The sequence below is a fragment of the Moschus berezovskii genome, chromosome 2 (assembly GCF_049115385.1).
Source record: "Moschus berezovskii isolate FMDL1 chromosome 2, NW_MosBer_1.0, whole genome shotgun sequence".
NCBI classification, from domain to species: domain Eukaryota; kingdom Metazoa; phylum Chordata; class Mammalia; order Artiodactyla; family Moschidae; genus Moschus; species Moschus berezovskii.
Genome location: NC_142461.1, coordinates 46196777 through 46318672, shown reverse-complemented (window position 1 = coordinate 46318672; position 121896 = coordinate 46196777). Strand labels below are relative to the sequence as shown.

Sequence of the window (121896 nt, the reverse complement as noted above, 5' to 3'; positions counted from 1 at the left end):
CTCAAAATTCTCCAAGCTAGGCTTCAGCAATATGTGAATCGTGAACTTCCAGATGTTCAAGCAGGTTTTAGAAAAGGCAGAGGCACCAGAGATCAAATTGCCAACATCCGCTGGATCATGGAAAAAGAGTTCCAGAAAAACATCTATTTCTGCTTCATTGACTATGCCAAAGGCTTTGACTGTGTGGATCACAATATACTGTGGAAAATTCTGAAAGAGATGGGAATACCAGACCACCTGACCTGCCTCTTGAGAAACCTGTATGCAGGTCAGGAAGCAACAGTTAGAACTGGACATGGAACAACAGACTGGTTCCAAATAGGAAAAGGAGTACGTCAAGGTTGTATATTGTCACCCTGCTTATTTAACTTATATGCAGAGTACATCATGAGGAACGCCGGGCTGGAAGAAGCACAAGCTGGAATCAAGACTGCCGGGAGAAATATCAATAACCTCAGATATGCAGATGACACCACCCTTATGGCAGAAAGTGAAGAGGAACTCAAAGGCCTCTTGATGAAAGTGAAAGAGGAGAGTGAAAAGGTTGGCTTGAAGCTCAACATTCAGAAAACTAAGATCATGGCATCTGGTCCCATCACTTCATGGGAAATAGATGGAGAAACAATGGAAACAGTGTCAGACTATTTTGGGGGGCTCCAAAATCACTGTGGATGCTGATTGCAGCCATGAAATTAAAAGACGCTTACTCCTTGGAAGGAAAGTTATGACCAGCCTAGATAGTATATTAAAAAGCAGAGACATTACTTTGCCAACCAAGGTCCGTCTAGTCAAGGCTATGGTTTTCCCGTGGTCATGTATGGATGTGAGAGTTAGACTGTGAAGAAAGCTGATCGCCGAAGAATTGATGCTTTTGAACTGTGGTGCTGGAGAAGACTCTTGAGAGTCCCTTGGACTGCAAGGAGATCCAACCAGTCCATTCTAAAGGAGATCAATCCTGGATGTTCATTGGAAGGACTGATGCTAAAGCTGAAACTCCAATACTTTGGCCACCTCATAAGACGAGTTGACTCACTGGAATAGAGTCTGATGCTGGGAAGGATTGGGGGCGGGAGAAGGGGACGACAGAGAATGAGATGGCTGGATGGCATCACCGACTCGATGGACATGAGTTTGAGTGAACTCCGGGAGTTGGTGATAGACAGGGAGGCCTGGCGTGCTGTGATTCATGGGGTCGCAAAGAGTCGGACACGACTGAGCGACTGAACTGAACTGAACTGAATCCTTTGTAGCCATTATTCTTTTTTGGTTTTCAAATCATCCCCTCTTAAACCAAATGAGACTCTTTCAGGTTGGCTCCTATGTCCTTTTTGATGTGACTTCATTGATATAAGATGAGCCTTTGACGAATTTCATGGTAACTTTCTAGATTTCATGCTCCAGACATTCAGCCACCACTCCTCCATGGATCCTTGGTTCTTTTTAATGGAAAATGGTATTTAGAGATCACAAATTGAGCACCAGGACTGCTCATTGCTATTGAGTTGTCATTGTATCTATATCTTTTTGGTTGACAGAGGCTATTTTTTAAGAGAAAAAAATCATAATCAAAATCAAAACATTTATACCAATATTTCCAAGTCAAATTGAAGATTACATAATTTTTATTTGATGTCTTCAATCTGATGTTTATGTTTATTTTCTCTTAAGCTGATAAGTTTGGTTTCTAATGACATTAAATAATCACATGTTTAATCCTAAAATATACCAGTAACAGTTTTAAAATAGTAATAGTAATATTGCAAAATAAAGTAATATAGTAAAACTTACTAATTTCCCCACAAGTCTTTGCCACAAAAGGTAACACACAAGAGCATTTTCCACTTAACAATTTATTTTGATGATCACCTCATTTCATCATATAGGGACTTTTTAAATTATAGCTGCATTCCATTGGACCTATGTGGATTATTTTAAATTTTTCTGACACAGACTTCATATTATTTCTCTTGTTAATATCTGTTGAATGTTTATGATAATCTACATATTCCAGAAAGGTAATAATTAGACCAAAATTCCTAATAATCTGGCTAAATGAAATAAAGACATAATGCAATATTATTAGAAAAAGTACAAACGCTCAACTAAACATAGCTCTTTAAATACACACCAATTGAGAGAGAAAAAAGGACTCCAAAATTGTAGATGGGAGAATCTAGTCTGGAACCTATCATTTTACTGCTAATTTTAAAAATGGCTCCCATTTGTCAACATGGATTCTCTGGAAACAGAACCTCAAGCAAAAGCTTATATAAAGACACTTAATTTTGTTGGGGAGGGGTCACATGCAATCCCAGGGAAGTGGAAATGAGAGGGAAAAGGAAGGAAAGGAGAGTATAAATGGAACATGTTTCTGCGCTGGCTTCAGCTCTACAAGGAACCCTGCTGGTTTCATAGTGGAAGTCCTTGCATGGGACTTCCTGTGTTCCTCGATTATGTCACCTGGCCCTTGCAGGGTTGCTAGAGAAGCTAGAGCTTCTATTGGTCCATTCAGACTGGTGACCAGACACAGGGTTTCTCACTGTCAACTTCTTGTTGGGGAGCTCTTTGGTCTATGAGGTGGCAGAGTGGCCATGCTTCAAGACAGCAGTATGGGTTTCTCCCACTAAGAAGCCAGCCAGACCCTGTGGTAGGTCCGACCAACCTGGAGTGGCACATGAACTGGGTCTGATTCACAATTCTAAATGCAGTCATCCAAGTTTTCTATGTCTTTGGTACAAAAATAATTTATGACACAGAGCTAGAAAGCATCTTAACGCGTCTAATATTTTTTCCTTGACTTTAAACAAGACCATAAATTATTTTATTTTTTAAAAATTCTAAAGGGTATTTCACAATTTACCTCAGTAGCCCTTTCCAGTTTCTAAACATACCATTTTAAACCTTAAAAAAAATTTGACTATTCTAATTCAGCAACTTGAGACTTTGGTGGATTAATCCCTAGGTTAATAAAAATACTATTCTTTTAAAAATTCTAAAGCTTATGATAATTAGAGGGTGACAAAGGATAACTTTCTCAAATTTTGTCTGGGATATAACTTTTGTATAACAAAATTCACGATTTTTTAGGAATAAATCAGAATCTCTGATAAAATTATTAAGTATTATAAGCAAGTTATGTTAAATTCTAAACATTTTGAGAAACTAGCTTCTCTCACTGTCTGTTGATATCACTCAAAAGTTTAATCACTTAACCAAATGTTCTCTTCTCTGTATTACTGCAACCAGTCTGTTTTTGCTGTTGTTTTGTTGCTTCTGCTAAATATCTCTAATTTGAGTGAAACTTTGACTTGACCTGTTCTAGGTCTCTTGTGGCAATTTGGAAATAAAGCTTCACACATGCTCATAATTAAATTATCTGACTAATTACAATAATTATAATTATTCTTATAAGATTCAGTTATCAAATCTAAATGTAACAATATAGGTAAATGTATAAATGTAAACAATATATGAAATATTGTTGTGATAAAAGAGATGACTCTTATTTTTTCCTTAATGATCATGTGTGTATGTGTCTTATTTTCCATCTCACTCTAATTAGCACATTATAGGGGCAATGACCTTTAGGATTCTATGAGAGAAAAAAGTTCTGTTCAAAACTGCAAACTAGCTTGAGGTCATGCCCTGACATGTCACTGTATTAATATATTGGTAGTAAATGTTAGTTACACTTATGTGGACAGAAGGAGGCCAGGAGAGGGAAGGAGAGAGGGAGAGAAAATAATTCTTGCAAACTCCTGTCTCTCCACTATTGGATAACATTGTTAAGAACAACACAGGTGCTCACTAGATAGTTTTTGAACCAGTGAATGAATGGGTACCCCTCTGGGACTATTAGTTACACTGTTACTTGAAGGCAAAGAGATGGAGTAGATATCTTCAGTTCTCTTTCCGTCCTAGGGTTTTGTGGTTTCTTTGACTACTAAAAGTTGGTTCAGTTCAGTTCAGTTCAGTCGCTCAGTCGTGTCCGACTCTCCGCGACCCCATGAATCACAGCACGCCAGGCCTCCCTGTCCATCACCAACTCCCGGAGTTCACTCAAACTCATGTTCATCGAGTCGGTGATGCCATCCAGCCATCTCATTCTCTGTCATCCCCTTCTCCTCCTGCCCCCAATCCCTCCCAGCATCAGAGTCTTTTCCAGTTGGTTAGGTTGCAAATTTATTCTGAAGTCTTAAAAACAAATACCTTCACATAAAAGACAGGGAGAAAATACTCCTCAGCAAGTCCAGGAAAATCTAATAAATACCTTCAGTAATATGGATAAGTAATGCAAATTCACTAAAAAGGTGTATACCAGCGGCACTAACTTGTGGCTGGAAGAACTTGAGTTGTGTCAAAGGTTATTCTATCCAACATTAGCTGTCTCGGTGTCCATTGTGCACATATGAATGCAGGCGGATGCCTTTCTGAGGTATACTCTCTTGCACTGATCAAGAAAAACTGCTGAAGTCATGAGGCTGCTCCAGACAGAGCCCTCATGTGAGTCGTATGAAAGCTCCCGCACTGCTGACCTCTGGCAAAAAGGGAGTGAACAAGGAGAGGAGAGGCAGAGGGAGAGAGGTTCAAGTGCCGGTGTTCTCCTTGAACCTAGAAGATTATGGGTCAAGAGCTGTGTGCAAAGGCTCTGCAGCCTGGATGCAGCTGCCATCGCTGTTGGGAGGGAGGCAACGCACACAGCTGTCAGAGGAGTGCGCCTGTGATGACGGAGGCTGCGATTGAGGTATTCACATCCCAGGAGCATCTCCCTCTGTTGATAAACAGAGTTCAGAGGCTCCCTTTCTGTAGCAGGGTCTGCTTTTCCTGCAGTAGGACTAAGGCAATAAAAAGAAAATTCTATTAAAGTCACAAAGAATGTGTGGCTGTTGTTATCAAATTTGGGGATTTTCTTTTAAGCCAAAAGGGAAAAGTAACCCTATGCTTTGAGCTGCATGAAATTCACTTGCCTTGCAGTCAAGAAAGTTATTCTCTTGAAATCTCTGAAGTACTAAATTAGCGAGCTGAACCTCAGAAAACAAGCTGCAGTATTTGGTATCCTATGGATTAAAAATTTCAGTAATTAGCTCATGGCTATCAGCAATGCTGTACAGGAAAGTTATTCCCCTAAAGAGGTAAATTAAAGGGACAAGAAAAAGAAAAGTCTAGGTTTAACAGAAAAATTGGAACCCATCCATCAGAGAAATTTAGGTTAACCTAAGTGTCTAAAGACAGATTTTTAGGTAAAGAAAGAATGTTGTGTTTTAGCAGTTGATATCATTATGGGTTTTTTTGTTTTTTTAAAGGAACTGATGTTCAAGAAAGGTACATTTTGGAAGTGTAGGAAGCTTAGAAAACATTTGAAGAGTTAACATCAGGCAAATAAAGAAAAAGTGGTTTATGCTAGCCGTTGTCTTGACTTTGCATAAATTTTATTCCTGCACTTTCCTTTTTCTCTAGCTAACAGACCTAAAAGAAGCATCATGTTCCATGACTTCATTTCACCCCAGGGGACTTCAGGCTGTGCATGCCCGGAAGTTCAAGAGTAAAAGGCCACGGAGTAATAGCGATTCTTTTCAGGAAGAGGATCTGAGGCAAGGTTTTCAGTGGGTGAGTGAGCAGCTGATGTTGATCAAGAGGAATTTAATGTGTACTTGTCTAGGAAGGCTGGCCCTTTTTTCCAAGACAATTATTGAGCAGACCTTCCCAAGCACATTCTGCAAAGCTGTCTAATTTCTCTGGGAGAAAAAGTCAGCACTAAAAAAATGCTCTTTTCTTTCCCCTCTCCGCACTCTTCATTCCCCTTATGCAGAGGAAGAGTCTCCCCTTTGGGGCAGCTTCATCTTACTTGAACTTGGAGAAGCTGGGTGAAGGTTCTTATGCTACAGTTTACAAAGGGATTAGTAGGTAAGTGACTCATTAGCTGGGAAAGACTTTTGAGATGAGGATCTCACCCCCAGGATTTGACATTATGAAGCCAGCTGACACATGGCAGAAATTCAGGACCTGTGCAAGACCCCACTGTCAATAGGGAACGACATAATGACTGAAGTAGCCTTGAAAGAAGACAGACTTCTCTTGCCCCAATTAAAATCAGCCCACTAAGATGTTTATCAGCTTTTCCTCCTTTTGCTTCAATTCAAATTAAACTTTCTCAACCACTAACCATCACTTGGTGGGGAGTACAGTGGATAAGGTGTCATATCCTTCCTGAAACACGACAAGGGTTTCAGTAGCACCCTTGAGTTTGCTCCTTCTTCCACTTTGCCTTCTTAGCAGACATTGAAGTTGGTTTCTACAAAGTAAGACCTAGTATGCAAAGATTGATTTATCCTGGGTTTTCTACACTTGCAAATTACACAAAAATGGCTGGAGATTAAAAAAGACTGTTAATCCAGAAAGCGAATACCCATTTTGGTTAATAAAAACTATGTTAAACATTTTTGAGAGAGTCAAGAACTTCACTGCTTTTTCAAGATGGGATAGTCAAAAAGGTCTGATTTCCTTAATTTACGTTACTCCAGTAGAGAAAAATAATGGCTCAAAGTGGTTAAATGTTAATTTTTAAAAATTTAATATAAATACTACAAAACTTGTGGTATTGTTTTTACTTGTTAAAGGTGAGTTTGGAGGAGATACCATTTTAAATATATTATGTAGAAACAAGGTTTAACTCACTTCCATAGACTATCTTAAGAACCAAGAATATAAAAAAATTTCCTTCAAAAGATTCATCCTAGTAATAGAATGAAAAATACACTAGAAATATATACTCTGTCCAAATTCACAGAGATGTATGTAACAGTATATTAATTGCAGTAAGACTTATAATAGAAAGGGTGAAAGCCTGGTTACCAATATCCATTAATGGAGGACTGGCTAAATTATTACTGTAGAGTGAAGTAGTATGTAAACATCTAGAGTATAAGATAGACATATATGAAAAAAAGCAAGTTACAGAACAATATATGAGCTCATTTAGGAAAAAAAGCACTGTTCATGTATAAATTTGTATGTGCTTAGAGGAATCTGGAAAAATCTAAAGGGACTATTGAAAGTAGCTACTTTTAGTGGTTGAAACTGGAATGGAGAAAGATCACTCAAACTTTTCACTGTATTTCTTATATAAAAGTGTTACATTCATAATTTAAAAACAAGTTAAAACATACCATAAAGATAGATGTCAAGAAAGCATTTTATAAATTCAACATCAATGACTAGTTTTTAAACTCTGAACAAAATAGGAATAGAATGATAATTACTCATTATGATGTAGAGTAATTTCAGATCAACTTATACACTTTTTCTTTGCTGAATACTAGTAACTTCACCATTAAGCTGGAGATAGGGCAAGACTGCCCATTATTTTCTATTGTTAAAGATTATCAGAAGCATTGTAGCCAATGCAACAAGGAAAACAGACTGAATATAATTTTTATGGATTTTAGAATTATCTACTTAAAAAACCCCAAGAGAATCATCTAAGAAACTTCTGTCTAGTGAGATAGGACAACTAGGTCATCAGTTATAAAATCAAAATATACTTATTAACAATTGCCTTATGTATTAGTAATAAGCATTTAATGGAAAATATTGTAGGGGAAATTATTCTTAAAATAGCAACAATAAAAAGTCATTAGCATTAAAAAATGGGCAGGATTTATATATAAGATTTACTAAAGGATATGAAAGACTTGAAAAAGCCAGAAAGGCGTTCATTCTACTCGTATTTATTAAGCACTTACTGTGTTGTTGCTGTTGGTTAGTCACAACTTACCAACTTAACCAACTTACAACTAAGTTAGTAAGTCATGTCCATTTCTTTTGCAACCTCGTAGACTGTAGCCTGTCAGGCTCCTCTGTCCATGGGATTACCCAGGCAAGAATACTGGAGTGGGTTGCCATTTCCTTCTCCAGAGAATCTTCCTAACCCAGGGATCAAACCAGCATCTCATGCATTGGCAGGGTGGATTCTTTACCACTGAGCTACCAGGGAAGCCCTGCTTACTATGTGCCAGGCACTATTTTAGCCAATAAGGATTCATTGAAGAAAAAAAGTGGTAAGTACGGAGTGTATGTTCTAGTGATGATAAGAGATGCAATAAACAAACAAACTCTTTGACCAAGTTTGTCAAAGAGTGAAAATGTTGGAAAAGAATAAAACAGGGAAGAGGAATAGGGAGTGCCGGCATGGGGTGGTGAATTATTAGACAGAGTGATGAGAGGCGGGCTCACTGAGAAGGGAACACTTGAACAGAGATCCTGACAAAGATGAGGCATGAACTGAGGGGGTGTGTAGTGGAAGAAGACCTCAGGCAGAGGGAACAGCAAGCAGCAAACCCCTGAGGCAGGAGCATGCCTGGCATTGGAGGCAGTGGGTAGAAGGACTTGAAGGTAGGAGGAGTTGCAGATACAGTAGGGCCATTGTGTAGGGTCTTGTAAATCATTCCAGGGACTCTGTAAGGATATTTGATTAAAAAATCTAGTAATACAAAGATGGTAATGATTCTGTAATTTAGAATTTTAATGTATTCTAAATATGTTCAAACGCTACAATAATTAAAACACTTTCACTTTCACACATTGGAGAAGGAAATGGCAACCCACTCCAGTGTTCTTGCCTGGAGAATCCCAGGGATGGGGGAGCCTGGTGGGCTGCCGTCTATGGGGTCACACAGAGTCGGACACGACTGAAGTGACTTAGCAGTATCAGCAGCACAAGTATAAAAAAAGACAGATTAAAGAAATATGATTTGTAAAACCCAAAGAGTCACAAATCCAAGTATTAGTAAGATCTAATATACAATCACTGTTCATGGGGTTCTCATGATTGCTGGGAGAAATATCAATAACCTCAGATACACAGATGACACCACCCTTATGGCAGAAAGCAAAGAGGAACTAAAGAATCACTTGATTAAAGTGAAAGAGGAGAGTGAAAAAGTTGGCTTAAAACTCAACGTGTAGAAAATTAAGATCACGGCATCTGGTCCCATCACTTCATGGCAAGTAGATGGGGAAACAGTGGAAACAGTGACCGACTTTATATTTTTGGACTCCAAAATCATTGCAGATGGTGACTGCAGCCATGAAATTTAAAAAACACTTGCTCCTTGAAAGAAAAGCTATGACCAACATAGACAGCAAATTAAAAGCAGAGACATTACTTTGCCAACAAAGATCTGTCTAGTCAAAGCTATGGTTTTTCCAGTAGTCATGTATGGATGTGACAGTTGGACTATGAAGAAAGTTGAGCGCCAAAGAACTGATACTTTTAAACTGTGGTTTTGGAGAAGACCCTTGAGAGTCCCTTGGACTGCAAGGAGATCCAACCAGTCAATCCTAAAGGAAATCAGTCCTGAATATTCATTGGAAGGACTGATGCTAAAGCTGAAACTCCAATGCTTTGACCACCTGATGCGAAGAACTGATCCACTGAAAAAGACCCTGGAGCTGGGAAAGATTGAAGCAGGAGGAGAAGGGGATGACAGAGAATGAGATGGTTGGATGGCATCACCAACTCCATGGACATTAGTTTGAGCAAGCTCTGGGAGATGATGAAGGACAGGGAAGCCTGGCATGCTGCAGTCCATGGGGTCACAAAGAGTTGGACACGACTGAGTGACTGAACTGTATACAATCACGGTGGCATGTCAAATCAGCAGGGGAAAAGACAGTTCAGTAAATGGAGTTGGAAAAGGTAAATATACAATATATCAAAAATATACAATAGGAATTCCCAGTGGGTAAAGGAATTGAAAAAGAAAACATACAAGAACTAGAAGAATAAACAAGGGAAGTCTATATAACTTTTGGACTGGAAAGGTCTGTCTGTACATAACACGTAAGTCAGAACCTGTTAGGGAATATTGGACATGTTCATGGTGGCCCATATATCCAAGTACATTCTAGGGACCCCTCAATTCTGAGATATTTTAACAGAGATTCACTGAAACAGTTACCATGGTCAAACTGACACAGGTAACCCTAGATCAAAATATAATGTGATCCTTCATCATAGGTGCTCTCAGCATTTTTAAAATGTTGATGTATAGCATGATTATCTAAAAAAGATTAAGAAAAATTTTAAAGTATAAAGCATTTTCTGAACATATTTGACTTCCCTGGTGGCTCAGATGGTAAAGAATCTGCCTGCAATGCAGGAGACCTGAGTTCAATCCCTGGGTCAGGAAGATCCCCTGGAAGAGGAAATGGAAACCCACTCCAACATTCTTGCCTGGAGAATCCCATGGGTGGAGGAGCCTGGAGGGCTACAGTTCATGGGGTCACAAAGAGTTGGACATAACTGAGTGACTTCACTTTCATTTTCATATTTGACCAGAAAATTTTTAGCATAGGTGTTGGGGAAAATTTCACAGACCTATTCTCTGAGTAAAGCATTTTGGAAAATACTGAATGTCATAAGAAATTGAAAGTTTAAAATTTCAAAGAAATGATAAGGCAAACAAAAGAAATTGGTAAGAGGTATATGCAAAATACTTCCCCCCAAAATGGACAAATAAGTAAACTACAAAAAAACATAAAAGACCAATAAACTTATAAAAATTCAGTTCCACAAGTAGTTAAAGGAATATAAATTAAAATGGAATCATCCTTTTCACCTTTTCAGTTCAGTTCAGTTCAGTCTCTCAGTCGTGACCGACTCTTTGCCTTTTAAAAAGACCAAAACTGAAGATAAAAGTATGCACCTGATAAACAAGCCCCACATTTGTGGAAATATGTCAAAGGGACCCAGAAGCCAACTGAAAAAGCTCCCAAAGAACAAATGTGGAAAATTTTGAGCAACAAAATAAAATAGTATTGGGTTGTAACCCAAAGTATAAAGTGAATACCTATGAGTCCAAAGTGCTATTAATAAGTAGTTTGGTTAATTAATAAATGGGAGAGGAGGCAATTTCCAGATAATTTATGTAGCTATTCTACCTTCAAGCTGGCAGAGCATAACTTTCTACTATTTAAGTGTGGGCTACTGAGAGTGACATTCTTCTAAAATACAGTATGGAAAGGGATTAGGGGGAGAATAAATTTACAGTGAAGAAACCTGATAGATATTACCTGAGCCAAGTGATTAAGGCCACATCAAAAGTCGTGTATTATGATGACAGCATGTACCCTAACACAATGTGACAAAACCAAAACCCATGACCATGGTCTAATCATAAAAAAAAAAAAAAAATCAGAAAAATTCCAGTGAAGAGGTACCCTACAAAATACTTGACCAGTACTCCTCTAAATTGTCAGTGTCATCAAAAACAAGGAAAGTCTGGGAAATTGAGCATGACAACTAAATGCAATGTTTGTCCCAGATGAGATCATAGAATAGAAAAAGGACATCAGATAAAAACTAAAGAAATCCTGGTAATCACATTTCAGTATATAAATGTATCAAGTCAACCTGTTGCATACCTTAAATTTACAGGGTTATATGTATATACATTATATATGAAAATACAATGCTATATATCTCAATTTTTGAAAAAACTAAGAGAGGTAAATTGATTTTCATAAATTTATACATATCTAGAAAGAATAATTTCTGTGAGAAAGCATTTTGAAATGAAATTGAAAAGTTGTAATAAACTTGTAAATGATATTTTAAAAGGCAATATACAACAGCAAAAGAATTTTTAAAACTTAAAAATCATCTACTGTATAATCATTCCATCTCTGTAGCATAGCAATGTACACATGTGCATTTTGTCTTCCACATGCACATAGATTATTTAGTTACAAATGCGGTGTGCTTGCTGTTATGGCTTTTTAAATTTTAATTAATTTATTTTTGACCATACTGAGTCTTTGTTGCTGCATGGGCTTTTCTCAAGGTGCGGTGAGCAAGGGCTATTCTCTAGTCGCAGTGGCCTCTCTTGTTGCAGAGCACGAGCTCTAGGGGATGCGGGCTTCAGTAGTTGCAAGGTGTGGGCTCAGCATTTGTGGTTCCTAGGTGCTAGAGCACAGGCTCAATGGTTGTGGTGCATGGGCTTAGTTGCTCTGTGGCATGTGGGATCTTCCCAGACCCAGGGATCAAACCTGTATCTCCCCCTATATTGGCAAGCAGATTCTTTCCACTGAGCCACCAGGGAAGCCTCATGTTTCTTTCTATATGCCTATGGACTTAACTTTTGTTATGAATGCAAAATACTCTACTATACTGATGTACCACAAATTTTTTAACTGTTTCTCTAATGCTGAACATTTCAGTTATTTCTATTTTTTTTTTCTATTGTAACTAACACAACAAATAATGTCTTTCATTACTTGGAATTATTAAAATCTTGTTAATTAACATTATTGGGAAAAATCTTGAGTATGATAATCTCGTGGCTTTTTGTATGATCATGTTATGGTGGTGATTTAGTTGTTAAGTTGTGTTCAACTCTTGTGGGCCCATGGACTGTAGCCTGCCAGGCTTCTCTGTCCATAGGATTCTCCAGGCAAGAATACTGGAGTGGGTTGCTATTTCCTTCTCCAGGAGATCTTTTTCACCCAGGAGTCAAATCTGGATCTCCTGTATTGCGGGCATACGCTGCAATACTGAGCTATAAAGGAATCCCATGATCATGTTGAAAAGTGAAAGTGAAAGTCGTTCAGTTGTGTCTGACTCTTTGTGACCCCATGGACTATACAGTCCATGGAATTCTCCAGGCCAGAATACTGGAGTGGGTAGCCTTTCCCTTCTCCAGGGGATCTTCCCAACCAACCCAGGGATCAAACTCGGGTGTCCCTCATTGCAGGCAGATTCTTTACCAGCTGAGTTAGTTATACTCTCCCAAATTTTACCAATTTACAGTAACCCACAAGAAGCAATACAATTTTACTACAAAAAACCCTAAAGAATTCCTAATAAACTATGGACTTTAGTTAATAATTATGTATCAACATTGCCTCATTAATTCAACAAATGTATGATACTAATATAAGTACAACAACAATAGAAGAAAATGGATGTGAGGTATATGGGAACCTTTTGTACTATCTTCCCAACTTTTCTGTAAATCTAAAACTGTTCTAAAAAATGAAATATTGAAGCAAGAACAAGGAAAAGCAAGGAATCTGTCTGGTGTCAGTGAATGGGTGCTAGAATGGCCAGCCTCATGACCAGTTAGTGGTGCAACCACTCTGTGACACGATTTGGGAACATGTGTGCAAAACAATAAAAACTTGTGTGCTGCATAGTCTGATTTAGCAATTCTATCTCAACCCTGAAAAAATAACAGAGGCTGTGTGAAAAGACTTATGTGCAAATACAAACAAATATGATTGTCAGGGTATTTTTATAATAGTCAAAAGTCAGAGACACTATTAAAATATTTGGAACTGGCAAAACACATTGTAGCATATTTATCTGATAAAATGTTATTATTAAGTATCACATAATACAAGAATGACTAGAAGTTAAATGGAGAAAAAACTAATAATATGATATAAAACCCACTGTATTAAAAAAAACAGTATAGTTATACTTGCATTAAAATCTTCTCTGTTTTCTGGCATTTAGCTTACATCAGCAAACAGAACAATGAGTAACTGGAGAGTAGGAGGCGATGAAGAGAGAGAGAATGGTGGGACTGGGCAGGTTAGGTAGCACCTAGGATCTGATTGTAAGAATTTGACTTTCATTCAGGATGAGATGTGGAGACAATGTTGGGTTTTGAGCACAAAAGTGACTTGTTTTGACTTTCACTTTAAACAGATTCCCTGGCCTACCGTTGGGAGTAGATAGTAGGGGTACAAACACACAAGCAGAAATGCTGTTAGGAGTTCATAACAACAGTTCAGATGAAAAATAAGGATGGCGCAAATCAGGTCACAATGGTAAATAAAAGGAACAATATGCATCGAAATATGAGGATGGCTTTGTTGGCTTTGTCTTCTGTGCTTTCCCATATTCTCCATATTTTCTGTAATGAATATATATCACTTTGGTAAAGAGAAAGCAATGATTTGATATATACATATGACTTTTAAAACTTACTTTGAGAAAACTGTACATTTTATATGCTGGAATAAAATTTGAAGGAAAGTTACTTTTGTTAAGCCATTTTTAGTATAAATTGCTACTATGAGCCATGTCGACAAATATGTGCCCCTTCCCCTGACTGTTCCAGGATAAATGGACAACTAGTGGCTTTAAAAGTCATCAGTATGAATGCAGAGGAAGGAGTCCCATTTACAGCCATCCGGGAAGGTAAGAACAGTAGAGTGGGCCCAAGAGATGTTTTAAGTTTTTGATTTGATAAAAACACATTGAACCTATCCATTCAGTATCTAGCTTTTGATATTTATAGAAGTAATGTAATAATTGCAATTTTATTCTTCACACCAATTTTCCAAATCATTTTATTACTTACTGTTGAAGAAATTAGAATTTAAAACTATTATATTAATTGACCCAGGCTATGAACTCAGTATTTACTAAACATTGTCTGTGAGTTTGGTCCCATGCTACGTGCTAAGGCTGTATCTACATAACCCTAGAAATATCCATACAAAGGAGAAAATTAATATACTTACAAATCCTCAGAAAAACTCTCTGAAAAAACATGTATTTTTAGTGTTGTGCCTGTTTTATGTTTTGGTTTTTTTGGCCCCCAAGGTATCCTAGCTCCCTGAACAGGGATCGAACCCTCACCCCCTGCATTAGAAGGCAAAGTGTTAGCCACTAGACCACCAGGGAAGTCCTTAGTGTTGTGCCTATATTTTCTCTGAACCTCAGGTGGTAGAGCAAGTAGATGAGAAGTCTGGTGTCGGTAGGACTTGGGCTTGAATCTTAAAGGTCTACAGATTACTAGTGCTGTGACAATGGGTAGATTACTTTTCCTATTTAAGACGTCTATTGCAGAAAGAGAATTTGTTCTTCAGTCTCTCAGTCGTGTCTGACTCTTTGTGATCCCGGGGACTGCAGCACGCAAGGCTTCCCTGTCCTTCACCATCTCCTAGAGTTTGTTCAAACTCCTCTCCATTGACTCAGTGATGGCATCCAACCATCACATCCTCTGTCATCCCCTTCTCCTCCTGCCTTCAATCTTTCCCAGCATCAGGGTCTTTTCCAATGAGTTGACTCTTCCCATCAGGTGGCCAAAGTATTGGAGCTTCAGCTTCAGCATCAGTCCTTCCAATGAATATTCAGGGTTGATTTCTTTTAGGATTGACTGGTTTGATCTCCAGTACCTATTTCTTTGAGTTATTATGAGGGTTAAGTGACAATATGCATATAAAACACTAATCACAGGGTTCATCTTCCGAGTTCAATATGTTGGCAAATATCATTATCTTTTTGCTCCTTTCTTTTAGTGATGTCTCATTCACTATCAAGATAACTAAAAATTTATAATTTAAAAATCAAGAAGCCAGTACAGTGAAAATAAATCATTAAAATGCAACTTATTAGCCTTCTTACATGAGCCATTTGAAATAAAATAATAGAATTACTATCCTTTTCATCAAAACCCCAGAGAAATGGCTCCTCTCTGGTCTTTCTTGCCCCCTTTTTAACAACTTCATCTTCCCTTTTTTATGGAGCACATACTGTACACAAAGCATACTGCAGAGTGTTGTGAAAGATGAGAAGAAAAATCTGATCTTTGCTATATATCTTTCCAGTTGTAATAGAGCAGATGGTTCAGGTTGGAAGCAGTGCTATGATGAAGGTAAAAAAGACCTTGTAAACTGAGATGAAAACCAATCAGTCTCAGTATGGCTAATTGATTTTTGAACTGAGCTTGGAGGATGGGTCATGCAAACAGGCTTGGGAAAAGCAATTCAGAAAATGACTTTATAACTGAATTTGATGCCATTTTCAAAAGCCTTCCAGAGCCCCTGGGAAATATGTCATTCTGAATTTCAGTAGAAGGACCAAATGGCTGTCTAGTTAGCTGGGGCTTCAACCTGGTAGGATCAGGTGCATTCTGGAGAAGAGTGTGTTTTTAAGTGTTTAATATAATGGACGCTGTATTTACTGATGGACATATTAGTGGTCCCCATGAAAGGATGATCAGATTTAGAAAGAGATGTATGGACAGGCTAGGGAGCATTTCTGAGCATAATAGACATCCCCAGGTGACCAGCATAAGGCGTGGGTCTCTAGGCCCAGGTTTACCCTCTTCTCACAGTGTTTCCTTTGTGAGGTGTGCTTGCCTGTTGCTACAGGCCTGCCTTGCTCAGATTTTCTCCACAGCCAAGTTTTTTTCAGGTTGACATTTGACTTTTAACAGCGAAAACTTTGCCGGTTTTGCTAACAGATGGTTCTCAGCGTGGTTCAGAAATGCTGGATCTGCATTGTTCTGTATGCTAAATGTTTCTTTTATTTCTTATTTACTGAGAAATTGCCTCTCCATCACAGGTGTTTGCAATTACATTTAGTATTCAACTGTGGACTTTCTTGGTTTGTTTTATGGACTTACCTTACTGAATGCTTTGCTTGTTTAATATGAAAAACCACAAAAGGATTTTTTTGACACACTGGAGGTTGTTAGGCATCCAGTTTCCAACAACGCATGTTTCTTTTTCCACCAATGTAAATGCTGGGAGCCCTTGATAGAGGAGCCCTCTCTCTTCAAGAAGACATAAGGCCTCTTTGAAAACTTTGGCACTGTCCCATTTTTCCTGTAAGAACTTTAAGGATGTGAGGCCAGGGAGACAGGAGGTTAAATGAGAAGGGCTGGAAGGCAAAAGAAGAACAGCTGGAGTTCATTAGTTAAAATCCAGGGTCACTAGCTAAAAAGGCAACCGAAAGCCACGTGCAGAAAAACTAAATGAGCAATGCAGACTTCTCTAAAAAGCCTTGAAGTAGGAATTACTTTTCCTGAACAGTTTGGCTGCTCTAATGGTGTATCAGCCAAAGATTCATTGAGTAGGATTTTACTACATGTGCAGTCTCTATATGTATAGGTAGAAAGCATGTGGCAATTTATTAATCTGGTCGTTTGGAATATTACTTGATTGTAACATGTAATATAATGAAATTAGCAAAAGTATGCACAGCACTAAGGGCAATATACCTTAATACATGTGCCAGATATCGTTCATGTGTTAACCTCTTTCAGTCCTTTGGAGGTAGATATTATTACAATTCCAGTAGAGAGCTGTGAGCCAAGCAAAATCAGAGTCAAAATCCATACACTGTCCTTGCATTCATTCCACGAGTATTCATTGAGCACCTGCTATGGCCAGGTATTTTGCCGCTGCTATATACACAACAGTGGACACAATAGGCATGTTGCCCATCCTTATTCCTCTGCTAGTTAAAAAGATTAGCCTTCATTGAAACTTACAGAATCTTTCCCAGTGGGCTCTATATTTTAAATGTTTGTTTTTGCAACTAGGAGATAACACTTTCATTGGAATAGGCTAATGTGATGTTTTTATATAAGAACATGTTCCCTAGTTTTATTAACCTATGTATCAATATCTTAATAATGTACATTATTTTAAATATCTTTCTATAAAAATAGAAACTGTTTAAAAAGCACTTCCAGGACTTTCAGCCCGTTAGCGGCATTCATTAGGAAGCATTCATAGAACTAATCTTTTTTGAGGACTAGCATTCATAGAACTAATCTTTTTTGAGGACTAGGCACATAATATAATCTTCCCCCCACCTCAATCTTTGTTTTGAAACTTTGCATCAACTCTAGTTGGTAAAGTGTGATTTTTGTTGTAGTGATGAAGGAGTTTGAACTTCAGAGAAGTTAGATAACTGGTCAGAGGTCACAGAGCTAGTAATCAGAGGCATTACATATTCAAATCCATTCTATTCTATTCTAAAGCCTTTCTACTTTATTACGGTAAAGCATAATAAATAAATAAAGCATTTTTTCCTTTTGCAAAAGTAAAAATAGAAATCTATTTTTATGAAGCATGTTGTATAAATATTAAGAAACATTTTAAAGAAAATATACAATATTGTATATTTATCAATTCTGATTCTTTCATATACTCTATAGCACTATAATTCCAAATCTTTAAGTTAGAAAATGGTTTCAGCTGAGAATCTTTTAAGATCATTCTCTAGTAGAAAACATTACAGAGTAATTATTTTCAGTCCATATATAAGAAAAAGCCAAAAATAGACAAAGTCACCTCTACAAGGTGATACAGTGAAGTGTTGTTTTTGTTCACTCAGTCGTGTCCAACTGTTTGTGATCCCACGGACTGCAGCATGCAAGGCTTCCCTGTCCTTCACCATCTCCCGAAGCTTGCTCAAACTCATGTCCATTGAGTCAGTGATGCTTAGTTGCTTAGTCATGACTGACTCTTTGCAACCCCATGGACTATAGCCTGCCAGGCTCCTCTGTCCATGGGGATTCTCCAGGCAAGAATACTGGAGTGGGTTGCCATGCCCTCCTCCATGGGATCTTTCCAACCCAGGGATCAAACCCAAGTCTCCCTAATTGCAGGCAGATTTTTTACCATCTGAGCCACCAAGGAAGCCCAAGAATACTGGAGTGGGTAGCTTATCCTTTCTCTAGGAGATCTTCCCGACCCAGGAATCAAACCAGGATCTCTGGCATTGCAGGCAGATTCTTTATCAGCTAAGTTATCAGAGAAGCCCAGAGGCACCTTTAGTGACCTAATGATAACCTGTTATTGAAGATACAAGAGCCAGTCCTCAGCCCTTCCCACTCATCTGGGCTCCCCAAGTTTGGCTCTCTCCTCTTTTTTAACTTTGAATCTTTCCACAGGTTTTCAATTCTCCCATCGTGAAATGGAAATCCCCTCCACTCTTTGTATTATGCTTCAGCAATCCTTCATCCCATGCTCTTATCCCTGCCCTCCGTCAGTCACATCCACAGGCCCTGCTGACCTCCTGTGGGCCCTTGAATTTTAGAGTATGGTCACATCTTGCAAAGCCTTGCTCTAGAAGGCAGAACACCCTTTCCCTGCTCCTCCAATGGCCTTTATCTCTCCAGGCTTCCTCTCCTGTAGCTCTGAAGCAGAGTTGATAAGCTTTCCAGAGAAAGGCATGTTCAAAGTGCTCTGAGTACTTTGGTGAAATTGGCTGGGTAAATGGAATCTTTTTTTTTTTTGCAACTTCTCTGGCCTGTAAGAAAAATAAGTTACGTAAATGCAATGACTGACCATTTACTAAATAATGAAGTTTTAAAAATAGTTTTAAATATTATTTCACAACAAGTTTTTTCCAGGCTTGAAAAATCAGAATACTTGATTTGAAATGTTTAAAAAACAAATAGTGCTTGATATTTTTAAAGCAGAACTTTCATGATCAATGATTTAATTAAATTTTTGTTTAATTTTTCTAGCTTCACTCCTGAAGGGTTTGAAACATGCCAACATTGTGCTGCTGCATGACATAATACACACCAAAGAGACACTGACATTCGTATTTGAATATGTGGTGAGTTGTCCCAGCATTTTCCGAAGTGTAAGGGAAAAGCCTGGTGCTTATATGATGAATCTATTAATATTTTATGGCATGACAAAACTTTCATAACCATGTGAAAAGTGTCATGGAAATTTTTATTATTGGAAATTTCACTATTGTTCTTATGCTCTTTTACCCACTATTTTTGTTGCCTTTTCCCCCCTCACCAACAAGAATAAACATTTCAAATTTGCCTCCTGAATAAAACTTTGCACTTATTTTTTAATCTAGTTGGGATGGGGAGGGAGGTAGGAGGGCGGTTCAAAATGGAGAACATATGTACACCCAGGGCAGATTCATGTCAATATATGGCAAAACCAGTACAGTAATGTAAAGTAATTAGCCTCCAATTAAAAATTTTAAAAAAATCACTATGTGAGGAGAGACCACAAATTTTTCCTTGACAATAATGACATAAACCACAGGGTTCTAAAAACCTCCATACAAGTTTACTAAAGAATAAATCATTTTGTATTTTGAAAGATAAAAGCCATTCCAATATTAGCAGAAAGAAAGCATAAGGTATGTGTACCCGACTTGCTTTTCCGGACACTTGGAGAGTACAAATATCCCCACATCATTGTGTTCAGTGGCAGTCATTTAAAATGAACCTCTCTTGTAAATGGCAACCCACTCCAGTGTTCTTGCCTGGAGAATCCCAGGGACAGGGGAGCCTGGTGGGCTTCCGTCTAAGGGGTCACACAGAGTCGGACACGACTGAAGTGACTCAGCAGCAGCAGCAGCAGCAGCAGACCATGAAATTTTTACACCTTGTTTCACGTTCCTGGATATGTTCCATGTCTCCAGTTTACAGTCTATGGAGATTTGAATAGAATTTGTATCCTACTGGTGTGTAAAAACTGTATAAATCTTAATTATGTTGAATTGGTTGACAGTGCTTATCATGTCTACTATACCCTACTACTTCTCAGCATATTCTATTAATTTTTGAGTATGATATGATATTGAAACTCCAACTAAAAATCTTAATTTATCTACTTTAAAAAAGTATAATATATAGTGGAACTATATGTAACCTTGTTCTGTATTTTCCAAGGCTCCTGTAAATGTGTTATCATACTTGCATAATTTAAAAAAAGTAATAAAAAATAAATAAAATGAACCTCTCTTGTGTCAAGAAACAGGGTTCCTTCTAAGAGCAGCTAATTAGAAAGACACACTATGTTTGACTTTAACAGTGGTGTCTCAGAAAACCTGGTTGTGTACCTTTTGCAGGTTATTCTCAAAAATTCTGAACTTTGTAACACCTCTGAGAGTCAAGTCTGTGGTCTGCTTTGTGACACTGACCAAGCAATACTAACATCACCCTCTCCACCATTTTGTGTAGCACACAGACCTGGCTCAGTACATGTCTCAGCACCCAGGAGGGCTTCATCCTCATAATGTCAGGGTAAGTACTTTGAGGGCTGGGACTCCCCTCTCCTCCCACAGCAGGAGAATTCTGAAACAGACTGCCATCACAAACTGAAAGTCCATGATACTAGGTAAGAAGATGGACACCATTGATATTCCAGAGAAAAGTTAAAAAAAAAAAATCTGCCCTCAAGATATGGAGCAAAGTCTGGCTGCTTTCTGGGCAACCTAACCCTGTCAGTCATCACCATCAAGCAAATGTGTCTTTAGAAGTATAACCCAGTTAAAAATAATTTCCTTAAAAGGAAAGAAGTGAAGTTAAGCTATCATAAAATAAATACATTCTTCATAGCAGACTACTGTGCTCTGTGTTAAAGTTCATGTTGCACTTAAAGTTCCCAACTAGAACTAGCAAACTACCTTGATTGGTTCTTTATCAGTTATCTTTTTGCCTGTTCTATAAGATCCTATTACATGTGGGACCAACTTCCATTTTTCCAGTTATTGGAATAGAAGTAATATTAAACTCTTCAGTTCAGTTCAGTTCAGTTCAGTCGCTCAGTCATGTCCGACTCTCTGCAACCCCATGAATCACAGCACGCCAGGCCTCCCTGTCCATCACCAACTCCCGGAGTTCACTCAAATTCATGTCCATCGAGTCGGTGATGCCATCCAGCCATCTCATTCTCTGTCATCCCCATTTAATTCCATATCTGTTATAAATTTTAGAAACCATTTGTATGTTATATTTTTCATTCTCTAAGGTTTGATTGGCATTAATTGATTGGCCCTTAACATAACCATATGAGTTTTGTATATGATGTACCCATTCATTTAACTAATATTTGTGTGTTCATTTATTCATTCATTCAAGATATATTTGAGTACTCAGTACCATATTAAATCCTAAGTTTTCAATAATGAAAAAGTTGTGTTTCTTATTTTCAATGAGCCGAAGGCCAGTAAGATATGTGGACTTAGATAGGTAGTGAGAAGCAAGGTGATGAGGGCTATGGCCATGTTAATTAGGAATACTATGAGGACTCATCAGAGAAGTCAATGGCAAGCCACTCCAGTACTCTTGCCTAGAAAATCCCATGGATGGAGGAGCCTGGTAGGCTGCAGTCCGTGGGGTCGCTAAGAGTCGGACATGACTGAGCAACTTCACTTTCACTTTTCACTTCACACATTGGAGAAGGAAATGGCAACCCACTCCAGTGTTCTTGCCTGGAGAATCCCAGGGATGGGGGAGCCTGGTGGGCTTCTGTCTATGGGGTCACACAGAGTCGGACACGACTGAAGTGACTTAGCAGCAGCAGCAGCATGAGGACTCATAGTAAGGGGACTCCAGTCATGGAGGCAAGGGGAAAGGAAGGTTTGAAGACAGGGTTTTGAAAAGAATAAAAACATTTAAAAATACTTAGAGGAAACTGAAATAGAAAACTAACTAGGGGGACCAAGAAGGAATGCCTAGTAGTGTGTTAAGGACTCTGATGAGAATGGAATCCATTAAATTATCTGCATGATCATGGGATTTCTTTTTTATTTTTTTAATGGCAGCACTTAGTTCAAATAGAGGAGCAGAGAAAGTAGAAAGTTGGACTGATTGAGAATTGGGGCTGTGCCAGATGTGTGCGAGAAAAAGACAGTTGGGCCACATATTTGGAGACTATCAAGAGAGAGGCTAAAGGGATGGTCAGGGACTTCTAAACTGAGTCCAATCTGAGGGAAGGAAGTGAAGACAGGCAGGTTACTGATAGCTAGGGAGAGAGCAGAAGAGTCAAGGAACCAGAGGTTTGATTATACTGAACAGTTGGAGAAAGAGTAACTATGAGAAAGATAGAACATTTTCAGACTTGAGGGACTCTTGCAGCAAGCACTATGCTAAGTGTTTAGCAGGACAGAAAGATGCAGAAGACATGATTCCTATCCTCAAAGGATGTAGAGCCAAAAACAGGAGGTAAGACATACACACCACCACTATTCCAGGACATTTGTGAATAATATCAAGTAAGAAATAAGACCTAATGTTGTAGATGTGCAAGGAAGTAAAAGATATCTTCTCATTTTAAGAGGTTTTGATAAGCCAGATCTTACAAGCTACAATGCTTTTCAGAGGCTGGAATAGGGAAAGATGCTAGAGGAGGAAGGAATGTTTTCAGCGAAGGTTCAGAGCAGGGAAGTAGAGGGTGTGTTCAAGGAAGAAGATCCCAGAGCCACACGGACTGTTGGGGTCAAAGGGACTATAGAGTTTTTCACTCTCCAGGTGCTAGTCCATTAGTGGGTTATGAAATCAATTGGTAATCAGCAACCAGCATTTTTTTAAAAAAATGAAATGGAATGGGTGAGAAGGAAATGTGTATCTGGGTGCTAAATCGATTCAGTCACGTCCAACTCTTTGTGACCCTATGGACTGTAGCCACCAGGCTCCTCTGCCGATGGGATTCTCCAGGCAAGAATACTGGCACGGGTTGTCATGCCCTCCTCAAGGGGATCTTCCTGACCCACAGATCAAACCTGCATCTCTTACGTCTCCCTCGTTGGCAGGCAGGCTCTTTACCACTAATGCCACCTGGGAAACCCTCTTGAGAAAGGAATAGAAAATATTATAGTATGCAACACTTGGTAAGAACAAGTTTTATTTTGTGCAGCTTCTTTTCCATTAGAAACTGTGCTTATATCTATGTATGAATGTGGAAACTGGAAGCATATCTATTTCTTATTGTGCAATGCAATAAGGAAAAAAAAAAAACCCTTAAAACACTGGGTTGGTCTAACTTCCTTATTTTGCAGAATTAGAATTCAAGTTTGAAAAGAAATGTTTTTCCTGAAGTTATAGAACCAGCTTTTGCCATTGCTCAAAGAGATTCTCAGTTAAGGTTCTTTTCCACTAGTGCCATCCTGAATCTCTGGTCCTGTTGGCCTGAAACAGATACTGTCTTAGTGACATGGGATACATGAGTCTGGGGGAATAGATTGGGTAGGTGGCTGAGAGCCTTACTTTCTAAGATATGGACTTTATTTCTTAGACAGTAGAGCCTTTAAAAGGGCTTGATTGAAAAATAATGGCATGATCAGGAGGAAATTTATGTAATTGTGGTCTGTGGGATAGATTAAAGAGAGGTGACTGGAGTCAAGGATTTCAGTTAGGAGTTTATCAATGTGGGCTAACCCAGTGCTTCTCAAGTTTCAGTGAGCACACAAATGACCTGGGGATCGGCTTCAGTAAGTCTGATTCAAAGCTCGAGGTCTGCATTCGTAACATACTCCAAGGTGATACAGATGCTGCTGGTTGAGAACTAAACTTTGAGTGGCAAGGTTCTAGGAAGAAAGTGATAAAGGCCTAAATTAGGATAGTGAAGGTACGGAAAGGACTGTGGAAAACAATAACAAAGAAGGGTTCAGCCAGGACATGAGGACAACTGTGGTGTAGACGTGAATTAGTGGTGGAAGAAAGTGGATGTATGGGCAATTAATTACTTCCGCAGAATTGTTGGGAGATGGAAGAATCAGCAGTGCTTTTTCTAGCTTTAATTAATTATGTGGATGATGGTGCCATTCACTGAAATAGAGAAACAGGAAAATAGATTCGAGAGGGACACAGAGAGTTAAGATCTGGCATACTGGGTTGGAGGTGTTGTGGGATGTCCAGGTGAACTTGAGACTATCTGGGTCCAGCAGTTCAGGAAAGAGATCTGAGGTGAAGCTAAAGACTTTCAAATGATCAGAATACAGCTGTTAATTGAAGCAATGTTAGTGGATAAGATGGGTAAGGGGAGCATGTAAGGTGATAAGAGAAGGTCAATGATGGAGCCCTAAGGAATATCACCATATTAGGTGTCAGTAGAGAAGGTGGAGCCTATGGAAAGTACAGTCAGAGAAGTATGAGAAAAATTAAGAGATTTTGGTACCAAGTGGGGGAAAGAGCATCAGCAAGGAAGACAGAAGCAACAAAGCCAGATCCTGTAAAGATTCTGTAAAGACAGAAGCAACAAAGCCAGATCCTGGATTTTTGTAGCAAAGGACATTGGTGGGACTTCCCTAGTGGTCCAGTGGCTAAGATTCCAAGCTCTTAATGCTGGGGGACCAGGTTTGATCCATTTCAGGGAACTAGATTGCACATGCTGCAACTAAATTTCAAACATCACAGCAATGACTGAAGATCCTGCATGCCACAACTATGAGCTGGCACAGTCAAAAACATGAAAATTTTAAAAAGACATTGGTGAGCACCGTGAAAACATTATGAATAAAGTGATCGTAGCAGAAACCATTTTGTAGGGGGAGGAATTTCACATTTCAGAGGACAAACAGTTCTATATGATGGTGGGACCCACGGTCCCATGGGAGCGAGGGGCTAAAGTGGGTTGGAGAAGCAGATCGCTGGAGTGTGGAGGTTGGCTGGACATATTCACGTGAGCACTGATGTCAAGGGAACGACAGCTGTGATCCAGGTGTCCAAGTCTTGAGTGAATGATGGAGAGTGGTAGGAGTTGTGTGGACGACTGAGAAGAGGGGTAGAGAAAGATGGCATGAAAATCCAAGGATAAGGGTTTTTACTTGAGGGCAGATACACTGGAATCAAGTTGATGAGCACCAGGGTCTGGTCTGAGATAAGCAGGATCCTGGGGAGTTTGCCTCCCACGGCACAGTTGTGGCTGTGTGGGCTCCATACCGGTCCCATATCAAGGTCTCCAAGCCATTTAAGAATGTTAAAATTTTCCTGAGGCTCCTACTTCACGTTTGCTGGTTCTATGAGTCTTTCTCATCCCAGTTCTTTCTCTTTCTGGTACTTCAAACACACACTGTTATTCATTTTTACCATTGACTTTTTATTCATTTTTACCATCACTCAACTGTCAAGGCACAAAAGTCCTATACAGACACGTAAACACATTCTTAAATGGTTTGGGGACCTTGATAAGGGGCCTGCATGGAGCTTACACGGCCACAGCTGTGCTGTGGGAGACAAACTCTCCAGGATCCTGCTTTGCTCAGACCATGGCGCGTATCAACTTGATTCCAATGTGTCCAAGTCTTTGTTAGGTCATTACAGGTTCTATAAAACCATCTCTGAAGTTCCTAGTTTCCAAGATGTAATGGAAAAAGTGAATTTATCTGCACAACTTTGTGTCTTCTATTAGGTCCATGTCCCAGAAATGCTGGGGCTGGCTCTTTCTTTTCAAAACTGCCAGAACATGTTCTCAGTTGGCATAAGTCTTTGTAAACACTAACATTGGTGTTTGCAGTCTCAGTTGCCAGTTGCACTGGAAAATAGCAAAAGACACTTGGAATACCAAGCATTCTTTTCTTTTCCCCCTTAGGCTTCTATATTGGTGGGAACCTACTAATATCTTTGGTTTCTGTGCCTTGTAACCACCAGCAATGTTTTAAAATTTGGATCCAGGATGTATTTTTCCTTTTGCTTCCCCCCGCTTTTTTTTCTTCTCTCTACTATTTATTCCTTATTCTCTTTTGATTTTTTTTCTCGGTCTAATTTATTTTGGTGTCTTTTCCCTCTGAATCTATACTGTATATTTCCCTTGTTTTCACTTTGAATTTAAGAGTTTAAAAATATGTTTAAAAAGATAATGGTTCCTTTATTTCCTAACACCATCTAAGGATATACTTCCCAGTCTGGTCTCCCTGTGTTCTGTTTTTAAAAGGGTTTTATATCAGAGAGCCTGGAAAACTTAAGCAGTTGTAAACCTTAGAATATCATTTCCAGGTCAACTTTGATCTTGTATGCCAAGTTCATTGGTGGGAAAAAATTAAATCTTTCACATCTAAATCAATAACTAGTGTTCCAAAGGAAACTTCAAAGTTTTACTTTAGATTTTTAAGGAAGGGTAATTCCTTCAGTATCAAAGAAACGAGATGTCAGGAAAAACCAGAATCCTTTTGTTTAGGACATGATCTACTTATTTGACTTTCCTTGTCCTTTTTTTGAATGTAAAATCTTCTTTTTTTTTTTTTTTTGGTCTCTTAAGAGACACTTTTACTATATTCTTTCAGATGACTGGTTTTGATTTAGAGGAGAAATCAACACATAGTGGCTCAAATCTGCTTAGATAAGGTGTTCATTCCTTCCAGCTTTTCATGTTTCAACTTTTGCGGGGCCTGGCATACATCCACCACCAACACGTTCTTCACAGGGACCTGAAACCTCAGAACTTACTCATCAGTCACCTGGGAGAGCTCAAACTGGCTGATTTTGGTAAGTCACCCCTGAGTCTCTTTCTGGGCTATGAATAATGATGCTTTTGTGTGCACATGTTTAAAGCATCAAATAGGCCTGGCCTTTGAAAAGTGGGGACCAGGGAACATGACATTTTTTGATGATATCAAACAACCATACAGTAAAAGTAAGGCAAGAAACTGGGAGAGATTGATTGCTTCTCATGGTTCCATCAAGCCTCAATCTAATCAGATCCTAAAATGTGGGCACCCCTATTACCTCACTGCTGTTCTTGATGCAGAGACTTTTGTAGAGTGAATGGTACTTCTTAGGTTTCCCTAAATCTGGGTGGATGTATAAATTCCATCAGACTAGATTAAAGTTATCCCAGGATGGCCAGATAAAGAGGTCACCCCCAGACTGTAGGATGTTCTCTTGCTGGAATGGAGGCTCCAGAACACCTATGTATCTATACAGGTGGGACTGTATGGTGTGTGTATGTGTGTGTATTCAGTCGCTTAGTACTGTCCAACTTTTTTGACCCTACGGACTGTACCCCGCCAAGCTTCTCTGTCCATGGAATTCTCCAGGCAAGAATACGGGAGTGGGTTGCCATTTCCTACTCCAGGGAATCTTCCTGACCCACAGACCAAAGCCACATCTTTGAGTCTTCTGCATTGCATGAAGATTCTTTACCACTGAACCACCAGGTACCTGAGGCTTTCATTCCCATCAAAGTGATGCAGATTTACCCTGAGTTTCACTGTATCTTTTCACTTTAGCAGTTATCACTGTTTATAATTATACATATACACTTATATGATGGTTTTGTCTCCTCCACTAGACTATAAGTGTTATGAGGGCAGCCTGGATCCATTTTTGCTTATCATTATATCCCTAGTGCCTGGCACCATCACAGGTGCTCAATAAATTTTTGTTGAAAAACTGGTTCCATATAAGCTGAGAAGACCATCTTCTCAGTTTGGCAGATGTCAAATGACGCTGCTATCACTGCAGTAAGCATGTAACAGACATTCATTTATCAAATTCCCAACAAGAGTAAACTCATCTATTGAGATTTCATACAGCTATAGATCATGTGATTCTATGAGATAAATAGCTAACTGACAAACGTACTGTTTTGCTGAGGAGCACTTGAGAATGACTCATCTAAGTTCCTGCCAAACTAGCTAATGTGGGTTAACAGTCCCTATCCTTTAGCTACTAAACTGGGGATTCCTGAACTGAAGAACTAGAGAGTGGTCATACTAGTCATAAATTGATCTTCCCTTGCTGTTACAGAAACCTCCAATTACAGATGTGTAAACATGCTTGAAGTTTAATTTTCTCTCATGTAACATTTGACCTAGGCAGTCAGAGCTTTATAGAAGCCCCAAAATGTCTTGGTTCATGCTCCTTCTGTCATGTGAGCCCCACCACCCCTAGGTGTGGCCCATTGGCATATTTCAAGAAGGCAGCCACCTCCTCCTCACCACAGCCTGGAGGAAGGAGAAAAGGGACCAACACTTAACCCCTCCAGGAAGTTCACATGTCACTTTTATTCGTATCAAATAGGCAAAAATTTAGTTGCCTTGCAACACTTAGCTGCCAGGAAGGCTACATCTAGCTGCAAAGTAAGCTAAATTTAGAGAAATTAATGTGATGAAGAAGTACACCAGAATCAAGATAGTTGAGTAGCTCTATTAAAAGCACTGAAATTTGTGTATTTTTTTTTAAAAATTGTTTACTCTGCCAGTTGCACTCTCCTTGGCAGACTGTATCACTGTGCCTCTCCAGGAAGTCTCAGGACAAGAAATTCTGTGCTTTCCCCCTTTGCTCAGGTCTTGCTCGAGCCAAGTCCATTCCCAGCCAGACATATTCTTCAGAAGTTGTGACTCTCTGGTACCGCCCTCCTGATGCCTTGCTGGGAGCCACTGAGTATTCCTCTGAATTGGACATATGGTAAGAACAAGTGCCAAGAAAATGTGAGTCATCCTACCCATGAAGATTGCTTTATTATCTGTGTTGCTGCTGCTGCTGCTGAATCACTTCACATTTTAGATAATCATTCTAATGGCTTCCCAGGTGGCTCAGTGGTAAAGAATCCATCTGCCAATGCAGGAGATGTAGCAGACCCGAGTTCAATCCCTGGGCTGGGAAGATCCTCTGGAGAAGGAAATGGCAACCCACTCCAGTATTCTTGCCTGGAGAATCCCATGGATAGAGGAGACTGGCAGGCTACAGTCCATGGAGTTCCAAAGAGTCAGACATGACTGAATGACTGAGTATGCACACACAAACATTCTAATGATGACAATCACATTTGCATACAGAAATATAAAGTACTTTCAATACATATATCATTTGATTTTTACAATAAGTTTTAACAGTTAAAGAAGCTGAGGCTCATAGAAGTCTTACCCAAGGCATCTTCTGGATTCTATCCTTTTTTATCAATGTTCCTTCCTTCTAGCTCTTCTCTTAATCCTTTGTCTTTTCCTTTGTCCCCAGGGAAATATACATATGCTTCCAAACCACAGATCTCTCTCACACACACACACACACCTGCTTGTCTACACATGGCCAAACACAGTTCAGAGCCTGGTGGAAAAAAAAAACATAAATACCAAGATTCTGTAGACCTGATTTTCATGCCAGTTCTATTTCTAATCAGTTCCTCTGGATTATGTTATCTTCAAAAAACCATGTACCTTCTCTGTGTTTATATTTCTTTGTTTTTAAAATAAGGGCAATATACTCTTCCTATGAAGGGTTAAGGGGGACTGTAGTGTGAATATAAGAAACCAGACAGATGCTGCCAAGTGGAAGCACATTGTTGGGGAGGCTCTGGGATTAAAGAGGTGCAGAGGCGAGTGTGGGATCTCAGTCACTCAGCATCCCAGACAGGCAGTGTTACGTTGTCTGCTTCTGATTCCTGGAAATATCCCAGTCATTTGTGTGGTGAATTTACAGTCACAGCCACCGCCTCAAAGGTAACAAAGCATACGGACTCCTTTCAGTTCTTTAGACGGTCTTATATACACTGAAGGCCCTGTTTAAAAAACACTAAGAGGTTAGACTAAGCTTTTTAATTTCCCAAAGTCTTGAGACAAGTTGGAGAAAATTTCCTCCAGTGTATCTGGAGTCATTGATTTCCCAATACCCGGTACCATTTCTCAGAATATCACCTGCTAGTCAGAACCTCCCTGAAACTGTCAGTACTCACTGCTCCATGCTGTCACTTCAAAGGCTTTCAGTGGGCTCTGGTTTTCTCAGCTCTCAATGATCACTTCCTAGTTGTGCTTCACAGACAGTGAAACTTCTGCTCATCACTTTTAAACTTTGCTTTATTATAGAGCATTTAAAACATTCAAAATACATAAATGTATACATCAATGATTCTTCACCAGGATCAATTTTACTTCCCAGGGACCTTGGCGATGTCTGAGACATTTATTGTCGCACTTGGGTAGGGGTGGGGTGCTCCTGGCATCTAGTGGGTAAAGGCTGGGGATGCTACTAAATATCTTACAGTGCACAGGGCAGCCCCCCACAACAAAGATGTATCCAGCCCCAAATGTCAATAGTGTCAAGACTGAGAAACCCGATGTAGATTAAGACGCATAATAAAGCGGACTCCATGAACCCACTACCCAACAAAACAACCAGAATATGGTCAGTATTGCCATATTGGACTTTCCTGGTGGTCCAGTGGTTAGGACTTTGCTCTTCCAGTGCAGGAGGTATGGGTTCAACCTCTGCTCGGGGAACTTATCCCACATGCTGCGAAGCATGGCCAAAAAATTTATTTCCCTATTCGCTTGTGTCCCTTTTCCATCCACCAGAGCCTGCCCCTCCACCAGAGGGGCTCTACCCTGAATCTTTATTCTTGTTGTCAGTCCCTCACCTTTTTTTAAATAATACTTTTACATTTTTATGTATTTTAAAAATATTATTTTACCTACTTTTGAGTTTTTATAAAAATGGTACTATATTGTTTTCAGTTTTCTGTGATTTGCTTTTTTTAAACTCTGTGTATTTATAGGATTCATCCACATTTATCTAAGTTACACTTTATTTTCTGTTGATGAACATTTCAGTTATCTAATCTGATGTTTTTGTTTTTGTTATTTTGAATATACTTGGTCCTTATATTTAAGGATTTCTCTAGAGTACTTCAAAGTAGATTTGCTGTGTCATGGGATAAATGAATGTTCAACTTCATGAAACAGTATCCAATTGTTCTCCAAGTGGTTGTAACAATTCATGCATCAGCAGTGTATTATAGTCCCTTATCCACATCTGCACTAGCTTTATAAATCAGATTTCTTAATTTTTGCTAATCTTTTGGGAAGAATGGTAGCATGCTGTGATCAAATGTGCATTTCCCTAATTACTAGTGAGGTTGGAAGTCTTTTCATGGATTGATTATTCGTGGGTTTTCTCCTATAAAATACCTCTGTGTGTCTTTCATTTATTTTCTTTTGGTCTCTATGTCTCTGACAGTCTCTCCCTTTCTTTCTTTATTGATTTATAGGAGTTCTTACACTCTGAATACTAATCTTTTATCAGTTATGTGTGTTGCAAGAAGCCTCCTCAGCTCCTGGCTTATATTTTCATCTTAATGTTGTCTTTTTAAGCAAGAGTGCTTTGTTTTAATATTACTGACCTTAGCAGTCTTTTCCTTTATGGTTAGTCTTTTTGTTCCTTGTCTAAAAAATCCTTCTCTCCCTGAGGCCAAAGTGATATTATCTAATACATTCTTTTAAAAGCTGTAAAATTTTTCCTTTCACTTCAAATCTTTAATATATGGGAAATTGACTTTCTTTGTGCTAACCAATTGTCTACCCCAATTTCTCCAGTGATCCGCCTTGCCAAATATCTCATATATCAGGTTTCTAAAGATGCATAAGTCTGTTTCTGGGCTCTCTACTCTATTCAACTGGCGTCAGTTTATCTGTCCCCGTACCAGTGTCCCACCGTATTAATTTCTGCAGCTTTCTAATAATACTTGATTTCTGCTAGGACAAGTCTCACCACCTACTTCATCTTCTTCCTCAGGAGTATCTTGGCTATTTTTCCCCTTTGGTTCTCCATATAAATTTTACTGAATGTAAAAACCCTAGTGGGATTTTCTTTAGAATTGCATTGAAACTATAGAACATTTTGAGGATAGTTAACACCTCTATAATACTGTCTTCCAACTTTAAAACAGTATAGTTCTCCATCTGCTTAGTTCATCTATAATACCTTTTAGTAAAGTTTTATAATTTTCTCTCTTAGAGCATACATATCTAAAGTAAATGTTCTTTTCTTGTAAGTTGATTTCTGTTGTTTATTGTTTCTTTGGTTCTTGCATATGGTATCTTTTTTCCATGCATATTTAGTTGTTTTTGACAATGATATGCTAATTCTCCTTGGAATTTTATTTGTGGGTGGTTTTTTTTTTTGAGGCCTTGAATAAAGGTCTGTCAGAGAGGATTTGCATTTGATTCTGCTAAGTACATTTAAAAAATTATTGTTGTATTTTACATAAGTGTGGGTCTCCTACTAAGATATTGTTTCTTAATACCATTCCCTACTGAAAATAGCTAGGCCTAAGATGAGCTAGGAACAGCTTGTTAGGCCAGAATATTTTCTAATAAAGTGATCAAAAAATGATGGGAATATGTCAAAAGGATGTGGGAAGCAGCTTGAAGAGACTCCCACTGGCCAAAGCCAATACCTTCTGAGCATCCTAATAAATAGTGCAGATAATGTATTTTAACACTGAATAACATAAGAATATATGTCTATATGGAAGATAGGTAGATAATAGATGGATAGGTTGGATGGCATCACCGATTCAATGGGCATGAATTTGGGCAAATTCCAAAGTCTCAAAGTACCTCTATACAAATTACTTACAACAAAAGAAAAAATAGCAACTTTATATCAGAATAACCTGGCAAACACCACCTTAACCAAGTGATTGGAGTCAGTATCATTAATAATGGGGCTGACTACAGTCCATAGGGTCACACAAAGAGTTGGACGTGACTGAGCAACTGAGCATACTAACATCGTTTGCCTCCTAATATGAATCAGAGGAGACAGTATCACGAATGTAGTTTTCCTGAAAAAAGAGCATAACCTGAGTCAAATCATGAAGCAGCATTAGATAAACTCATTTTGAGGAATATTCTATGACATAACTATACGGTACTCTTCATTTTATTTTTTAATAATTTTATTTATTTATTTGGTTGCACTGGGTCTTCATTGCTGCTCCTGGGTTTTCTCTAGTTGCAGTGAGCAGGGGCTGCTCTCTAGTTGTGATGTGTGGAGGGCTTTAGTTGTGTTGTGTGGCAGGCTTCTCATTGTGGTGGCTTCTCTTGTTGTGGAGTACAAGCTGTAGGGTACATGGCTCAGTAGTTGCAACTCTCGGGCTCTAGAGCACAGGCTCAATATGTGTGGCACACAGGCTTAGTTGCTCCACAGCATGTAGGAGCTTCCCAGACCAGGAATCAAACCTGTGTCTCCCACATTGGCAGATGGATTCTTTATCACTGAGTCACCAGGGAAGCCCCTAGACTGTACTCCTTCAAAGAGTTGTAGAGAAAGAAAAAATTTTCTTCTATTCTCTGAGGTTCAGTGGATGGGTCTGTGAAATAAGCTGACAAAAGACAGATGAACAGAAGAAAAGCATACATGTTTTATTTTATGTTAAAAGTTTTATGTGACATGGGGTAAGTGGCTTCATAAAAAGGAGAGAAAGTCCCCAAAGAAAAGCTTGGAGGCTTTTATACCATTCTGACAAAAGATTATATACTCCTCTGTAAAGAGAAGTAACAAGACAAAGGAAAAGGGCTTCTGAACTCTTTAGGGTGATAACTGTGGGAAGGTAAATATGTGTATGGGGAACCCTAGTGGTGGATAAGGGTGACTTATCAACAACTGTTTACATGCATTCTTCTTGGTGCCATCTCTGCATCTGGTGATAAGGTTTTTCTCCCCTCCAGGGCTGGGAAAGGGGTGATCTTCACAAGGGGATCTTATGTCTTCCTTATGGGCTTCCCAGGTGGCTCAGGTGGTTAAGAATCTGCCTGCAAAGCCGGAGACCCAGGTTTGATCCCTGGGTTGGGAATATCCCCTGGGAAAGGGAATGGCAAACCATTGCACTATTCTTGCCTGGAGAGTTCCATGGACAGAGGAACCTGGTAGACTACAGTCCATTGTGTCGCAAAGAGTCAGACAGGACTGAGCACCTAACACTTTCATACTTTCAGACAGCCCGGGAGAAGCAAAAGCTCATCCTGTGTCTGCTTTTTCTCAGTTGTCTTCATCTCATACTAATCCTCACACCAGAATGGCATATTTTTGGGGTGGTATTTTCTGTTCCTGTATAGAGTCAATGTTTGAAAAGACAAAAAAATTTAAAAATTAGGGAAATGTTCCAGATTAAAGGGACTAAAGAAGCATGTTTACTAAACACAATGCATGGTCCTAGATTGGATACTGGGGGAGAAGGAGCTAAAGAACCCTCCGGGGACAATCGGTGAAACTTAAATATGGATTGTAGATTAGATAGTGGTATTGAGATCAGTGTTAAATTTCCTGATTTTGATCATTGCATTGTTGTTGTGTAAAAGAATGCTTTTGTTCTTAGAAGATACATGTGGAAGTATGTAAGGGTGAAGAACCATGATACCTGCCACTTACTCTCCACTGCTTCAGAAAAAAATAGATAATAGATAGATGGATGATAGAAAAAATGATAAAACCAAAAAGGCAAAGTGTTGGCAATTGGGAATCTGTTTGAAGTATATAAGATAATTCTTTCTACTATTTTTGTAACTTTAATTTTGAAATTATTTCAAAATTAAAGGTTAGCAAAAAAGGAAAAAAAAAGTTGAGAAAAACCTGGTGTTTCACCAAAGAGAATGAAGTAGCACTGGCTTTGTTAGAAGCACTGGCCCAGTACATAGTCAATATTTTCAGTTATTTCCTGTGTGTTTGAGAAGGATGTGTATTCCCAAATAGTTGGGTACAGGATTTTATATATGTTCAAAATTTCAAGGTTGTTACTTGTGTTTTTCACAGTTTTTTGTCTGTTAAAACTATCAGGGAAAGATATATTGAAGTTGTTGATTTGTCATATTTCTATTCATTCTTGCTTTATTTACTTTGAAGTTATTTTCATCAAGTGAAAATAAATTTAAAACTGTTCATCATTCCCTCATGCACTTTAAATATTACTTTGGAATAATTTTCCTCTTTTGATATAAACCTTCTAGAGCTTTCTTTAGTGTTGGCCTGTTGGTGTCAAACTCTGCTTTTGTTTCTTAAGATAAACTCTCATTGTTAAAGGTATCCCCTTGCTGGGTATGCAATTCTAGATTGACATTATTTTCTCTCAGAACTTGGGAGATATTTCCCAAGCTTTGTCTTCCAGTGCTCTTGTGAAGATTGCTTTTAGCCTAATTGTAGGGAAGTTTGCTTTTGGTCTTATTGTCTTTCTCTTTTACAGGTGATCTCCCATTTTCTCTGGATATTATAAAGAATTTTTTTTGCCTTCATTATTATGCAGTTTTCACTATAATATGTCCAATGTGGACTTCTTTTTACTTACCCTGCTTGGTGTATATTGTGCTTCTTCTAATTATGAATTCTTGTTTTCCATCAGCCATTTTCTTTTTAGTGTTGCCACTATTCCAGTCTTTCTTTCTGGAGCTCCAATGAAAGATTATCTTTCTATCATCCTTGGCTCTTATCCTCTCTTTCATATTTTCAGTCTCTTTAACTCTCTGTGCTACTTTTGGATAATTTCTTCATCTACCAGTTCTTTAAACCTCTCTTAAACTATGTATCCCTTAGTTTTTACTGAATATACTAAAGTGTATGTTGCTACAGCTGCTGCTGCTAAGTTGCTTCAGTCGTGTCCGACTCTGTGCGACCCCATAGACGGAAGCCCACCAGGCTCCCCGTCCCTGGGATTCTCCAGGCAAGAACACTGGAGTGGGTTGCCTATTCCTTCTCCAATGTATAGAGTAAAAAGTGAAAAGGAAGTCACTCAGTTGTGTCTGACTCTTAGCGACCCCATGGACTGCAGCTTACCAGGCTCCTCCGTCCATGGGATTTTCCAGGCAAGAGTACTGGAGTGGGGTGCCATTGCCTTCTCTGGAGTGTATGTTATTCCACTGATAAGTGTTTCATTAATTTAATCATGAATAATGATGTGACACAGAATAAAAACTCAGTTATAAGTTAAAATTATTGTCATTATTCTTATTATTTTGATGATTGTTGTTTGTCCAATAAAACTCAAAAAGTAATATAGAAATGGAATAATCATTATCTTTCAGTATTTAATGGTTCACTCTACATAACTGTTAGATATTAGGTGTTTACATTGGGAATCCTCTTCTCCTATTTTTTTTCTTTTCAGGGTGAGGAAAATGAGCAGGGAAAAGATTTCCAATTCACAATGGGAGAAAAGGCCATGCAACACCATAGGGTACAAGCTGAATGCTTTTGTAAAGAGGCAGGTGACAGTGGTTAAGCATTAGAGCCTTTGTCCTAATGAAACTAATTATAAGAGCCTCTCATTCATGATAAGCCCTGGGAGCAACAGAGTCCATGGCCCAAAGCAAACACTTAAAATATGGAAAATATACCAATAAGACACATTGGTTATTCCCAGCACTTACAACCAGCATCCTCTAATCTCCCATCATCTTTTCCTCCCTTTCTGATACTTTTTCAGACCTGAAAAGATTCCATTAGCAACTTCAGTGAAAAAAAAAACAAACCTCAATGCTTTAGGATAATTACACTTTTTTGTGTTAAAATATATATAACAAAAATTACCATTTTAACTATTTTAAAATGTACAGTTCAGTGGCATCAAGTGCCACCACCTCCACTATCCATCTCCAGGACTTTTCATCATCCCAGTATGACTCTTTGTACCCATTAAACAGTCACTTCTCTTTGCTTCCTCCCCTCAGTCCCTGACAACCGCTGTTGTACTTCCTTTCTCTGTGAATTTGACCATTCTAGTACCTCACATAAATGCATTCATACAGTATTTGTCCTTCCATGTCTGGCTTTTTTCATTAGCATATCTTCAAGCTTCATCCATGTTATGGTAAACTGGGTTTTAAAGAAGAATTTCCTTTGATAGCCAAGTCCTCTATTCAAAACTATCTGCAGGCAGATGCTGGATTTAGAACTATAGAAAGTTATCAGTGCCTGAGAGATTCTTTATGGTCAAATCTCTTGCTGCAAACTTCCAAATATAAAGAGTGGCCCAGGGAAAAGCAAATAGAAATATCATGTCACTGCCATATATCAGACTTCTCTGAATTAACTTCAATAGTGAAAAGTGAAATGTTGACTCACTTTTCCCAATAATGTTCTTATAGACTCCTTGCACCTCCCCAAACCTAAAACTCCTGAGATGGTTATTTCTCCAGAGATTGCCTGAAGAATTTGAGGAATCTTTTTCTCTTTTGTGGGAAGAATTTGTTCATGCTCAGAATAGAGAAAAGACCAGGAAGAAAGCCAGAAAAAGCAGAAAACATATTAGCTGTTTCTTCTAACGTGACTGAAGAACCACAGTTGGAGCAATAAAATGACCCAGTGCATCTCTCCCTTCTGGAAGGATTCACTGTTTGATGTCACCAGGTCTTTTTTCCCCTGCGTGTGAAGTTTCCCTTCATCTACATGGGCTGCCCCAAGGGTATCTCCACAGAGCAGAAATCCTCTGAGAAGCCTAAAGATATGTAGGGTAAGAAGAGCCACAGGAATGAAGATTTAAGAACAAAACAGAGGAATAAAAAGAAAGAGGAGCTGGCTCCCTATCTGGACATGAATGTTCAGAATACTTAAAATGTTTGCTTTAAGACTCATCTGGGGTGGAGAAAATAGATGATAGACATACAACTTGCTTAAGAAACAAATAAAAACTATGACAGTCACACAACTTGTTCACAAAGCAAATTAAAAAAAAAAACAGTTCTGAGGAATAAATGAAAAAAGTAAGAAAGTGAGTTGTACATTTTTTAAAGAACAGTACTTACCTGAAAAAAATCTTTCCTTCTTCAAATTTAAGGTGCACAGACTTATTTTCTTTCCAGTGCACTGATATTTGTGATACAAATAGTCCAGCTTCTGAAATACAATTGATTTAGGAATTTTGTCTGTCTTGTAAGTATTCTAAGTGCATAAGTGCATTACACACACACACACACACACATTTTATCAGCCTGCCAGGCTCCTCTGTCCATGGAATTCTCCAGGCGAAAATACTGGAGTGGGTAGCCATTCCCTTCTCCAAGGGATAGTCCCCACCCAGGGATCAAACCTGGGTCTCCTCATTGTAGGCAGATTCTTTACCAATTGAGCCCCCAGGGAAGCCCTTATGAAAAACCTCAGACTGCAGATTGGTAGGTGAGGAAGGTTAAACCTGCCCGTAAGTGAAACTTAGAAAGACTCAAGAAAATGCCTATATGGCACCAACCACACAAATGCAGATATAAATGGAATTTCAACCAATATTAGCATTTTATTCCTTTATGCAAACATCTCGTGTTATTTTGTAGTACTTACACAATAGCCTTAAAGTCCAGCTTTCTCCAGTATATTTTACATAATTGTGCCCATGGTCCTAGTGGTGTAGAAGATAAAGGACACTAGGAAATTGTGTAATGAAAAGGACTTCCTTTTTGGTTCCTCACAGCCACCATTATAAAAGGACATGAAAAGGCAACAAGCTCTTTCTTAGCCATGAAAGCCTTTTGAGGGGAGGGAAGGCTCAGTAAACTAGCAATGACTATGGTTTGAACCTCGTTTAGAACACCCTCAAGCCTTCTGGTAATTTGTGAGGTCCTGGGGTTTCTGGAGGTGTTACGGTACTGGATGGAGAGTTGGTTCAAATCTTCAAAAGCCGGTACATTTTCATTTCTATTTTGTGTCAGTTAATAAATAATCACTTGTGTTTTATACCCACAGATACATAAATATATATTTGTGTGTGTTTTTCTTTTTCACTTCAAATTGAAATGGCTTTAGACCTTTCAAGAATGCAGAGAAAGCATGAAGGGGAGTGGGAGGAGGCCATTTGATGGTATTCACCATTTCAGTTTTTCAGCTGGCTTGTCTCACAGTTGACATTGCTAGCAACCAGGATGTTTATAAACCATTTGACAGTTTGCTATTACTTTCATTATTCTCCATGTACTGTTAAATTTACACCTTTTATATCTGTTGCTTTAAAGACAAGAATTAAAAAGAATATGAATATTTAAAAACAAGCCAGTAAGGAGTCTTAAAATGATAATAAAGAAATAGAGGAAAACAATAGAATAGAAAAGACTAGAAATCTCTTCAAGAAAATTAGAGATACCAAGGGAACATTTCATTCAAAGATGGGCTCAATAAAGGACAGAAATGGTATGGACCTAACAGAAGCAAAAGATATTAAGAAGAAGTGGCAAGAATACACAGAAGAACTGTACAGAAAAGATCTCACGACCCAGATAATCACGATGGTGTGATCACTCACCTAGAGCCCGACATCCTGGAATATGAATTCAACTGGACCTTAGGAAGTATCACTATGAACAATAGTAGAGGTGATGGAATTCCAGTTAAGTTATTTCAAATCCTAAAAGACAATGCTGTGAAAGTGCTGCACTCAATATGCCAGCAAATTTGGAAAACTCAGCAGTGGCCACAGGACTGGAAAAGGTCAGTTTTCATTCCAATCCCAAAGAAAGGCAATGCCAAAGAATGCTCAAACTACCACACAATTGCACTCATCTCACACGCTAGTAAAGTAATGCTCAAAATTATCCAAGCCAGGCTTCAGCAATACATGAACCGTGAACTTCCAGATATTCAAGCTGGATTTAGAAAAGGCAGAAGAACCAGAGATCAAATTGCCAACATCCATTGGATCATTGAGAAAGCAAAAGAGTTCCAGAAAACCATCTATTTCTGCTTTATTGACTATGCCATAGCCTTTGACTGTGTGGATCATAACAAACTGTGGAAAATTCTGAAAGAGATGGGAATACCAGATCACCTGAACTGCCTCTTGAGAAACCTGTATGCAGGTCAGGAAGCAACAGTTAGAACTGGACGTTGAACAACAGACTGGTTCCAGATAGGAAAAGGAGTCCGTCAAGGCTGTATATTGTCACCCTGCTTATTTAACTTATCTGCAGAGTACATCATGAGAAACACTGGGCTGGATGAAGCACAAGCTGGAATCAAGATTGCTGGGAGAAATATCAATAACCTCAGATATGCAGATGACACCACCCTTATGGCAGAAAGTGAAGAGGAACTAAAAAACCTCTTGATGAAAGTGAAAAAGTTGGCTTAAAGCTCAACATTCAGAAAACAAAGATCATGGCATCTGGTCTCATCATTTCATGGCAAATAGATGGGGAAACAGTGGAAACAGTGGCTGACTTTATTTTTCTGGGCTCCCAGATCACTGCAGATGGTGATTGCAGCCATGAAATTAAAAGACACTTACTCCTTGGAAGGAAAGTTATGACCAACCTAGACAGCATATTAAAAAGCAGAGACATTACTTTGTCAACAGAGGTCCATCTAGTCAAGGCTATGGTTTTTCCAGTAGTCATGTATGGATGTGAGAGTTGGACTATAAAGAAAGCTGAGCACCGAAGTATTGATGCTTTTGAACTGTGGTATTGGAGAAGACTCTTGAGAGTTCGTTGGACTGCAAGGAGATCCAACCAGTCCATCCTAAAGGACATCAGTCCTGGGTGTTCATTGGTAGGACTGATTTTGAAGCTGAAACTCCAATACTTTGGGCACCTGATGTGAAGAGCTGACTCATTGGAAAAGACCCTGATGCTGGGAAAGATTGAGGGCAGGAGGAGAAGGGGATGACAGAGGATGAGATGGTTAGATGGCATCACTGACTCAATGGACATGAGTTTGAGTAAACTCCGGGGGTTGGTGATGGACAGGGAGGCCTGGCCTGCTGTGGTTCATGGGGTCGCAAACAGTCGGACATGAATAAGAGATTGAACTGAACTGAATTCTAAAAATTCACTTCAGGTTACTATTCACAAGATTTTTAAGAAACATTCATCTCATCAAAATTCTGTTTTCCTTTTTAGCTGTGTAAAACAGCTTGCCGGATCTTAGTTCCTTCACCAGAGATTGAACCCGGGCCCTGGCAGCAGAAGTATAGAGTCTTAGCCTCTGGACCACCAGGGAACTCCCAAAATGCTTGTATCACACATCAAGATGTCTCTTGTATGTGAAAAATCAGTAAAACACATACAGTGGACATTTTATTCAATTAGTTTTTTTAGCAACTGGGGATAAAGACAACCTGTTGTTTGAGGGGAAGAATAAAAACCTGCAAAACTCAGCCTGATACCTCTTATTTATGTGTACACAAAATTCTAAGAATAAGTTAATTGACTATTTTACATGCAAACCAAATATTAAGTCATGAAAATTGTCTCTTGAAATGGTAAGATATAGTTAAATGTATATATTTTTAAATATATATATTCTCTCCCCAAACTAGACACAACATAAAAATTATTCTTAAGCTTGTTTATCAAGAAATCTTCTTTCTCCTATACAAAATAAATAGCATATGTCTACAGTCAGATGGAAAAGTGAAAATTTATCATGAAAAAGTATTAGTCACTCAGTTGTGTCCAACTCTTTGAGACCCCATGGACTATAGCTTGCCAGGGTTCTCTGTGCATGGAATTCTCCAGGCAAGAGTACTGGAGTGGGTAGCTATTCCCTTCTTTAGGGAATCTTCCCGAGCCAGAGATCAAACCTGGGTGTCTTGTGTTGAAGGCAAATTCTTTACTATATTAATATGAATAATATTAAAAAACATTTAAAATTAATTTCATAATAAACCTTTAATAATATGATGATAATCAGTCCTGAATATTCATTGGATGGACTGATGCTGAAGCTGAAACTCCAATACTTTGGCCACCTGATGCGAAAATCTGACTCACTAGAAACGACCCTGACACTGGGAAAGATTGAAGGCAGGAGCAGAAGGGGACGGCAGAGGATGAGATGGTTGGATGGCATCACCGACTCAATGAGCATGAGTTTGAGTAAGCTCTGGGAGTTGGTGATGGCCAGAGAAGCCTGGCGTGCTGCAGTCCATGGGGTCACAAAGAGTCGGACATGACTGAGTGACTGAACTGAACTGAACTCAACTGAATATGATGATCTATACTAAAACGTTTTACTTAAATTTTCTTCTTTATCATGCTACAGCAAATCATCAAGATGATTAAGGGAGTTTGCAAAATTATGTGTTATGCTGAAAGAGATTTGGAGTAAAAAATCAGAAAGTATTAGACCATGGGGATAATCTCTGTAATCAGTTATTTGAAGTGAAGTGAGAGTTGCTCAGTCATGTCCGATCTTTGTGACTCCATGGGCTACTGGAGTAAGTAACCTTTCCCTTCTCCAGGGGATCTTCCCAACCCAGGGATCAAACCCAGGTCTCCTGCATTGCAGGCAGATTGTTTACCAGCTGAGCCACGAGGGAAGCCCCTTGAAGCATTCTCAAAAAAGGTGTGTGAGTTGTAAAAATGTGTGTTACTAGCAAAATCTTACTTCTTACTGATCCTTAGGAATTATCCTCCAGTTTGACTAAGCAGGAAAGACTATTTTAAGATGCATGTGCCTGAGTGCTAAGTCGCTTCAGTCACATCTGACTCTTTGCAACCCTATGGACTGTAGCCTGCCAGGCTCCTCTGTCCACGGAATTCTCTAGGCAAGAGTACTGGAGTAGGTTGCCGTGCCCTCTCCAGGAGATCTTGCCAACCCAGGGATCAAACCCACGACTCCTGTGTCTCCTTCATTGGCAGATGGGTTCTTTACCACGAGTGCCGCCTGGGAAGTCCTTTAAAATGTGCATTCTCTGTTTACATCAGGATGCATTCCAGTCAGTGACATCTTAGGATAGCCATCAACCATGCTGCCTTTGTGACTATAGTTACCCTCGTATGTGTGTGGACATCAAACATGTCAGCATCAAAACTTGCTGAGTAGGCGTCAGTGACTTTGAAGACAGGAGAGCTTTCTTTCTTTATTTTTTAACTCTTAAGAAACCAAATGGTTGTGGAGAATAAGTGAATCAGACATGTTTAGCAATATTTTTTAAGCCGGAGTCAAAAGTGTGACTTGTAATTGCAAGGTCAGCCTAACAGCCCAGCACCAATAACTCTTAGTTCTTTTATTTTAAGAAAGAAGGATTATTTTAAGAAATTCTGTATCATCAAACTCCTGGACAATACCATCAAAGGACGATATCATGGATAAACACAGACATTAAACAGTCTGAGTCAAATGCTGAATGTGAGAAAGTTTGACGAGTACCTCAATCAATTCTTTCATTTAATATTTTTTATTGTACAAGTATGATAGTTGATGAAATAATCTGTCCGATTAAATTTGTAACAGCCCTTTCAATGAGTATAAAAGAAACGTTCTGATCATGTCATAATTTAACTTGTGGGCTTGTTTTTTTTTTTTTCATTTCTTAAAAGTACATACAATAATGATGCTTTTTACAATGATAGCACCTTAGATTCCATAAAAGAGGGTATTCAGTTTGGAGATTCAATACGTTCTCCATCTCTCATAAAATAGATAGTTAATGAGCTTGAATGAAGTAAAATGTTTGCTGTCTATACTGTGATCCTAAATGCCCAATGCATTCCATTTTAACAAAAAACTGCCAGACGTTCTTATCTTTATTTAACATAGGGACATTTTTTGCCAAGATTTTTCATAGTGCATGGCCCGTATTTAATTATCATCAAAATATTTCTTAAGAGATGAAATGCAAGTAGTTCAGTTTTGCATATATGGTTTCCTTGAAAGTATTGGGTTGACTCTTATTTCCTTTGTTAGGGGTGCAGGCTGCATCTTTATTGAAATGTTCCAGGGTCAACCCTTGTTTCCTGGGGTTTCCAACATCCTTGAGCAGCTGGAGAAGATCTGGGAGGTAAGAGAAGAATTCCTCTTAGGAATAAAAGATATATGCATATAAAACTTTGAACCAAATTTGCGTTAGAAACAAATGAAGCAGTCCATCTGCTTTGAGAGATTAAGCCATATTTTGAGGTTGTGGAAACTGTGGTGTTTGCCAGGGGCTTAAGCACCTAGGAAATGAGTGCTCAGGAAACCCCCATTTTTGTCCCATGGATGCCCTTGAATCCTCCTGCTCCTGATGACTATTATCTCAACATCCCAGGGCAATTTCTGCCGTTACTAATTAAACACATCCCTTCCCTGCAACCCCCAGGTCTAATTCTACCACATATTTGGCCATGGATCTTTGTCAACTGAAGATAAAACACTAAATTTTCACAAAGCCCTGATAAAACAAAATGTTAGCTTCCCATGTTAGCGTGAGAGAGATATACTACTTATGCTCCAAAACTAGATTTCTAAGGTGACAGGATGTTTATGTATGTGTGTTTCCACTTCTTTATTCATTATTTACCCCTCCCTCAGTTGCACCATTGGGGCTTCCCTGGTGGTTCAGTGGTAAAGAATCTGCCTGCAACGCAGGAGACTTGGATTCAATCCCTGGGTTGGGAAGATCCCCTGAAGGCTGGCATGGCAACCCACTCCAGTGTGTATTCTTGCCTGGAGAATCCCATGGACAGAGGAGCCTGGTGGGCAATAGTCCATAGACAGGGTTGCAAAGAGTCAGACACAACTGAAGCAACTTAGCACGCACATGCACACAGTTGCACGTTATGTACTTCATTTTTATGTCCCTTGTAGCTTATATTTTTGGGTTTCCCTGGTGGTTCAGTGGTAAAGAATTTGCTTGCCAATGCAGGAGATGTTGATCCCTGGGTCAGGAAGATCCCCTGGAGAAGAAAATGGCAACCCAGTCCAGTATTCTTGTCTGGGAAATCCCAAGGATAGAAGATCCTGGCAGGCTACAGTCCATGGGGTCACAAAAGAGTTGGTCATGACAGCGACTAAACAACAGCGATAGTCATTTACATATGGCTCTCTTTTTCTGATGATCTTTTAAATTGTGGTTAAATATATATACAGCACAAAATTTACCATTCTAACCATTTTTAAGAGTACAGTTCATAACATTAATCACCTTGCTGTGCAACCGTCACCACCATCCATTTCCAAAACTTTTCATCAGCCCCAACAGCAGCTCTGTATCCATTCAACCAGCCCCCCATTTTCCTGCCCCCAGCCACTGGTAACCTCTCATCTACATTCTGTCTGTATGAAATTGCCCATTCTAGGTTTTCATATAAGTGGAATCATACAGTATTTGTCCTTTGTGTCTGGCTTATTTCACTTAGCATAATGTTTTCAAGATCCATCCATATTGTAGCATGTATCAAGTACTTTAAACTGGGGTGGGTAGGGTATTCCTTGTATCCTGGATTCTGCTTCCTTTCAAGTTTGCTTGTTTCAAGCAAGCATCTGGAACATTCTTGCTAACAGCCTCCCCAATCAGGTATCTTGGGAAATAATGCAAAGTGGGATTTTTGTATGCAGGTGAGGAAACTTCATCTTTTCTCGAACTCTTCATGATTTTGATTTAATGTCACCAAACATTTTGCCTTGCAGGAATAATATAAAATTTCATTTTTGAATTATGCTTACACTGTGGAGTCCTTCATTTATTAAAAATTTAAAAAAGCTGGGGACTTCCCTGGTGGTCCAGTGGCTAAGACACTGTGCTTCCAATGCAGGGAGCCCAGGTTTGATCCCTGTTCAGGGAATTAGATCTCACATGCCACAACAAAAGATCCATTGTGCTGCAACTGAGACCTAGCACAGCCAAATAAATAAATAAAAATAAATAAATATTTGTTAAAGCTCATGTAAAAAACACTTATATCATTTTTTTAAGTTGAATTTTACAACATGAAGGTGAAGATAATCCTCAGGAAACTTTTAGGAAAAGGGAAAAGTTAGTTGCTAGTGTCTGGAGGGTCAATGACTCATATTTATGAAGATATTCTGTGAAAACCAGTCTAGTGCTACAGATTCATGACCCAGAAAACACAGTGTTTTGTGAATGCTAAAATAAAATGTCCTTTGTGAAATTCAGATATTTTATAGAGACTAATCACTGCCATTAAGCTTTCTTTTGGAAACACGGAGGATGTAATGGAGGAACACAGGACAAATTGGGAAACATTCACAAACTAAAAAAAATTTCAAGCCAGAAGATTTTTTTTTCCTCAAACTTTCCCTGCAAGACCAATAAATGCTACCTTCAAAAAGTATCACTGGATTCCATAACGTCATCTAAGCTGGAGGTAGCCTAATGGAAAGAGCAGCTTTAAAGTTGAACATTTGAATTCTAGCCATCTTTCAGCTAAATGAACGTGTGCAGGTTATATAGTCCCTCTGAGCCTCAGTTTCCTCTTTTATTACATGGGGCTGGTGATAATGATTTTATAACCTTGCTGTGAGAATTTTAAAAGATCACCTGAGTAATGAGCACCATGTGCCCTCAGTGCTCAATAAATGTTTGCTGCCTTTCTCTCTCGGAGAAATTATTTTCATAGCAATGTTTCAAACACCAGCAAAACTGTTGACAGGCATTTCCTAATGTTTAATCCAATTGTTCTATTCTCTCTGTTAGTTTCTTGTCCACATTAGAGGAAGCACAATTAATCCTGCATAGATCTGACCCTGTAAAAGTGATCTTTTATACACTTGAAAAGTTTTTCCCATTCATTTAATCAGGAAGCAATATCATTGGGTACTCATGATCTTATAAGACGTTACAAGACATTGGAAAAATGGGACGAATAGGAAAAATGCATAATCTGTGCTTTCAACTGTTGTTCAGTCTAGATGGGGTGATGGGTGGGTATATAAGTAAATACATGCAAAACAAACATGAACTATGTATAGATGCAAAAGATGTATGTATAACTAGATAGTTAATAACAATTATAATAGTGAGATAAGGTATACCATTAGGATATTTGAAAAGTTGTATATAAATTAGGTTTTTAAAACATTACTTCCTATTTTTAAATGATTGTGTTCTTAAAGCAATCATTTTGTAGTTCTTTGCATTTAGTGCAGCGCTTAGAAATCATAGAACAGAAAGAATGAGTTGCAACACTTCCCAGAATCTGATGGTTTTCTTGTTATTGGTTCAGGTTTCCAGGACTGGTCTTGGTGACGGTCCCTCACCATCTGAAGGATGTTTTAGGCATTAATAACTCAGTAAGTGAGAAGTTTGGACTTGTATCTGGACATAAAATACCCAAACATGAGTGATGCAACCAAAAGAAGCACATCTTAACAAATGGGTCCAACAGGTCTTACCCAGGAAGCCATGTTCATGTCTAACATTATGCTTATCACACTTCGATAAATCCAAAGGACTTTATTTTGACATTTATGACAACTCATCACAAATTTAAAACAAGTCGACACATTAGAAATAACACTGGCATGATGTTAGAGTCACGAGTTCAGAACTCAGCTCTAACTTCAGGTTAAGAAGTAAAGCAAGTCTCACAACCTAACTTCTTGGGTCTTTAGTGTCTTCTGGTGTATTTGGTTTTATGACTCCTGAACTTGTGACCTCTTTGAACAAAGTATTATGAGAATATTGTAGCTCCTATAATTTTTAATCATAACATTCTTCTCTGCTTATTAAGTCTCCCCCTCCTCCACTTCTGAAGTTATTTCTCAAGCTTATAGACTTGCCTAGCTCATTGTTGAGCTTCAGACTGTACTGATCAGGAGATAATTCCATATTGCTTAGCTCTCCTTACTGGGCACCAGGAGGTCAGATTCCTTATGTCTCATTTCCCCCCTTCTTCTGTCCAAGCAGGTAGAGACCCCAGTTTTGTTACCACATCTATAGTTTCATACTCTTGAGAACAAGGAAGAAACATGTTCATCAGTGTGTTGTCTATTATACTATTACATCCCAAGTAGCTTGGAAAGTCAAACACTACAAATGGCTCCTGAATTGTGTTTTACTAAAAACAGTGTACATAGACAAAAAAGGAAAGTTGCTTCAGGCTCTGTGATATTTGATGTAGGGACTAGTGGATATCTCCCAACCTTTAATCACAACTTTTCTTTACATTTATTCTGAGATCTCATTCTTGAGAAGTCCTGAACCTTTATTTTATCATCTTTCTGAAATACCCTTAGGTGTGTATGTGTGTGTGTATGTTTACACCTGAATGGCTGTCATCAATTTTTGATCAATTTTTTAGAAATTTAATTCTTTCAATAAATATTTTTAGCAAATAATACCGGATATAGCTCTAAAATCAAAATGAAATAAACTATAGACTTTAAAGCCATTAATCAAAATGCCTTCAGTTTCCATTTCAACAAAGGCAGAAAACAGCCTCTTCTGCCCACTGTGGTTTCAAACATAGCACTCACTAACTGCCTTTTAAGAGCCTTCAGGGAGAAGGTAAATCAACTATTTTTGGTTTTCAGTTTCCCAGTCAGTGAAGTAGAGATTTAGTAATTTTCTCAAGTGAAAATGAACTCAATAATTTTCAAATAAAAACTGAGCATCAAATTTCCAAATAAAGGATATTGAATTTTTGTTTAAACTTTTAAAATCTCAAAGCTTAAAGCTTTTAGCACAATATTCTAAAATTGTTGGTATCCATTGTTGGCTTTAATTACACAATAAATACAAAGTAACCAACAATTCTGGTTACTTTTGCCTTAGAGAAAATATGGATGTGGTCATTATTTATTTCCTTTATTGCTTTCTCTTCATTATCTTTGCTTTCTTGTCATTTCCTTGCCAGGCAACAGAAGAGGTAGGGGTATTTGTGAATCATTCTGCCCACTTGTTTACACACACATCTGTGCAAATATATAAGAGGGCAGTTTAGCAAAGAAGAATTAACTCCCCATCCTTTGGCCCTCTCCCACAGAAGAAGAATCAGTCCAGTTGGTTTTTCAAAATGGATTCCAGGATTCTCAGTGTTCCCTCTGGCTCAGGGTGGCTGATAGGAAAAGCTCATAATCCTCTCAGTTGCTTTTCAATTTGTTTAGGGAATGGATCAAAGAAAGCAGCTTCTACTGGATGGCTTAATTTTTATTATTATTATTATTATTATGTGAGGGAAAATGGCACTTTGGTATCTTTTGTTTGAGGACAAGCTTAACAGGCTCCACAAAGTACACTTCTCAGCCAGAGTCCCAGTCAGCTAACCGGTAGATATTAAGAGGCTTCCAGATTCCTCATCAATTTTTATCAGTTGAGGCTTCCCAGGTGGTACAATGATAAAGAATCTACCTGCCAGTGCAAGAGACACAAGAGACACAGGTTCATTCCCTCGGTTGGTAAGATCACCTGGAGTAGGAAATCAATCATTGTTGGGCAATTGACTTCCTGCCGTAACAATTGGGCCAGCATCTGTCTCCAGCATTTTACAAATGGATTCACTAGGCTTCTTCTATGAGAGATGCTTATATTGAGGTATGCTTCCCAAAGAGCTATACTGTAGTGGTATATGAAAGCTGCTGCTGCTGCTGCTGCTGCTGCTGCTAAGTCACTTCAGTCGTGTCCGACTCTGTGTGACCCCACAGACGGAAGCCCAACCAGGCTCCCCCGTCCCTGGGATTCTCCAGGCAAGAACACTGGAGTGGGTTGCCATTTCCTTCTCCATATGAAAGCTACTAATGTTTTATTAGTATTTCACAAAAACAATATTATTCTAGTTCCCAACTGACATTGAGCATTTATGATTATCTTAAAAGAATGGTAAGGTTTTGTCTACAAGGGAACTGAGAGTAACAGAATCATTTAAAATCTGAAGTACTTTGACTTTAAATTCCAAAAGATTTTTCTTTTCATAGTCATTAAAAAGTAAAGCTTCAGTTTAGTAATTCAAAGCGTAAGTGAGCTCTTTTTCAAGCAATGTTGTTACTATTATGATTCCCCAGTTAAAAACCAAATACTATATTCCAAACTGCTGGGCCACAGAGAAAAGAAGCAGAGAAGATGAATTCAGTGGAAAAGACTAGAGTTAGGTTTAGGATCATTTTTAGCCAACATTCCACTGCCCAAAGGTCAGTAATCTGAATCCTTTTTAATTTGAGCACATTGGTGAACAGCTGAATGCCCATGCTGAGGCATAATTTAAACTGTCAAGTGTCTCCTGTTGAGATATATATATATATATATATATATACACATGTATATACACAGAGAGTTATCTGATGTAAGGCAAAGGGACACTTTGCCACTCACGTCTTTCTATATTTCCAACTGCAAAGATAGCATCCCAGTGTATGGTGATCATGCACTACATACAGTAGACATACTTCTTTTTATTGTGCTTTACTTTATTGCAATTTGGAGACATTGCTTTTTTAAAACAAATGGAAGGTTTGCAGCAACGCTGCCTTGTCAGATGATGGGTAGCAATATTTTAGCAAGGAAGCAATTTTTTAATTAAGGTATGTACATTGGTTTTTAAATTAAGGTATGCACATTGCTCTGTTACACACTTAATAGACCATAGTATAGTGTAAACATAACTTTTATATATACTGGGAAACCAAAAAATTTGTGTGACTCATATTATTATAGTATTAGCTTTATTGCCGTGGTCTGGAATTAAACCCAAAATATCTCTGAGGTATGCCTGTAGATATTTAGGGACGAGAATATGACTTTAAGTAAGGTTATATGATCTGTATTAGTCAGGGTTCTCCGCAGAAACAGAACCAATGGGAGATATGGAGGGGTGTAGGTGTGTGTATACACATGAGCCAATTCCCATGATATTTTATATACATATATATATAGTGATTTATCATGGGAATTGGCTCATGTGATTTCATGGAGGCTGATATATGTCCTCTGCAAGCTGGAAAACCAGGAAAGCTGGTGGTATAAATTAGTTTAAGGGGGCCACTGGTGTAAGTCCCAGAACCTGAAGACCAGAGAACTAGGAGCTCCAAAGGCAAGAGAAGATGGATGTCCCAGTTCAAAAAGAGAGGCAAAAAATTTGTGCTTCCTCCACTCTTTTGTTCCGTTCAGGCCCTCTACCAATTGGATGATGCCACCCAAATTGGTGAGGGCAATTCTCTTTTTTCCGTCTACTGAGTCAAATACTAATCTCTTCCAGAAATACCCTCACAGTCACACTCAGAAATAATGTTTTATCGACTGTCTTGGGCATCCTTTAGTCCAGTCGATTTGACACACAGGACCATAGAAATATACTGCACTTTTGCCTGTGAAACTACAAATGTCGGAAACAGTAAAATTTCATTCTTGTACAAATCAGCTGGCACAATGTGACATACATCTAGTTTTTCCCTGTTCCTCCCTGATGTGTCCTCCATGTCTCCACACCTGCTCCCATCCACTTCATCTCTCTCTGTATCTTTCTTTGTCTTTATATAGGTGCTGGGAGTCCCTACAGAGGATACCTGGCCTGGAGTTTCCAAGCTACCTAACTACAACCCAGGTAATATTGATTTGAGCTTCCAAAAGCTCTGTGAGTTATCAATGTGAGAGCACTGGCCACACAAACAAGGCATTTTCCTTTAATTGTAAACAGCGTAGACAGATTTTTAGACTCTTATGTTCCCTGACTAGTCTTTTTATGAGGAAAACATTGAAATAGTAGTTGAGGTTAGATCAGTTTTCCAACTCTGTAAAACACAAGTAACAAGCGGAATAATGATTGGGAATGACTATTACTGTGGGCTCTGCATCCATTTCCAAACACCCAATGGTTTAAATGGAGAACTCAAAAGAAGGTCTCATTTTTGAGCCCAATGACTATCATTGAATCTATTTGCTGGATTATTGTACTTCATAAAGTATAAAAAGAAAGCTAGAGGGGAAGTAGAGGCTCCCTGGGCCTAGAACAGGCCAGGTAAGCTGTCTCTAGATTATACAAGAGTTCATCCATTGTCTCTAGACCTAACACTTTGTCATTTTCTGTCCCATATTTGGTCCTCCAAGACTGGCTCCTGGGGGTGGATTTGGAAGTGTTGCAAGTATTCCAAGGGGGATGTTTTTGAGAAATGGTCCCAAGGACATGCCAGAGAGGTCAGATTACCCAGTTGTCACTTCAAGGACATTGAAACAAAAGAGAGAAGGCAAGCAATGAGCTATAGGATGAAGGACCACATCATGGCCGTACCAGAGCTGGACTCTGGCAGGCAGGATTAAAGGGGAGGTAGATATGTACAATATGGGAGACCTGGGTTCAATCCCTGGGTTGGGAGGATCCCCTGGAGAAGGTAAAGACTACCCACTCCAGTATTCTGGCCTGGAGCATTCCATGAACTATATAGTCCATGGGGTCACAAAAAGTCAGATATGACTGAATGACTTTCACTTTCTTTTTCAGATATGTACACGATTAGGGAGAATGTGGCCCAAGTTTGATTTTTCCAATCTTTATATCCTTCCATTGTCCCATAACTAAAAGTGGAATTTCTCCAAATTGATGTCATTACTAACTTTGGTATGTAGTTATCCTGGAAGGGTTTTTATGAGAGTAAGAAATTGTAGGAAAATTTTAAAGGCAATTAAAGTGGAAAACAAAAGACATAGGAGGCTAGGAATTTTCTTTTTTCCTCCAGCATCTAATACTTTTACTCAAACAGCTATATATAGGGTTCAGTCATCTTGAACTGACTAAGATTATGGAACACCTACAACAGCTAAAGACCAACTCTAAAATCATTGCAGGTGCTTTGTGAATGATCTATACACATTGCTAGATGGGGTTTGGATCATTTACAAATAGTTTGCCATTTCTAACTAGCACTTGAGAAAAATGTCATTCTCACTGCAGGGCTTGGAATAATGCCTTTTCCATTTGGTCTGAGACAGAAAAAAGACCAGGCTTCTCGTAGAGATGATGGTCCAGTCAACAGTAGAGCCTATCTCCAGGTGCTTCAGTTTCTAGGAGAACCGGGTCTCATCTTTTTCCACCCTGCCTGTACCCCTCCCTATCTATTCTGCTCTCCAGGTGAAAATGGGACCCCTCAGCTTCCTAACGTAGGTGCAGGCAGAAGTTTAGGGTCACAGATGGGTTGTTGAAAATAATTGGAATGATCTCAACACAAAGCTGCCACGGTGAGCATATGCTCTTCCCTCAAACTTGAAGTATTTGGGTTTCAGGTTGATTCCAGCAATAAACAGAGATCCTTGGTGAGAACAATAATGAAAGGAACTTGTCCAAAATGCTTTCCTGCCAGATTCTGTACTAAATAAGATAACTGGGTTCCAATAAGCCAGCAAGAAATATGTTGCATTTTTCATTTTGCTGTCATTTCAAAGTAATATGCAATTTTTTATTTATGAAGAGAAATCTCCAGGCCCAACATCAATAGGGTTCATAATTTGCATTGTTTTTCTAGTAAGGATTCAATTTAATTCAAATAAGTCAAAAATTTTTGAGCACCTACTATCTGCTAGGCATTATATGCGTTATATGCTGGGCCTGCGTAGATGAATTCGGCACATTCTTGGATCTCTAAGAGGTTGGGTTTGTAGTCACTCAAATGCAGTCTTTCACCAGCTCAGCTTATGAGAGGGTGCTCATGTGCAAACCCCACTTCCATGGGCTTGGACAGTGTATAGACCATGGGCCCAGCTAGGCTTATGGATGGAAGCAAATTGTAACCTTAGTCACAGCCAAGATGTGTAAACTTGAGCTTGTAAATCTTAGAAGTCCAGCATATCCTGAGCGTGGGGTCAGTACTATTGATAGCTCAATCATAAGAAGTATGTTTTAAAAGGACCACCCACATATGTGTTCCAGGAACATCCCCTTATATGAATTAAGAAGTCCCTTCAAGCCATTCCCCCACCCACCCCTATCCCCAAGCCATTGCTGCTACTTGCAGGCACTTGAGCTCCAGTGATTAAGGGACCAGAAGAGGGGATGGGAGCAAATAAACATCACAGAGAACTGTTAACACCCTTCTTGATGAGATTTCCATTCCTTTCCTTTTCATTCCATGGGCCCCTAAACTTTGAATTCAGCAGTACATCACTCTGAGGGAGCTGGAGAGCTCAGAGCCTAGAGAACCATCCAGTGCCCATTTGTGTCCACTCTGCCCTTTCCAGACCTTGTCTGGACTATGTATGAACAACAGTTTCTGTTTATAAAGGTTTTCTAAAAAACACCTGGTGCTGACCCTGCTGGACAGGTTTCTCTGACCAGTTACCTCTTTTCTTGGGGTGCTGATGAGCAGAGTTGTCAGTTTTCTCACCATCAATTCAGACTCCCTTGCCAGATTAAATCTGGCTGAAGAAAGAGAGGTATATAATTTTATACCCTAGTCTTTCTTTCCTTCCTCCTCTCCCCCACCCCCACCCCCCATTTTAAGCAAGCTGGCTGAGAACTCTGTGTCTTCCACTTCAAAGGGCCAGTTGTCTTATTTTGATGTGGGCAGATTGAGAAGTAGGCTTTGAAAAGTAGGCTTTTTTTGTTTAATCTTTTCTCCTGGGATAGCTTTCAGAGCAATATATCCAAGTGTCAGTGAGGGGGTTCTGACGAGCACGGATTCCCAGACTCTCAGCAGGATCATTCTCTAACAGAAATATAAAAGTGAAATATTAAAAACCCTGGAACGTGAACTCCATCTGCAGAGTATCCAGTGTCTTGCCTTGCTTGCACCATGGGAAAAAAAGATCTCCTTGAAAAAAGAGGGAGGAGAAAAAAAAGTGCTTTGAGTAAGAGGTTTACAGGTTTAGTAGAGCATAGTAACATCCCCTCAAAGAAGTGGGTGTTGCTCTGTGACCCCCCAAAACGCTCCTCCTTTGACTCAGCCGCCAGAACACTCGCCCTCCCCAGCAACACACCCCCTTTTCACATGCTAACTGAGGCGCCTGTGATTGGCTGAACAATAAACTGGTCACACTTGCTAAAGGCCTGCCATCTTGCACACAATTAGCCAAGACACATTAATCAAACTGGCGGGAACAGGGGTCTGTGCTGGCCTCCTGCGGGGGGGAGGGGAGAAGTTCGGTGACCCTTAGTAAGAGTCCACAGGAAGCAATGATAAAGAAGGCATGCTGAAGAAAGTCTAAAAAAGGTTAAAGCCCCAATTGATGCCATGTCTAGGATGCACTGGGTTTTTGACACAGAGGATCCCAGAAGCTTAGCACAAACTGGATATTGGTCTTGACTGAAGTCTGTCAATGCAACAGTAGTATGAATGTAAAGGGTGGACCCCTATAGACATTCTTACAGAGCTTTCTCAGGCCTCTTAGCTTTCCTCCTGCTCCCAAGAAAAAACCCCTCCCCTTTCTAGCCTCAAGCACTTTGGGCCCAACTGGACCTGGTAAGAATAAAATGTTCATAAGGGGTAGAGATCCCTGGGTCAGAAAGATCCCTGGAGAAGGAAATGGCAACCCACTCCTATATTCTTGCCTGAAGAATCCCATGGACAGAGAAGCCTGGTGGGCTATAGTCCATGGAGTCGCGAAAGTATGGGACATGACTTAGCAACTAAATAACAACAGCGAGGAACAGATGAACCTTTCAGGAATAATTAAGAGAAAGTATTGACTGGCAAGGTATTGGTCCTAAACTAAATATTTGGAGGACATTAAGAAGAGTTAATTTTGAGATGAAAAGAAAAGTTAAAATTTGTACTTTCAGTTGTAATATCGTCTGACTTTTCCAAATTCCCTTTAAAAAGCTCTGCCAATGGCAGTATAAAGCCAATAAGATCATACCTTAAAGACCAGTTTGCTAGAGGCTCACATAAGGCTTTTAAGAGAATCAACTAAATATTTAGACATTTCTTAGGTAAAGTAAATGGAGGCCTTATTCCTCTGGACCTTGTCCAGTCACCATCTCATTAGATGCAAAGATCCTGTGATAAAGAAAAACTTTATTTTTTTCTGCCCACATGATTGTAGCCCAGTTGTGGTTTTTTAATGTGTCATTGATTGTTTCATCCAACTCCTTTTGCTCCCCTGAAAGGGTCTGTCGTGGCTCTGTTTGCTTCCTTAAACACGGTTTTTGAAAGCGCTCACGCTGTGTGAGCTCAAATCCTAGCATTAATGTACTGCTGGGTTCATTTCACCACGCTCAAAAGCGCCTAGTTTAAATCCCTCTCAATTCCATTTGAGGCACCAGAAGACTTTATCCTTCTCCACTAATGGTTCCAAGTTTACATCTAGATACTGGGGGTCAAGGACAGGAGAGGATTTAGAAATAACAGTGCATGACATTAGTCAATGCATTTGCCAAATTGGCAATTAGTTCCTGATGTGCGTGCAAAGCATTTTATTCCTGTCTCTTTGATGCCTGTTCCTGTTGAGAAGGGAATAGAATCCACAGAGGCCTTCAAACTTTTAAAGAAATATCTGCTGAAAATCATGCCTGATTTGTGACATGAGCTCAGCTGCAGGGAAGCATCCGGGATTATCCTGGTTCTTTCAGCCCCAGGAAAGAACGCCGCACATGGAAAGACTTTCCACTGGAAGAACTTAGTAGAAATCAAAAGGCAGGAAAGCGGTTCTAAAAGCCCTGCAGGGACCCAGATTCAGATGTCCTATAAACGATAGGCAAATGGATCCTGCTGACACCTAGTTATTTTCAGTACATCTGCTTTTTCAGTTTTTGACCACCAGGTGGAAGCAAGAAATAACATGGACGGAATACTGGCATCAGACATTAAAACACAGCAATCTAACCCCACCCTGGGAATGTTTTCTTTTGACCTGAAATCCAGCGTGAGCACTTCACTTCATGTGACACCACTACAAGACAGAGGATGATTAAAAGTTGAAAATGATCTTCGTCCGTGTTGCAGTGACCAAGAGCTACCATGCTTTGGACTCAAAGGGGTCTGAGTATGTCTTTGTGTGTTTGCTGTGAACACAGCCTAAGCTGTGTGCATCACATCCACTCGATTCAACGAACTGTTAGACAAGGGAGTTGCTCAGTGGGCTGAACTAAGGGGAAGGATACTGATAAGAGAGAATTTAATTATTGGCATCAATTCCAGGAGTGGCAGGTCCACACTCCATCTGGCATCCTCTGGGAGTGCTTGAGGAAGTTATTCTTTTCCAGTTCCCTCATTTGTAAAAGTGAGAAAGATCCTATGATTTAAAATATGTTCCCCCTGGGTTGGGAAGATTCCCTGGAGGACAGCATGGCAACCCACTCTGGTATTCTTGTCTGGAGAATCCCCATGAACAGAGAAGCCTGGTGGGCTACAGTCTATGAGGTCGCAAAGAGACAGAAAGACTAAGCACAGCATAGCACTGAGCATACTGTCTGCTGGGGTCCATGCTGGTCAGAATAGCACAGTTTTACCCCTGAGGAAAGAGAAGCTTTCTCCCAGGTCCACCCAGAAGCATTTCCTAGGGTGGGAAATGGGTCCATCCAAAGCCAAACCTTGTTCTCCTTCTACTATGTTATGTCCCTGTCTCATTTTGCAGCCAACATAATGATGTGATATATGTATATATTGCAAAATGATTACCACCATAAGTTTAGTTAACATCCACAATGTCTAACTTTTAGGCAGTGCCCACCAAAAGGTAGCTCCCATCCTTTTTCTTTTTTTTTTTACACAGTATGGAAGTTCATTCAGCTGCTCAGTGACACGCCAGGGTTTAGACTCAATGACAGGTGTGTGAGGGATGATGCTATGCTGGTTTCTTTCTGTTTGCATGTGTGCTCAGTTGCTCAGTCGTGTCCAACTCTTTGCAACCCCATGGACTGTAGCCCGCCAGGCTCTTTTGTCCATGGGATTCTCCAGGCAAGAATACTGGAGTAGGTTGCCATGCCCTCCTCCAGGGGATATTCCCAAACCAGGGATCGAACCCACATTTCTTATATCTCCTGCGTTGGGAGGTGGGTTCTTTACCAGTAGTGCCACCTAAGAAGCCCCTTCTTTCTTTTTAGCTCCCTTAGAGTTCTTTACTTCCTTCTTGATATCAGGCACACCTCCTAGGCTAGAACTGATTAGATTTTTGCTTGCTTGGGCTTAAACACTGCCTGAATTCACACACTCTAAGAGTTGACCTGCAATTTTCCAACACCTATCTGAGTCAGTCTGAGCACCTGTTAAAGCTGTCCCTTCTGGAGAAGGCTCTTTTCTCCTCATCCTGAACCACTGTGAGATGCCAGCCCATGCTGTGGCCACAGGGCTCTTCCCCTGGAGACCTTTATTATCTTCATGGTGGGTGTCCAGTAAGGACTGCTACATTACAGACGGCAATCGTGTTGTCATTGTTGGTTTCACCTAAATCTTGATACAGTGGAAAGAGCACTAAAGGTTTCTGCAGTGCAAACCTGACCACTTCCAGTGTTTCTAGTATCTTACACTTGCTCCTGTAACTGTCACAGTAGAGTAAATAGATATCTGTTAAGTGAAATCAATAACCAGAAGTGAGGACACCTGGGTTCCAGTTCCAACTGTATCCTCTGAACTAATAATCCTTGTTCTGCCTGCTTTATCAGGAAAGTACATGCAAGTTACTATTCACCTTTTGCTGGGTAAAATAACTGTTGTTTATCTGCTAACATGGTTAGCAGAAGGAGAACAAGGTTTGGCAGTGGACTGACCCATTTCCAAACCTAGGAAATGCCTCTGTGTGGATCTGAGAGAAAGCTTCTCTTGACTCAGGTATAAAACTGTGCTGCCCTGACCAGCATGGACCCCAGCAGACAGTATAAGTTAGCATGAGTTAGGCACTTTACTGTAATATTGAATGGTTTGCCTTGGAAAAGACCCAAGATCATTCTGTCATTTTTGAGATTACATCCAAGTACTGAATTTTGGACTCTTTTGTTGACCATGAGGGCTACTCCATTTCTTCTACAGGATTCTTGCCCATAGTAGTAGATAGAATGGTCATCTGAATTAAATTGGCCCATTCCCATCCATTTTAGTTCACTGATTCCTAAAATGTCGATGTTCACTCTTGCCATCTCCTGTTTGACCACTTCCAATTTACCTTGATACATGGACCTAACATTTCACGTTCCTATGTAGTATTGTTCTTTTACCGCATCAGACTTTACTTTCACCACAAGACACATCCACACCTGGGCATTGTTTCTACTTTGGCTTAGCCTTTTCATTTCTCCTGAGAAACCTGTGTGCAGGTCAAGAAGCAACAATCAGAACCAGACATGGAACAACGGACTGGTTCCAGACTGGGAAAGGAGTGCATCAAGGCTGTATATTGTCACCCTGCTTATTTAACTTATATGGAGAGTACATCATGCGAAATGCCAGGCTGGATGAAGCACAAGCTGGAATCAAGATTGCTGGGAGAAATATCAATAACCTCAGATATGCAGATGACACCACCCTTATGGCAGAAAGTGAAGAGTAACTAAAGAGCCTCTTGATTAAAGTGAAAGAGGAGAGTGAAAAAGGTGGCTTAAAACTCAACATTCAAAAAACAAAAAAGTCACAGCATGTGGTTCCATCAATTCATGGCATATAGATGGGGAAACAATGGAAACAGTGACAGATTTTATTTTCTTGGGCTCCAAAATCACTGCAGATGGTGACTGCAGCCATGAAATTAAAAGATACTTGCTCCTTGAAAGAAAAGCTATGACAAATCTAGACAGCATATTAAAAAGCAGAGACATCACTTTGCCAACAAAGGTCTGTCTAGTCAAAGCTATGGTTTTTCCAGTAGTCATGTATGGATGTGAGAGTTGGACCATAAAGAAGGCTGAGCATTGAAGAACTGATGCTTTTGAACTGTGGTGTTGGAGAAGACTCTTGAGAGTCCCTTGGACTGCAAGGAGATACAACTAGTCCATCCTAAAGGAAATCAACCCTGAATGTTCATTGGAAGGACTTATGTTGAAGCTGAAGCTCCAACACTTTGGCCACATGATATGTAGAGTTAACTCCTTGGAAAAGACCCTGATGCTGGGAAAGATTAAAGGCAGGAGGAGAAGGGAACAACAGAGGATGAGATGGTTGGATGGCATCACTGACTCGATGGACATGAGTTTGAGCAAGCTCTGGGAAATGGTGAAGGACAGGGAAGCCTGGTATGCTGCAGTCCATAAGATCACAAAGAGTTGGACATGACTGAGCAACAAGGCACTTTACATGCATAATTCTACTTGGCTTCACTACAGCCCTATCAGATAGGGGCAGTGTTATCATTTCTACTTTATAGATGAGAGAGCTGAGGCTTGGGGAGGTATGTGTCTTGCCCAGGGTTACCTGGCCAGGGTGACGCAGAATATCCAATCTGTTGGACTCCAAGTTGGTGCTCATAGGTGATTCCATAAGCAAATATAATTTCCAAGGACAAATATAATTTGGTAATAAAGCAATGCCCTAGGCTGGCATTAGCCAATAACATTTTTCCATGCTCATTTTCAAACGATTATGTCCTTTAACCCTGATTTGCTTTTAGAATCTGTGAGCTTGGCAACATGTTTCTGGAGTGTAATGTGAGTGGAACCCCTGCCCTGGGACCCCTCACTGCAACTAATGAATCCACGGTGTTCACGGAGTCTGAACCACCATCAGGCTCATCGCTGTCACACCTCTGGAGTGTGGCAAAAGCTCCTGGGAGTTACAATTAACATCTTTATTAACCTGTCCCCCAAATAAGGCAGTGAAATTCGTTTATATACACGGCCCACTTTGATCTTCATTAATAGTCTCTACATTTATTTTTAGTTTTCTCATCTTTAATTAATTTTATTTCAATAATTAGTTTTTATTGGGGGAACTGGATGATCTCAAAGTAATTAAGACTATGAAAAATTTCAATTGAAAGAAAGCAGGTTAAAAAGAATTTTTTTGCAAGTAACATCCTGCTGTGTTTCTTCCCAGTTCAAGAAAAAAGCCTTACGGTCATAAGCATCTTGGATCTGGTTCAAAACAGGCTCCTTCCCCAGCCCCATAGCCAGTGCCTGGCATCATGGATCTCTGTAAGATATACAGTGGAAATCACAAGTGGGCTGTCTTGAATTACTTTTACATTTTAAGAATAAGGTTTAGTAAATTTATCTCATTTTTTAATTTTTTCACCCAAGCATCGATTTTTCATTTGTTCAACAATTATTTATTGCATGCTAGATGCTGGGACTCAGACTCAGAAATAAATAAGACATTGATACCTGCCTTCAAGGCATACAGTCTAGAGGGAGAAACAAATAAATAATAAAGTGTGGCAAGTATTATTATAGCAGGGTCCCCTGAGGAGCTCTAGGAACACTAGGAAAAAATGCCTTGGTTGTCTGGGGAATCTAGGAACTGTTTGGGATAAAGAGATGTGCACTGGGTTTCAAGAATAATGAAGTGGGCTTTCTCTACGTGAGCAAGAGGGGAAGGACATTCCAGACAAAGGAACTCAACAGAGGAGTAGGGAAGTCGGTTTACTTATTATAAAAGTAGGTGAATTGTTCAGGGTAGCTAGAATGTTGGCTTTATGGCAGACTATTGCTAGAGATTGGGGCTTCCCAGGTGGCTCATTGGTAAAGAATCCACTTGCTAATTTAGGAGACAGGCTTGATCCCTGGGTCAGGAAGATTCTCTGGAGAAGGAAAGGGCAACCGACTCCAGTATTTTTACCTGGGGAAATCCCATGGACAGAAGAGCCTGACGGGGCTACGGTTCATGGGGTCACAAGAGTCAGACACAACTTAGTGACTAAAACAACAATTGCTGGAAATTAACCTGGAAGGGTAGACAGCAACCAGATTGGAAAATTATTTGTAAACATCCTAAGGATTAGACTTGACTAATAAACAAAGAGAAGGCATTGGATGGTTGTTAGTAGGGAAGAGATATGGCAGGATTTAAATTTTAGAAAAAATTGCTTGGAAGGCTACATGTAGAATTAAATTGGTGGTAGTCAGTATGGCAATGCTCTAGATTCTAGAAGATCAGTAGGAAGTCTCAACCAGAGCAGTGGGAATGGATGAGGAATGTTGGGGTAAATCTAAAAAGCAAGAGGGAGGTACAGTCAAGGGGAGGTTGTAGCTGACTGGATTTGACCTGTGAAAGAGAAACCGAAATCCAGTGGGTGAGAGAAGGATAGTACCATTTACTGGCACAGGAAATAAAGTGGGGAAGGAACGGATTGTGGGGAACGTAATAAGGTTTGAACATTTTGAATTTAAGCTATCTGTGAAACCACCAAGAGGGGATATCTAAAAAGCAATTATAATAGAAAGACAAGCCTGTGGGGACCTCCCTGGTGACCCAGTGGTTAGGACTCTGTGTTCTGACTGCCTAGAGCCCGGGTTCTATCCCTGATAGGGGAACTAAGTTTCCCACAAGCCACTCAGCATAGCAAAAAAAAAAGAGAAAGAAAGAAGTAGAAACCTGTGATTATAGGGATCTAATATAGAAATACAAAATTGGAAGTCATCTGCTTAAAGTGGTATTTAAAACTCCAGGTGTGAATTCAGTTGCCCAAGGGAGTGTGTAGAGAAAGACTACAATGGAATTCATGGGAATCAATACTGAAGGCTCTGGTAGAGGGAATGGGTTCTTTGAAAGCTGAGAAAGAAGAGCCAGAGGGGCTGGCAAAGACCATGATCCCATGAAAATCATAAATTAGGGGGGAGCACCAAGTACCATGTCTGTGCATTTCCAGCACTGAACACAACAGCAGCATGTGGGGCCCGTAAATGTTTGTAGAGACCACAGAGGAAATGATATATGTTGCCAAATGATGCATCATTAAATACCATAACACCGGAAGACATGATCAAGCTATAGGTCAAACATCGACTTTGAAGGTGGACAGACATTAAACAGAGCACTGCCTCCAGGAGAGGGGAGACTCCTGACACCTTCTGTCACCTCCACCCTCTCCATCCACGCACCGGGAGCAAAACCTAGTTTCCCCTTCTGCTATATAGACCAAATTACCTTAGGAACAGGCTTCTGAGGCTGGAATATTTTCTTAGAGAATCCACAAAAAGTTTTGATGCAAGATTAGAATAGTGGGTGGGGCTTCCCTGGTGGCTCAGACAGTAAAGAATCCACCCACAATGCTAGAGACCTGGGTCTGATCCCTGTGTTGAGAAGATCCCCTGGAGAAGGAAACAGCTACCCACTCCAGTATTCTGGCCTGGAGAATTCCATGGACAGAGGAACCTGTCAGAGGACCCCTGACAGTCCATGGGGTCGCAAAGAGTCGGACACAACTGAGAGACTTTCACTGTCTCTCTCTGGAATAGTGATAAAGCCTCCAATGCAAATTGAAGTTGCCAAGTAGCGCCCTGCATGAGAGCACTGCCTTTTGGCGTCCCAGTGATACTCAAACAGGAATCGAGAGCCTGGTAATGCAAAGCCAAGTTCAGACGTCTTGAGCAAAAGACTAAGGCAATTTCTAAGCCAGCCACCTGAGAAAGGAGGGTGAGCAGCTGGGAGGGTGTGAGTGTGTGTATATGGGCTGAGGCTGAGGGTGAGATAGAAAAGCTACAGATTTTTTGCAAAGCCACTTTAAAGTTCCTGCTGGAGATACCAAAATAAGGCTAACAGCATTATCAACTATCTAAACATATGGTATCTTAAGAATGCATTGGGTTTGGGACATTCCAGAGGTGTAGATCAGTAGACCGGGCTATAAGATAAGCATAGGGTAATTGTGCTAAGACTATAGTAACTAGAAAATGTTTCACTTTGAGCTAAGGCTCCAAATGGTCATGGTGATGTTTTATCAACCAACCAACAAACCTCTGTTGACTTGAATCACTTGTGAAATGAGCTTTCTGAAAGGCTTGTGAAAAATGCATTGTATTACTGTGGTAGCAACAGGTGGGCCCTCATTTTACTTTTACTCCATTCAGTTGGGAAGTTAAAATGTTCAGCTTTTATTTGTTTATTTATTTGCCACTTTACTCTTTAATTGAAGGATAATTGCTTTACAGAATTTTGTTGTTTTCTGTCAAACATCAATAAGAATCAGCCATAGGTACACCCATGTCCCCTCCCTCAGGAACCTCCCTCACATCTCTCTCCCCATCCCATCCCTCTAGATTGTCACAGAGCCCCTGTTTGAGTTCCCTGAGTCATACAGCAGATTCCTATTGGCTACCTATTTTACATATGGTTTGTAAATTTCCATGTTACTCTCTCCCTATATCTCACTCTCTCCCTCGTCCCCTTCCCCTCGTCCCCTTCCCCCCCACCCCGTCCATAGGTCTGTTCTCTATGTCTGTTTCTCCATTGCTACCCTGCTAATAAATTCATCAGCACCATCTTTTTAGATTCCACATATATGCAGCAGTATATGATATTTCTCTCTTTCTGACTTCCTCTGTATAATAGGCTCTGTATAATAGGCTCTAGGTTTGTCCACCTCATTAGAACTGACTGCATTCATTTTTATGGCTGAGTAATATTCCACTGTATATATGTACCACAGCTTCTTTATCCATTCATCTGTCAATGGACATCTAAGTTGCTTCCGTGTTCTAGCTATTGTAAATAGTGCTGCAATGAACACTGAGTTACCTGTGTCTTTTTCAATTTTGGTTTCCCCAGGGTATATGCCTAGAAGTGGGATGGCTGGGTAATATGGTAGTTTTATTCCTAGTTTTTCAAGGAATTTCCATACTGTCTTCCATAGTGGCTGTATCAATTTACATTCCCACCAGCAGTGCAAGAGTATTCCCTTTTCTCCACCCTCTCTAGCATTTATTGTTTGTAGGCTTTTTGATGATGGCCATTCTGACAGGTGTGAGGTGATAGCTCATTATAGTTTTGATTTGCATTTCTTTAATAATAAGCACTGTTAAGCATCTTTTCATTTATTTGTTATCCATCTGTATGTCTTCTTTGGAGAAAAGTGTTTAGGTCTTTTTTCCACTTTTTGGTTGGGTTGTTCGTTTTTCTGGTATTGAATTGTATAAGCTTGTATATTTTGGAAATTAATTCTTTGTCAGTTGTTTCCTTTGCTATTATTTTCTCCCATTCTAAGGGTTGTATCCAAAGATGGGCTCGATAAAGGCTGGAAATGGTATGGACCTAACAGAAGCAGAAGATATTAAGAAGAGGTGGCAAGAATACATAGAAGAACTGTACAAAAAAGATCTTCACGACCAAGATAATCATGATGGTGTGATCACTCACCTAGAGCCAGACATCTTGGAATGTGAAGTCAAGTGGGCCTTAGAAAGCATCACTACGAACAAAGCTAGTGGAGGTGATGGAATTCCAGTTGAGCTATTTCAGATCCTGAAAGATAATGCTGTGAAAGTGCTGCACTCAATATGCCAGCAAATTTGGAAAACTCAGCAGTGGCCACAAGACTGGAAAAGGTCATTCCAATCCCAAAGAAAGGCAATGCCAAAGCTCAAACTACCGCACTATTGCACTCATCTCACATGCTAGTAAAGTCATGCTCAAAATTCTCCAGGCCAGGCTTCAGCAATACGTGAACCATGAACTTCCAGATATTCAAGCTGGATTTAGAAAAGGCAGAGGAACCAGAGATCAAATTGCCAACATCCGATGATCATCAGAAAAGCAGGAGAGTTCCAGAAAAACATCTATTTCTGCTTCATTGACTATGCCAAAGCCTTTGACTGTGTGGATCACAATAAACTGTGGAACATTCTGAAAGAGGTGGGAATCCTAGACCACCTGACCTGCCTCTTGAGAAACCTATATGCAGGTCAGGAAGCAACAGAACTGGACATTGAACAACAGACTGGTTCCAAATAGGAAAAGGAGTATGTCAATGCTGTATATTGTCACCCTGCTTATTTAACTTATATGCAGAGTACATCATGAGGAACGCTGGGCTGGAAGAAGCACAAGCTGGAATCAAGATTGCCAGGAGAAATATCAATAACCTCAGATATGCAGATGATACCACCCTTATGGCAGAAAGTGAAGAAGAACTAAAGAGCCTCTTGATGAAAGTGAAAGAGGAGAATGAAAAAGTTGGCTTAAAGCTCAACATTCAGAAAACTAAATCATGGCATCTGGTCCCCATCACTTCATGGGAAATAGATGGAGAAACAGTGGAAACAGTGTCAGACTTTATTCTGGGGGGCTCCAAAATCACTGCGGATACTGATTGCCGCCATGAAATTAAAAGACGCTTACTCCTTGGAAGGAAAGTTATGACCAACCTAGATAGCATATTAAAAATCAGAGACATTACTTTGCCAACAAAGGTCCGTCTAGTCAAGGCTATGGTTTTTCCCGTGGTCATGTATGGATGTGAGAGTTGGACTGTGAAGAAAGCTGATCGCCGAAGAATTGATGCTTTTGAACTGTGGTGTTGGAGAAGACTCTTGAGAGTCCCTTGAACTGCAAGGAGATCCAACCAGTCCATTCTAAAGGAGATCAGTCTTGGGTGCTAATTGGAAGGACTTATGTTAAAGCTGAAACTCCAATACTTCGGCCACCTCATGCGACGAGTTGACTGATTGGAAAAGACTCTGATGCTGGGAGGGATTGGGGGCAGGAGGAGAAGGGGACAACAGAGAATGAGATGGCTGGATGGCATCACCGACTCGATGGACGTGAGTTTGAGTGAACTCCGGGAGTTGGTGATGGACAGGGAAGCCTGGAGTGCTGTGATTCATGGGGTCGCAGAGTCAGACACGACTGAGCGACTGAACTGAACTGAACTGAAGGGTTGTATTTTCATCTTGTTTGTAGTTTCCTTTGCTGTGCAAAAGCTTTTATGTTTAATTAGGTCCCACTTATTTATTTTTGTTTTTATTTTCATTAGTCTAGGAGGTGGGTCATAGAAGATCTTGCTTTGAGTTATGTCATTGAGTGTTCTGCTTATGTTTTCTGTGAGTTTTATAGTTTCTGGCTTACATTTAGGTCTTTAATCCATTTTGAGTTTATCTTTGTGTATGGCATTAGGAAGTGTTCTAATTTCATTCTTTTGCGTGTAGCTGTCCAGTTTTCCCAGAACCACTTATTGAACAGGGTATCTTTGCCCCATTGTATATTCTTGCTTCCTTTGTCAAAAATAAGGTACCCATAGGTGCATGGGTTTATCTCTGGGCTCTCTGTCTTCTTCCATTGGTCTGTATTTCTGTTTTTATGCCAGTACCATACTGTCTTGATGACCATAGCTTTGTAATATAGTCTGAAGTCAGGAAGGTTGATTCCTCCAGCTCCATTCTTCTTTCTCAAGACTGCTTTGGCTATTTGGAGTATTTTGTGCTTCCATATGAATTGTGAATATTTTTGTTCTAGTTCTGTGAAAAATGCCTTTGGTAATTTCATAGGAATCACATTGACTCTGTAGATTGCATTTGGTAGTATAGTCCTTTCACAAGATTGATTCTCCCTACCCAGGAACATGGAACATTTCTCTATCAGTTTATGTCATCTTTGATTTCTTTCACCAGTGTCTTATATTTTTCTGTATAGAGTTCTTTTGTCTCCTTAGGTAGATTTTTTCCCCAGGTATTTGTTGTTGTTGCAGTGGTGAATGGGATTGATTCCTTATTTCTCTTTCTGATTTTTCATTGTTAGTATATAGGAATGCAAGTCATTTCTGTGTATTGACCTTGTATCCTGTGACTGCTGATTTCACTGATTAGATCTAGTAATTTCATGATAGTTTCTTCAGGGTTTTCTCTGTATAGTATCATGTCATCTGCAAACAGTGAGAATTTACTTCTTTTCTGATCTGGATTCCTTTTATTTCTTTTTCTTCTAATTGTCATAGCCAGGACTTCCAAAACTATGTTGAATAATAGTGGTGAGAGTGGACACCCTTGTCTTGTCCCTGATCTTAGAGGGAATGCTTTTAGTTTTTCACCATTGAGAATAATGTTTGCTGTGGGTTTATCATATCTGGCCTTTACTATGTTGAGGTAGGTTCCTTCTATGCCCATTTTTTGAAATGTTTTAATCATAAATGGGTGCTGAATTTTGTTGAAGGCTTTTTCTGCATCTATTGAGATGATCATATGGTTTTTATCTTTCAATTTGTTGATATGCTGTATCACATTGATTGATCTGCATATACTGAAGAATTCTTGCATCCCTGGAATAAACCCAACTTGATCATGGTGTATGAGCTTTTTAAAGTGTTGTTGAATTCTGTTTGCTAGAATTTTGTTGAGGATTTTTGCATCTATGTTTATCAGTGATATTGGCCTATAATTTTCTTTTTTGTTGTCTTTGCCTGGTTTTGGTATCTGGGTGATTGTGGCCTCATAGAATGTGTTTGGAAGTGTTCCTTCCTCTGCAATTTTTTGGAAGAATTTCAGAAAAATAGGCATTAGCTCTTCTCTAAATGTTTCATAGAATTCCCCTATGAATTCTGAAGCCATCTGGCCCTGGGTTTTTGTTTTTTGGGAGATTTTTAATCACAGTTTTGATTTTGTAATTGGCTTGTTCATAATTTCTGTTTCTTCATGGTTCAGTCTTGGGAGGTTGAAGTTTTCTAAGAATCTATCCATTTCCTCTAAGTTGTCTACTTTATTAGCATATAGTTGCTCATAATATTCTCTTATGATTGTTTGTATCTCTGCATTATCTGTTGTAACCTCTCCTTTTTCATTTCTGATTTTGTTGATTTGATTTTTCTCCCTTTTTTTCTTGATGAGTCTGGCTAGTGGTTTGTCAATTTTGTTTATCTTCTCAAAGAAAATGTTCAACTTTCAAATTTGCCTTTTGCAATGTACTTTGCTCCTCCTGCCTCAAATTCCAATTGAACTCAAAGGAGAACTTCTTTAAAGAGAACTGCAGGAGGAGATGGAGGAAAGAAAAGTGAAAGTGAAGTCACTCAGCCGTGTCCGACTCTTTGTGACCCCATGGATTGTAGCCCATGGAATTTTCCAGGCAACAGTACTGGAGTGGGTTGCCATTTCCTTCTCCAGGGGATCTTCCTGACCCAGGGATCAAACCCGGGTCTCCCGCATTGCAGGTAGAGGCTTTACCTCTGAGCCACCAGGGAGATGGAGAAGAATCTGGTCTAATGATTTACCATCATCTTTGGAAGGAAAAGGTTAATAAGCTACCTACAGGTCTATGATTTGAGAGGTTATTGAAACCAGAGAAACAGACTTGTCTTGAAATGACACTGGGTAAAATGACTGTTTTCCAGTAGTCATGTATGGATATGAGAGTTGGACTATAAAGAAAGCTGAGTGCCAAAGAATTGATGCTTTTGAACTGTGGTGTTGGAGAAGACTTTTGAGAGTCCCTTGGACTGCAAGGAGATTCAACCAGTCCATCCTAAAGGAAATCAGTCCTGGGTGTTCATTGGAAGGACTGATGTTGAAGCTGAAACGCCAATATTTTGGCCACCTGATGCGAAGAGCTGACTCATTTGAAAAGACCCTGATGCTGGGAAAGATTGAGGGCAGGAGGAGAAGGGGACGACAGAGGAAGAGATGGTTGGATAACATCACTGACTCAATGGGCATGAGTTTGGGTAAACTCCGGGAGTTGGTGATGGACAGGAAGGCCTGGCATGCTGTGGTTCATGGGGTCTCAGAGTCAGACACGACTGAGCGACTGAACTGAACTGAAAATGGCTGTTTGCGGATCACTCTCAATTGATTGCTTGCAGTTTAACTACTGGGAAAAATCAATGGGGGCAAGGCAAGGTCACTCAGCAGCAAATTATCTGCAAAAGTGTGGAGGGCTGGCCACAGACAGGCACAGGGCTTGCCTTTATAATAGCAACCTGGCTGACCCTGGACCCCTCAGCCCCTCTATCTGGGCTCACATAGCTACAGAAGAGATGTGGGAAGAGAGTCAAGCCCAGTCTACACAAGACACAGAACTTGAAGTTCAACGTTGTGTCATAGCCTCCTGGAGCCACTCTTACAAGTCATCCTCTACTCTTTCAGTTCAGTTCAGTTCAGTCATTCAGTCGTGTCTGACTCTTTGCAACCCCATGAATCACAGCACGCCAGGCCTCAGGGGCTGATTTTTTTCTCATTATGCTTCCTTTTTCACATCCTTGAAAAACATGTGAAGTAGGCATCAGACATGATATTCAGCAATTTTCATGTCCATTGATTAATTGAATTTTCCCAAGCCCACTTAAGGAAATGGGCCTCAGAGAAGTGTGTGGGAGTTGCTGGTGGGTGGTCCACCCTGCCCTCCTTGCTAGACCAGTGTCCTCTCCTTCATTTAGTGCCACTCTATAAACATCTGGAGGTCATTAAACATTGTGCATTTGTGCGTGCTAAGTCACTTCAGTTGTGTCCAACATTTTGTGACCCCCATGCACTGTAGACCACCAGGCTCCTCTGTCCATGGGATTCTCCAGGCAAGAGTACTGGAATGGGTTGCCATGCCCTCCTTCAAGGAATCTTTCCAACCCAGGAATGGAATCTGTGTCTCTTATGTCTCCTGCATTGGAGGTGGGTTCTTATCACTAGCGCCACCTGGGAAGACCCCATTAAATATCATCATAACACAATAATGGACCAATGTGGGCCTCCCCAGGCTCACTGAAGCAGGCTCTGTGGGGTGAAGCTGAAGTATCCTTTTGGTTAAAAACTCTCCCAGGTGATGCTAGTGTGCTGCTTGGCTTGAGGACCACTGTGTGAGACTAGGTGTCTCTCCAAAATGAAAGGTAGAACCAAGGAGAAAAAGTAAAAGAAATGAGACTGACATTGATTGAGCGCCTACTACAGGCCAAGTGCTTAATCTTATCTTATCCTCCCAGGCAACTGGAAAAGGGTTCCAACTTTACAGATGAGAAACTACCGAGTCACTTAACTATAGAGGTGAAGTAATTTCCCCCAAATCCCAGAGCTCAGAAGTGGCAGAAAGGAGATGTGTGAGCCCAGGCTGTGTTCATGTTGCTGCACCACACAGCTAAGGCCCACACCTCTGGCCCACACCAAAGACTCAGAAGCCAGGCTTGTGAGAACTCAAGCTTGGAACACATTAACATTTCAGTAGAATGAAACAGCAAGTTATGGGTTTCCAAGGAGAACAATAAGGCAGAGACACCTGGGAGGAAAGAGAAAGATATGATACACCACATGAGAGAAAGAGGCAGAAAGAAAAGCGGCAAAGGGTAAGGAAATACTTACACTACACTCATTGTTCTAATTCTCCCAATAACCCCGTGCAGTAGGAGCTATAATTGTCTCCTTTCTGCAGATGGGGAAACTGAGACCCAGTGAGCAACACCCTCAAGTCACACAGCTGTTAAGTGGCATGTTGGTACTCAGTCACCAAGTTGTGTCCAAATCTTTGTGATCCCACGGACTGCAGCACGCCAGGCTTCCCTGTCCTTCACTATCTCCCAGAGTTTGCTCAAATTCATGTCCATTGAGTCGATGATCTACTCCAACCATCTCATCCTCTGTCGTCCCCCTCTCCTTCTGTCCTCAGTCGTTCCCAGCATCAGGGTCTTTTCCAATGAGTCGGCTCTTCACCTCAGGTGGCCAAATTATTAGGGCTTCAGCTTTAGCCTCAGTCCTTCCAACAAATATTCAGGGTTGATCTCCTTTAGAATTGACTGGTTTGATCTTGTGGCATTAGTGTGGATTCAAAATGCAAGTCAGAGTCCCAACTACATACAGTTTACATTGCCCATCACTTTTCAAAGGACGAGGAAGAAGGAAAAGCCAAGAGGATTTATTTTGTTTAATGCTGAGGCCGGCACATTCCATTCATTATCTTACTATATCCGTAAATTCAACAAATCACTTTGTCTTTGTGAGGTGACCATGACCTCCAACTTGAGGTACAGAAACAGCCTGGCCATAGTGAAAGTGTCTTGCTTAAGGTCTCCATGAACCTGAAGCAGCAGTTTCAAACCCATGCTCAACAAGAATACTAAAGCCAGCAATTGTATTAAAATACTAAACGCCCAAACCCCCAGCACATAGGGCTCGTTGAAGACATAAATAAAACATGGGAAAGCTTTGAACTGGATTTCACTACACTGATTGGAAATTGAGATACGACTGGATTAAGACATATTTTAATTTTGTTTGGCCAGGGAAAACTATCAATAGGCAGCAGAAAGTAGTTTGGAAATGAATGTTCTGAATGAATGCCAGGTATTCTGATCTTTACTGGTTATTTGAATTTGGGCACAATCTTCTGGAGAGAAAGTAAACAGCCAGTACAGACAAGGACTTCCCTTAGTGCCCACCTGGGACTGTGAAATGACAGCAGAGTGGCTCACTTTTCTTTGAGGCGGGGAGGTATCTGTTCTGTTCCATCGCTCAGTCGTGTCCGACTCTATGCGACCCCGTGGACTGTAGCCTACCAGGCTTCTCCATCCACAGGATTCTCCAGGCAAGAATACTGGAGTGGGTTACCGTTTCCTTCTCCAGGGGATCTTCCCAACCCAGGGATCGAACCCGGGTCTCCTGCATTGGAGGCAGATGCTTTAACCTCTGAGCCACCAGGGAGGTATACTTGCTTTATAATGTTGTGTTAAGCCTCCACTGTACAATGAACTGAATCAGCTATTTGTATGCATAGATCTCCTCCATCTTGGACCTCCCTCCTACCTCCAGTCCCCATCCTACCCCTCTAGGTCAGCACAGAGCACTGGGCTGAGTTCCCTGTGCTATACAGCAGCTTCCCACTAGTGATCTGTTTTACACATGGCAGTGCACAGAGGTCAATCCCAGTCTCCCAACTGGCTCACATTTGATTGCATCTGATCTTGAAAACTCAGCTTAAATCATGTTCTTTGATCATGCCTTTCACTCCCCGACTCTTAACACCATAAAGTCCATCTTTAATTGAACTTACTTTTGAAGTTACACAGTAATATGTGATTTTTGTTTAAAAATAAATGTAAGAAAATAAGTATAGAAGTGAATAGGGTAAGCCCCCATTATCATTATTGCAATCAGGTGAGTGGTTTTCCAGGGTTCTTTTCTGTACACTTACAGACACCAATAGGTTGGTATTACCAAAACCACTTTTTGCCCAGCTACATTAGATTCTTTGTTGAATAAACAGTCTTGGTGTATCCCATTCCTATAGGAGTTGGAAGAAGAAAGCTTTTAAAACCAAAATGATTACATTTCAGGCCCAAGGAAGGTATAAAACAAAGATATAATTTTGGATGAGAGTTAAAATACTCTTTTCTCAATTTGGAGGCAGAAATAGGATTGAAGCAGCACCAGCTTGTGTCACTGCAGCCCCTTTTATCACTTAACACGGAGTAAGCATTTAACTAGTATTTCTTGAATGAATACGAAATCATCTCCTTTTACAGATTTCATTTTGGATTAAACAGTGTCAATATAAAAAAAAATAATAGAAAAACATGTGTCCACATGTAAATGTTGTAAGGAGTGCTCCAATGAAAATTAAAAATCTTATTTTCATCCATGTTGGATTATTCAAGCCAGGATTCACTTCCATTTTTACTGTAAGTGACATATAAAATTAGTCCCTTTCCTTTTTACCATTTTTGAGTCTTTGAGACTTTGCCGCCTCACTTGTCACATGAATTTTCTTGGAGGGGAGCAGTTTTGTTTTCTCAAATGAATTATAAGCTTGGTAAGAGTGGGGACGTTTCTCACGATTACCTGTGTGTTCTCCCAGCACTCACACGTGTTCTGCACACACCAGATGTTGAGTATTGTGATTGTATTAGTTTAGTTTGCTAGGAATGCCATAACGAAGTGCCACAAACTGAGTGGCTTAAGCCATGGAAATGTACTGTCTCACACTCTGGAGGCTAGATCTGAAGCTGAGGTGTTGTCAGGATTCCTTCCTTCAAGGCTCTGACAGAAGGATATGCTCAGGCCTCTCTTCTTGGCTTGTAGATGGCTATCTTCTTCTGCCTCTTCATATTGTCTTTGTCTTCCGTCATACATGTCCAGGTCTGTATCCAAAGCTTCCCTTTTTATTTGGACCCTGGTCATATTGAATTAAAGCCCACTCTAATGACCTCATCTTAATTAACTATAACAATCCTATGTCAAAATAAGGCCCAATTCTGAGGTATTTGGGGCTAGGACTTTGGCATATGAATTTGGTAGAAGGACACAGTTCAACCCAGTATAGTGACCATCCACAGAATCATAAAATTTCAGAGGGAGACAAGCCCTTAAGTTCATTTGGTTTGCCCATCTGATGGCTGGATTCTGTATTACCCCAAGCCAAGAGGAGCATTTAGAATTTTGATAGTACTTTTGGCAATAGGATTTTAGGGTTGTTTTTGTCTTTTAACATGTCTGTGTATGTTTTTCAGAATGGTTCCCACTGCCTAAGCCTCAGAGCCTTCAGAATGTCTTCAACAGGTAAGAACCACCTTGGAAAGCTTACCTTTCAGCAGGGCTGAAGGGACATTTCACTCAGCCTCAGTCCACTGAACACCCAGCCCCTGAGCACCTTGATCTGGGGGCCCAAACCCCACGAAGATGCCTCTTGAAGAGGCAGCCACCTGTGAGTCTGTTAGCTTTTCTCTATGAACCATTTTACTTTCAGTGAGTTTGGTCATTAAAATTGTTTTGTGCCCCTCAACCATGCCCGAGGCCCTGAGAATGAGGGAGTTTTGGCCTGTAAGAAAACCTAGTGGGTTTATTATTCTTCGACACAGAGAAACCAAATAACATCATTGAGTGGCTATTGGAAGAGGCAGGCAACGTGATTCATGGAGGTCATGCTTTCCCAGGCCCTCTCTACGCAGTCTCAGCTCAGACCAGGGCAGACTTTTATTACCAGCTTTCAACAAATCCCTAGTTTCTTTAGCAAAGTAAAACAGATAATAGAGACATTCCCGGAATAGTTAGCTAACTAAGCTGTGCCAGGCAACCTCAGGGCTAAGAAGAACTCAGTGTTTTCGGACAATGACCAATTACAATAACCAGTATTATTTGATCTGAGAGTAATTAGCCAAGGCTCTGTTCTTTTTGCTTCAGTGAGGAGGCAAAAAGGGCAGTGAGGAAAACATCAGAGACAGGGGAAAGGAGCTCAAATGTCAAAGAAAAACACACTCTCCCAGGTGGGGAGAAGGGAAAGACATCCCAACTGAACGTTTGAATGCTGTTATTCCCTGAAAATGTGGTAGGGTTTAACCCAGCCAAAGTTTGTTTGATTTTTTTTTTCATAGTTACTGTTCATGTGCTTTTAAAAAGCCTCCATAGAGAGTGAATATCAGAGCACAAAGAGTAAAATAGGTCGGAACACAGAACTGTGGACTAGCAAAGGATCTTTTTTTGGGAGGGACGATTCTCCCCAGGGTATCCCCACGCTCCACTCTTATTTTCAAATGCACTATATCACCTGAAACTCTCCTGTTTGGAGACAGGTTCCAGGGAACTGCTGTTTATCATTTCATCCAAGAAGTGCAAACTTTCTCTTGCTAGCATAGTCAGGCTCCCTAACCCCTAGCTAGAGAAATCTGGACTTTAGTGCTGTCCTGTGGCTCTCTTCCATTTCACCACTGGCTTCCAAAATAATGGTAGCTCCAAACCTGCAGACCATCTTACTACTCTATGATGCTGCTGTTGGCACCGTCACATGGCAGGAAAATCACTGCAAGCCCCTCTCAGTTACCCTACCAGCCCTTCCTTCCAGGCTGAGTGGGACTTGGATTGGCCCAATATCCCTCTGGCTTTTCTGACCATATGCAACACCTCTGCCTTAGCCCAACTGCCTTATCTCAGACTCTGTTTGCTCAGATTCTCAAAGTAAGGAGTAATGTCTAGAGATGTGCTATCTCCTACCGTAACCACTAACCACATGTGAATATTTCAATTTAAATTATTTAAAATTAGATTTAAAAAACTGAGTTACTCTACAGATTGATTGTATAGCATGAGATTATGTCCAATATCTTACAATAAACTATAATGGAGTAAAATCTTCAAAAGAAAACCCCCCAAACTGAATCACAATGCTATACACCTGAAACAAGTGCAATATTGTAAATCAGTTGTACTTCAATTCAAAAAAACAAAATTAGTTGCTCAGTTGCAGTAGCCACATTTGAAGGGCTCACTAGGCACATGTGAGTAGTGGTTGCCATATGAGATGGGGCAGAAATAGACTATTTCCATCATCATGGAGCAGGTGTCACTAGCAGTAGAAGAACTTGACGGCCAATGCAGGAGACACAAGAGACGTGGGTTTGATCTGAGTCAGGAAGATCCCCTGGAGAAGGACATGGCAACCCACTCCAGTATTCTTGCCTGGAGAATCCCATGGACAGAGGAGCCTGGCAGGCTACAGTCCATGGAGTCGCAAAGAGTTGGACATGACAGTGGTCATGTATGGATGTGAGAGTTGGACTGTGAAGAAAGCTGATCGCCGAAGAATTGATGCTTTTGAACTGTGTTGCTGGAGAAGACTCTTGAGAGTCCCTTGGACTGCAAGGAGATCCAACCAGTCCATTCTAAAGGAGATCAGTCTTGGGTGCTAATTGGAAGGACTTATCCGTTCCGTTCCGTTCCGTCGCTCAGTCGTGTCCGACTCTATGCGATCCCGTGGACTGTAGCCTACCAGGCTTCTCCGTCCATGGGATTCTCCAGGCAAGAATACTGGAGTGGGTTACCGTTTCCTTCTCCAGGGGATCTTCCCGACCCAGGGATCGAACCCGGATCTCCCGCATTGGAGGCAGATGCTTTAACCTCTGAGCCACCAGGGAAGCCCTATGCTAAAGCTGAAACTCCAATACTTCGGCCACCTCATGCGACGAGTTGACTGATTGGAAAAGACTCTGATGGTGGGAGGGATTGGGGGCAGGAGGAGAAGGGGACAACAGAGAATGAGATGGCTGGATGGCATCACCGACTCTGTGGACATGAGTTTGAGTGAACTCCGGGAGTTGGTGATGGACAGGGAGGCCTGGCGTGCTGTGATTCATGGGTTCGCAGAGAGTCGGACACGACTGATCGACTGAACTGAACTGAACTGAACTGAAGCTACTTAGTTCATCATCACCGGAAGTTTTGTTAGACAGCACTGGCCTAGATTATCACGGGAGAAAACTCTTGGCTTTGAGAAGGGTTTTGTCGTTGAAAGGGGACTAACGTTAGGAGGGATGCCCTGGTTTGGGCACATATCCAACTCCACCATCCTATAATGAAAATGGACTGGCTAAAAATTTTTTCAGAAGATTTCCCCTGATTCTCCTTTGAGACTGATACTGAGTCCTACTGATTTATACCCGCTTACCCACTCCAGACTCCTATTTTATTGGCCTGAAAACCTGTGCCTAGGCAGGGCACCCGTGATGGAGAAAATATCTGCCAGCCCTTTGGGTTACAATCTCAAACCAGCCTCTACCTCTGGATCCCTTCTCTCCTAACTGGCCTGGAAATTTGCAAGGACTAGGGATTTGCAAATTTCTTCTCTGCCTTAAGTCTGTGAAGCAATTACTCTTGAGTTTGAGGGTAAAGTTCTCTGTTTGCAGAAACAGTTTTATGTCATGGGAATCAGATACCTGAAAGTTTTTATGCAAGTTTTATGCAAAAATTAGGCAAATTCCGAGTCAGGGTCAGGGCTTCCAGCATCACTGCATCATGGTACCTGGGGAGGAAAGGGTATCTGTTGATGGCTTCAGGTTGGTGTGTACATTCAGCATTAAGAAAGCCCATCTGTTTTTGTTTATCTGGGGAGTTGCATGGCAATGCAACTTAGTTCTGAAAGTCAGGCATTAGTTCTGCAGTTAACTGCCTCTCAGAATCAGCAGTTTTCTGTCTTGTGCTTTCCACTTGTAAACCTGTCTGTGGCCTCTAGAGATGGGTGTACTTGAGTGATTGGCACTAGATCAGCAAAGACTTTCAGACTTTGTAAGTAAATAGGAAGCGTGAAGACCCACCAGGCTTGGAGGGTCAGCCCCTGCCACCCTCCATGGCTTCATACAAGCCCCTCTTCTCTTTATCCCAGGCCCACCAGCTGGCCTTTCTTTCTTTAAAATCACTTTTCTCCCTCTCACCCTGGGGGTCTGCAACACCTGCCCCTCCCCCGCCCCAGATCCTCAGTTCTCAGCCCAAATGCTGCTTCCTCAGGAGAGTCTTCCCTGACCCCCTCCTAAGTCAAGTATCTGGACCTTCTTCTTCACAGTTGTGTTTATGCTTCTGTATAACCATTTAATTAGTGTCTGATTCCTCTCCTCTAGATTAAGCTGCCAGAAGATAGCATTCCTGTATCTCCCAGATCCAACCACCTACATAGTAGTTGCTCAACTAATGGATTTGCTCTACTCCAAATTTATAATTCAGCATAAGGTCAACTTGAGGATTTTTCCTTACTGTAATTTGGGTATTTAATTATCTTTCTTGCTTATGCTCTATCTCAGGGGAAACAAATAGAGCTTCTTAGAGAAAGCCCTGGGAGCTGAGCTTCAAAATCACTGTAAACAAGCCTTTTTTTTCTACTCATGTTTCACTTTCCAGGATCTCTTCTCTCCTTCCTCCCATTCCAGAATTCTGTGCTCACCACCCTTGGAGCCTATTTCCAACTGGGCTTTTCTGCTTGCAAGGGGCTGCTGTATCCCTCAAAGAAAGAATCCTTAATTATATATTTCTGTTTCTATAATTACAATTTCCAGATCTTTTATGTATATAGGGTACCCAGAGCCATGGTGGAGGGGGTGAGCTGGGGGCTGAATGATGGAATGCTGAAGTTTTCCCTTCATCTTAGTCACAGGACAGGTAGCAGTTTCAGTGCAGGGGTTATTTTTCCATTGCCATTAACATTACTAGTCCCAGGAAAATTCTATTTGAAATTTTTCTAGCCATCTCCTTTTCTTTACTTTTCTTCTTTCCCCCTTGACTTTTCAGAAATGAGGCCTCTGGAGAAATTCTGTCTCTCTCACTTTTCCAGGCTGGGAAGGGCTCCCGAAGCTGAAGATCTGGCCTCCCAAATGCTGAAGGGCTTTCCGAGAGACCGTGTCTCAGCCCAGGAAGCACTGGTTCACAATTATTTCAGTGTCCTGCCGGCTCAGCTGCACCAGCTTCCAGACGGTGAGTGAAGGAGTGTGTGTGTGTGTGTTGGGGGGCGGGGCGGGGGGTATATATGGACACACATAAGTCTTGGTGTCTGTTTTCTTGAAGCACTGAAGAATCATAGAATTTGCAACCAGAAACATACTTAGAGCTGGGAAAAGCAAGATGGGACAAAATCTTGCCCAAGTTTTGTTTGTGGTTTTCTAAAACTCCAAAGTTGAGGGTTGAGATGACATAGGCCTCCTTGTAACCATCCAAACATTTCCCCTATACACACACTTAGAAAGTAGAAGAGATGAAAGTTGCCTTTGAGTTTGCTTTTGCTAGCATCTGCCAGGAGAAGCCAAACCAAAGTTTCTAACAACCCCCTTTTCTCTTTCCGTTGAGTAAGATGATAGGTGACATGGATACATCAGGAGAGGAGAGCTGGGCCTGTCTTGATTGGTAATCTGATGCTGCCCAAGGAAGTGCGGGTGGGGCATGGGGAGAGGGGAGCATCCTCCCAGCCTGGACGCACACACGGGAAGCACAAATTACTCTGAAATCAGCCTTGCTGCCTGGGCCTGAAGTCATCCTCCAAATCTGCAGACTGCTGAGGGGTCATGTGGCTGGAGTGCTCCTCATGTTTCTCAGAATGTGGCAAGGAAGTGCTGTGTGGAGGTTGTGGGTACTGCAACCATGGCCCTGGCTGCTTGCCTGGGCCCCTCCTTAGGTGGGGTTGCTTTCAAAACACCCACCATTCAAGTGAAAACAGTTTTTAGAAGTCCTGAGCCAGAGAAAAGAAAGCTAAGGAAGGTTGTAGGGGCTCTGACTGAGAGGAGGAACTGGGATGGGGTGTAGTCAGGAACGCCTGTCCGAGAGGCTCAGATGCAGGGTCTGACCCATGTCTCCAGGATTTGCAGGCACAGCTCCACAGTACCTGGGATGTGATTTTGCATTCATCCAAAGCTTTTAATTTGGGGTTTCTCGAGGTATTTTATTATTAAAGTGAGTCATTTAGGATCTCCAAAAATAACCATAATCATACAACCGGGGTTAATGTCATACTTAACCCTGTAAGAAGAGTCGGTCATCAGTATTTATTAAGTTGCCGTTAAGTGTCAAGAACATATTAAGTGCTATAAAATTTGAGGGAAAAAGGAGGCTTGTCCTTGACCTCAAGGAGCCTATGAAGTGGGAGGAAAAGAGGGTGAGGAAGAGGAAACAGGACACCCTCGTACACATATTAGCACAAATCATATCTAAACAGTTAAAGTCTGTGAATAATCAGCTACAGATGTTCAGAGAATATGTGTGCACTGAAGGCAGTCCTTGGAGGAACCGCTGTAGAATAACTCCAGTAAGACAGATGAGACTGGAGGTTACTCCGGAGAGGAATTTGGAAGGAGGGGAGAGACACGGCTTGGCATATGGGTAGACTAAGAGACATTCCAGGCGACTTAACAATTCTTACTCCCTTCTTGGTACCTCCTCCCAAGCTTTGTCCCCATCCCCCACTCCCATCTCAATACCCTTTTCCCAGTCTGAGCCCCAGGATACCCACTTCTCAGCCTTCTCCTCTTGAGACTGGGACTTTTCTAACTCCCACTTCATGCAAATATACACACTGGGGGTGTGCACACACACATTCACACCCCTTCTCTCCACTTAACAACATATCTCCCATGGAGAGACATATATAAATAAGTATAAATTAATCCTCCTCCAGGATTTATTATTCTAGGTCCTGAGAACTACTGAGGACCTTCAGAGTTTTCTGGGTACCAGCTTCTCCTTTAGAGTAATTAGCAGGAAACAGTCACTGTGCCAACGGGATGTGTTTGTTAGAAACTCGGGTTCTGATTGTTCCTGGTCATCTGAAGCCAAGCCACCAACAGAGGGGCTCCATTGTACGTGTGTGTGCCTGTGTGTGCATACACACGTGGGCACAGGAGAGGGACCCATCTGTATTCCTTCTCTGTTCACCCAGCCACAGAGCCCAAATCTACTTTGACACTTTTAGAAAAATGAAAAGATGGAATCTTGCAGGAGCCTGCCTGCACTGAGGGGGGAGATGAGGAGTGCTCACAGCAGGAGGGAAGTTGACTTTTCTTTATACATATAGGGGTTTTTCCATGCAGAGTTTAAATTATGCCTGATAAAAGGAGTTTCGTGGATGTTTCAGTTCTTTCAAATTCTCCTGGCTTCCTCCCAATTAAATGAGGTTTGTCAAAGCCACAGGGCTCTGCTGCTGCTGCCTCGGCCGACAAGCACTTCCTGCAGCGACATCTCGAATCCCCAAGGGAGAAGATGAAAGGGCCAGCGCCAAGAGACAGGGGAAGGGGAGCAGATTGTGTGTGTGCATGTGTGTGTGTGTGTGCATGCGTGCGCGCACTTGGGGGGGCGGTGTGCAGAAACAGGTTTAGATACAGATTGACAGATAGAACGTGGACAAGATGATGGGGAAAGCACAACTACCAGGGAAACCGGAAAGAAAACCAGAGGAAGAGAGAGCAGCGCTGAGGCCGGTTTGGGCACCTTGAGAACGGTGGCCGTCACCACGGGTGACATGATGTCACCATGTCTTCTAAGGGTGCCCTATCTTGGCCTGGCACTGCCAGTGTACGTTTTCATTGTTCGTGGCAGTGAGCCTTTATTAAGAGCCTCCTTTGCAGATAGGGTGCACCAACGGGTCCTCTCAGTTCCCAACCTTCAGGGACCCAGAGTCTCCATCCCAGGGGCAGGCTGCTCCAGGTGTAAGGACTGTGCAAAAGTCAGATGTGCTCTTGTGAGTGCTTTGTAAAGAGAGTTTCCCTGCTATAATTATGCAAGAAATTTTGCTCTCTGGTGGCAATATGGAATCACTTAGTAGGTTATATTTGTATCATTTTATTATTCTGGCTTTATTCCGGTTGCAGGATAACAAAGTTGTCACTTTAAAATATATTCTGTTTCGCCTTTGATCTGGGAGATGCCAGCTCTTATTGTCTGTCCTCTGACGAAGACAATTTAAGCATGAAGCCTGAGTCTGGGAACTGTGAGAAGAGTGGAAGGACAGCCTACATCCCAGCAAAAGCGTGGCACACAAATCCACCCTCCAAACGCCAGGGCTGTTCCTATCCATCCATGTGGGTTTTCCTGAAGCTGAGAGGTCCCAAATACCACTGTCCCGAGGCTGTGGCAGTAAGCATATGGCCAGAAGAAATCGATGGGGAAAGAGTCACTTGCCACAAAAATCCAGGAATTCTAGGCTTAGTTCCCCTTCGGAGAGCATTCTTAAGTGGAAAAGCGTGATTACTAGAATGGCAAGCATGTGGAAATTTCTGCCAAGCGCTGACATCCTCCCTTATTGACTCTTGAACACCTGAAGAAACATTTGTGGAAGGAGAAATTATTGCTAGTCTCTCTCAAAACACACCCAACAGCAAGCTAATTGCTTTTGCAGATGGCTGGGGAGACGGTCTACCCACACAGCCATCGGCTTATGGCCACACTTGTGGTCCTCACAGCTGAGCCAGCAGTGCAGGATGTCAGCTGGGGCAGCTAGGACCTAAAATTAGGCCCTTGGCAACCCTCTAATCTTAGCTGCAGGTTCAGCTTCTTCGTTTAATTCCCTTTGCCCTCAGCATGAACTTGGGCTCTGGGAAAAGAACGCTGCTTAATGATTTGAAAGTGAGGGGAGTAGAAAATCATTAAGGTGCCCCTTCTAGAAACTGACTCCACTCAGTTCTTGCCAGGCTTCCAAATGTTACCCTTGGAAAGTTAAGACTAATTTTGGAACGGGGCCATTTGGAACCACAGACACTGATCCAGAAAAGTTTTTTTTTTTTTTTTTTTATCTCGGGCAGTAAATGCCACGTGATTTAAGAGTCTGGTGCTTAAGCCATGGTCCTTGATCGTCAGAACATCAAAGGCTGTCTCTTTCTGTGGGTTGGTCCCATTTTGCTTTCCAAATCCCAGGCTTGAGCCTCTCCCATTCCTTCCTGGACTAAATCCCCCTTCTTCTTTAAAACAGGTTTCAGCATCTTAAAAAAAATTAAAACTTAAAAGCTTGCAACTGTTTCACAAGTAATTTTTCAAAAACAATTTACCAAAGTCCTTTTTGTCATGACATACTTTGGTACCTGTAGGCATGGCATTGACCTCTATACTGGAGAAGGAAATGGCAACCCACTCCAGTATTCTTGCCTCGAGAATTCCGTGGACAGAGGAGCCTGGCAGACTACAGTCCATGGGGTCTCAATCACTCTACTATCTATACTCTGGTAATTCATCAGCAGGCCTTATTCATTTTGCCCCCTTAAAATCTGAGAAATTTTTTGTTTTGCTCCAATAAAAGAACTTCCAGCCTTTTAATAATATCTCCTTAATATATTTGAAGGTTCCTCAATATCACATTACAAAGCTGGGTTCCCTTGACCTCTCCTTCCATATACACAAACCCCCAATATAGATTCTGTTTCTTTTACCTTTCAATTATTTTGTTTCATTATTATTCTGAACCTGTTCCAACTATTCTGCTTATCTCTGAGACTATGAACCCACCATATGCTCAGGTTTCTAACAGAGTGGGAGAATTATTTTCCAGTTCATTCATGGAAGATTTCTTGAGGATCTGTTAGATATGAGGGGCTTCTCTGGTGGCTCGGTGGTAAAGAATCCACCTGCTAATATAGGACACGTAAGAGACTCGGTTTCAATCCTTGAGTCGGGAAGATACCCTGGAGAAGGAAATGGCAACCCACTCTAGTATTCTTGTCTGAAAAATCCCATGGACAGAAGAGCCTGGCAGGTTACAGACCATGCAGTTGCAAAGAGTCGTACAAGACTGAACAACTAGATAGGAGATTGAAGGACACAAAAATGAATTAGTCTTAGACTCTGTCCTCAAAGAGCTTACAGTCCTTAAGGAAATGAGACAAGAAGATAAACAGCCATAGACCAAGTGTGAAGTGCTCTGGGAGTTCAAAGAAAGTGAGATTAAACTCCAGCTGTAGGGGCCCAGGATGGGTTTGTGAGGTCTTGAAAGATGATAAAGTGAAAGTCGCTCAGTTGGGTCCAACTCTTTGTGACCTTGTGAACTATACAGTCCATGGAATTCTCTAGGCCAGAATACTGGAGTGGGTAGCCTATCCTTCGGAGTAGGCAATGGCAAGCCACTCCAGTACTCTTGCCTAGAAAATCCCATGGATGGAGGAGCCTGGAAGGCTGCAGTCCGTGAGGTCGCTAAGGGTTGGACATAACTAAGCGACTTAACTTTCACTTTTCACTTTCACACATTGGAGAAGGAAATGGCAACCCACTCCAGTGTTCTTGCCTGGAGAATCCCAGGGATGGGGGAGCCTGGTGGGCTTCCGTCTATGGGGTCACACAGAGTCGGACACGACTGAAGTGACTTAGCAGCAGCAGCAGCCTATCCTTTCTCCTGGGGATCTTCCCAACCCAGGAATCAAACTGGGATCTCCTGTATTGCAGGCAGATTCTTTACCAACTGAGGATCAGGGAAGCCCTGAAAGATGATGGGGAGGAAGGATATCCAGGGAAAGGAAAGTCATCCTCCTCTGAATGCCATCTAATGTCATCCAAAGGTGTCTTCTTTGTTATAATACTGCAATCCTGACTCATATTCCATCCTAAGTTTTACTCTTTGTCATTATATGCCTTCTTGCAATGGCATTCAATTTAAACATTCTTTAACATGTACCAGAAAAGCTTAGTTTAACTGTTTGTGTGCTAATGATATCAAATCTTACTCTGTTTATTGCTTTTATTGTCTAGTCTAGTCAAAGTTTAACCAGAATATTTTGTCATTCCACAGGTCAGGTTTGGTGGGGAAGGGAGATTCCAAGCCAAGTCTCTCAATCCTATTGTTTCTAGGAGTTTGTAATTTAACTCAGACCACTTTGTCTACTTTTTAAATCATCCACTAATCAGTACTTAAGAAGCAAGTTAGAAAGTATCCTCTATAACACACTTCTTCACCTTCTATGCTCAGTGTTGTCCCCAGCCCATTTTAATACACTAGAATACAAGTTGTTGGGTTGTGATTTGGCTTATGTGTTGTGTAGAATTGCCTTGGTAGGAAAAGTCTGATTTAACCAAGTTCCTCAGCTCTACCAAGCTCTTAAGTTGGTTAAATTTGTTAGCATCATGAACTGAATCTCCAAATAAAGATAAATGCTTCAGGAAGGAGTTAGAGACCATTTGACAAGAAAAGGATCTTGGGACTCACTGTTCCATATCTTCATTATATGGATGAGTCCCTAACACCTGTAGAAGAAGAATAGTGTCTGCTATTTTTGCACATCTATGTGTTTTACATAAATTCTCATTCAGTATAGATAGTAACTGGCAAGGATTGAGCTGTTTTCCTAGTATTACATATTAAAAAATTGGGGCCAATTACTCAAAGTTATACATCTAGTAAGTAAGTGGGAGAGGTGAGATTTGACTGTAGGTCACACTCCCAAGCTACTCTCTTCCACTCCTCATCCTAAGGAAGATGTCACATGCACCCAGGTAACATATTTAATATCTCACAACTAAGAGGACTCAATCTTATCTTTAATAAAGACTCAAACCCCTGATCTCTTCCTTAATCTTTAATGTCATCTTGTCTTTGTTAGGGTTTTGTTTTGTTGGGGTTTTTTTTTTTGAGGGGGGAGTAACACAGTCATCCTTGGGTTTTAAGATTTCTTAATCAGTGGTGGTTATTATTTTTTCCTTACTGTTACTTATTCGGAGAAGGCAATGGCAACACAGTACTCTTGCCTGGAAAATCCCATAGACGGCGGAGCCTCGTAGGCTGCAGTCCGTGGGGTCGCCAAGAGTCAGACACAACTAAGGGACTTCACTTTCACTTTTCACTTTCATGCCTTGGAGAAGGAAATGGCAACCCACTCCAGTGTTCTTGCCTGGAGAATCCCAGGGATGGGGCAGCCTGGTGGGCTGCCGTCTCTGGGGTCGCACAGAGTCAGACACAACTGAAACGACTTAGCAGCAGCATTACTTACTCAGTTTTGTCAGAAAAATATCAGGAATCCAACGGAAAATTGGACAAACATATAAAATAGCAAATTACACAAAAGAAATGAAAAGAGCACACCAACACATGGGATAAATAGGCAGTCTAACTAGTGATTAAATAAATACAAGTAACTGTTAAAGTAGTTGTTTTTCCCTTCAGTTTAATGACTCCCTGTGCTGTGGAGGTTGTAGTAAGATGGTTCTCTGCAGACGGTGGATTTAGTTGGGGCAACCTTTGCAAAGCATTTTGCCATACCTATCAGAAGTCATAAAAATAACATTCAACCTTATACTTAGGTTCCTGGAAATCATCCAAAGAAACAATTGAACAGGGGGTAGAAAAAAACCCTAGATGCATAAAAATGTTCATTGCAGTGTTGTCTATAATTTTTTTCAAATAAAGAAACTAAATATTCAACAGAAGAACTGGTTGGATAGATATTATTATATTGACTCAGCATACAGTACTATGTAACCATTTTAAATGGTAATTCGCAGGAGTGTGGGGTAGTATGGAAATGTTCATGCTATGACACAAGCTAAAAGAAAGTAGGATACAAAATTGCATATTATAATGCACCAGTGAAAATGTATTATGCATATCAACAAAACTGGAATGTAGAGTACAAAAATAAAAATGCTCTTCTAGTTAAAGGGAATGGTGGGTAATTTTTTCCTTTTTCTAGTTTTCTTTCATGTAGATGTTATATTCCCTTTAGTGTTTAAAGGAATGAGGTAAGACAAATGGTACAGGGAGTTCAAACTCTGAATTGAGAGTTAAAGAACCTAAGTTTCTTCTTTTCTCCTGCAGCAACACATGCATTATTGCCCTTCATAAACCTCAGTTTCTCAGTCTGCACAATGGGTTAACATTAGTTTCCTGTACCCCAGATTGACAGAATGTTTATTTTATACAGCTTTTAACTCACTGAATTCAAGAGTTCAATGTAAATGTGGTCCTGGGAGAATGAGAGGAGGGAGGGAGAGGAAAAGATAAATAGGCACTAATTAATTTTAAAAGGAAAGATCATCTGCTTTAATCGGAAATGCATATGTGCTGTGCCCCTAGTCAGAGTTTTAAGTGCACTCCGTGTTAGTTAGCAACTTCAATTTAAAGTACTGTGTGATCCTTTGGGCTTTGAAGATATGAAGCCTATATACATACACATGAGCTAAAATTACCGCGCAGTCACGGAGGCTGTGTGCACTCTGAATAATTAAATGCACTGAGCAACTCCAGCTGATGGACTGATGATGTTCAAAGCAGCACACAAACCACGTGACAAGGGAAATTACAAGACATTTAGAAGTGATGGTTTAATTTCCAAGCTTTCTTTTCTACTTGTGCTTTCTCTTTCAGCCATTACAGGCTAGCAGAAGAGATGTGATTATCTTGTTTCCTGTGAAAGGTTGTTTAGCCCTTCAGTCCCATTAAGTCACTCTCTGCACTCCAGTGCACTGAGACTCCACCAGGTTATCAGCCCAGGAAGAGTAAATGGAGACACCGGGATCAGATTTCTAAAGGAAGGAAAGTTAAAGCAAAGTTTGAAAGTGGTGACAGCCAACAGCCAGGAGCTTAGAACTCAATTAGACAGAAAGACAACTATCTCATTATCTCATTCCAAAATGATCTAAATACATAAGAATCTAAAAGGTTTAAATAAACGTGTCCTACTGACTGTCTAGATGACTGAATCTCCCTTCTCAAAAAATTTTTAAACACTCACTTTTGTATTTATTTATTCTAAGCGCAAAGCAGCTGCGATAATTATGCTGTCAGATTCAGTAAGCTAATGAGCAGTCAGCGAATGGAAGGTTTTGCGTTTGTGAGATTGCTGCAGGAGAGCCACTCAGCTGCTTTTTTCTGTCTTTCTTTTTTTCGTCCCTCTTGTCTTCTTTTTCTTTTTCTATGAGTTGGGAAGGAGAGTCGGGCAGTCCATGGCCAAATTGGAATCCCTTTGGTTAACTGGTTGCTTTCCCAGCACTGTTCTGCCGCACGTGTTTCCCGCCACCCCCGCCCCATCTCTCCCCGCCTCTGTCATCCTCCTTCCCGCCTCCTCCCTCCCTCCATCTCGCTCTTCCTCTGTCTCCCTCCCATCCCTCTTTTTCTGCTCTCTCTCCCCCATCTCCCTCATTGCTGCTTCAGAACTGTTGCTTTTAAGGGACATGTTTCATGTCACTGTCCTCAAGGCAAGAGGATGTATCTCCCTGAGGGAAGTTCCCAAAATGGTTTGGAGTTGAGCCAATTTGAGAGTTATCTGTAAAGTTTAATATGCACTGCTTATTTGAACTGTTTATGCCTCAACAGGAGCTAAAAAGAAAGTAGAATACAAAATTGCGCATTAAAATGTGCCTGGGAAAATACATTATGCATATCAACAAGACTTGAGGCCTCCCCTTTCCAGTCTGGCAAATATGTAATTCCAAACCCTAGGAGTCAGTGTTTACCCCAGGCAGCCAAGGCAGAGGAGGCATTGCAGGTTTATTTTTCCCCTTTTGGTGTGAGGCGCTTCCAGCAAACAATATTGATGCATTTCATGCTTGTGGTGCACCAAAGCTGGGGCTTCTCTTTTTGTGAAATTGTGCAGTATTTAGAGCAACTGGTTTGTGCAGCTTGTGAGCCTTGAAAAAGTGGTGCCCAGGTAGAAAGATGTCCTGAGCAGGTTTTATCGACATGCTTTTGTGACAAGGCAGCTGTCGTCCCTGGATGTTTTTCTCAGATGGTATCTGTGCGGATGCTACTAGCTAATAACAGTGGCTAGTTAACTAGTTAATAACTAGTTAAAAACAGTGGCTGCTAGTTATTAAAAATATGGTGTGGGACTTACTTGGTGGTCCAGTGATTAAGACTCCATGCTTCCACTGCAGGGAGCCCAGGTTTCATTCCTGGTCAGGGAGCTAAGATGCCATAAGCAGCAAGGAATAGCACGTGTATCTTATTTCACTACTCTGGAAACCCCAATAAAAAGTATAATAAAGGAATTTAATTAAATTAATTATATATATATAAGTGGGCTTCCCAGGTGGGCCTGGTGGTAAAGAACCCACCTGCCAATGCAGAAAGATACAGGAGACATGTGTTCAATCCCTGGGTTGGGAAGACTCCCTGGAGGAGGGCATGAGAACCCACTCCAATATTCATGCCTAGAAAATCCCATAGATGGAGGAGCCTCGTGGGCTACAGTACTTAGGGTCACAAAGAGCTGGACATGACTGAAGTGACTTAGTGTACACACACACACACATATAATATCAGAACAACCCAAGATGTTTGGCATATATTATCTTCTTTAAACTTACAGCAATCTGCCCAGAAGTTTTATTATCCCCGTTTTGCATGTGAGCCCCTTAAAATGTTAACTTTTAGAGAACTTGGCCCAAATCTTTAGCATAATAAGCACCCAGGAATCATACCCATTTAACAAACAAATAATACCCCTTTAACCCATTGATAAAAATGCAAACCGCCCACATTCTGAGCTAACCAAATGTGTAATATACATATATTCTGCCCCCCATTTTTTAATTTACAAAAGTTGCACTTTAGTCTATTTAAATAGATTGCCACATGAATGTAATGTAACAGAAATTTGAAACTTTCCAAAGTGTATCTGACTTGGCACTAGGCTCGCTGCCTGTTGTCACTGGGACTCCTCGGCTTGATTTTGACCCTTGTGGTCAGTGTGTGTGCGTGTGCCTCACAGTTCTACTCCTGTTTTTACCACCTTCAACACCAAGCCTAGTGCCTTATTCAAATGTTCATTTGGTAAATATGCATTGAAATGAACTGAATCAAACAGAAGGCACTTAACAGCTATTCAGTAAAGTGAGTTATCCGTGAGTCAGTGTAAGTTACTGGTGGATAAATCCAGCTCACATTTTTGACGTCTCTTTGGGTGACAAATATTACAACAGACATAAAAAAACACACTGTGAAAGATCCCAGGAAATAATATGTTGGTGCTTTTCTCTTTTGTTCCCTACAGAGGAATCGTTGTTTACAGTTTCAGGAGTGAGGCTGAAACCAGAAATGTGTGACCTTTTGGCCTCCTACCAGAAAGGTCACCACCCAGCCGGGTTTAGCAAATGCTGGTAAAAAGAAAGGGTGAGATTACCAAGATCTTCCAGGTAAGTGGTTCCAACAGTGTGGGTCCTTATGGATGGAACTGAAAGTTATTCACTCTCCAGTGAAGACCTGGTTCCTGGGTTCAGAGGCCTCTGTCCTGTGCCTGGCTCTTCATTCTCACTCTGGGCACAGAGGCCTAGGCTCCACAGGCTGTGAGAGGAGGTGGCATCAGCGTGCATCAGCTCCCCCTCCCAGGGGAGGGACATGACTCCTAAGATGACCCTTACATGTCATTGTAAGGCCTTGAGCTGATGCACTGGAATACAGGACTCCATTGGTGTGTTAAGTTCCCTTAACTATGTAATTCTCACTGTCAGCTGACAAGACAAAAATCAGAGGTCAGGGTGACCAGCTGTCCCCATTTGCTAGAGACCAAGGGGTGCCACAAGATGTGGGATGTTCAGTGCTAAAATTGACACAGTCCTGGATTAGCCAGGATGGTTGGTCACCATAGCAGTGCAAATTACCACCTGGCTTGCCCCCCAGGTGCCAGAGAAGACCTGATTCAGAGTCTAGCCCCACCTAGGAGGTAGTTTTGGAGGATTGTGAAAAGCCAGTCATCACCACTACAGGCTTTTGCACCATTGGTCACAGAGTATCCTCTCCAGGGTGCACTCTGGGAACCACCAGGACCCGATGGTCCTGGGAGACAGGAACCATCCACAAATGTCACAGACTTGGCTGCTCTCAGGAGTCTCCTCCATCAGCCCAGGGCAGCCCAGGCTTCTAAGGCAATCCTGAGGGAGAAGGGTGCTGTGGAGGTTTTTCCCAAAGCTTCCATACCCTAGAGTTCTGCTGGCAGGCACAGGAAGCCAGGAGGGACAACTCCTAAAGCCACCATAGTCCAGACATTTGTAGAACTTCTAAGAGCATTTCCATGGTGAGTAAAGGGGACAGTAATCCAGACAGAGGAATCAAGGTGAGACCCATGCACAGAGCCAGCCATCCCTGTAGGTGACTCTGACTATATCCCAGACCGCAAACAAGCCTAAGGTTTGATCATACATCAGGCAACTACAGCTTGTCATGCTTCCCAACAGAACTTTTGGGGTCTAGATGGCAATGACTGGCATGCTCCCTGCACCACCCTCGCCCCAACGTCATTCACATAGCAGGATTCAGTTCTTTGCCAGTTTCTCTGTTGAAGACATATACACATCAAGAATGTCTGCCTTTCGGATTTTCTAAGATCATTGTGTTTAGAAATTTGGGGCGATCAGGGAAGTTTAGAATTATAGTTCTTCCTCAACTATAATTCTGAAGTTTATATTTTGACAATATACAACTGGAATTACAATGGGCAATACAATAATAATATGGTATTTCCCAAGTAAAATATTTTCTAGAGCAGAGATTTTACTATGTAATTATGGCATTTTTGAACCCACTAGTTATGAGAGTAGGATGTACTTTAGCTACATTCTATAGCATGAAGCATTTGCCCTTGATAAAATTATCAAAGACATTGATGGAAATGGTCTTGGATGGTAGTGCTGCATAAGAATTAATAATTATTTCTATTGAGTTGTTATTTTGTTTTACTAAGCGGCCAGAAGGTAGGGAGATTACCAGCCCCTCTGAACTACAGTCAAAGAATCGTTACCTGTAGGTGTAAATTGGTCACAATAGAAAATCAATTAAAAGCAGCATGACAAACATGATGCCTATGCCAGCAATTGAAGAAGGGAGAAGGCAGACTGAGCTTGCACTGGAGTAATCTGATGTCCCTAGGCCTTTGGTACTAATGTAAGGAGATAAACCCGTAGGAGATGAACCACAATAAGGAAAAGGTGGAGCAATTAAACTGTTTAATAAGTGACTTGGGATGATCAAAATCTGGGAGTGCCAGAGTGAGGGACTAAAAGTGGTTATCACATGGACTCTTGGGGCCTGTAAATCTTTTCCACTAAATTGAATTTATGTTAAAATATTCACTTTTCAGGAGATTCAAAATGTAAATTGGGATATTAGGACTTATAACTAGCAGCAATGCCTGAAAATTAAGACTCTGAAAAGATCCACAAAATGTCAGTTTCAGGTATGGGAAAAAAAAAAATTAACATCTGCAATAGAGAAATGGGACTAAAATTTACTGGGAACATAACATGTGTGAAGCACTTTACAAATAGTGTTTCAAAGCTTGGTGTGTTTTGAACAGTTAGGGTGTGGTGAAGTATAACTATAGTTTGTACATTTGGAGATAAATTTTGATTATTTTTAAAGCTTTCTTAGGGAAAGCTTTCTTAGTTCTTATTACCAGGGTAAGATGCTACTTCTGTTCATATCTGTTATCAAGTTTTCTGTCAATATCTATGTAATTCCATCAATAACTTTGCAACAATATTGCACAGAATTTCCCCACTCAATCTGTAAGATGTTACTCATGATTTTCATTTTCTTATTCTTCATTCACTTTCAGGGTTGTTTTACTGTTGCTTCAGTTTTAATTTGCTTCAGCTTACTAAGAAGTTTCAAATCTAACTCCACGCTGGACCAAGGGTTTTATCCCATCACCTGTGATGTGGAACATTTTAAATACAATGTCCAAGGCAACAACGCATAATACGTGAAGAAAAGCAGTGAACAGTTATTGCTATTGTCATTTGCCTAGAATTTAACAGTGATTGGCTCAAAAATTAGACATAGAAATCATCTGAGAAGAGGACTTCTGAATAATTTCATCCATTTCATTATTTGATAGAGAGATCCCTGGGCCAGAAGGAGAATGGGACAGATGGGGACAACAATTGAAAGACTTTGGAGACAGACCTCATGCTTAACAGAGGCCTGTCACTCCTGTGTTCACTTATAATTTTCCCCAACAAAAGGATTTCTGTGGCCAAGGAGAGGATTAGGCTAAAGTTTAAAAAAGCCTCCAGGGAAGGTGGTTTCTTGGATAAAGTTGTCAACAAAAGTACTTGTTTAAGACTGTTTGTTATGATTTCCTAGGGGGCGCCTCTTCCTTCGCTAACTGGATTATCAAAACACATTACCACTCCATCCCAGCCAGACTTCAGTAGGAGTTTGGATTGAGCTGCTGGTTAGAATTAAATTTCAGGCTGTCCTCTTCTGCTGAACTCTATTGTCTGTGATGTTAGCAAAAGTGATGAGGAATCTCAGCTCTGATTTGATGGCAGAGATACTGAATAGATAGATAAAGGCCAAGAGATCAAGATTGCCGGGAGAAATATCAATAACCTCAGATATGCAGATGACACTACCCTTATGGCAGAAAGTGAAGAGGAACTAAAAAGCCTCTTGATGAAAGTAAAAGAGGAGAGTGAAAAAGTTGACTTAAAGCTCAACATGCAGAAAACTAAGATCATGGCATCTGGTCCCATCACTTCATGGCAAATAGATGGGGAAACAGTGGAAACAGTGGCTGACTTTATTTTGGGGGGCTCCAAAATCACTGCAGATGGTGATTTCAGCCATGATATTAAAAGACGCTTACTCCTTGGAAGGAAAGTTATGACCAACCTAGACAGCATATTAAAGAGCAGAGACAATACTTTGCCAACAAAAGTCCGTCTAGTCAAAGCTATGGTTTTCCCAGTGGATGGATGTGAGAGTTGGACTGTGAAGAAAGCTGAAGAATTGATGCTTTTGAACTGTGGTGTTGGAGAAGACTCTTGAGAGTCCCTTGGACTGCAAGGAGATCCAATCAGTCCATTCTAAAGGAGATCAGTCCTGGGTGTTCATTGGAAGGACTGATGCTAAAGCTGAAATTCCAATACTTTGGCCACTTCATGCGAAGAGTTAACTGATTGGAAAAGACTCTGATGCTGGGAGGGGTTGGGGGCAGGAGGAGAAGGGGATAACAGAGGATAAGATGGCTGGATGACATCACCGACTCGATGGACGTGAGTTTGAGTGAATTCCGGGGGTTGGTGATAGACAGGGAGGCCTGGCGTGCTGCTATTCATGGGGTCGCAAAGAGTCAGATACGACTGAGCGACTGAACTGAACTGAACTGAAGAGTTCCAAAGTAGTAATTCAAGTCCTATTGCACCATCAGACACACATGCATGTGTGCACACACATAAGCCTCAAATAAAATGAGAGATCTGTCTCAGCTAACACGTGTTTCATTTTCTACAATGGGTCCTTCTGAAAGAAGCTGGGGAAACTCAAATTACTTCATCTGAGGATCATCTACTCAGGAAATGTAGTAGCCTAGAAACCAAAGACCTCTATATGGCCTTTAGAAGAACAAGGAGGAACTAATTAAGAGAGAATTTAAAAATAGTACCTATGCACTCGAAGTCTGAGATGAAACTACATACAGATAGTCCAAAGAAATCTTCCTCACTGAGTATTCAATTTCAGAAAGGCATTTGGCAAAGCCTGTTTAGATATACCTGAAAGAGGGAACTGTGTGGGCTGGATGATGGGGTGTGTGTACTCAAAACAGTGGCCTTGCTGGAGAAAGGCTGGCATGGTGTGGTATGAGGTTCAGCCCTGAGTTCTATTCTGGTCAAATGTTTTTATTAATCACTTGAATAAAATCAGAGAAGGTATGCAATTTATTCATAAAACTCATTAAAGTAAGTACTGTTGTCATTCATTACTTCCATTTTACAGAAGAAGGAAACTGAGGCTCAGAGAAGTTAACTAACTCCTCCATAGTAGTACACCAGAGTTAAGGTACAGATCTTAGGCCTGGCTCTCTCCGAGGTCTATGATCTTTCCAGTCATCATATACCTATCAAATCTATAGAACATACAACTCTCAAAGAAGCAGCTGGTGTTTAGAATTGGATCATGATTCAAAAGACTGAGATATTGCTAAAAGCTGATGTGTACACTACACATTCGTTCTGGATTTAGAATGGTCAAATTCCAGAACACTGACAATACCAATGCTGCAAGGGATATGGAGCAACAGGAACTCTGGTGGGAATGCAAAATGGTAGAGGCCACTTTAGAAGACTGTTTGGCAGTTTCTTACAAAACTAACCACACTGTTAGATCCAGCAATCATGCTCCTTGGAATTTACCCAAAGGAGCTGAAAAATTGTGTCCACAAAAAACCTGCACACAGATGTTTATAGCAGCTTTATTCATAATCACCAAACCTTCGAAACAACCAAGATGTTGTTCCAGTTGAGGATCATCTACTCAGGAAATGTAGTAGCCTAGAAACCAAAAACCTCTAGAAGGCCATATGCCATTCAGTCACAACATATGAATGAACAGACTGTGTTACATCCAGACAATAGAATATTATTCAACAGGAAAAAGAAATGGAGCTGTCAAGTCATGAAAAGACATGGAAGAAACTTAAATGAATATTACTAAGTGAAAGAAGCCAGTCTGAAAAGGCTACATAGTACATGATTACAACTGACAATCTGAAAAAGGCAAAACTATAGAGCCAGTGAAAAGATTGGTGGTTGCCAGGGATTAGGAGGAAGGGAGTGATGAATAGGCAGAGCACAGAGGACTTTTAGGATCGGGTAACTGCATATGATACCGTAATGGTGGATACATGTCATTCGTTATTAATTTGTCCAAACCCATAGAATATCACCAAGACTGAATACTAATGGGAAGCGGACTTTAGATGACAATGATGAGCCTGTGTAGGTTCATACAGTGTGACATATGTAGCATTCTGTGGGGGATGTTGATAATGGGGGAGGTTGTGCATGTGTGGGGGCAGCGTGTATACAGGAAATCTGTAACTTCTGTTGAATATTCCTCCGAGATTAAAGTTGCTCTGAAAAATAAATATTAAAATTTTTTTAAAAAACAGAAAATACAAAAACCTAATGAACAGCAAGCCAATACATTTCTACCAAATTTCATGGTTTAATTTCTTAAACTTTAGGTTTAAAATGTCAACAAGTTAAATAAACTTGTGACTTAGTGGATATTGGATAGTGTATATTGGCTTAGTGGATATTCATAATTAAAGTATAATATGAATTAATAGTATGTTTGTGTGTTTGTGAGCTCAGTTGTGTCTGACTCTTTGTGACTGTATGGACTATAACCCACCAGGATCCTCTGTCCATGGGATTTTCCAGGTAAGAATACAGGAATGGGTTGACATTCCTACTCCTGAGGATCTTCCCAACCCAGGGATCAAACCCGTGTCTCCTCCATCTCCTGCATTGCAGTGGATTCTTTACAACTGCGCCACCTGGGAAGCCCCAGTAGTAGGTTTGACTGGCCACAAAAATAATGCTAATACTTGTAGGTGATTGGAGAAGGAAATGGCAACCCACTCCAGTACTCTTGCCTGGAAAATCCCATGGACAGAGAGGATCCTGGTAGGCTGCAGTCCATTGGATCACAAAGAGTTGGACACGACTGAGCGACTTCACTTTCACTTTCACTTTTGTAGGTGATATAAATGAAGGAATAGGACTGTGTCCCAGAGAAGGGAATTAGTCAGATCACATCTAAATTATTGTTAAATTTAACTCTATCCATCACACTTTTAAAAAAATATTAATTTGGCTGCTTCGGGTTTTAATGTGGTACATGGGGTCTTCGCTGCATCATGCAGGACGTAGAGTGGTAGGATTTTCGTGAGAGTCAATAATGTTGTCTTCTAACATTCTTGGTGTTTTTCAGTTCAGTTCAGTTGTTCAGTCGTGTCCGACTCTTTGCGACTCCATGGACTGCAGCATGCCAGGCCTCCCTGTCCATCACCAACTCCCGAAGTCCACCCAAACCCATGTCCATTGAGTTGGTGATGCCATCCAACCATCTCATCCTCTGTCATCTCCTTCTCCTCCTGCCCTCAATCTTCCCCAGCATCAGGGTCTTTTCAGATGAGTCAGCTCTTCACATCAGGTGACCAAAGTATTGAAGTTTCAGCTTCAGCATCAGTCCTTCCAATGAATATTCAGGACTGATTTCCTTTAGGATGGACTGTTTAGATCTCCTTACAGTCCAAGGGACTCTCAAGAGTCTTCTCCAACACCACAGTTCAAAAGCATCAGTTCTTCGGCAATCAGCTTTCTTTATAGTCCAACTCTCACATCCATACATGACCACTGGAAAAACCGTAGCCTTGACTAGACGGACCTTTGTTGACAAAGTAATGTCTCTGCTTTTCAATACGCTATCTAGGTTGGTCATAACTTTCCTTCCAAGGAGTAAGCATTTTTTCATTTCATGACTACAATCACCATCTGCAGTGATTTTTGGAGCCCAGAAAAATAAAGTCAGCCACTGTTTCCACTGTTTCCCCATCTATTTGCCATGAAGTGATGGGACCGGATGTCATGATCTTAGTTTTCTGCATGTTGATTAAGCCGACTTTTTCTCTCTCCTCTTTCACTTTCATCAAGAGGCTCTTTAGTTCTTCTTCACTTTCTGCCATAAGGGTAGTGCCATCTGCATATCTGAGGTTATTGATATTTCTCCCGGCAATCTTGATTCCAGCTTGTGCTTAATACCACCCTGGAGTTATTCTCAAAAACTTTTGCCTTTTTTATAACAAAGTATCTGGGAACATCCAATAGAGGTTACCTCCTGAAAGAAATTACTTTGAGAAGTTACATTTCTTAGACCCAAAGTGCTCAGACTTCCCTGAATGTTATATTGACTAATACCTTTTTGTTACTCTCAATGCCTTTCGTAAATAAATTCCCAGAGCAGTTTTATTTTAGTTCTATTCTCTAAACCTATTCACATTTTCTACTTCTAACTCCTCTCCATCCCTAAGTAGGTTCATGGGCACCTGGTATATGATCTGACATACTAGATAACAAATTCATTCAAGTTTATTAGCATCCTTGTAAACAATTGTTTCTTTTGAAAGAATTTTCATTGGGAGAGTTGGACTGTGAAGAAAGCTGATCGCCAAAGAATCGATGCTTTTGAACTGTGGTGTTGTAGAAGACTCTTGAGAGTCCCTTATACTGCAAGGAGATCCAACCAGTCCATTCTAAAGGAGATCAATCCTGGATGTTCATTGGAGGGACCGATGCTAAAGCTGAAACTGCAATACTTTGGCCACCTCATGCGACGAGTTGACTCACTGGAAAAGACTCTAATGCTGGGAAAGGTTGGGGGCGGGAGGAGAAGGGGACGATGGAGAATGAGATGGCTGGATAGCATCACCGACTCTGTGGACATGAGTTTGAGTGTACTCCGGGAGTTGGTGATGGACAGGGAGGCCTGGCGTGCTGTGATTCATGGGGTCGCGGAGAGTCGGACATGACTGAGCGACTGAACTGACTGACTGACTGATTACAAGAAAATCTTGTGGGAGCCCCAAACTGAACCAAAATATAAGACTGAACCATCTATTCATTGATTTATTCCACAAATATCTGGACAGTAGAAATATAAAAATTGAAGTTCCCCCAAGAATCTTGTAGTCGAATGGGACATTCAGTTCAGTTCAGTTCAGTTGCTCAGTCGTGTCCGACTCTTTGCGACCCCATGAATCACAGCCACCAGGCCTCCCTGTCTACCACCAACTCCCGGAGTTCACCCAAACTCATGTCCATTGAGTCGGTGATGCCATCCAGCCATCTCATTCTCTGTCGTCCCCGTCTCCTCCTACCTCCAATCCCTCCTAGCATCAGAGTCTTTTCCAGTGAGTCAACTCTTCGCATGAGGTGGCCAAAGTATTGGAGTTTCAGCTTTAGCATCAGTCCTTCCAATGAACACCCAGGATTGATCTCCCTTAGAATGGACTGGTTGGATCTGCTTGCAGTCCAAGGGACTCTCAAGAGTCTTCTCCAGCACCACAGTTCAAAAGCATCAATTCTTAGCTGGAAATAAATACAAGACCTAATGACATTTCAGTCTTCCCTGTCATAAAGGAGATGACAATTAATCTTTGTCTTCAAATAAAAGTTGGCCAGGCAGGCAATTGGGAGTAAGGGTGAAAAGAAGAAAGGACAGATGGTTTTATCTGTAAGGAATAGAAAAACCCCATCCAATGGCTTAATCCATGAGAATATTAGTTCACATAAGAAGTCCAGAAGTATATGGTTCAATGATTGATTAATTGATGGGTCAATGACATTATCAACAACCCAGTTTCTTCCCATCTTTCTTTAATTCAACTTCATGTCCTTTGTTGCCTTAATTCTCAGGCTGGTTCCTATCATGGTTACAAGATGCTGCCATGCTCCCCGGGGATCATATGTAGGTTTAACAATGCCCAGTTGAAGAGAGGGTGTGATTCCTGCCTGCTTCTTCTTCAAAGAAAGTAGAACTCTCTTCATATCTTACTGATCAAACTGTCATATATCCACTCCTAAACTGCTAGCAACAGAAATTAGATGATGGCTTTAAAATAGTCAGGATTTGCTACTCATCTGAAGCAGCAAATCACCTTTCCTAAGAGGCAAGTTCCTGAATAATCAGTTTTCTTTTAGCTGGAGAGGAGGGGAGAATGGCTGTTGGACAGTCAACCGAAGAAGCTGCCACAGCAACTAATTGGCTGTGGGGTCTAGTGGTACAGGCAGCGGTAGGAGAGGAAGAATGATTGTAAGGCTTCCAGTTTGGGAACCTGGATGACTTGTTATATCATCTTAAGTCAAGCAATTAGTTCAGCAGAAGAGGCTATGAGCTCATTTCTGGATATCTTGAGTTGTAGGTGTGCATCAGATAATTGGAACTGCTGACCTGGGACTAAGGAATGAAGAGTGGCTACATGTGGTTATTACCTATATGCATGTCCCAAAGATATGAGTACCCCAAAGAACATATACAAGGAGAAGAAGCACAAGGGTGGGAGAAGGAAGAATCTGCAAAAGAGACAGGATATTAATGGCTAGAAACTGGAGGGGCAGGGCAGGCAACTAGAATCATTCTGAGTGACAAGAGTCAAGAAGACTGTTCCAGTCTACAGTTTCTCTGTAGACTGCGGGGCCTACAGAGAAAATATCAGGAGGGTGTAATCCAAGGCAGTCCATGGATTTTATGGCTACTGGTCATGGGTTACCTCAAAGGGTGGGGGGCCAGTTTCCACAGAATTGTGGTCATAGAAAAATACAATGGATTAAAGAAGGAGTGATAAGAAAGTAGCAGCAGGACATATCTTTCAGAAACTCTGTCATGAAAAGATAAATAAGATGGAGTACTAGGAGAATACGAAAGCACTGAGAGGGTCCTTCTTTTTTCAAAGCACAGGAGAGATCTATGCACTTTATGAAGTGAAGGAAAAAGAAAAAAGTTGAGAGAATCAGCAGCTAGTCTAAATACACAGATGTGCTCCCTCTTTAGGCTTCTGCCTGGTTCCTCTGTCTGGAACTCTTTCCCGCAATTATCCACACAGTCAATGCTCTTACCAACTTCAAGCCTTTGCTCCAATGCCATCTATCAGTGAAGCCTACCCCAGCCACCCTGTTCAACACCCAAGCCTCCTGCACACAAATCCCTCTGACCCTGTCCGGTTTTTCTAAAGCAAGTTATCACAGGATTTCATACTCTATAATTTATGGTTTACTTATTTATGGTGTTCATTGTTTTTTTTCACCACTGCTAAAATGTAAGCTTCATGAGGATAGGAGACTCTTGTTTTATTCACTGATGTATTTTGATCACCTTGAATAATCCCTTGTACATAGTGGGTCCTTGATAAATATCTTTTGCGTGAATGAACTCCTCTGCCCCTTGTTTAATTGTGACCCCACCCTTCTTTACCCCCTTGACTCTGGGTTTTTTCCTTATATATGACATATTGATGTTTTATATTTATTGTTTACATGTGACCCTTGAACAACTCAGGGGTTAGGGGCATCAACCCCCCACACAGTCAAAAATTTGAATAAAACTATAGTCAGTCCTCTGTATTGGTGGTTCCTCCATATCCATGGATTCAACAAACCACAGATCTTATAGCATTGCAGTATTTACTACTGAAAAAAAAAGCGATCTGCATATAAGTGGGCCCATGTTCGAACTCAGGTTGTTCAAGGGTCAACTGTATTTTCTCTCTCCTCCTACTAGAAAATGAGTCCCGCAGAAGGAAGGATTTTAATGTTTTGTTCACTGATGTATCACAAGCATCTAGAATTGTGCATGACACATAACCTGTGTTTAATAAATATTTGTGGAAGATATAATGAATGAATCAGTGAAGAATCAGAAACTGAAGGAAATGAGATTAAGAGCTTATGTTTGCCTGGAAGAGGATAAGAGGCATGTATCCACTATGGCAGGGAAAAAAGAAAAGTGCGTGGGTAAAGATTGAGAAAAGACTGAAGACTACTCCATGTGGAGCAGGATTAAGAGCCAGACTGCTTTTTGATCTGGCTGTGTGACCTTGGACAAGTTACTACACTTCTCTGTGCTCTCATTTCCTCCTTTGTAAAATGGGGATAATAAAAATGTCTCTGTCACAGCGTTGCTTATGAAGATCAAATGAGTTGATACATTTAAAGTATTTTGAACAGCGCCTGGCAGACAATGAGCACTATAAAAATCAGCTAACTTGTGGTGGTGGTAGTGTTAAGGGATGGTGGTTATGATGGATGTCAGGCTGGTTCCCATCATTGTCATAAGAAAGTGGAGGATAAAAGGACCAGGGAAATGAAAGGTTCAAAGCCATAGGGTTCTAGCTAGCAAGGTGATGCAGGAGGACAGAAGGACAATAAGAAACAAGGTAAAAGAGGTTTCTTATTCCTCTTCCCTGAAGGTCCAGTGGCTAAGACTCCGAGTTTCTAATGCAGAAGGGCCGGGTTTGATCCCTGATCAGGGAACTAGGTCCTACATGCAGCAACTAAAAGACCCCACATGCTATGATGAAGACCAGGTGCAGTCAAATACATAAATAATAAATAAATATTTTTAAAAAGAAATCAATTAAAAAAGTAAAAGAGTTAAATTGGGATTTAGAATGAAGTTGGGGGAGGAAAAGCCGCAACACCCAGAGCTGGTTGGTTGTGACTGTGGTTCTCCGTGGTGAGCCTTGCTAGTTAAAGTTGCAGGTGTTCTTATAAGTGTGTGTGTGTGTGAGTTGCTCAGTACTGTCCAACTCTTTGCGACCCCATGGACTGCAGCCTGCCAGGTTCCTCTGTCTATGGAATTCTCCTGGCAAGAATATTGGAGTGGGTTGCCATTCCCTTCTCCAGGGGATCTTCCCAACCCAGGGATCAAACCCCGGTCTCCCATGTTGCAAGCAGATTCTTTACCATCTGAACCACCAGGGAAGCCCATAAACGAAGTGCACTTGGGTTTTGTTAAGCCCCTGCTCTAATAAACATTCAGAAATGAAGATTGGTGTTCTACAATTTGTTTCTCTCTAAATTCCAAATCCTGCAAACTTGTATGAAATATAATAACAGCACTGATGTGTTTTGCCCTCCCTGAGGTTTTTTTTTTTTTTTTTTTTTTTGGTCTTTTAGGTTTGGAGGTTTTTCGTGATTTATCATATTTAAATAAGGTTTGAGGAGACATCTAGGGGATTCAAGGCAGGAAATGTGAAAGGCCAGGCTGATGGCACTGACAGAACCCACTACAATGGCCACCACAGGCCACACATCTCTGGAAAAGACAATTCCCCACAAGGGTGGCTGGGGAAGGCAGATAAAAGACGGAAGTTGGGTCATGTGACAGGTGTCACTTGAGTAACGGTACTGGGGCCAGAGATAAAAGCCCGCTCCTTTTGGTCACATGATGCCGCTTCATTACGCTCCCAGCGGGGGGTTAGAGAGTCTGGTTGCCATTTTTACTTATTTATTTATTTGTGTTTTTTTCCCCCCTTATTCTGTGATAATGAGAAAATGTTTAAACTCCCATCTCTGTGTTTAAACATTCTCCCTGCTGACAGCAGCGGGATACCCCTTGATCAACTGTCAGATTGGAAAGTGCAATTTCTCTGGAAAGTAAACAGCATGTTAGCTGGTTGGAAATAATTTTCTGTTTATTGGTAGCTGTTAGGCCAGGAGTGATGGAGCTCTGTGACAGCACTTGTCAAGTAAGGAATAAGAAACAAGTTTGGAAATACCTTTAAGGACAGAGCTCTGACAATAGGGCCTTACTATTTTTTTGACAGAAATGTACTCTGAAAAAGTTAAATTCAAATGGGCAAAAAAAGAAAAAGCCAAAAACTTTACCAGTGTTACCAGCTCCTGGAGATCCTTCTGGTAAAACTGACACTGACTCAAGGGAACACTGGAGGAACACTGGAGTTGGAAAGCATCCTTGGCCATTGCTGGGCTTCCCAGGTGGCACTAGTGGTAAAGCTCATGCCTGTCAATGCAGAGACATAAGAGACATGTGTTTGATCCCTGCGTCAGGAAGATCCCCTGGAGTAGGGCATGGCAACCCACTCCAGTAAATCCAACCCACTGAAGAACTGAGGCTCAGCCAAGGGCCCTGGATTCTGCTCACAAATGAGAGGAAAACATAAAATTACCAATATAATAGAGAAATAAAGGGTTTTGGTGGGTGTGTTTGGCTTTCACATTCATGTGTGAAGATAAATGCAAAAAAATTGAGGGAGGTGGTTTTAACTTTTGACTTATGTATATTTAACTACCAGGTTTAATGGGTTTTGTGTAATGTGGATCTTTGTTTTTATAGAGTGGTTCCAAAGACATCACCACAGTCTTTTATTGATTAAACATAACCAGAAAAAAGTGGCTCCAATAGAAGCAGTATATACTCTCAAGCAATATAGAGTCAACAGTTCATAACTATCTTGAGTTAGGTTAAATCTGAGGTCCTGATTTGTCCCAGAATTTGCCTCACTTCTTCCAAATAGCTAGAGAAGTATTTCCAGCTGCTGCCTAGCTGCCTTTGCCTAGATCTTCCCAACAAATAAGTCTAGTCCTGCATGTCCAATCATCTTCTCTCCCATATCATAAACAGAACAAAAAGGCCTTCTCTGCTCCCATTTTGGTCAGTATCAGTGACTCACCATTCAGCCAGTTGCCAGATCCCCCTCTCCCTGACTCCAAAATACCTCCCAGTCCTTTTCCTCCTCTCCATCCCACAGCCTGGCCACAGACCTGTGGTTCTCAAAGTGAGGTCCCTGCACCAGCAGCATTGGTATCACCTGGGAAATGGCTGGAAATGTAAGTTCTCTGGTCTCATCCTAGACCTCCTAAAGCTTGGGGCTGGGGCTCAGCACGTTCACCAGTCTTCCAGGTGATCCTGATGCACTGAAATTGGAAAACCACTGCCCTGGAGCAGTTCTCCAGGCCTCCAGTAGTCCCCTAAGTGGGCTTCTGATCACAACTTCTTTCTTCTTTGGAGTAATTCTCCACACCAATGGTTTTCAGCCTTGGCTGCACATTGGAATCGCCTGGAGAGCTTTTTAAAACTACTGAATGCCTGAATCCTACTTCTGGGAATTCTTGTTTAATTGAACTGATGTGCACCATTTGGCATCAGGATTTTTTTTTTAAAGCTCCCCATGTTATTCTGATATGCAGCCAGGACTGATAAACACTGCTCTGCACTGAAGCAAATCAGATGATGTCACCATCCCCCCGGGAAAAGACTTCATCAGTCAAAAGATAAATTCTGAACGGGACCCTTCAACACCACTCCTTCCAACCTATCCATCTGGCTCCTCCATCCTCAAGGCTCATTCACTCCGTGCTCAGCCAAACAGAATTGCTCATCATTCCCCAAATGTGTTCTGTTCATATCACTAGGCTTTGTGTTTTCTGTTTCCTCTGCTTGAAGCATCCCACCTCTTCCTTCTGCCTAATGAATTCCTATCTATCCTTCAAAACTCAGCTCAAAGGTCACCTTCTCTGACTACTCCAGCCCTGAGTTAGTTGCTGCTCTCTCCTCTGGGATCCCAGAGTGCTCTGTTCCGTTTTGGTGTAATCACTAGTCCCATTTTGGTGTAATCACTAGCTGACATTTCTTTTTCTCCTTTGCTAAAACCATCTGCACCAGGAGCAGGAGAGAAGATTACTTAGTTTTAAATTTTACAGACACTGAGAAGATGCACAGTAAACGTTGATTAAGCGAATGAATTGAAAATAAAATCAACCACAATTGCTGCCTTTCACTGAGATGGAGTTATGGTGTCATTTGGCTCTTCTTTCCAGAATCAGTAAGGCTCATATAGCTCTTCTCACATCTGTGGACGAGGAGTTAACCAGACACAGGTTCTTGACATTTGTTTTCTAATCTTTAATAATAATACTTTGAAAGTGAGTATAAGGATTCATTGTACAACACCCATCAGATTGCTTGATGCAGAGAAGGCATGAAATAAATTAAAGTGTTTATTATCATAATAAGTAAAACTAACTGAAAAGAAATTCGAACTGAGCAGCACATCTGTTTACACATCTGTCTCCCCCTTCAGAGCATGAGCTCCTGACAGGCAGAAATTGTCTTATTTATCTGTGTGTTCCCTGGAGCTGGGAACTCAGTAGGCATTCATTAATTAATTCAGTCCCTCACTCAACAGCATTTATTAAGCTAATGAATGCAATAAATGGTATTTGGGTTAGAATGATGGCTTACTGTGTGAGGGCAGAGAAAGACTCACACATTTGCCCATCTTATAGAACAGAATCACAATCTTGGCAGAGGGAAGGTACCTTAGAAATCACTTTAAAGTGCCTTATTTATAGATGAGGAGATGGAAATAACACCACAAGGAAGCCATTTTCATTTCAATATTTAACAAAGACTTCCTAGGTTACAAATTGATGCTGACCACGTAGGAATATGTCTGTATTCATAATAGTTGATGCTTGCAGTGACTTGTTGCCTGAACACTATGACTCAGACAGCACCTGACTTTCCATGAGGTGAGAAACTGACAGATGGAGAAGAATTTCAGAAAAAAAGTCACGGGTGGCACCTCTGAGTGTGGTCAGTTCCAGATCATATAGTTGCTCTCTTGGAAAATAAAGCACATTTACTCAATATGCATTCAAGTTTGTGACTCTGTCCTTTCAAAAGGCAGGGAGAAGGTCCAGTTTGGGTCATTTAACAGGTTCTTATTCAAGCAACAACAAAGAATGGATAAAAGCAGTTAGCAGATAGGATCATATAAATAAGCCTCTTTTTGTAAAAAAAAAAAAAAAATTAATCACTTCAGTAAAGTGTCCTCCTGGTCTGAATCACTCCCAAGAGGTCTGAAAGCCACTTTCGGTTTTCAGGGCAATCTATTGTGGAGTTACCTGGGTGAGCCGCCTTGGACTGGCTTGGAAGTCAAGAAGGCTGCTCAGCGGGTACAGACGGAACAGCCAGGGCACTGGTCACAGATGTGAGGATGGAAAACCCAGGAGGCCCTCTGTACCAAATACCCAGCACCACTTGGCCTTGGCACCCAGATCTCCTGGAAGCATCTCAGTGCAGGACTCTTCTGGGAGGCCTCCACACCCTCCCCAACCCTTGTGTTCAGGCCCGAAAATGAAGCTTAGGCCTTATATTCGTTTGCTTAGGATGCGCTAACAAAATATCACAGGCTGGGTAGCAGAAACATAGGAATTTATTTTCTCAACAGTTCTAGAGGCTAGTAACCCAAGATCAAGGCATCTGCAAGGTTGGTTTCTTCTGAGGCCACTCCTTGGCTTCCAGAAGATACCTTCTCAGGTATCCTCAGCCTGTTATCTGTGTCCTAATTCCCTTTGCTTATAAGGATACTAGTTATAGTGGATTAGTACTTACCTATATGACTTCACTTTACCTTAATTACCTCTTCAAAGGTCTTATCTCCGAATATATTTACATTCTGACATATCGAGAGTAGGACTTCAACATGTGAATTTGGGGGAGACACAGTTCAGTCCGTAATAGGCCTCTAAGCTGCAAGACTGTTTGCCGACTTCTCTCCTGCATATGATGGATGAATGAATGAACAAATGAAGACCAGCAGGACAATAAATGGCAACCCACTCCAGTGTTCTTGCCTGGAGAATCCCAGGGATGGCAGAGCCTGCTGGGCTGCCGTCTGTGGGGTCGCACAGAGTCGGACACGACTGACGCGACTTAGCAGCAGCAGCAGCAGCAGCAGCGGGACAATAAGCTGCAACCGATGCTGTTTCCTCTGGCCACTCAGGGTTTTCCTTAAGTCACCGTGTGAGAAGGGACTACATGAGGAGGTGGGGGGCAGTTCCAGGAATGGGGGTGGGCAGCCAGCAGCCCCCTCCACCCCAGATAACAAACTGCTCTCCAGGAACATGTGTTAGGAAAAGTGCTCGATCAGAGTGTCAACTTGTGGGCTGAGAAGGAACACTAAGTGGTTCTGTCTGTCACCTCCTCTGCCCCCACTGGAATTTGGCCACAATCTGATGGAAACACTTTGCCCACTTTCAGGAGAATTTCCCACTATCAGTGAGGCTGTTTTCCATACTTAGGCTATCACCAGAGGCTTTCAGAGCAGCGATACTGCTCTCTCCCTGGAAGATGTATGTATCTTGAGGGTAGCCTCCTGTTCAGATGAAGAAAATGAAGCTCAGAGAGGATAAGTGACTTGCTTGAGGTCATACAGCTGAAAAATTATGGAGCTGAACTTTGGTTCCAGGATTGACTTCAGAATCTGTGCTTTTACTCACTAAGATAGAATGTCTCTTTGAAGTAATAAACTTTAAGACAAATTCTAGAAGTTACTACTTTCAACTGTGCACAATGTCTTAATGAAATCACTTTGAAAGGTGCCAAATAACCCCATCAATGAGGCCATTGTTCTTACTCAGAGCCGTCTACAATCCTCAGGAGAAAACTAGTCTCATTCGATTATATCAGACTCATCTTTAATCTAAAATGGTATAACTTCATTTGATTATTCACCTGATTCCCCAGACTTTGATACAAATGAGTTTTGACTGTTGGTAAAAATCAAATCTACCTTTAAAGGATAAGCATTTGCCTCCATCAAGATACTCCAAAGTACGCACTTAAGTGTCTAAAAAGAAATGATCCAGATTGTATTTAACAGTATCTTTGGAATAAGTGATTCACCTTCCAAGGGGACTGTGTAAAAGGGGAGAGTCATGTGGGATGCATATGCTCTGGTATGTTTATTTAAAACATACCTTATATTTCCTTATATATATTCACAAGCAACTTGCCTGGAAGCCCCAGACATTCAGCTCTGCTAAGGCAGAGGAAACTGATCAGATCATCCAGCCTTTTTCAACTGCATCTTGCCTGGACTTTTAAGCTCTTATTTAGTGGATTATAAATGTGAACAAAAGGGTTCACTGAAGAAAGGTACACCATCCTCATATTCACCTTGAACCCTCTCTCTGTCCTGCAACGCTGAGCCCTAATAGATGGGGAAACAATGGAAACAGTGACAGATTTTATTTCCTTGGGCTCCAAAATCACTGCAGATGGTGACTGCAGCCATGAAATTAAAAGATGTTTGCTCCTTGGAAGAAAAGCTATGACAAACCTAGATAGCGTATTAAAAAAGCAGAGACAGGTTCAGGAAGGGGAACTCATGTACACCCAGGGCGGATTCATGTCAATGTATGGCAAAACCAACCAATATAATATTGTAAAATAATTAGCCTCCAATAAATAAATAAAAATTAAAAAAGAAACCAATGGGGAAAAGTGAAACATTAAAATAAATAAAAAAGCAGAGACATTAATTTGCCAACCAAGGTTTGTCTAGTCAAAGCTATGTTTTTTCCAGTAATCATGTATGGATGTGAGAGGTGGACCATAAAGAAAGCTGAGAGCTGAAGAATTCATGCTTCTGAACTGTGGTGCTGGAGAAGACTCTTGAGAGTCCTTGGACTGCAAGATCAAATCAGTCAATCCTAAAGGAAATTAAGCCTGAATAATCATTGAAAGGACTGATGCTGAAGCTGAAGCTCCAATACTTTGGCCACCTGATGCCAAAAACCGACTCATTAGAAAAGACCCTGATGCTGTTGAAGGCGGCTGAAGGTTGAAGGCAGGACGAGAAGGGGACGACAGAGGATGAGATGGCTGGATGGCATCACCGACTCAATGGACATAAGTTTGAGCAAACTCCAGGAGATGGTGAAGGACAGGGAAGCCTGGCATGCTGCAGTCCATGGGGTCACAAAGAGTAGGACATGACTGAGCGACTGAACAACATGAAGCCAGAGATGGCAGTTACTAACAGTAACTAGAGAGTCTTAGGCTCTAAAGACACAAATAAGAGTATCGGAAGTCAGCAATTCTCTCACTGATGGAGCTACCCTGAATTTAAATGCCTCCCAATTGCTGGAAATCTGGTGTTGCATTTGATCCCGAACAATGCTGGTTAAATTTAGACAAAATTTCTTCATGTGGCTGGCCATGTGACAATCAGTTTCATGTCAGACAAAGGGTACCATCCTTCCATAGCCTTTCTTGGCCTCCAACTCTTGATAAGTCAGGATAGCTAACATAGCCCAAAGACATAACTGGGCTTAGCCATTACATCAGACTCTCCTTTCAAATATATTCAAAGCACAACCTTCTAGTTTTTTGCATTGCATAAGTTAGGTACCTTCAAGCTTTTGTCACTTTTAGTTTTGCCTATGCTACTGCCCACTTCCTCCCAAAGCTCCCCCTCTCACCAGACTGTGCTTCCCAGATGTTCGTAACCTTGAAACATCCCAGATGACAAAATGTGTACACATTGTAATTGCCCAAGTAAGTCCATCTTGGCTTACTTTGCTCTGCTTCCCATTTGTCTTATCAAGTTAAATAGTAAAACTTTGATTGGTGTGGTAGACAGAACAATGACCCTCTAAAGATGTCCACATCCTAATCCAGGAACCTGTGAACATGTTACATTATGTGACAAAGGGGAATTAAAGTTTCGGATGGAATTAAGGTTGCTAATCAGTTGACTTTAAAACAGGGAGATAATCCTGGATTAACCAGGTAGGCCTAAATGTTATCCCAAGGTCCTTAAAAGTGTAAGATAGATAGAAGAGGAGGTCAGAGTGATGTCAAATTTAAGTAGATCCACTACTGCTGACCCTCAAAATGGAGGAAGAAGGCCAAGAGCCAAGGAGCCTGAGCAGCTTCGAGAAACTGGAAAGATCAAGGAGATGGACTCTCCCCTAGAGCCTCTGAAAAGGAACAGAGTCCTGCTGAGGCCTTGATTTTAGCCTGGTGAGACCCACTTCAGACTTACAGACTACAGAATTTAAGAAAATAAATGTGTGCTGTCTTAAGCCATTAAATTGATGGTGATATAATTTGTTACAGTAGCAATAGGAAACAAATACAGATAACTGAGACCTAAATAACCAGAAAATACAACTTAATAATATTTTTTTCTGCTTATCACTTTTAAGAGAAACATACAAATCTCAAGAAAAATTTAAATCAACAATGTACTTTCAAGCAAGATCTTAGATTGAGATAGACTCTCGACTGGGAAAGTTGGGGGCTGCAGGTTTCCTGGGGAGAACTCTCAGCAAGTGTACCTGTACGGGGTAAACTCACAGCAGAAGGAGACACTGACCTGCATCTGAGGCCTTAGCTGATCTGATAGGCAACTCAGGAGCCGGGGCAGGCCTTCAGAACTGTGCCAAACTGAGGCAATGGGACTGAATTTTTGTCTCTAGGTCATCCAGCCTGGGAGGGAGTATAACCTTGGGCCAGACAGTGCCTGATGGCTATGGGCCGTACCCAGCTAGGAACACAACTGTGAATGGTCAGCAGCTGATGTTCCCAGCTGCTAAGGACAGGTGGTTAAACCCTGAGGAGGGGATCTGGGCAGACATGATAGTATTCACTACCAGCAGTCAATATTTCTAGGGTAGGAGAGATCTATCTGAGCTCTATTCGCATTCCATCCTATCTTGACACAATGGATAAGAATTCTTATTTGTTTGGTGCTTCTTATGTACCAGATTTTTGGAGAAGGCAATGGCAACCCACTCCAGTACTCTTGCCTGGAAAATCCAATGGATGGAGGAGCCTGGTAGGCTTCAGTCCATAGGGTCTCAAAGAGTCAAACACGACTGAGTGACTTGACTTCCACTTTTCACCCTCATGCATTGGAGAAGGAAATGGCAACCCACTCCAGTGTTCTTGCCTGGAGAATCCCAGGGATGGGGGAGCCTGGTGGGCTGCCGTCCATGGGGTCGCACAGAGTCGGACATGACTGAAGCGACTTAGCAGCAGCAGCAGCATGTACCAGATTGAAGGCAAAAAGAGAAGAGGGCAGCAGAGGATGAGATGGTTAGATAGCAGCACCGACTCAATGAACATGAATTTGAGCAACCTCCGGGAGACAGTGAAGGACAGGGGAGCCTGGCATGCTGGCCTGGCATGCTGGAGTCCATGGGGTCAGAAACAACTGGACTCAACTTAGTGAATAAACAACAAATGTAGCAGATACTATGATTAAGGATCTACACTCATCATCTCTAATCCTAGCCAAGGAACTACTATCAGTTCCATTTCACAGATGAGAACACTAAGGCTCAGAAGCTCAGCCTGGTGACACAGCTTGCCCCAGGCCACCCAGCTTGTTAAGTTAAGCAACGGAGCCAGGTTTTGACATCAAAGCCGGTCGCCTTAATCCCCAGTCCACCGTGGAGTTCAGGGAGCAAAAGAACATTTACAAACATCAGTCTGACACCGCAAGATCCTTGGCCATCAAAAAAAGATAAGATTATAATTGGTAAACTCTGCTTCCTAAATAGGAAAGGGGGCCCAAGACTGATCTATAAGATATTAAATTACTGAAACAACAAAGAACTTCTGATGGCCCAGAAAGGTTGAGTAGATCGAGGTTTGTACTACACGCAATAAATCAAAGTTAATTACATTTTTGCTCCACACTGTACATGGTGAATTGGGTCATAATTTTTACGTGTGCTTCAGTGTTCACTTTCCAAATGGAAGCTCCTAAGGGAAAAGCCTCGAGATGGTCTACCTTTCCTCATATGGCCCCTAGCACCGCGTCAACACGGGACTGCACATCGTAAATACCATTCGATGATTTTCTTGCCTCACTGCCAAGGCCCAGACCCCATCTAACGGCCTATAATGCAATACCACTCCCTGTAGCGGTCTCCCTGCGGGTTGGGTCTAGAAAATATGGTGCTCTGGAAAATGCTGTAAAAGCTCTCTCTTTAATAAGGAGCCCGGTGTCCCGTGATGGATGCTATAAAGTTTGGACCGGCTGGTATGTTCATAGCCGTGTGGGCCCATTAACAGCGTCTGGTTCTGCAGTAACATACTTCATATCCTGGGAAGGGGAAGGTGGTCACCAGAGAGCAAAAGCGAAAGCATTTATTATAAATAACACTAGGTGACCCTGGAGTAAACACAGCTGTGCCCTCACGGTGTCTTGTCAGGCTGCTCCCTCAACAGATTAAAGAAATCCATGTTTTATGGGGCCATCACTTATTCTGTATATACACCACAGAAAGCGGCTTTTCCATCAGACCTTGCTGGCTGTGTATAAGGTTTCAAGCCCTGGAATTGTATGAAGCGGAGAGGCTTCATGAAAAAAACTTATTCTTGCATGTTCTAATATTTTAAAAGGGGGATGAGGATCAGTTCCTATTTGTTCCTAAATTATTTACATGGCATTTCTGGCTCTGGACAACTTGTAGGTGCCCTTCTGATTTCTCAGATTCTTCTCACCCACCCCTTGCCCCTATTCCAGCACCCTTCCCTACAGCCAGGGTAAGCAGAGTGAGCAGGAGACTTTATCTAGGAGGGTTGGGGGAATGGGTCTGTCATCCCCCAGCTGTGGGGCTTCGGTGATTCCTTCAACTCCCTGAGACTTATTCTTCTCATCCTCAAGTTGGGAGAAGGAACTCTGCTTCCTGGAATTGTGCTTAGTTAGATCAGTTGTCCCCGAATTGGAGAGCAGAGTGGGAAGGGAGTAGCAACACAGAGAAAGGCTCTTTAAACTGCTGGGAAGAAATAGAGTCACAGATTTAAAAAACAAACTTATGATTATAGAGAGAGGAGGGGAGATGGGGAGGATAAATTGGGAGACTGGGATTGACATGTACACACTGCTATATACAAAACAGATAACTAATAAAACCTACTGCATAGCACAAGCAACTCTATAAAAATGCTCTGAAATGACCTATATGGGGAAAGAAACTGAAAAAAAGAGTAGATATATGTATATGTGTAACGGATTCACTTTGTTGTACCACAGAAACTAACAACACTGTAAAGCAACTATACTCCAATAAACTGTTGGGGAAAAAATTTAAATGTACAATAATGTTATTACATTTATGTAACACTACTATATGATTGGGCTTCCCTGGTGGCTCAGAGGTTAAAGCATCTGCAATGCGGGAGACCTGGGGTCCATCCCTGGGTTGGGAAGATCACCTGGAGAAGGAAATGGCAACCCACTCCAGTATTCTTGCCTGGAGAATCCCATGGATGGAGGAGCCTGGTGGGCTACTGTCCACGGGGTAGCAAAGAGTCAGACACGACTGAGTGACTTCACTTCACTACTATATGATTATATATATGTTGCTGCTGTTACTGCTAAGTCACTTCAGTCGTGTCCGACTCTGTGTGACCCCATAGACGGAAGCCCACCAGGCTCCCCCGTCCCTGGGACTCTCCAGGCAAGAACACTGGAGTGGGCTGCCATTTCCTTCTCCAATGTGTGAAAGTGAAAAGTGAAAGTGAAGTCGCTCAGTCGTGTCCGACCCTTAGCCACCCCACGGACTGCAGCCTACCAGGCTCCTCCATCCATGGGATTTTCTAGGCAAGAGTACTGGAGTGGCTTGCCATTGCCTTCTCCATATACATGTTAATAAATATAAATATTTATTGGGTTTCCCTGGTGGCTTAGATGGTAAAAAAAAAAAAAATCTGCCTGCAATGCATGAGACCCATGTTCAATCCCTGGGTTGGGAAGATCCCCTAGAGAAGGGAATGGTTACCCAGTGTTGTTGCCTGGAGATGAATTTAAAAATCACACAAGGGCTATATAGATATTGTGTGTGTGTGTATATATATATATATAATACATATGTGTGTGCATAAACCCGTGAGTGATTTCACACGTATGCAATTAGCATAGCAGTACACACAAAACTTACAGATCTACATGCCCAGGGGTTAGCTGCCAGGGCTGCCACACAGCACAGATGTGGCAGAACACTTACACTGCCCACTGTGGTAGTGAGTCAATGTCCATATGGGGGTTTTCTCTCAAGTTTCCATCACTTCTCCAACCACTTTCTCCTCACTGGTCAGAATCAGGCCCAGAGAAGCTAGACTTTTCACTGTCTTCTCCACCTTTAACAAACTGTGTCAAAAGGAGGAGACACCCTTAACTAGGTGTGTGAAAGTGAAGTGAAAGTGAAAGTCGCTTAGTCATGTTCAACTCTTTGGAACCCCATGGACTATACAGTCCATGGAATTCTCCAGGCTAGAATACTGGAGTAGGTAGCCTTTCCCTTCTCCAGGAGATCTTCCCAACCCAGGAATCAAACCCAGGTCTTCCACATTGCAGGCGGATTCTTTACCAGCTGAGCTACAAGAGAAGCCCAAGAATACTGGAGTGGGTAACCTATCCCTTCTCCAGGGGATCTTCCTGACCCAGGAATCAAACCAGGGTCTCCTGCACTGCAGGCAAATTCTTTACCAACTGAACTATCAGGGTGGGTAATGTGTCTATAATTTCACACAACTAGATTTTTGCAGAAAAAAGTTATCAGAGATCACTAGAACAAAAACGAACTCTCAAAGGTTCTGTTTATGCTTGAATTAGGTTGCCTCTCCTCCATTCCAAAGAAAAAAACCCAGCACATTATCCACTCAGATAATGCACTTTCACTGTCACGGGCTGAGGGCCATCAAGTGTTATCAGTCTGCCTGTGCTCTGAGGGCCCACTCTGTGTCAGGCATGCTGCTAAGCCCTGGGATTTCATGAGTCTCCGCAACATCACCCCTGCCCTTGATGGGGAGGAGGCAGACAAGTCCATAAAGCATGTGTCAGCGATGAGATCTGTACAGAGTTATGGGCGCAAGTTGATTGTCTGGAGATCCAGAGAAGGCTTTGTTTCCTAAGAAGTGAGTTGCATTTTACCAGATAAGAAACAACAGAGTGGATGGAGCAAGGTGTAAAGGACAGGGGCAATCTCATCTCTGAAGGTACAAAGGTGTAGAATTGCTCAGGTGGACTGCAGAGCAAGGGTGTGCCATTCTGAATGATGAGAGAACAGAGGGTGTTAGGGAAGGCGTCAGGAGATGCCCTACTAAGTTGAATAAGGATAGCTTGTTGAGAGCTGCATATGTTCTGACTTTATCTTACAAGCTAAAGAGAGGGATTAAAGTCTTATAAGGAGGAGACAGGCATGATGTTGGGGGTTAAATATATATATTTCTTGTTTCTTGTCAATAAATGAAAGGCATGGGAATGGATTGGGACCCATTAGTTGAGCCTTAAAAAATCAGAATAGTATCTAGCCATGTTAATTACTGGAAGATCATAGGACATTTTGTAGGCCTATTCTGTTACAGGCCTTCCCTGGTGGCTCAGTTGGTAAAGAATCCTCCTGCAATGCAGATGACCACAGTTCAATTCCTGGGTCAGGAAGATCCCCTGGAGAAGGGATAGGCTACCCACTCCAGTATTCTTGGGCTTCCCTTGTGGCTCAGCTGGTGAAGAATCCGCCTGCAATGCGGGAGACCTGGGTTCAGTCCCTGGGTTGGAAAGAACCCCTAGAGAAGGGAAAGGCTACCCTCTCCAGTATTCTGACCAGGAGAGTTCCATGGACTCTATAGTCCATGGGGTCACAAAGAGTCAGACTCAAGTGAGCGACTTCCACTTCACTTCATTCTATTATCACTGTTAGGACACATAAACACATCAACGTACAAACACAACCTTTAACTTGCCACATGAAGATTTCCTCAAAACTGGAAACTGCTAATTTTATTTTTAAGAAGTTTTTAATATGACAGCTTTGCTTTTTAACAGCTTTTTTGGATATAATCCACGTACCATACAATCCACTCATTTAAAGCATAAAATCCAATGTTTTTGGCACATTGACAGTGTTGGGCAACCAACTCCACAGTCCATTTTAGAACATTTTCATCACCCCAAAACCTTGTAGCCCTTAACCATTACCCCCAAACCCTCCAGCCCCCTCAACCATAGGCAACCACTCATCTTTCTTTGTAGATCTATCTATTCTGGATATTTCACATAAATGAAATCACACAGTTTGTGGTGTTTTGTGACTAGCTTCTTTCACTTAGTATGAGATTTTCAAGGTTGATGCATGTATATACTTAATTCCTTTTTATAGTTGAATAATATTCCATCTATGGATATAGCACATTTTGTATTTACGTATTCATCAGTTGATGGACATTTTGATTGCTTCTACTTTTTAGCTATTATCAACAGTGCTACTATGAACATTCATGTACAAGTTTTTATGTGGACATATGTGTCTATTTCTCTTGGGTATATACCTAGGGGTAGAATTGCTGGGTCATGTGGTAACCCTGTATTTAACATTTTGAGGAACTGCCAGACTGTTTTCCAAAGCAGTAGCACCATTTTACATTTCCACCAGCAGTGAATGAGAGCAACCTATTCACTTTAATGCCAAATTCTCATTAACTCCTATAGGAATTCCCTTTGGATAGAAGGACTGGCTCCCGGCCATCAATGCTGAAGGAAGAAGAAGTATTTGCTGTGGCTGCCTTTGCTTTCAGCCCTGCTTGGAACTTATTTTAGAGTATCCAGGCCACCCTCCTTGGCTTCATGCAGACTCAACCTCTGGGATGGTTAGGATGGAATGCTTACTTTCCTGTTTCTCAGGAGTATTTTGAGGAGGGAAATTCTTTGTGATCCTTGGAAAGGAATAGCACAGTTTTGTAGAGTCTGTTGGTGGTGGTTGCCACAACAAAAAGAATAGCTGTAATGCTTAACATTATTGAATGTTAGCCTTGGAAGGAACAGGCAAGAGATCATTTAGTCCAGGCATGGTAAATAAGCTGCAACAGTCAGCTCAATTGTAGGCACATGGGATTATGAAGTCTGTCCAGGCTCAGGAGAAAGGCTGGGATTGATTAACGATGTCTGCCCTGGTGACAGGAGGGCACCAGTCATGGCACATGTGCTACCTATTTGCTTTCCCTGATTGAAGCCAGCCATAGTACAGCTGAGGCTGCAGCCAAGGTCACACAGCTGGTTAATGACAGAGTCAGGGCAAGAAATCATTTCAACATTTTTTCCCTCTGAGCCATACAGCCCCCAGTTCTGAAATGTGTCTCATAAAGGGACCTGCATAGGGACAGGACCACATCTACCAGTCAGCAGATCAGTTTCCACCCTGCTATGTTCAGACAGTTCTTATCAATGCCTACAAGAATTATTCCATCAATATGAAAAAGGATATATATATGTATAAGTGAGTCATTTCTGTACAGCAGAAATTAACACAACATAGTAAATCAATTACAATAAAATTTAAAAAAGAATTACTCCAAAACTCAAACTAGTTAATGATTATAAAGGCTTAGTAAATGCTAACTAATAAAGAGGGGCCATTCCCACCTCCTGAACCCCCATATCTCCAGCACTCACGTGGAACACCCTTTGAAGTCCACAAATTTGATGCATTTGTACACAGGGAGTGTTGAGGGGAATGGGTTTGGACCAAAACAAAGAAGTTAAACCTCTTCTGATTTGAAAGGCAACAATTGTGTTTCCACTTGAACAAAGAGAAAGAAGGTCCATGTTCACCCCTTATTCAGTAAGGGTCAGGGTGATTCTAAGGGAGAAAAAGTGATTTTTTTATAGGGAAAAATGAATATTATCTATAAAAGATAACTTTTTAAAATCCTCAAATCTGCTCACATCATTAGGATGTAAAATATGTCTTTCTCCTTTTCCACTTTATTAATGAATTAGATAGCAACAAAAAATTACATGGAAAAAATCAGAGACCTTTTGTAACTAATTCCTTTTCTTTTTAAATATCATTATATAAAAACAGATATAATACAAAAACGATCTTCCTTTTCCTTCTGTCCCTCTACCTCTTTTTTCCCTTTTCTTCCCATCATCACTAGAGACCCAACCATATGTCCGGCATCCCACCAGGATTCAGGGGAGTGAGCCACAGTCTCTGCACCCAAAGAGCTCAGTCCCACAGGGCCTATGCTACTTCCCAACCCAGGAGGAGGCAGTAACCAACAGGTTCCAGGGAAAGGCTCTGGAAGACCAGTAGGTGGTCCATGAGCAGAGATGTAGAAGAAAGCATTCCATGATGAGGATGCACAAAGGCATGGAAGGCTTCCAGAAATGCAAAAAGCTGAAGATGCTAAAGCAGAAGATGTATGTGGAGGAGGGAGGACTTTAGAGGAGCAGCAGAAGGTGACGCTGGGAAGGAGACCTCTCCTCTCAGGCTCCTGGAGAGAACCTGGCTCCTTTATGTGGAGAAGACTGATTTTTTCATCAAATAGTTGAAATTAAATGCTGAATGCAGGCTGGTGTGTATGTGAGAGCCTAGAGAGGAGAGAGACTCATGTTTTATTTATCCATTCATTCTTTGATGGACATTTGGATTGTTTTCCCTTCTTTGGCAATTATGAGTAATGCCGCCATGAACATTCATGCGCAAGTGTTCAGGGGGTGTTTTCATTTCCTTAAGTTATAGATGTAGGAGTGGAAATACTGGGCCAAATCAACTCTGTTTGACATTTTGAGAAACTGCCAAACTGTTTTCCCAGATATCTTTTAAATCTGAACTTAAAACATAATTTAAAATTTTCAAAATATATGACTTTCTAACAATTATACACTCATGCTTCTCAAGGATTATGTGCATATTATTGTCAAATGACAAAACTAAAACAAGTTAGTAATGAGTTTGTTGTCCTTTATTCAAGGGAAAACAACCCATGCCTTGCAGGAATACAGCACTCTTCTCAAGGGATTTTGGTCAAGAGTGAGGTTTTAGTCTATTAGAGGCAACAAAGGAGCAACTTGGAAATAGGGCATGACTGGCTGGGAGGTTGGGGAATTTCCTTATAAGGCTCAGGCCTGATTTTCCAGGCTAAGGTGAGCCAGCTGAAGCTGAACTGGGCGTTGTGATTGGTGATAGCTTGCCTTGATGGAGAGGTGTTTCCTGTTAAGCGCAGGTTGATTTAGGGTTGAAACTCCTGGCTTGAGCTGGGTCCTGGGTCAGCCTCCATTCTGTGAGTCCAGATCTATGAACTAACTTTATCATTACTTAAGCAGGATGGGGCTTCCCAAGTGGCGCTAGGGGTAAAGAATCCACATGCTAATGCAGGAGACATAAGAGACCGGAGATATTAAGAGAAGCAGGTTCGATCCCTGGGTTGGAAAGATCCCCTGGAAGAAGACATGGCAACCCACTCCAGTATTCTTGCCTGGATAATTCCATGGACAGAGGAGACTGGCATGCTATGGTCCGTAGGGTCACAAAGAGCAGGACACAACTGAAGTGATGTAGTACACATGCACAAGCAGGACATTTAAAAATATTTATTATTATTTATTTGGCTGTGTCAAGTCTTCGTTGCGGCATGCGGGATCTTCACTGGTGGCCCACAGACTCTCTAGTTGTGGCACACGGGCTCAGTTGCTCTAAGGCATTTGGGATCTTAGTTGCCAGACCAGGGATTGAATCAATGACCCCTGCATTGCAAGGCAAATTCTTACCCACTGGACCAGCAAGTTCCAAGAAGGGCATCTCTTAGGCCTGCAGTTCAGAGCTAGAGCAAATGAGACTTAGGGAGACTAGGACTAAAGAGATCTCCATCCTGCCAGGAGATCACAGGTCAGTGCCTCAGACCCGTGCAGGAGTGGCTTCCTGCCTGCCTGGCTAAAATCTCTTGCTTTCATACAGAGACAATGGCTTTGAGCAACGCTCATATCTCTTAGATCCTCCCTCCCCCTATAACTGACCAAAGTCTATGGGATCAATTAGGTTGAAGGCAAAGGCCTAGAAACTTCTGGGTCTTTTGAATTCCTACAGCAACTCTGTAAACACCAAGTGAAACCCTCATCATGACCAGAAGATTCAAGCAAAACTTCCTTTCCTGGCTCCCAGGAACCCACACTGGGGAAGGCAATGGAATGAACAAAGGGGTCATTGAGCCTGACAGCAGTGGGGTAGGGAAGGGCCTAGCCCAAAGAACTACTCTGAACCACGCATTCTGGGTCCAGCTGCTTATTTATTCCTCTTTTTATAAATGAGGAAACTGAGAGCTCAGATGCCCCATAGCAGTTAAAAGGCAAGACAGAAATGAAGACAGAGTGGGTCTGAGTCCCATCTGGGCCACCATCGCTGTGATCTGGGGCCTAGAGGCTGGAACAGGATTGAGGGCCTGGCATCCACGCCACATCGTTCAGGGGCCTTCCAGCACCAGCACCTGACCCTGCCAGCAGAGCGGCTCTCCCTGCTATTTTGGAAGCAATCATATATTTTTAATGACCTGCAAAATCTCCCTGTGAGAAGGGAAGGAGAGTTGAAATTACAGCCAAGCAATTTGCATTGCGAATGTTATCCTCCCTCCTGCTCTCCAAGAATATGCAGAAATAAATGCCTCCTAATGAACCCTGGGGGGCTGAGACTTTGATATGAATTCTGCTGCAGGGGTAAAGAGTTCTAGCCAGACTGAAACTCAGCGTGAAGTTGGAGCAGGAGGGCTGGGGCAGTCCCCTTCCAAGCAAGGGAAAAAGGAAATTGGATTATCTTGCTAGCAGTTGGTGTTTTTCTATCTCTTAGAACCACAGATTAGTGCTCCCCTCCTTCAGATGGTTGGGGAGGGTGGGGAGAGATTCCATTTAGCCCTATTTATCCAGCCGGCTGCTCACCTGATTGTAACCCTTCCACCCTGGCCACTCTCAAGCTCCTTCTAGATTCCCTGCTACTGCTGCTGCTAAGTCACTTCAGTCGTGTCCGACTCTGTGTGACCCCATAGACGGAAGCCCACCAGGCTCCCCCGTCCCTGGGATTCTCCAGGCAAGAACACTGGAGTGGGTTGCCATTTCCTTCTCCAATGTGTGAAAGTGAAAAGTGAAAGTGAAGTCGCTCAGTCGTGTCCGACCCTTAGCAACCCCACGGACTGCAGCCTACCAGGTTCCTCCATCCATGGGATTTTCTAGGCAATAGTACTGGAGTGGCTTGCCATTGCCTTCTCCGGATTCCCTGGACCTACAGAAACCAGATTCCCTGGACCTACAGAAACCAGAAGCTCCAAAGCTTTTGCCTTTTGCAGAACTAAAAAAAGACCTATTAAACATAGATGGGCTTCCCTGGTGGCTCAGACGGTAAAGAAACTTCCTGCAGTGTAGAAGACACAGGTTCCATCCCTGGGTCAGGAAGATCGCCTGGACAAGGGAATGGCTACCCACTCCAGTATTCTTGCCTGGAGAATTCCATGGACACAGGAGCCTGGTGGGCTGCAGTCCACGGGATCACAAAGAGTTGGACACAACTGAGCGACTTTCACTTTCTTTTTCATTAAGCATAGATAGATAGATGGATGGATAAATAGATAGATGATAAACAATCTTTCTATCTGAAGTCAGGTAGCCTTTAGTTCTGGCTGCCATAGGGAAAACACCAGCACTCCGCCCCCCGGAGCCTACAGGGTCTGTGTTTATTCTGCATAATGAAGTGTGTGTGTGTGCAGCGGGGGCAAGTATGTGCTTGCAGGCCTGAGCTGTGTGGGGGATGGCCTGCGAGCTGAGTGGTGTGGATCTGAGGGCATGTGGATGTGGTATTTGTGTGGGCTTGAGAGATGTGGTAATGATGGTTTGTGTGGACTTGTGAAAGAGAAGAGGTGGGGAGGCCTGTTCACAGCCTCCCTGGGGAGTTAGTGGGGCTGGGCACAAGCCCAGGTCGGACAAAGGGAATCCATCCGCAGCAGACCCAGAGCTCCATGCCTCTCTGCCACCTCCTTGTCCTCACCTCTCCCCAGGACTGCAAACACATTCGCAATTCAGATTCTCACCCTCCCCTCTGGCCCTGCGTGAGGAGCTTGGAAGCTCAGCAAAGGCCCTGAGACCTTGAGCCATGAGACAGGGCCCTTCGGAGGTTAAGAAGTGGATGCATCCATCAGATAATTTGATTTCAAAGCC

General features: G+C 41.2%; 1 protein-coding gene across 2 annotated transcripts; it reads left to right on the top strand.

Annotated features, from left to right (window-relative positions):
• Positions 1-4621: 4621 nt before the first annotated feature.
• On the top strand, positions 4622-89909 carry CDK15 (cyclin dependent kinase 15). Of its 2 annotated transcripts, none has more exons than XM_088828329.1 (13): positions 4622-4744; positions 5458-5607; positions 5810-5904; positions 14127-14206; positions 19281-19375; positions 20751-20813; positions 26870-26993; positions 28796-28916; positions 43887-43980; positions 51394-51457; positions 74107-74155; positions 78687-78826; positions 89818-89909. In XM_088828329.1, the coding sequence occupies exons 1-13, from the start codon at positions 4622-4624 to the stop codon at positions 89907-89909; spliced, it is 1290 nt and encodes a 429-aa protein (XP_088684455.1). The 2 variants fall into 2 exon arrangements, with proteins under 2 accessions (XP_088684455.1, XP_055254086.2); XM_055398111.2 differs by having other exon boundaries at positions 89800-89909.
• Positions 89910-121896: the final 31987 nt, after the last annotated feature.

Coding starts and splice junctions, on each gene's coding strand:
- CDK15 (XM_055398111.2), top strand. CDS start 4,622: ATGGGTCAAGAGCTGTGTGCAAAGGCTCTGCAGCCTGGATGCAGCTGC. Junction 5,905..14,126: donor GTTTACAAAGGGATTAGTAG/GTAAGTGACTCA, acceptor TGACTGTTCCAG/GATAAATGGACAACTAGTGG. Junction 14,207..19,280: donor ATTTACAGCCATCCGGGAAG/GTAAGAACAGTA, acceptor TAATTTTTCTAG/CTTCACTCCTGAAGGGTTTG.